The sequence below is a fragment of the Poecile atricapillus genome, chromosome 1, assembly GCF_030490865.1.
Source record: "Poecile atricapillus isolate bPoeAtr1 chromosome 1, bPoeAtr1.hap1, whole genome shotgun sequence".
NCBI lineage: Eukaryota > Metazoa > Chordata > Aves > Passeriformes > Paridae > Poecile > Poecile atricapillus.
In genome coordinates, this window is record NC_081249.1 from 114,482,236 (window position 1) to 114,626,414 (window position 144,179).

The following is a 144,179-nucleotide window of genomic DNA, read 5'->3' on the forward strand; positions in this document are numbered from 1 at the left end:
GAGATTACCACTGGTATCAGATGACCTGATAAATATAACCCAACATTTTAAAATAATATTTAGGAAGGCACTGAAAGAAATAATTAAAGGAAACTGGATTGTAAATATGTCAGCCCAAAGCTGAAAGACTTTCAAGTCTTGCGCACAGCAAGATGAATTGCTGCTAAATCTCAAAATTACATCTTTCACTCTGTCATGTGGCAAAAAAGTACAGAATGTGAAATGTTCAAAGCATCCTGGAAATGTTGTGTACTGTAAGAGTTGCAATATAGGTTTAAAGACAACCGGCTGGTAGCAGATTCCCTAATTCATGCTGAAGTTATCATTACTTTTAGAACACCTTGGCCAGTTGCTGGTGTTCTGTGGAAAGAAATGCTTACAGTACCATTTCTACAATATTTTAAAGAGAGGTTCTCGAGAAGACCTGGAAATCCAGAATGGTTGGAGGGTGGAGTATAACTTATCTTGAGTTAAAGTTTTTGGGATAAAGCTAACTGGAGAACTTTAAATACGGATTTTATTTATTTATTTATTTATTCATTGACTAGTGCAGTGAAAATGTCATTAACAAAATGAGTGTGTAATATTGACTCAGGAGCATGATCCAAGCCTTTCTGAGCAGTTGTTGAAGGACAAGAGATGGCACAAATGGCTAAATTTGAAAACAATTATCCATTTTTCTATTTTTCCCAAGGAGACAAGAATCATCTCGAATGAAGTAGGACTGTACTGTGCCTATGCTCTCACCCAGAGCCAGGAGTGAAGTTGTTGTAGGCTTCCTTTTCCCTTAACAGACCTGAAGGGAAGTGTAAGAAATGCTGAGAAAAATAATTATGAGCATGATAATTGATGCCTTAGACAGTCGTGTAGGCTTTGTTTCACTTCCAGCCCATGTGATGAACTTGTTGAGGGGTTTAAATGTCCAGTCAAATTTAGAGTCTGAGCCACAGCATGGGATCATGTGGATAGACACCCTAGGACTGATGGGTAGCCAGGAATTTCTGTTTTCTTCCCATGTTTCATACTTTTATATTGCAAACTGTGGGTAGCAAGAAGCTCATGTACACTCTTATGTACCCCAGAAACACTCCTGTGTCAAAGGCTGAATTTATTTATTCATTCTTCACTTACCCATCTGTGTTCAAATGGAAAGAAATCCAGCATGTGCTAGTATGTGAGGAGAATTTTTCTTTTATATAAAAGTATTTGGAACAGTTTGTAGGCACTCATTCTGGCACCTGTGACCATTTGTACACAATTCCTCTGTATTTAGCTTGGACACAGCATGGGTGTGAAACATCCTTCAGGCTGCACACAACCATGACATCATCTAATATTCCATTTTGGGTCAGATGCAGCATTTCTGGGTCCCCTCTGGAGCCAGGGCACATTGAATGCAATTCATTGTAGGACTGTCCATTATTTAATGCTGCAAGGCTCGTCCCAGGGCAGCACTAGTGAGGATCTGAATGTTCCATCCCCTCCCCTGATCTGGCAGGAACGGTGCTGCATCCCTTATCTAGCCCAAGCCATGACCTGTGCTTTGCTAGGCAATACTGAATCCCTCTTCATTCATGCCTAAATGTGAGGACAGAGGATATGAAATGTGAAGGAATCGCTTCTGTTACCAGCTGTGAAAATATGTCAGGATTAAAATTAAAGGAGCAAATTTTTTAGACATGTGCCTTAGTCTATATGAGGTATTGCAGTGGCAATCAACCTCCATGGTGGGTGCATTGGTTTTTTTAAGTATATGAGCAAAATGTGCAATGTCCAGTAAAATTCAGACTGAGTCACAGCGTGGGACCATGTGGAAAGACGTCTTAGAACTGCTGGGTAGCACTGTCATTTTGGGAGTAAGTAATATAACTTACAAGGACTCTAATAAGTACATAGAAATTTCCTGGACAAGTTGTATCAATACTATTTTATACTCTCACTTGTCCTGAGCACCTTCACCACATTCCTTTGCTACTGATATCCTGCACAAAGGTTCCGGTTTGAAAGTGGGAGCAAAAAACATAAACACTCAACTCAGGAAAAGGGTCCCTACTACTCTGGGTTTGCCAGTGTGGAAAGAGAAAAGATTGAAGGTTGAAATTGGATGAAATGGTCGAATTGGTTTAAATACCTAAGGACAAAATAATTCTTGTAAACTGTAAAAATCTCTGAAAAGATGCTTTAGAAGCCAGTGACATATCACATATCTACTGATATATCACAACTGATGGAGGAAACACTTGAGAGAACATGCAGCTCTGAGAAGATAAAAAATCAGAGTTGGTTGTGAAATATATTTCTAATTTTCCAGCTAAAACACCAAGAAAGAAATTAGTTAAGCAGCTCTGATTATATTGATTAAAAAAAAAAACAAACCAACAAACAAATCCTGAAAAAGTAGGACCTAAGTCTGTATGTGTGTGTATATATGTTGTTAGCATTCAGTGATGATTCATTTGCTGCATGTGAGGAATATTTCCTCTGAAAGATATTTCTTTGGAAAAAATGCATTAATGTGATGGCAACAGGCTGTGACATGGAATAAAGTTGACTCCATCTGTATCATTACATGTTGAGGAGAGTATCCAACACCAGAGTCTAAACAGCATCATTCTCAGGCATTCATTAACAGCATAACATCTGTGGCTGAAGCTGCTATCAAAGCCAAAGTAAATTAAAAATGTGTGACTGTAGATGCTGTGGTTAAGATCTAAAACAAATTTTGCTCTAATTGTCAGTGATGAGTTCCACTATACTCTCGGCTCAATAACTGCACATGACACATTTTTAGTGTATTCCTCTTCTTCCTCCTTGCTTTGCTTCATCTGGAAAAAGTGGCTTCATCCTTACATCAGCAGCGTGTCTTTGCCAGGCATTCTTTCTCATTCATACTCACAAAAGAAAGAGTTAAAAAGGGATGTTCCCAACCTGTGATCTGCAGGAGAGACTTCCTAGGATCTTAGTCAGTAGCTGGATGTGAGGGTGCAAAGAAGGCCTGGCAAAAACCTTGGTCAAAGGTTCTGTTCATAATGTTCTAACACAAGAGCAGGAAAAAAATAGAAAAATAAACAAATCACTGCCTCAGCTTAGCTACAAAAAAAAAAACACCAAAAAACAACAAACCAACAACTAAACCCTGTTTGCTCACATCTGCATCTCATGGTTTGGATCCAGAGTGAAAGCAAAAGTGTAAAGGTGTGGAAATGCCATTTGAGTGGCTGTCAGTCAGGAGGAGAAGGGTTTGTTTCCTGTAACTCTGGGTCCTTGAGCCAAACCCAAAACATTCTGTTCCTCTCTGTCTGGTCTGGCTCAGGGTGTCACACCCAGCAGCTCTGCTGGGTCCCTGCTCCACCACAGGAGCACAGGTCAGCAACGTTTGGAGCTGTGGCAAATTCAAAGTGACATCAGTAGGGAGATCAACCTCTGGGCTTCAGCCATTTCCATTCTGGTTTCATTTATTATGTTCTGCTATGGCAGGCAAAGCAGCACAAAGTTCTTTGAGGACTTTTTAATTAAAAGATAGGTGTGACAAAAGATAACACATCCTTCATGGTGGGGGTGGGCATACACTGATTTTCCTTCACAATCTGCAGCTCAGCAAACCTGGCAGGTGCTGCTCTGGAGAGGTTTGGGATGCAATGGTTGGGTCTGGCCCTCACAACATGATTCAACACATACAAATCAAGCAGTTTGAGCCCATCTAAATGTTCAGATATAAACCAAAGCTTGTCTGAAAGCAGTAAAATTATCTTTTCCAGCTCAGCCTCTGACCTGCATGACAAGCTGGCAGCTGTAAGTGAACCAGCATTGTGCACTATTGTTGCAAATTTTATTGTGAAGCATCCTCTTGTATTCCTTCTTGGTCAGTTTTAGATCCTAAATGCAACAGAAGAATTGTGAAATTGAGTTAAATGAAGCAAGTACTGCAGTAGAGAGAAAAAATCAATTTTAGAAAAAAAATCATCCAATCTTCAAAATATGGAAACTTTTTAAAAGTGTTCTATTGCCAAATACACACTGCTATCAATATGTGAAATCTAGAGAAAGGAATACAATGAGTGCAAAAATCCTGTCTTGCGAACAGCTTTATCAGTTTGAGTCTGTGATGAAAGAGCAATGAAAATCCAGACTATTTGCATTATTCAATGTTTCCATTTTGTACACATCTCATCATAGTATTTCTTCTTCAAAACCTGCCTCAGGTTTGAGTTTTTAACTCTTTTTGTTTTGATTTTGAATGCTTAAAGGATATACATATATATATATATTAATTTAAACTAACTGTTTTCTTTAAATACTAGCAAAACAGTGTTCTTATTTTTTTTAATATATATGGAGATACCTGAATTCAAGCTGACCAAAGGATTCTGTTTCCCAGAAAAAAATCACCAACATTCTGTTAAAATCAGCACATTTATTCAAAAAAAAAAAAAAAGAAAAAAAAGAAAAAAGAAAGAAAAATAAAAAGTTAAGTAACAACAAAACCCTAAACAAAATCTCTTCCTTTTCTTGTACTAGTGATGGTGGTCATGAATTAAAAACACACTTCATTTTACAGCAGCTGAAGGGAGTTCACTTGGAAAAGTTTCTAAGCCTTGCTGAGTTCTGAGGTAACATTTTCAATTCTTAATATAATTATATTTTGGCATTTATGAGAAATACTGCCACCATTAATTACTGGACAGTGTCTTTCAGCAAGGAAACTTTAGAAACCTCGAAATTTCCCTGTACTTTATTGAAGTATTATGTAATATTTTGCTTTGTTTTGTTTCTTTTTCTTCTAAAAAGATGAAAGTCATGCTGCGTTTGAGATCCAAATATAACAAATTTACTCAGAGAGCAGGAAACAAAATACAGTTATTACATCCATGAAATTAGAATTTTTCCCCATCAGGGTGTATATTTTGAATTATTTGTGTCTTAGTTTGCTTTCAGTGATGAATAGTTCACATTATGATTTATTGGCCACATATGTTTAATGTAGATTTCAACTTCATTGTTTTGGGGCTGGATTTTTTGGCTTTAGTAACATCCTTGTGCCAGTCATCTTTCCTGTGTAATATGCTTCAGAATTCAAGGTTTGGGTATCCATGTGGGTGGTGCAACTAGAAGAACATTTGTGGTTTCAGTGTGGTGAACTTCTGTATCATCCAGTAAATCAGTATTTATCGAATCTGATGTTTGATTCTAATTACATTTATACCAAGTTAAGCTGCACTGATCCCACAGGATCACAGAACTGTTGGGGGTGGAAGGGGCCTCTGGAGATCATCTGACCCAACCTCCCTGTCCAGGCGGGATCTCTGATAATAAAAAAATTCTCATAATTATTAATCTCATAAGAGCCTTACACTAAAATGGTGACCCCACTGAATTTAGTAGTAAAACTGTGAGTGAAACCAGGAGTTGAAAGAGAAGAAAAACTATCTCCCTAACTGGAAACATTTAAAATTTGGTTCCAGCCTGAATGTGCTCCAGAATAATCCCACAGTGCTGCCTGTGGTGTCTTGTGCTTAACCAAGTGTCTGGAAATGCTGGGATCATCAGCCTCCTTTCCACGAGCTGTGTCAGAGCTCCGTGGCAGGGACAGCTGGGGCTTCCCAGCTTTGTGGGGCTGAGGATGGGCCCTGGAGCCTCTGGGTTGCTGTGGCCTTGGGAAACCCAAGCTCCAGGCCTGGGTATCCCACAAGTGCTGAGAGAAAACCCTGGCAGCTTTCCACCAGCGGGTACAGAACTTAATGGACCAAATGTTCCCAAATGTTTGAACTTTAAAAAGGAATTCAGGATTATTAAATGTATTCCTGTTTCTCTCAAAAAAATGTTACATTTTCAGGTTGGGCATCAGGACGAATTTCTTCATGGAGAGGGTTGTTAAACATGGGAATGGGATGGAGGTGATGGAGTCCCCACTCCTGGAGGTGTTTTCAAGAAATGACTGGATGTGGCACTCAGTGCTTTGGTGGGGATTGCTGAGGGGTTGGACTTCTTGCTCTTTTCCAGCCTAAATAGTCCTGAGGTAAAGCCAGAAAAAATCTCAAGCAAAAAACCCTGATGATATTACAATTGTCAAAGCAGAGCACATTAAACACCCACATCTTCCACAGGCTAAAAAAGGAAGTTCTGATGTGTTCATCCTCTAGATCTAAAAACATTTCTTATTTTTTTCTTCTTTGAGACAAAGAGATTGTGAGGATTCAGTGTTTCAGGGTGCATGGTTGGAGTTCAGATACTGGAATCTAGTTTTGAGGAGGGATATGGGGTGTTAGTTTGGACCAGTCATTCAGAAGGCAAAAAATCTGGTGTATAGTGTGGCTGGATTTCCCTCAGAACTTTATCAAGTATTTTAACCTCAGGGCACTGCCTGAAAACTGGTTAGAGAAAATCTTTTATATTCTCTTTTGTATAGGACCATCACTGTCGGGTGCTGAGTCCCTCTTGGGACTCCTAAGAATGATTACAATATAAGTTATATTTTTTAAAACAGCTCAAAATCTTTGTTTGTATTGCTTCTTGCAAATTAATACCCCAAGCAGCCTTTACTTTTATAACTTTTAAAGGCTTTCTCCTGTAAACAGAACAAAAATGCTCATGGTACAATTTCCAGTGAAGAGCAAAGGCACATTGTAAATATTTAATAATTTATTATTCAATTAGCACATCTTGGAAAGTGATGCCTTCCTTAAAAGTTCAGTCAAACTTTTTTCCTTTCCTCCTTCTCTTCTCCCCTTCTCTTTTGAGAACTGCATAATTTATCCAAATTCAGTTGCTAAGATGAAGAACTTGAGATTTTGTGAAAGTCTGCTCTGGTGAGCTGTGACTTTGCACAGGAACAAAAAGACAGTTATTAGTCTAAAAGAATTTTTATCCCTGTGCTCATTTCAACAAAAATGAGGGTGTTGTCCTCAGCAGGGTAAAAAAAGTTCATTTCTTACTCAAATAAGACTTATTTCTCACTCATAATGGGTGACAATAACGAAAGAAGCCAACAAAATAAGAAGTCTTGAACACTGAATTTATAAGACCACTTGGGACTGGGATCAACGCCACAGATATTTCTGAGAAATGCAGAGTCCTAAATGCCTTTTTTATTGACTAAAAGAGACAGCTTGTGAATTTTTAAAAAGGCACTAAAATATTCAAAATCATGCAATGCTTGGGCCAAATAAAGCATTAAAGGTGTATATTAATGTCTACACTCTTTAAAGGTGTTTCTGGGCTTTGCTCTGATGTGCTTAGGGTACCAGTGAATGCATCTGCATCCCTTGTTTTTCATCTTTTCTGTTGAATTTACAAATATCAGATTATGTAAAACCATCCATCAAGTGTTTTAAAGGGAATCCAGAGTATTTGGGAGGAATGTAGATGAAACATTTCCTTACAATTTAAGGCAGAAAAAATTTACATCATTCATTCACTGATACCTGAAAAAAATGACGGAAACCTTTTCTCCCTGGCTTCTTTAATTCCAGCAGATTTTGCTGCACAAACCCTCAATGTGAGTTTTCTAGAAAAGAAGTGCACCAAATATAGTGACTGTACTAATAATTAACTCAACCTCATTAAAAGAGAGGTTTAGTAGTCTCAAATATTCACCTTTCATCTAGGTGAATAAAATGGGCAAGCTAGAAACTGCAGTACATTATTAGAATTCAATATATCTCTTTCTCTTTTTTTTCACCTTCCTCTAAAAATTTCAAGTTTTTAACACATATGATTTTTTTTTCTTGAACTTTTGTCTATTTACAACATTTACAGTATCTCTGTCTTTGTTTTGCTGGGCTGATAATAAAATTTTTGTTGTAGCTTTTATGACAGATGAAATCACATAGTCTTAATGTTAGCTGGTACCCTAGGAATTGCAAAAACCTGTTTTTCCATTTTTTTCTGTATTTGTTGCAGTTCTTTGCCAGAAAGTGTGACAGTTTATAACATAAATATGGAAAGAACCTGATTTTTGTGCTGAGTTATATTTGAAAAATATAAAAACTATGTGATTTTGTGGGGTGTCATTTTGCTATAATGCATTGCTCTATATATTTGCTGTTACAAATATATGAATTATGGGCATACTTCACAAAAGCAGAGAAACATAAGGAAATAGAAATGTGATTCATTTAAAAATGGAAAGTTCAGTGCTCAGGATACTTTCAAAAGTTTGTAAATTGTTACAGTATTCACTAAAGCCACTGGCTAGTTTGAAATTTAGAATCATTAAACATCCTGAGCTGGAAGGGACCTAGAAGGATCATTAACTTAGAAATGTCATTTTTATGTTGTCTAATGTATATTATATAATTTATCCTTAAGCTTCCCTCAAGTTTACAATTCTAGTTACTATTTGTAGAAGTAAGAAATTGCTGAGTCTTAATAAAAAGCTTCCAATAAGGAGCCTTTTATGGAGAAAAAAGAGAGATCTTAAATCCCAAAGAATACAGAAAACAAGAGAACAGTTGGTAATATAATGAAAACTTGGAAAAATCTTGAAGTCTTTGTAGAGGCTGGTAAATAGTAGACAAACTATCCTCAGTTAAGTTCTTGAATGTGCTTTGTTCCCCTTTCAACTGAAGAAAAGTATCTGGCTGCTTGTAACTTGATTATTTATAGAATTTTGTTTTCTGGTCAGGCTGGAAGTTGCACCAGAAATTAAGATTGCGACTCATTAGGGCTTGGTGAGTCACAGATAGCAAACAGGATGCTGCTAGAATTGGACAATATTTAGCCTCAAGGTGCTTGTGTTTGGGTGTTTGTCTATTTAAAGCCACAATATTCTAAGAAGAGAGATTTATATATTTTTTTTAAAAAAAGGAGGTAATGATTCCCATAAAATCAGTGTTTTTTTCCTGCTATCCTGAGGGTGATTTGAAAAATTCCACATCTCTAAACAGAGTGAAAATCAGACAGCTTAGGGAGACAGGGCCACAGGTTATCCTAGGAAATCAGTATTGTTGCTCCCTAGCAGTTCTGTGAGATCTTCAGATTATTTTGGCACTCTTAATTTCACTGGCAACAAAAATACTCACTCTCAAAGTTATTCAGGTCCATTCCATTTAGAAGGCTTCACCTTACATTGGCAATAAACAGAGAAAGGGGGATTAAAGCACTTTAAGCTGGAAGTAAAAGGTGGCAAGTTGACAAATTATGTGTTCACACTTTGAAATGTATATTAAACTCAAAAACAAGAACTTTATACCTCCAGAAAAACATAAATTTTTAGAATTAATTCCAAATTAATTAAAACCAAGGGGGAAAGTTTCTTTACTCCCATGACAGAATGATTAAAACCCAGATGTTTACACCACCTTTTGTCTGCTCTGTAGGTGCTCTAATGACAGGATTTTATTCCTCCAAAATGCCTGTACCAAGATTGGTAAATTTTGAGATACACAGTAATGGTTTGATGCCTATTTTAACAACTCTTTGTGCACTAAATGTCCTTCTTTTACCTTCTGGGAGTTTTCTTTAAGAAGCAGACAATGAGAAATGATTGGATTTTTCAGAGAATGGTTTAAAGATTTACCTAGCTTTGAAAAATAAAGCAAATGCCATGATAAAAGCTTCTAATGTAGTTTGAACCATAAAATCCAACCTTTCTCAGAGACTTTTTACCTCAAAGTGATTGATGATTATTAGTGTTGCACATTTTGTGAACATTTTACAGGTAAGATGGGAGACATTGTGTTTAGAAATTTTTAAAGTGTGTGATCAGACACTTCCTCCCTCTCAGATGATGAACTGGATATTGCACCAGTTCTTTTCTTTTCTTGCTTTATTTTCCTTAGAGAAGAGCAAGCCTATGATGAAATAAACACAGAGAGAGAGATTAGTACCACACTCTTGAAAGAGATGGTGTTCAGCAGTTTATTTTTTATGGGTTTGATTTACACACAAAATATTCCACAAAGAAATTGACATCAAAAAATAGTTTGAAGATATACAGGGAACATCTCAGCTTTATATTCTGGGTCAAAGAAAGTCTGTACTTAAAGCAGCTGAGCTTATGAGCTGTTTTGCATAGAACTGGTAAACTTTAAGTTTGTGATTTTCTGAGGCTTCCAGTGATGACAATAACATTTAACATTTTTGTGTTCTTTTGAACCAAAAGTAAACTCGTAAAGTTTATTTATTCAAGTTTGGGTCACTATACCTGAGAAAGGGAAAAGTTTAAAAATCTGTTGGGGTTTTTTAGTATTAATAAGCACTGTATCAAATTTGGTGGCTGTTCTGACAGTAGAAAATATCTGTCGACATAAAAATACTTTTTCTTCGAATTAAGCTCTTATACATTTGGAAAGCTAGACATTGTTCCTTAAATGTTCTGTAGTAGTACTGATTCTAGTAGAAGCTGGTATTTCGAGATAAGCTGACTTGATATAAATTGTCCAGACCGTATTTTCTATTATCTTCACAGCTCTTTCATTTTCCTAGGACTAGGGAGCGTCCAAAGCTTATTAAACATACCTAAAATATGTGATATTTAATTTATTTTTTTAAAAATGTAGGGGCAGCTCTAGTAGAAAATGAGTAAGAGTACTCATAAAATAATGTTTTCATCAGTATTTGACGGCACAGAAAAAATTTCATGAAGCTTTCAGATTGTTTACTCAGCTGACAATAATGGCATGTGCACCATTTTCCAGCTTCTCCATAGATAATCTCTGCTCAGGCTACATACAAACTTTCTCCCAAATTCCTTTGGGATTTTGATGAAACTGCTTCACACATTCACCACATTTTCTCTTAAGCTCATCCCTTGAGCTTCCCAGCTCTGAAATTCTAAGTGGCATCTCTTTTAACCTAAACAGAAACACAGTAATTGACCCTCTTAAAGGTTATATATTGCATTTGTAGATGTGGAAGGAACAAACATCCCAAGTGTCCCCAAACTGCACTTGAAATAACAAGCAGTAGTGTTCTATAGTGTGAAAATTATTTATTTTTTGATTTTACACAGCCTTTTCTTCTCCAGTAGTTCAGGGTAAGTGCAGCATAAAATCAGAAAGGCAATGTAAAACCAGGACTCCTTGCTGTATCCCACAGCCCCTTTCCCACCTCAGAAGGAAGAATAGCCAAGAATTTGGTATTTGGCAAAGAGAGTTAAAGCAGTGTTGTGATCACACTTGGGGTAGTGCACTCTGTAACAGCTCTGGCCTCAAAAATCTTATCCAGAATATCCTCAGGGTGATGTTTTCAATCTCATGAACAAGCCAGGAGTGCATAGCACATCTCATTACATTGGTTTCTGTAAGGCAAATAACTGCTTCTTTTAATAATATAAAAAATTGTATCAGTCTCCAATCGGACTTCACTTCTACAAGCATAACTTGATTCTGGAATGAGATCAGATTATGACCCAAAAGCCAATAGATTGCAATCATTCTCTCAGTTACAGCTGATAACCCAAACCCATAAGCACATAAATACAGATCTCAGCTGCCTTTGGGATGCTCGTATTTGTATGGATGTTTCGGCCTTTGACAGAAAGGGAAGCAAATAATTTATCTGGACTTCGAGGTCACATGTAGGACACAATTTCCTTCTACTGGAGTGGATCAGTGTACAAATCAGAAAAATGTGAACAGAGTAGGAGGAAGAGATTCTGTACTGTTTCTGCATTGGGACGTGTGAGTGCACCACTTTTAAACCTCAGGAAATTGTGTCGGGTGAGGAGGAGGGGGGAGCAAGAGTGGCTTCATCTGTGTTTTGGTGGTAAACTGCAGAAATGCTTTCCAGAGGTCAGGGACTAAAAAAATTTTACTCACATAGTAATGCTTAAAACCAGTGAAAGGATTTACTAAGAGCAAAACCCACGCATTTTAACTTAAATTTTAAATGGTAATATGGCAACAAAAGTATCCAACGTTCAGAGATGCCTTAAATGACAACCTTTTAGGTTGAATGTAGTCTTTCAACCATTTTTTAACCTAAAGTTGCTAAGAGTTGGGGTTGGTAGGCATTGCCAAATCTTTATCTTGAAATAGGACAACCTGTTAAATATTTCAGTATGCTCTGGTGTGAGGTTTTGCTTGTAGCAGTAAATGTGTGTGAGTTGGCTACAAAATTTGCAATTAACCTTAGATCCTGAAACCTACACCTTGCCTAAAAATACTTGGCATTGAATTCTTTCATTCATTTCTTTTTTAGTCCCTATTCATACATAAATATATATGTTTTTGGAATGGTGGTTGAAAAGTGTTTTAACTTAATCCAGTTTCATGCCCAAAAAGCTTAAAGGACAGTAGTATTAGTAAGTGTTCCCATGTAAAAACAATTTGCTTATGTGGGTACATTTATAATTGTTTTTCGCATTTTTGTCTTCAACTTATTTTTCATTCTGCATATCCAAAGATGAACCCTGTGCTTACTTTTAGAACATGTGACAGAAATTTGACTTTGAATTCAGAATTAATGTGTGAAGGAGATGCGTGTCCATGTACGTCAGAGTATAGGATTTGGGTCATCATTCAATCTGAGGGGAAATTGATTGGCAACAGCCACCGGGAGATGTTTAATTAGTGAAAAATTGAAGTGGGACATGAGGCTATATGGAGAGGATGCTATTTTTCATTTTTAAAATGGGAATTATCAGCAAGTGTTCTGAAAAACATTAAATTGCAGCACAAGAAGGGATATCAAGGTGCCTTCTGGACCATCCCATTGCCTTGAGCAATGGTGGGGTTAACAGGTGGGGTTAAGATGTATTTAGTTTATATTTAAAGATATTCTTTTAAAAAAAACACACAAAATTTACACCGTGTCCAGGGAATCTGTTCAATTGTTTCCTAATAAACACTGTTAAAATGGTGAAATTTTACATTTCCTTCCCTGGGGTCTCTATTAAATATTCTTGCTACAATTTATGTTTGTCACCCCAAATCTTTTAGACATGGAGGGTACCTTATTCTCTTTCTCCTTGCAATGTCACTTTACATATTTGGAAATCAGTTGCTACAACCTTCCTCATCACTGTAGTCTTTTCTCACGTCCCTCGTTCTTGCTCTTTCCACGCCAGTGTATTTTTTTATTCTGTAGTTGGTTTTGCACAGAAATACACAGACTCTTCCATCACTAATGATGGGAAACAGAATTTATATTCTATTTCTTGTAACTTCTTTACAGGCCACTCTGAACATAGTTTTTTTGATATTTGGCAACCAGGAAAGCAGTAAAACAACAATGTTCCCAATACTTACCCTATTATCTGGAATAGTTGTTCTCTTTGGGTTTAATTGCAAATAAATAATTCTAAATATGTGTTTAGCAGAGTGGTCTGCTCTTTTAGAACATGAAGAGCAAGATATTCACACCATTTTCAATGCAAAACCCAGGGAAAGGCCTTCATTGGGTCAGATCCATCTCTTGATCCAAAGGATGAAGAGGGAGGGCCACAGCTGGGTCAGGTGATGGAATGTGCTCAGGAACTCCAGGGTGCTCATTTATTTCAAAGTGTGAGTTCCTAAATATCCATCCCATTTCCAGAGATAGAGCCAGAACTCTTAAAATTCAGGAACAAAGCTGCGTGAAAACACTGTGTACACAGACAGGTCTTCCCTCCTACTCATTTTTCCTCCCTATGGCAAAACCACTCCTGATGTGGCCTGGCCTCTACCACAGTTTCTCCCACTTTCGTTTTTCCAGCACTTGTTTAGACTTGGATCAGTCCTTTCAGTTCCACATGTGCTTAATACAGTCCCAACCGCCTTCCTGCCCTCTCTGTAGTTTTCTTTTCTACTTAATTGTGCTTTAAAAGAACTTTTCTTGTTTTACTATCAGTTCAAAATGTAACCAAACCCAAGAGGGCCACCTACATAGTTTATAGCATATGTATATATGTATGTAGGATGTTCAGAATTTAAGTTCTGGCACTGAATTGTATGATTTCATCTGAAGTGGGATTCACTCAAAGGAAATCAGAGGAAACAGGAAGCTGGGAGAGCTATGGTTTCTATTGACTCACTACAACAAGAGTGACACAGATTTTATTCCACTCATTTCCTGCAATGAAGAGCTTTTCTTGTTAAAAACCTGCCATTTCTAAGGAAGAGAGGGATGTAATGTATTATTCACCTCTAGACCTTTCCTCAAAACTTGCACATGGGTCAGATGAAGAATTTAACTAGCACTGATCCTGCTATGGTTATACACAAGCATCTTTTGTGTCACCTGAGGTTTGCGTTGTGTTCTTTGGATGCTGAGTTTTCCTGACTTCAGGGCCTTCTGCACAATAACAAAACTGCAGCTGAGCTTCCACCAACCGTGTATCTGTGGCCCAGTGGTCATAGAAAGATGTGTCTGGAGCTCACTTCCTTTCCCTCTGGGACAGTTTCTCCAGAAATCTCCACACAGTTCCCTTTGGCAACCCTCTGCTGCACAGGGTTGGGACCTGACTGCCAAATTTATTCCACTTTTGGAGCCTTTCACACGCAGTTACTCTTGGGAAACTTCAATTAAACAACTGGCATTTAATGTTCTTGGCAATCATGGGCTCTATAATCTTAGACAGACTTTACTACTTTATGAAAGGTTAAGTGAAGTGTGTTCTTTCTTTTATTTCCCAGCATGTAATTTATTTACTAGATAAAGGAAAAGTGCCACAAAAGCTGTCATATGTCACTTCCTTCTGTCGGATTTGGATTCATTTCGGCCTCTAATGTGTCCAATCAAAAGCCATGGAGGTGCAACACAACATTTTATCCTTTCTGTGGTTATCTCAAGCCCAGTATTTCTATCTATGCAGACAGTGTTTTCCTCCCTTCCAATCTACTCCCTCAAAATCAATTAATGAGCTAGCCCATAATTATATGTGCTTCCTTTTCCAGTAAAGAGGAAGGAAGCCTCCAAATCAGATGGACGTCACTTGGTCCACAAATTCTGCAGAATAAATGTGTATTTAGAGCAGGAAAATATCTTCTGTTGCCAAAACACGGATAGGAAGTGATCTTCCTCTCTTTAATGGGCAATCTAAAGGTCAAGAGCCTGGATGGAGACAAACAGTGACTTTATGTCTGGTGTGTGCTTTGTTGATTTGAAATGTAATCCAGGAAGTCACTGAAAGCTGCCTGCAAGTTGATTATTGCCATTTCATTGCCTCCCTCTCAACAAAAATCAGCAATAAAACTGAAATAGTCACCTGGAAAATAATAGTTATAATGGAAAAGTTCTCAAAAACACTTTTCCTAACCCATTCAGCAGATAAATGGTTTTCCTTTCCATACAGTATTATATATAAATCTATAAAGTTTTAGAGTAGATGTTAGAAAAAAAATTATAATAGCCCTTAAATTTGGATAATACTCATGCAAATCCAAGAGAGATAGTAGATGAAGTGATCACACTGGTTAGAATATTTTAAAAAATAAGTGTTCTAAAGTGTTTCCTTAGGCTAATATATTTGTAAAAGAGAATAATTTATTCACAGCATTTAAATACATTTTACTTTAATATAAACAGAAAAAGATAATTTGGTATCAAGCCCTTTCCAGACTTCATCTCTCTTTATTCAGTCTCTTGGCCACATTAAGCTTTTGTGGGAGTTGGGCCCATCATTTTCATTGCACAGAGGAGCATCACAGAAATTCTTGTAGATTTTTCACTTCTGCATTTATCACATCAGCACCACTTCTGTGCCCACTTGCCTCTGGCTGGCACTGGGTTTTTAGATGAGCAACACAATTACTCTGGTGAGCAGCAGGGTGATTAAAAGAGGGCTCTAGGGAGCGCAGTGAAGGAGCGTGGCATGGCAGTTTGCACAGGCAGGGCAAGCAGGCAGAGTTTCAGGTTTCCTCCTGCGAGTGGAGTTTCTACTTTGTTGTTTGTTGTGTTTTGGTTGGTTGGTTTTGGGTTTTTTTGTCAGGAATGGTTTTTACACAATCAAAAGCTGCACTTAGTAAAAGTGTACGTAGCCAAGTAGAACCCTCCAAAAAGGATGTGTCAGTCCAGGCCCCTTCTTGAGCTTATCAGTGGTACCAGGGGCATTGCAGAAGAAGCCTGACTGCAGTGTGAACTGCAGTGAATTATCTCCTTCAGCTGATGGCCGAGCTTAGGGAGGAAGTTGAAAGACTGAGGAGTATCAGGGAAAGTGAAAAGGAATAAACTGGTGGAGTTCTGCCTTTCGATCCTCACAGGAGGCCCGCCAGGAGTCAGAGGACTCCCGTGCCTCCCACTGTCAGGCAACAGGAGGACACCTCAGGGGTGAAGGGGAGTGGAAGTGGGTTCCTCCTCAGAGAGGCAATAAAAGTTCCTCCTGACCCCCATCACTTATCCAGGTACCACTTCAGAATAGATTTGAGGCCCTGGATCTAGAGGATCAGCCAGAGGATGTAGAGGAAAATGCTGTGTCCAGTGAGCATCCCAATTACCCTTCAGAGGTTAGAGGATCACCACCTCTAACATCAAAAAGAAAAGAAGGGTGATCATAGTGGGTGACTCCTTTCTGAGGGGAGCAGAGGGCCCCACATGTCAACCAACCCCATCCCACAGGGGGCTCTGCTGCCTCCCAGGTATGGGATCTCACTGAGAGACTCCCTGGGCTGATCCATCCCTGTGATCATTACCCACTGCTGATACTCCAGGCTGGCAGTGACAAGATTGAAAGAGGAACATCAGGGCAATTAAAGGGATTTTAGGGAAGTGGGTCAAGTGGTTGATAGGGCAGGGGCACAGATAGTCTTTTCCTCAGTCCCTTTGGTGGCTGAGAAAAATGATTGAAGGAATAGGAGAGCCCACATTATCAACAAGGGGCTCAAGGGTTGGTCTCATCAGCAGAATTTTGGGTTCTTTGATCATGGGGCAACTTTTATGTCATCTGGCCTGCCGGAATTGGATGATCTTGAGGGTCTCTTCCAACCTAGTGATTCTGTGATTTGTGCTTGGGATGGTGATACAGCACTTGAACAAGATGTGCATGGAACTCATCTGCATCCCTGGTCTTTCCACCCAAATTAAAAGCCAGGTGTTTAAATATTTTTATGATTAATATGAGAATTCCACAATATCACCTCTTTTGCATGGCCAGCTTGGGAAAAGCTGTCATGTGCACACCACTGCTCATTCTCCCCCACCACACCCCCTTCCTCCCCAAGCCACCAAATTAGTTCTGTATTTCAAGCTCCAATTCAGCACAGATTAAGATTTATGTTTAAAACTCTACTCCTAACAGCAAAGCTAAGAAGCTTCCCCATTTTGCATCTGATTGATTATCTCATAATAGGTTTTATTAATTTTCAGATGTGTGGGTTAGGTGTGTTTATAAAGGCTCCTCAGTTTGTTTTTGAGGCGATTAAAAAAAATTAGGTCATACAGATTTGAGACCTCCCACCTTCCCTTTTAGATTACAGAATCCTTCAGTTAAATCTGATACTGAGCCTAAGTGATGCACAGTGTAATAAACAAGTGAAAAAGCATGGCTCAGTGGGACACATGCTATACACCAAAAAAATAGAGTTTCTTTCTGCAGGGAAGGCAGCAAAAGAGATAAAGTTCTGTAGTTGTGAACTCAAGGTACCTGTGTCCTTTCTGCACTTGGTTCCAATTCTGCTGCTGTGTGATTTGATGGGCAATAGTAATTTGGAACACAGATAAGAGGGTCCTAAACAATATCCTTCTCCCTAGAAACTCAGGAGGATGGAATGCTGTAAGCTCCTGCTTTCTGTAGAACAAATGCCTGCATGCTCAAAGTTTCCTTATAGTTGAGCTCTCAGGGTTCATATTTTGGCTGATCATGAAAGGCCAGCAGTTCTCAGAAAGAAAAGTGAGTTAATAAATCCACAGCCCACATTTATCTTCCCGAGCATTTCACAGCCTCTCAAATTGCTTGTCTCCCTCTCTGCATGGATTAAACACTGGGAACCAGCACGGGCCAAAGGACTGGGGCTGGCACAGTGCCCTATCCTCTTCTCTGAAAAGGCAGCTCTGTCTGGAGGGCAGAGGGCAATGTAGCACAACCAGAAGAGCGGTTTTAACAACTGGGCAATGTTTTCCTGCTCTTTCTCTTTCTGCAGCCAGCACTCACCGTCTGGGGGTTGTGTGAAATACAGATTGTAATTATAGCTGGATGCTATTTCCCACGATTTGGGGCTGCAGGAGCAGCCATCATTTTGCATGCTTGTTTGGCATTGATGAGCTGTTAATTGAAGGTGAGTGCTGCTGCTTTCAGGCAGCCTTGACATTTGAAGCACCTGCTGCTGCTTTTAGCACCTGTGCACTCACAATAAGGCAGCGCCTGCTGATGCCCACACAGGGAGATTTATGGGTCTGGCTACAGTAGTCTCAGGGCTTCTGACTGGTGGCCACGTGAGCTCCAGGGTACTGGGACCTTTTCTGCACTTGGACACTGCAGCTGGAAGTCCCAAATTGATTTCTCTCCTCCCCTTGCCATCCCTCTGTTACTGTGGAGTTTCTTGTTTTTATATATTAGATGGTATTTGCCAAAAAACTTGTCTTACATTCATAACTGGCATGTCCAGAGCTGGATCATTTGGGATTTTTATTTTTTATTAATTGATAATTGATTTTAGTTGGTATTAATACTCATTCAGTGATAGTAAGAACTGCTAGCTCATCTAATTTCAACACCCATCAATTATTAACCACTCGCTTCTGTGGCTATAATTTCTAAGATTGGTTGTGTTTTGTTATACAAATGGCTATTAATCCTACTTATTCCTGAAAAGTGTTTTTATAGCTTATAGATCATATATTATTTAATTACAATCTGCCATTAAGGAAACAATGCTTGAGAGGGATGAATATGTAACTGGGCTGTACAACTACAGACTCCTCAGAACAGCTGTGAGAGAAGTCCACCTGCTGCTGGGGCTTTCTTGAGGATTTTTGTTTTCTTAGCTTTTCCTGTGAAGTACGTATGACTCACTCCTTCTAAGCAAGTAACCTGATTTAGAATCAGAAACCCAATCTGTCTCTTCCTAGCAAAATTACAAAACCCAGAAGAGGAAGCTGAGTCAAGACTTGTAAAACTCTAAATAAATGTTCAACTAGATGTCACTGGAGACACTTGGACTAGGACTCACCTAACAGAACCCAGGCATCCAAAGTGAGGATAAATTCCTCTCTGAAAAAAAATTATTGTATTTAGTTACTCTACAGTTTCCCAGCTGAGATAAACTGATTTTTTACAGCCCAGCATTAATATTCCAGAGCATTTTCACCCAAGGGCTGCAGGGCCAGTGAAACAGAGAATTCTCAATCACCATTGAGATTTCTAAATGGAGAATTTGTTGTGCTTGTGCTGTCATTAGAAGGGAGAGGAGTGCCAGGGGCTGCTGGGACCTGTTGAGGTAAATCCTGTCCCTAGGAAGCACTGCCTGCCTTTCCTGCTAAGTCTGAGGAGAGATCCTGTCCCAGGGGAAAGGGTTTTCCAAGATTCTCTGCTGTACATTCAGCAGCAGAACAGGTTTAAAAGTACCACTCAAAGGCTGAGGCAAAAAATATGGAGAACTCAGCTTGGCTATAAACAACCCAAGTTTATCCCAACAAAGTGTTCTTATCCAAAGAGAATGACTGCATCTAGGGGGGATGGTCCTTGTCACCTTCTCAATATCCAGCTCTGCAGCTCTGTTCTAGTTCCCAGGCAGGTCATGAACACTCCTGAATTTGCTGGCTGTTGTGAGTGGCGGGAGGGGAAGATGAATCTGTGAGATTTAGGAACGTAGGGCTGCTTTAGGACATTGGTGCAAACAGAAAAACCTCATTCTTCACATTTCAGTGTGGTGTGGTGAGTATTTATACACTGGACAACCATCCAGAAAGGCTTGCTGGAGGCCAGATCCGTGTTTCAGTGGGCTTAAATGGCTGGAGTTTTGGATAGGAGAGGGTTTGTATGGTCCAGTTGCAGTGCAACTGTCAGAGAACAGCTTTCCATCCATGGGACAGCTGCCTGCTATGGGGAGCAGCAAGGTTAGGCCTGCAGAAATCTCATTCCCAACTTTAATAAACTTGAAGGGAACCAGATCAGCTTCTTTCCTGAGATAAGGACTTCACTGTTCTAGAATTTTTAATAGTGAAGATATTTGTAGCCTCTGTATGCCAATTTTTCCATTCTGAAGATCATTAGATGAGAAATCTTGAGTCTCCTACCTTCAGAGTTTTTCCTTTAGTCTTTTGGGGGGTTTAGGCTAAAAATATAAGAAGTGTATTTTGTATCTAGATAGCTAGATGTAATATTATATTTATAAAACATATCTAGAAATTATCTATAAGTTCAAGAAATATTTGAATGACCCTCTGTAGTCATGTGGTTTAGTTTTGGGCAGTCCTGTGAGGAACAGAGGGTTGGACCCAGTAATCATTTTTAGTGTCTCCCAACTTGAGATACTTTATTATTCCAACTTACTAGCATCAGTCCCCTTCTCCCAGTATACTAAAATAGTGTGAATGTGTTCTAAATATAAGAGAGCACTACATAAAATACACTAAGAGATAATTATTATGATTAACTAATAATTAATTAATATGTCTGGTGAATTGTTTTTTACCCTCAAAATCATTGGTTAGGAATGATACTCTTTCCTAATAGGATAGATTTTCATCACATTGGGGATGGGAGAGAGAATAATTTCCCTATTTCCCAGTGTTTCAGAATTCAATTTTTCTTCTTTCTTCTTTCTTCTTTCTTCTTTCTTCTTTCTTCTTTCTTCTTTCTTCTTTCTTCTTTCTTCTTTCTTTCTTTTCTTTTTCATATTAATGGCCTTTTTTTCAGTTGAGGGCCCTGCTAAAGAGGTTTCAGTCCTGTGGGGAGCTGGTAGAGCAGTTCAGCTGCTGTCACTGGCTGAGGAAACAGTGCACAGGTGCTGGGAGTGGTTTTCAGCAAACACAGCCACTCCCAAGAGGAATAAAGAGCATTTGGTGTGGGTTTTTTGGGGGAGGGTTTGTTTGTTTGTAGGTTTGTTAGTTTTTGTTTTGCTGTTGTTTTGTTTGTTGGGGCTTTTTTTGCTGGTTTGGTTTTTTTAGTTTGTTTTGAGATTTTTTGTAATTCTTTCTCTTGCTTCCAGAAGTGATGGTACAGAAAAGGTTGCCCATAAAGAGAACTTTAGTGAGGGATTTTTGTTTTTCTCCCATTTCCCCTCTGTGATTTAGAGCACTTGCTGGCTTCTTTAAGTGCCTATTAAATATTGAAAAAAGTGAAGGCAGGGGGCAACTCTGAGATAAAGTGTGACTGGTACTTAATTACATTTCCTTGAAATGAAATCACTACAATTAAAAAAAACATCAGCACAGCCAACATTAACATCCTGAATAAGCTCAGCTCATGTGGGTTTCTGACTAAACACAAACCTCCAACTCTCCCAGATTAGGGAAGAGGCTTTATCTCCCTCACTGCTCCCCTTATCTCTCCAATTCCAGTACAGAGGCACTAATATTTCAGCATCTCAGAAGTCAATCAATAATCTCACGCTCAATTTCAGATCCCAGATGAAATCTTATCACTGGCTAATTATTTCCATGTTACCTTCACCTTGGAAAGCAGGAGATTGAAGCCAAGATTTTGTGTGGCTATTTTTGTTTTCCATTAGTCATTGTGCAGAAATTTCATCATTTCTCTTTTGAACCTCTGTGGATAATTTTTCTCTTCCTCATGTAAGATAGTGCTGAATAAAATCACTTTGAAAAAAGTATTTAAGTGTGCCTGGAGAGCTGTTGAAATCAATAAGGTAAATTCAGGCAAACACTTCGACTTTAAATGAACCTTTTGGGGCATTTTGGGGGTTTTAGTGAAGTTATCAAGAATATTCCCAGAGTGGGGAAAAGGTGAAAGAGGGCCTGGGGTTAGGTTATAAGGAGGAAAGGAATAGAATTTGAATCAGAATTTGCACCCAAAAAATTAAATAAAGGAAATTCTAGAGTGAGGTATCTTTCATAGAAGTTACAGAGGAATTAAATACATTATAAATTTAAAAACATAGCACCTTCTTGTTCTTCTGTATACTGGCTTCTTTTTAATTTTGTTGGTGGGTTGTTTTTTTTTAATATTACAATCCTTTAGAGGTGTCAGTAAAAATAAATTCGTTTACTCTTACATTAATGTCTATATTTATAACTTAATATATTTTTCAGCTTAAGCATAATTAAGTAGATGAGACAAGAAATAAACTGGTCCAAACAGGTTCTACTGTTTGCATGACCTTTATCTAAGAAAGAAACTTTCTCTACTCAGTTTTGTTGCTTGTGGAATTACTATTAATTCTAAAATTTTTGCACAGAGTAGATTGAACTATAGTAAAAAGTATCTTTTCTGTATTAGTGAAGAAGGGCTGTAGCTGCTAGTAATTGCCACCTAAAGGAGATTTTCAGATAAAATTAAGAAATGTAATTTTTATTGTATTCTATAATAGCTTTCTCCCCAGGGGTAGAACCAGGATTTTGCAGTTGGGAGAAAAACAATTTCAATTCTGAGTTGAAAAATGTTTGACTCCTACTCCTACTTTGACTCCTGAGTGTTCCAGGTAATTTCTGAGTTTGAAAAAGTTTGTTTAGGGCTTAAAAACCACCACAATATATATGACAGAAGTATGTCTTTGAATATTAAAAATACCTTCTGTTACTCTTTATTAATTTTCGTTAATATCCATCTAAACCTACATATTAAACAGGCACAGCTTGATAAAGAAATCCCTCATTTTGCACAGTGGGTAATGTTTACATGCTTGTAGCTTTCTTTAAACAAGAGAGGTTTCCTGGCACTGGCACTGCACTATCTTCCTGCTTGTCATGGAAAAGTGTGGAAATACACCCAGCTGAAACATTAAACCTCTCCTGGTGCTTCTGCATCTTGCTAAATTGAGTAAGAAAACTATTTCCCTAACAATATTTTTCTTGTTTGTTTAGCCTTTATTTAGTTTTATAGAAGGCAGAATTAGGTATTTTCTCCCCATACCCCTCCAGTCTCCACTGCTTGATTGTCCAGACAAGCCCAGTGGAGAGAACTAAGCATCATCTGTATTCTGTAAAGCTGTGGAAGGAATTTTTTCAGACAATTCATGTGTGATTCCCATTCTAAGGTACTGAATTAATCCAATGTTTTGAAGGAGAATAAGGTGAAAAAAAAAAAAAGAACTGTGAGACAAGAAGCCCAGAAGAATCTGAGTGGTATTAAAATATAATCCCACACGCATTATGTGACAGAATTCTGTGTAGATGAGGCTTTACTCCAGAGAGATAAAATCTTCTGGCTCTTTGTCCACACATCCTTCCCCTTCTCTGTGATGCACAACAGAGGGAATCTGCTCTCATGGGCCTTGGAAGGCGAACAGGAAGCAAAACTGTTGTGTATCTCATATTAACAAAGCATTTTAGTGAAGATCAACTTGAAATATTTGGCAATCTGTGAGTCATTACCAAAGCAAGAGAAGGTTAATCATAGCCAAGTTTTTATAGTGGTAAATAAGAAATTCAACATGGGAGCCTGCTTTGAAAATAACAGAAGTAAAACTGAGTTTGCAACACTGGGTGTAGATGTTGGGGTCATAACATATCTCACTTATGTTCAAACAAAACAACACCTGTTTAGCAGAAATGTCTAAGTGCTTATTGACTGATTAATTTGGGAATAATAAAACCTGTTAACAAATACAAGAGATGTCAAAAAGACAAGTAGGAGAAAATTTTTATGGCAACACAAGCTGGTATATTTAATTTTCACAATGCTTTAAAGGAATGTATTTCTATTTTTCTCTTTCTGTTTCCTTTCTTGCTGCCACCTGGGTTGTTCCCATTTTTTCAGAAGCAGTTATTTTGTAACCTACTGAAAAACAGAGGGTGAATATTTTAACATTGAAACTACTTAATGTGCCAACCAGATCTTGTGTATAGAAATACCTTTGCAGAGTAATTATAAGAAAAAATTTTCATTGAAGGGAGATCAAATAGAAAATTGTAAGGGAAGATTTTAAAAATGGGGGGGAAAGCTTATTTTCCCTTGTTGGATGATGGAATACAGCAGAACAAGCCTTAAAATCAGCCTGAAAATTAAATTGATTGCCATTAAGTGATTTGTCTCCATACAGACTATTTACCTAGAGAGAGTAGAAAGCAAGGTAAACATTGGCGGTGCAGTTAAGACACTTGGGATTATCACAACTCACATTCTCAAATAAAAGCTGCAGTGCTTCAATCTGAAAGAGAAGAAACAGGCTTGGAATCCTGTGTGCCAAAGTAATCTTGTTACTTCCTCTTTGAACTTCCAGTCTCGTTTTTTTATATGGGAAGAAACTGCAATTCCCTGGCTAAAACCTGACAACCTCATTTCCAGCACCTATCCAAATCTTAACGAAGCTTTTGTGGGGTTTGATACGCCAAAGAATCCTTTGCTCTCAACTGAAAAGACCTTGAGGGGATGAGATAGCAAGAAATATCTCTTTATCTGTCTAAAGCTACTGACGTCAGATATGATAGAAATGATATCCTGCTGCTCTGCATGCTTTTTATGTGATTGACTGCAGTAATTAAAACAAATTAGGCTAGTGCCAAGTCCTTAAGCACAAGCTCTGGCAGAATTTTATCTCCTGTTGCAGTTTGCATGACGCCTTGCAGTGATGCAAGGATTCATTGGCAGCACAACAGTGTCCAGCTTCTTTATTTACATTATCTTGCTCTGTCACATGTGCCTTTATTAGATGTAATTGATCAGTAGCTGTTCTTTTGCCTTTATTGGATTTTTACACTAATTAAATTGTTTGGCCTGCAAAAGAGAAGCTCCAGGGTGACCTAAATTGAAATCTCCCAGTAGCTGTTTTTCAAATACTTCTCAATTCAGATGAAATCAAAATCCTTTCCATTTCATCGAGAGTTAATGATATCTTTACAAAATTTTACTTGCAGAAAAGCATAAAACATATAATTCCTAATATTAAAGTGAGCTTCCATTCTTTCATAATAATGCACAAAAACTATCATGCACCTCCTTTTCCATCTAAACTAAAGGTAGCAGCATGTTATAGGATAAGCCCTGGGGGTTCTCAGGTGTAGAATGAGTAAACTTCATGGTGGTAAAATCTAATTTTACCTCCCATCACTTCACCCACAAAGAGAAATAAATAACCCAAACAAGATGCAGCATGGAAAAAAATCCAGTGAAAGATAAAAATCCATAGGTTGCAGAGCTGGGAGAAACCATGTCAGTAGAATAATTCTCTAGTCCTTCCTCTAAAACAACCAAATGAATGGTAGAGGTAAGAAACTGAAAGTTTATTCTTTAAGCCAGGGTTTTTGGGACTTGTGTGTGTTCACACTCACTTTCACAGACATTATGTAGAAGAGTGTCAGGGATTTGCCCAGGTGGAAAGAATGATGTATTTGAGATAAAGTCCTGATAAGAAAGTCGGGAGCAGAATCATTCACTCTGAGATCCGTATGTTTTTCTGTCAGCAGCCCCCAGCTACAAATCCTGGGACTTTATTAATAGAACTGTTGGAAAAATGCTGAGTCAAAGTCATCAAAACACTCTCTGGGAAAAAAGTTTGTTTTTTCTTAGCTCCTCCTGGCAGAAACTAGGCAGGTTTCCATGGAAACTTGCCTGCCTCACCCACAGTTTCCCTGTCTGAAACCAGAATTCCAGCCATGGGATGAGCACAAATTGCTTGGCAGCTGTGGCGGTTCAGAGGGCTGCTGGAACATCATCTCGAGGTTATTTTGAAAAGCTGAGCAAAAATATTGCATCACTTGCTGTAAACAGCATCTGAGGATTCTTGTCCTCAGAAATGTTGGAGTCTTTTCCCAGCAGGCAACAGTTTTTCCCTCTCTCAGGTTTTCACTCAAAAAAGGAAGTTTGTGCCCTGACTAGTTTATTAAAAAGCTGCCATGGCTCATACTTCAGCCATGGACCTACAGAATGTTCCCACTGCTTTTACAGAAGCCACAAGCTGGCAGAAGCAGGTTCTGATCCTTGTCTGAGATGAACTTTAACTCCTTGGTGTGGAATGGTTTCAAAGCTCTTTTCAAAGAGGAGGAGATCTGTCCTGTGGTAAGAAAGGTGTGAAAGGAGTTACTGCTTAATAAACCTGTTGTTTTTTGGGGGTTTTTTGTGTGCTGTGAAAGAAAAATTAGCCCTTCGACTGGCTTTTAAAATCTGTATGAGGACCATTGTCTCTGAAAATTTGACATTTTAAAATTCTTTCAAGAAACAAGGCAACGTTTGATTTTGTTCTAATTTTAGATTTATTAAAATACAAAGAATAAATGTAAAGTATCTTTTCTAAACACAGCAGGTACTCAACTAACGATCAATGTGTTAAGAGATGTAGACAAAATCACTTTAACCCCCCCTTGAAATTAAAGCACTGAAATAAAAAAGACAATCATACTTGTTAGCTAAAATCTCTCATCCTGGCTGAGTTAAATTTTATGGGTTTTGTGTCAGAGTTCTTTATTGGGAATGTTTTCATCCTGTCCTTCCAGATGCAGACTTTACTTCTCATTGCTGAGTGCTGTTGTCACCATTTTAGTCATCCTCCTGTTTTGTAAGCTGGGTGTTTACAGTGTGGTGAGAAGATTCAAACCTTTGCCTGTGAGGCAGAAGGCAAATGGAAAAAATCATCCTTGCAGCTGTGAAGGAAGCAAAATTAGGTCTGAAGTTACATATTTTCAATCCTGAGTAACAGCAAAGTGTTGCACATTGTGCTCAGCATCATCTGGGAGAGGCAACAATTGTGCAGGAGCAGTGAGGAGTAGTTGAAGAGCCAAACAAGGACAATTTATGTCTCTTTTTTTCAGCACACAAACACATGTGAATGTGCCCTACACATGATCTGTCACATCCTCTGGACTCACGTCAATCTCTACATCGCTGCTGTCACAAATTACTTCCACATAAATTCATTTAACTAAGAGTGGTCCTTGTTTTATTGCTTCCAGGCTTCCCTTCTTTTTCTGAGTTGCAACAGGGACATCCTGGCACTGGAAAATCAGGATTTCTGAACTTTCTGGGTACCTTCTCTAGCAGGTCTTTCCAAGGTCTGCCATGCTAATACCCCACCTTTACATTTACCTTTACAACCAAAAGTAAATAACCAGCACTTGATGGGTGTTTCTGTTGGAGGTGCTGAAGTACTGAGGACTGTCAACTTTCTGTTCAGGCTGTGGCTATTGCTATTTCTCCCTGTAATATTTTCCCTATTTTTATTCTTAAACACATGAAATGATCACACTCCTATTTTTCAACTCTGATCATATGATTTCTTTCACAGGCCCAGCCTTTCCATGGAATTTAATAGAACTTTGTCATTAGGCATTGGTCATATTCCTTCATCCATTTTACCTGAAGGGGCTCTCAGCTTTCTGGTCACTCTCCTAAAGCTCTCAGTGTTTGCTTTACTCTTTTCTAAACTTGCCTTTGAGGAGAAACTCTGCAATATCCTTCATTATCATTGCTTATTTTTAACAATAAAGAGATATCTTTTCATTAGGTGATGTCTTTTCTCTTTCAGATTTTCACATTTATATTTCCTTACTGTAATAAACGCACTCCTGTTCTGTTTATCTCATCTCCTTATTGTGTGCTGAGTAATGAGAGTGAATTTCTCAGGGCCAGGTATTATTTTCTGTTTCTTTAAGCACCTCTAACTCAAAATACATTCTTTCCCAAACCTTTTAACATCTAATATGATCTGACACATGATTAAGAGTCCAAAGTCTTGCATGTTATCTCAGCTTTTAAACTTTTTATTCGTTTGTGCCTTTGGGAGATCTTACCTGCATGGGAAGATAAAATAGGAAGACTCTCCTTTCCTAGGATTTTTGTGTGTGGTAAAGGTTGGACATTCAAAATCCTGGTTATAAAGTGGGACTGCCTTTGACAAATGAAGTGCCAATGCCCTCAGGGAAACACAATATGGGATTATATGCCAGTTATTAGCTGGCAGAAAATCTTAGGTACATTTCTATGCCCTCTATTATTTAGCTATGCATGTGGAACGGGCCAGATTTTCTCATGTTCTTGCCTGTTATGAAGCCCTCTAGGGTGGTATCAGGAAGCCAGATCTATCCAGCAGATTATTCCCTGGATACCTGACATGCTCACACACTCTGCTTTAGCCTGGGTTGGTAAAAATTGGGGCATTTTTAGAGCTGTGTCAACCTTTTACCTGCAGCTGGCTGCTCCTTTTCTGGGAGCTGCTTTCAGAGACAGAAGCATTCAGGCTCCTTCCTCCACACTGTGGGGCAGATTTTTGGAAATAAATTCTTATCTATAAATGATCTCCTGGTGATTCCTGCCCATTGCAGTGAGGTACAGGGGCTTTCCTGGTAGTTTTTATCAACTCGTTCTACAGGTGTGAAATATTTCAAAAAGCAAATAAGGAAAGGCAGTGCATCAGCTGCTGACAGGATATTAGATGCTGAATGATGTGAGAATATCTGCAGAAGAGAGAAAATAATTCTTCCATGAAAACCTGTCAAAAATTATTGTCACAGTCTTCACAGTAATGCAACTTTCAGCAATTGAAAATCAAACTGTGATACCAATTCTCATATTTCTTCTGATTGACTTGTTGCCCTGATCTTAAACGAAATCATGCAGTCTAAAGGCTGCTATCACATTTCTTGTTTTGCTTTGGAAGAAGCAAACTGATATTTTTATCAGCATTTTACAGGCAGTTTGTCAGAGCTGCAGTTTTAACTGCGCTCCTTCTCCCTGGAATAGTATCAGGGATGAATAATTTTTTCTATGTGAAGTTTATTGTTTGAGACCCACTTCTCACCTTAGAAAAAGATAACACCCCTTCCCTCTTCTGCTCCTGGTGAAAGCAGAAGTTTCCACCTCGGGCTTTGTCCCAGCACATCCTCTGGAATAATAAGTGGAAGTCACAGGTCTTGAGCACTGCTTTTGTCACAGCAGAAAGGGCTACGGAAGTCTGAGATAATAAAAATGAGCAACAGTAGTAGGTGCTAAAGGTCAAAGGGTGGGTTTCACTTAATTTTTGCATATTTTCTCTCCAAGATGCTGTTGGTTGATCAAACCAGTTGAGTGAGTGATCAATGCATTCATCCTCCACAACTTCAGTGGATGTTAAGGGTGGAGAAACGGGGAAATTGTGAACAGAATGGAAAGAGGCAGATAATTTGTAATTTTTAAATGGAGACTTAAGGGGTGATAAACTGTCATGTGGTAGAGCTTTATATAACACAACTGAAAACCATATTTCCAAATATTAGAATTTGCCCAGCATAAATCAGTAGCTGTTTTTCCTAAACAAGGACTGTGGTTTACAACAACAGAAAAACTGTTGTTCTTGAACAAGATCACACTTGTTTTTTATTTATTTGGGGGCCTCTGTGACTGTTTTATTGTCTAATTATCATTTTCCCCTTTGTTGCTTGGATTCTGCTTCAGCACAGTATATATGTAACTGCATTTTTGGTAGCTTTGTATCCAAAATAATCCAAATGAAATTAGTAGAAGTAAAAATGAAACCATACAGGCTTGGTTTCAGTGATCAGTCACTCACATGGAGGGGCTGGAGCGTGTCCAGGGCAGGGAACAGAGCTGGGGAAGGGGCTGGAGCCCCAGGAGAGGCTGAGGGAGCTGGGAAAGGGGCTCAGCCTGGAGAAAAGGAGGCTCAGGGGGCCCTTCTGGCTCTGCACAACTCCCTGACAGGAGGGGACAGCCGGGGGGTAACAAGAGGACAGGGAATGGCCTCAGGCTAGGTCAGGTTGGACATCAGCAGGAATTTCCTCATGGAAAGGGGTTTTCCACAGTGGCAGGGGCTGCCCAAGGAGGTTTGGAGTGCCCATCCCTGGGGGTGCCCAAGGAAGGGCTGGAGGTGGCACTCAGTGCTCTGGGCTGGGCACAGGGTGGGCATCGGGCACAGCTGGGACTCGATGGGCTCAGAGGTCTTTTCCAGCCTCAGTGACTCTGTAATTCTATGGTTTAATGTGTGAGTGTTTAGGATGCTAATTTTCATCCCAGTGTTCACTGCTATTTGCTCAATTCCTGATAACAACTTGCCATCAGTTCTCTGAGGCTTTATCACAGTTTCATTTTTAAAATCCAAGTTGTTTCATACAAAAGGGTATTTCTTCTTGAGTTTTCAAAATAGTATGGGGATGGGGGAATTCATGTTTAAAAAAACTAAGTGTATTGAATTCCTCAAAGAAGATTTCTCCCTGTCTTGAATCAAGCATAATTTTCAGGAAAATATTGGTCAGCTGTGCAGACTAAAGGCTAAGGTGTAAATTCAAACTACAAAATGCCTGCCTATAATTCAGTTAAATTTATATCACTATATTATTAATGATTTTAAAAATGTAGAATTTGCTATATTTTCAGTGACATAAATTTGGGTAATGTAAATTACCCAAAAATTAACCAAAAATGAAAATTTTGGGTTAATTTGGCTTTGGGTAATGTTCTCGTTCTCATTGCAACTGTGCTATAACTCAAATATTGTAGAAAGGTGTTTGTCCTGGAATTGAGGACAAATATTTATTCACTTAAAAGAAATAAGCTGCTAAAAAACTCTTCAGGGTTTTTTTTTTGCATTCTCAGAGGTGAAATTCAGAGAAAATATATTCACATCATCCTTTCCCTTCCTGAAAAGGTATAAAATGGTTTCTTTGATAGAAACTGTGGAGAAAAAACTCCTTTTTAAGCAGTTTCTAATCCTTCCCCACCCTTCAGGTATTCTAGAAATAGAGAAGAAATAGACTGGGGAATGGTTGCATCAATATTGTTTTCTTTCCCCTCTGTACACTCTCCACCATGTGTTAAAACTATTGCAGCTAGAGGAAATAGTTTTTAGAAGAAAAATCCTGTTCAATGAAGAAAAGGCTGGTGCTTGCTTCCTAGAAATAAGAAGACTACAATAAGAAACTTTCCCAGAGCGTGTGTCTACTGTAAAGCTCAAATACCCAGTACTTTCACTCTCAAAATAGGATTATTATATTGCAAAAATATTAGCTTTACATAAATGAATATTACATTGGCATTCCCCCCAGTTTGTTTGTGACAACTCCACGATCTGCAGACCAAATATCAAACTTTAACAGCAACTCCTGTGGAGTTTCACGTGACCTAATTTATTTTCCATCTTTGCAATGAGTGTGAGATGCTGGTGATAAATCCCAAATGGAAATAGGTGGAGTTCCCCTTGTCCACATGAAAATGTACAATATACCCTCCTATTTTTATGGAGGGTGGCTCATATGGCTGTTTTATGGAATAAGTTCTGTATTCAGGTTTCATGCAATCTGCCTGAGCTGAGTCCCTCTGAATTAAGGGGATGAATGTGCAAAGTTTAATTTAAAACATGAAGAAACAATTGTAAGGTTTCACAATTAACTGACCTCAGTGAGGGGCAAAAGCTATGCTTCTTATATCTGCTGTACATAACACGCCTGACTACTTCCCACAGAAATCAGAGATTTATGGTCAGATATCCAGGGTGGAGTTGATCCATGTGCCTGGAAAATGGTGCTTTTGGTAGAGGGCATGATTCTGAGTCCTTTTTTTTCACTTGTCCTGTGTTGAAAAGCCTGATATTGAGAAGCAGGGGGTTGCTTTCTGTGATTCAGAAGGGCGTGAGGAACAATAACAAGCAGCACTCCTTGGGATGGGAAAACTCCTCTCTTCCCTAGTGAGCAAGGAAGTCTCTCCACACCCAGCATTTCCCAGAGACTATTCACCACAGAGGGGAGCAAAAGAGGGCAGAGGAAACTGAATCCAGGATAGCGTGGGGATAAGATAAAGTGGGATAAAACACATGAAGTAATGTTTCTAAAGGTGTGTTCCTGAATCCTTGGGGACTTCTTAAATGTGTATTGACTGGTGGTACTTTGTCAGGGCACAGAGTTAAATGAGCAAGAATTCGAAATTAGATTTCCCTTAATATGTCTTGTGTGTAAAAAGTCTGGTTTATGTATATTTTTATGTTATGACTGAAAAATGAGGAAGCAGAAAAAAGGTGTAAATTAAAGGGGATGGGGGAACTTGGCAGGAGTATATTTCTGCAAATTTCAGTAACTTCTGTGTTTTATGAGGTGTTTCTAGTCTCATATCTTACCCCAAACCAGGAAAACTCCAACTCCTCAACTCTCAAACAGAAATTACACCAATGAGATGCCACCAGACCCACAATACCAAATTTTTACTTCAGGGCTCTGAGCAACACCACTGATATTTTGGTGGCTTAGCCTAAGAGTATTTGTTCCCAAGCTGCTGAAACTAATTTTGAACTAATTAGCTCAGCTGCTTTTCAAGTGGCTGATGATTCAGATTCCCTACACAAAAACAACACCTGACTGACTCAAAGTTCTTGGCATTCCCAATATCTTATTGTTTCCCTTCACTGAGGAGGCAAAACAAAGCTAGGCTGGTCACAAAGCCCAAATTATCTTGACAGATGAAGTCAAGCTCTGCCTAAGAGACTCACCAGGCTGTTTTGTCTGCCAGATATGGATCCAATACAATGGAAAACAGTGTAAAAGAAAGCTTTTAGACTTGGGAACAAGGAGGATATTCTGGAAAAAGCATAGGTTTTCCCCAGGAACATCAGCTAGATTACCCAAGGAACTTTTCAACAAAAAAGTGGTGGAATTGACCTAAAATTCACTTCTGAGGCAATAAGTGCACATTGGTATAAATGCACCAAGAGCCTCCAACCAGGAGTTGTGGGATTGTTAATTGTGGACATGTGTTTGGAGTGTCTGCCACTGCCTGGTGATCACACATGGAAGAGAGAGAAAAGAAAATATTTTCCCATAGACAGGAGCCTTGTGAAATCTCTCTGGATGGTCTCTCACAACTTGCTAATGCTCAGATTTGGGTTTGTTTCAGTTGGCACAGCAAAAACATAAAACATTTTTAACCTTCTGTTCTCAAGAATCGGTTCAGAAGGCTGAAAAACATGAATCTGACTGAAATGTGATTTGAAAGAAATGCCATGTTTGATTTGTACTTCTTTTACAAGCTGAAATAAAGCGCTTCAGATATCAACATTTAAAGATCTTATTCCAACTGTGGTCAAAATAAACTAACCAGAAGTTTAGCCAGTAAAGAAACATGGGGCACTTATTCCAATAATCATTCTTGATTCCTGTAAAACCTATGGGGATCCACAAGCTGTAATCCCATTTATTTACCTGTAATTCACCTCACAGGGTTTCCAGGGTGAGCATTACAGGGTGGGTTGTACAAAATTCCATTCAGATCAAGTATTAAAAGCTCTCTTCCAATGGAATTATTTCAAAGGAAGAGGTACCTACAAGTGTCTGATCATCCAGAGAATATTTCCCCTGAAAAATTATGTGGTTTTGAGCAACATGAAAGCAGTAAATCTTATGGTAAACTTAACTAAAACTCATTTTTTCTTCTGAGCACTTGTATATTGAAGTGACCAGGTTAAGGTAAAACCTACAATAGCTTCCACCCCAAAACAAACAAACAATTAACAAGGAACACCCCCCCCCCCCCCCCCCCAAAAAAAAAAAGAATTTTTTTTAATTAACAGAAATGCCGCTGTGATGCAGGCTGGGTAAAGTTTTTACAAATAGGATTCTTAATTGTACAGGGGGTTTTTATCCTTGTTAAATCTAACTTGGTGTGAACTGAGGAGTGATGTACAAATTAGTTTTCAACAAATAGAGTCTAAAAATGAAAAACAAAAAGGTAAAAAAATACTGATTTTCTAAGGAATTAGAGTCCATCTCTAGGGAAGCTTTCTTTGTTGGTGGTTATGCAGTTGATATCAGTTCTGCAGCTAAAAAAGAAACAGGTAAACAATTACTTGCCTCATAAAATCATAAAACCAGAATGCCACGTTACAATTAAGATATTCATTAAGCGGCTTTTCCCCCCCCTCTTTGCCATTCAAGAAAATGCAAAAGAAGTTTTGATGAGAAAAATCTTCCTTTGAAATTATTTCTGTAGCCTTTTAATTCAGCCCAGTGTATGGGGTTGGCCTTCCTTGGCAGACAAGCACATTTCTGAATTTTCTCACTTTTAGGACGCCCCAATAGAATTCTGCAAAGCTGATTTCTGTCTTAACCTCTCAGTTAGAGGCTTTTTCTGTAAAGGAAGAGAAGCAACAATGTTATTTGGGATTTTTTAGGTGTTATCTGGGTTTTTTTAAAATATGATCAGAAGCAAACAGTGGTTTGTCGGCCTAATCAGACCTGGCATCTGCAACTCCCCAGTTTGAAGCTTTACCAATGAATGCCATAAGTAACATAATTTCAGAGCTCTCTGCCAGCTGGTGAAATTAATTTTCTACTTCTAGAACAAGGAAAAAAAATTGGACTACATTAACAGTAATCTAGCCTTTGGAAGAGGTACTCCAGCTGTCAAAGGCAGATTTTCTAAAATAAAAGCTACTGGCCTATAGCTCAGACAATGCATTTGACAGGTAAATTGGAGCCAAACCAATGGAAATTAATTTGGAATTATTATCCTTATTTCAAAATTAATACAAATTTTAAATATCATTGGTTTGCATGATTTTTAAATTGGGGTGGTGTTTTTTTGAGTTTGTTGAATTGTGCTGGAAGAACCTAGCAGTCTTTCTTGATTATCACTGTTCCTGGCAGCTGAATGAATCCTGAAAGTTTGCAGCAGTCTCAGCTCCTGCTTCACATTTCAAGAAAATATCCTGGAGTACAAAAAAAGCTCCAGCTGGACATTCTGTCCACACCCTTGTTTGAGAAGATGTAATTTGTTTTCTGTTACAGAAGGGTTATTTGTTGATGGATGATTGAACACTGAATTCCATTTGGCAAGAATCAGTTTCCAAACCTGAGCTGCTTTATAAGTTTTGAGCTATTTTTCTACAGATAAGTGAACTCTTCAGCTCATAAAGGAGTTGTCATGGATTGTCAAGTCATTACAAGAAATATTTTCTTAGTTTCATGAGGTGACTGAATGATTTTAATTTATTTTTTTTCCCACGGCTCCTTTTGATGCTACTGACTCAGAATTTTGCAGTCATTTCATAGATTAGAAATGAGCATTTTATATTTAATTGCCTTTTTCCTGCTGTATTGGCCAAAAAGTGGCATAAATCAAATTAATAGACTTTTGAAACAATCTGTGCTCAAAGAAAGGGGTGACACCTACAAAACACAAAAGTAAGGTTCCCCTCCATTTCAAAACCTAAACATGGACAAACAGCTTTAATGATATTTTAATGTTCTTGGATAACATGATTATTTGTCAATTTTTGCAAGCATAACTCCAAAGGAGAAAATTCCCTGCAGATGTTTTCCAGTGTCTTTAAGTGGTGTTTATTAAATTTGGCCACTTACTGGTTTTCTTCAAAATCAAGAACATTTTGTGTGATTTCATTTCCCATCTGAGATAACATCATGCATAACAATGTAGTGACACTTGATCGCCACTCTCATTGTGGAACATATTTTAAGTACATGGCAAGCAAAAATGTCTCCAGTTTCCCTTGCCACATGTATTTATTCCTGCCATTTAAAACATCTTTGGAATGCTATGAAAATATTTTGGTTTTAGCTTAACTGTAAAAAAAATGAAAACAGAAACTTAGAATGAATCATGAAATATCCAAACAAATTTGTTCCCCTCCCTCTGCCATGCACAACAGCCTCAGCATTTTCTCATACTGATCTTTTTCATCATTAATTTCTTTCTGCAGCTCCAAATAAAATTGTTTGGATTATTATATTATAATAAAATCCAAGCAATTCAGCATCTTTAATTCTGTAGCGACATTCTTTTGATTTCCCTGTTTTCTTTTTTTATCTCTCTAGAAATGTCAGTGAAGGAAAAAAGTTCATTTATCCAAATATTGTTGCCTTTTCAAGTGCAGTTATTTCTTGCCCGAATAAACAAACAAGTTTACACTATCCAGCAATGTGGATGTCTGGTCAAAATACTGAAATAATTTGGCATGCTAGTAAATAATTCATTTCATCCAGGATTCTGTGAAACACATAAATGTGTCTTTTGCTGCAGACACATGCCAGATAATGCAAAGGCTTTCTGGGGTTAAGAACATATCAAATTTAGGCCTGTGCTTGCCCATCTCAGGCCCAGGTAATTCTGTTCCATGGCTTCCAGGCAGAGAAATGCTTGTTCTGAGCTGAGGGCACAGGGAAGAGTTTCATTCATATTTGGTATTGTATTAAACTCCTGTTTGTACCCATGACTATCAGGAGATCTTCCCTGAAACCACAGGCAAGTGGCCAGGCCAGGTTCAGGTTCATCACCCAGGAAGGTGGTGGCTGATTTTGATGTCATTTGAGGTGTCCTGTGTCTAGATTTGATCATGACCTGATTGAGGAATGTATGTGAAACACTATCTGACTGAATTTGATCAAATTCTGGCAAAAAGTGCCAAATTCTGGCAAAAAGTGCCAAATATCCCTTAAAAATACCCAACCTGTATGAGATTTCAAGTGTGGGAGCTTGCAAATGGCTCTTTAGACTAAAAAGTGAATATATTAATGAGTTTTGAGTAGTACAGAAGTGCTGCACATCCACATTGAGTATATGGACCTGTGAAAACTTACATTGTTTATGTTCGTAAGGCAGTAATTTCTTTTCCTGTCATAATATAAGTTAGCAGTAATTAAATTAAATACCATTTTAGTAGATGTTGCTTGAATTCATCAACACTTTTTCAGGGACTCCTTACCTGTTGTTTCAGGCAATTTTATGAAGTGATGCTTCCTAGCAGATTGCAGCTCAAAAAAGTACTGTGTAAGTAGGGCTTATAAACAAAAGAAACAGCTACAAACAAAAGAAAGCAGCATGGTTTCTGTTGGAGGGATATAAAATGTTAAATCTGTTTCAATTCTGTCAGGCTAACTCGATAAAAAGCTGGAAGAGCTGTTCATGTTGTTAGTGAGTCACTGGTTGTGGACAGCACAGACTGAGGGGAGATGGGAGAGGGAATTCTGAAGAGACACGAGTGGTAACTGGTGACACATATAAATACATAATCTTACAGAGTGATAGTGAAATGAGGCTCTGGGTTGGAGACAATCCTCTGATTGTGTGGTATTTGTGACCATTTGTTTGGGAAAAGTGAAATGAGAGGAGTCTTTGCCTGAGTTTCTGTGTCATTTTTGACATTGCCCTTCTAGTGATGTATTTGTCTGGTGGTAAACTGCAGCAAAACCTCAGGGGACAAAACTCTTCTCAAGCATCAGGATAAAGTGCTTAAACTGGAAAATGTGTGGATTTGCATGGGGAGCTGGGGGGAGGGGGGTGTTGCAGCATGATTAATATGAATAAATACATATGCTGTAGTGGTATAAACCATATGAATTTGCTGATTCTCTAATCCTTAACTCAGATTATATTCCTTTTGAACATCAGCCCAGACCACTGGCTCATTGATACTCAGCCACTGCCTCAGCAATTCTGGAGTTTACAGTCTGGCTGCAGTGGCCAGATGCAATCCAAATCTGCTTAAGATTCCACTCTCTCTTGTCCCTCAGCCATAGCTGGCATAGAGACATTCTGGCATAATTCTTTATAGAATATTTATCATGTCTTAAAGCAGATTCCTTTTGCCTTTTCAGTGGGGTAACTGAGTTACAGACAGGCAAAAATGCCCAAACAACATGGTCTCCTGCCCCCCTTATAAAAAAAAAATCCCAAAAAATAACACAAGAAAAGGAAGAGTTCTTTTGATTTAATGGAATGCTTCAGGTTTACAACAATGTACATGAAAGCTGACCAAGATCTGTGTGACATGAGCAGGCATCTCAGCTCAGTAATAAGAAAACAATAGTTCTTTCTATTTGCATTTCTTTTTTTCCATAGAATTCCAATCTTGGTTCAGTTAAGACACCCTCCAGGGAACGCTCCAAAAGTGAACTTATAAAAGTAAGGGTAAGCACAACTATCAAAATTTCTGACAAGAAAGCTAAGCAGCTTGCTGATGATAGTGGATGGGGGAAGGCAGTAAGAAATGTGTGATATCATGTTCAAATTGTATATCCAGTGCAAGTCAAAATATTATCTTTGTTCAGGGTTTAGGCTACAAAAAATATCAAGCACTACTTTCTCAGACATTTGTCTGATTTGGGATTTATTTCAATCCACTAAGCTTTGAAAGCATTTCCTTAAAATGTTAATGCTGCTTTGACAATATAAAATTGACTTCCTACAAGCCGCCTGTTCCTGTAAAATTTCAATTGGTGTCTCTATATATACTTGAACTTACAAGAATGCATAATGAACGGAAAATCCTGTGGGAAAAGTGGATTCACTTCCCATCCCATTGCCTTAAAACACCTTTCTTTTCAAGCAAACCAAGTGTGCAGGCGGCTACACAAACACGTGGCTAGAATTTCCAGAATTCTGGAATTCTCAGACTGAATTCTGAGCATCTGATTGACTTCCTGGTGTAGTCAGGGAAAATCACAGCCTGTGGTGTCAGTTCTTTGTGGCTGGACATCTGCCACAGGAGCCACGGACAGGACAGGATTTCCTCTGCCAGGAGGTTTTACTTCCACAAATTTGTATTTCAGAAAGATGGACACTCCTGAAAATGAGGGATGGAAAAAACTCCTATAATGCAGTGTGTATTTACTGAATTTCAAAGTGACAAAATAATAAAATTATTGCTTTAGGAAATATTAAGCACATTCTCCTTCCCCTCTACCTAACACTTGGATAAAGACAACTCTGATTTTAGGCACGTAACAAAAGGCAACTTTGAATGTTTTTTCATGTACAGCAATAGTTATTGAATCCAAAGGAAATTATTTATGTCTTGTATTATGCAAAGTCTGGCACAACATTAAGGAATTTTGGGATCTGTAAATTCATCCAGCCTTGGGTCAGCTTAGCCAGGCTGGAGCTATAGCAGCAGACATTTAGGTATTTCAGAGTTAACCATGCAAAACCACAGATCTGATGGTGGGTTTAGTTATATTACATAGCTAAGAGCAAGTATCCTCTCAGAATTCCTATTAGCAGGCAGATTTGGGGTTTTTGTCAATTTGTCCCACTTTTGTGCATAAGCAATAAAAATACAACTTCTAGGCTGCTCCTCTGCCCAGGAACTCTCCATGAACACATTAGAAATGTAACACAGTGCACTTTTAGGCCACAAACTCCCATAAACATAGACAGGGACAAATATAATTCATTTTTTCCTGTAGGAGATATAAGGAAAGAAGAGCTGATATTTGTTCTGTGAGGAACAGCTGTTGTAACACCTCCCTGCCTCACTCATTTTTTTCTGCATCATCATCATCTTTCTGTTGTGCTTTTGATAGTTAACAAGTACAAAGGTGCTTTTATCACAGATTTTAAATATTCCTCAGGTTAAGTCTTCCTGTGTTGGGAACATCTGCCTTTGTGTTACTTTGTCACCAAAACAGGAATAAAAACACTGTGCTGAACATTGTACAAAGGTACTTTATAATTCATCTAAGAGACTGTCTAAAATTAATAAGGCAAGGTTAGATGGAAGTGGACAAAACGCTGTTTTCTAAGATAATATTAAGGAAATTGTGCTAGAAATGGCTAAAACTTTGTGATTCTGAGAATTGCTACTTTTTATACTGTTCAGTACAATTTCATTTCTCCTACATCTGAGGTGACTGCAATATCTCTTCCCACTCTTATTCTTGTCCAGCTGAAACCTTTGGAAATGTCCTGACAGGGAATAAGTCAAATACATCACCCCAAATTTAACAATGAGAGATGTGTTTGTTTAAGCAGAGGTCACCCTTGGCTGTGATAGCAGCATGGCACATGTAATTCATTGAATTTTGCTTTCAAAGCAAACAAACCCAATTCTGGCAAACCTACCAATAACTATTTTCATTTCATTTTGTAAGACATACCGGTACTTTGAAATTTCTTCCTGTTTTCAGATGGAACAAAATATATATTTGAAAGATTGAATGGTGTACAAAAAAAAAAAAAATAAGGTTATTTCAAACACTGAAATTTTTAGCCCTTGGGACAGACACAGAGTTTTGTTTTATATGGTCAAAGATAAGAAAAACAAGTTCCTTCTTCAATAAGAAAATTAACATATTTGAAGTATTCAGATAAAAATAGTTCAATATTTCCTATTTTTTATGTTCACCTGGAAAATAAGTAATTATCAAAATATTTTAAATTTGGTCAGTTGTTTTTCTTATTTGTGCTGGAGATTTAAGATAGTGAGATATAATCATATTCTCAATTGCTGCAGAATTTCTGATGTGACTAGAAAGAAAAGCTCTGATCTTGTGATAAAACAAGGGTTTGAATAAGATCTGGCTTAAGTGTCTTGTCTCGCTTTTGAGAGAGGGAGTTGGTTTTGAATGATTTGTCTGAATTTTTTAAAACTCACTTTATATTTAAGACATTCAAAAATTAAGAAATGAAACAGAACTTTTGGACCGGTCACATTTTAGGACTTACCATAAGTTTAGTTTGCATGAAATAAATAAAAAAATACAAAGCAAAACTTGTTGAAAATCAAGTTTAAGTTGGGTCTTTGGAATACAAGGGTGTAAGAAAACTGTGTAGAGATTTTATTCTTGAGTTGTTAAAAAAGAATATTCTCCAATACAGCCACGGGTGTCTATGGAACAGCAGTTTCTTGCTCCATCAGAAAGGAAAGTAATGAAAGCACAGGATAATTCTGTCCTATCACTTGGCACAGCATCAGTTGTGCTCATTCTTCTATCACAGCTTTTGAAACCAGGGAGACAGCAGCTATCTGGGTAGGAAACACTAGCTCAGCAAGGAAGCTTTCCAATCAAATATTGAATATCTGCACTTAAGACAAGCTCCATAAAATTCCCTGCCTTGGAAGTGCAATCCTCACCAGAAAGTTTCTTCTCCCTGGGGTGGTGGAGTTTGCTCTTCACTGCTCCTAATTCACATCTGCGCTTTTCCTTGTGCAATATGGGGATGATGAAGACTCTTCCTCTCAGACATTCCACACATACCCATATGAATAAAAATAACACGATGGAGCCTTTATTTAGGTCCTGCCAGCCCCAAGACTGATTTATGGAGTGTTGCTGTGTAAGTCACCTGAGCATTTGTTGTGTTGCTGCATCCTCTCCAGAGCCATAAAGGCCAATTCAGCTCTTTTATACACAAATATCACAGTTCACATATTATTTATGAAGTCTTAGGAGGACGTTTTGGCAAGTGCATTTGGCTTGCAGTTGGGAAATCTGTGGTACAACTGCTTAAACTGCATTTGGCTTTCTTTGAGTAGAGTAACATCATTACCTGCATTGCCAGGGTCTCCTTCCAGAGCTTCACATGCGGGGCAGTAACATCACCTGGGTTGTGTAAAACTTGCACCTCATCTGCTGAATCATTCTGGAATCAGAAACAGAGCTTTAATGTAAAACTCTCAATTACACATCATTTGCCTCCACACATTACCAGATAGGAGTCTTCTAGGGTTGCTCCTGATGATCTCCTGGAATGTTTAAAACACTTTGCACTGCAGGAGGACAAACCCTTAGCAATTCATCCTCATGGTGCTTTATCACCTAAGACCATTAATGATTATTTAAGAATAGCTCTGTTGGAGGTGAGTAAGAGAGCGATCCAGATATTTAGGCTTCTAAACTTGTGTTAGCCTGTAGTTTTGTTAATTCCTCCCTGTGAGGGTGGGCAGGCCCTGGCACAGGGTGCCCAGAGAAGCTGCCCCATCCCTGGAAGTGCCCAAGGCCAGGTTGGATGGAGCTAAGAAATACCTGGGATAGTGGAAGGTGGACATTTGGTACTGAAAGATGATGAAAACTGGTGAAAGTCCTTTGCTCTTGTAAGAGGTTTATGACTTTCAGGGCCCATACACAGAAAATTCTGACTAACTGCAAATGTGGTTTGGTCTGTAAAATGCACAGGTCTCGCTCTGGTTTTAATTTTGAGGGTGTAACTGAAAGCAATTCTTGGGATTTCAATAGGATTAAGGCCAAGGAAGAAAGTAAATGAGAACGGACTGTGAGCCATATTGTTACAAATCTGTTGTTTAATGTCTCATCTGGATCACTTCCAATGAGCTTCCCTTTCTCTGGAAAAAAGAATAGGGAAAGGGAAAGCTGAAGGCAGGAGTGGTGGGATCAGCATCAAAGGCCTACCAGTGTCAATGAATCCTGTTACTATTAATTAATTAATTGGTTAGAATCAATATTTAAGCCTCTTATCTCTTTAAAAAGAAAAAAGGTGGCTTCACTGCTTTCGCCTTAATTTAACACCAGCAGCAGTAATACAGATATTTTATGTGAGATATTTTGTAAGTTTTCCTCCCTTCATGTGTATGATTTTTTGTTTCTCTACTTCTGGAGGTGCTGCATTTTTAAGTAAGGACCTTCAGACCTGTTGTGCTGCTCTTCTATTGAATTTTTGATCATAGAAAAAGCAGAAATTCAGGCCTGTCAACAGTTTTGTAGTTCTCCAACAAAAGCTAATAAATATGATTGCTGTTGCTGGTTACAGGTCCATAGGCAGATAAGATATCAAACTCTTCTATTACATCACCCTGTGGTTACAGTTAGAAACAAAACACTCCATGTTGTGGTTTGCTTTCATTTATGCAATGAGCGCTCCATTGTGCATTGTGAACTCTTCATTTTCGCATTAGCTTGGTTACTATGAAACTCTCAACAAATAATAACAATAAAATGTATTTCTCTCAACAAATGTGATAGCAATAAAACCTTAGTCCAGTTGACAAGGTTATGTCCTTTTTTTTTGACTAATCTAGGTCTAGACAACTGACTAGCACTAAGACACTTTCCAGTGGACTGTCTCAGTCTTCATTTGATCCAATAGCTTAAGGGTTTGGTGCAGATAAGAATAATTTTTATAATTGTGAAATATTTGCTGATACAGTTATATTTCTTTGGTTTCTTACCCTTAATTATGCAAGAAACTCATAACTCCACTCCATCTTTTCCTCCTTCCTCTATATTCTCTCGAAGCTGCAGAGACAATATTGAGATAAAAAAAGCCAAATATATGTGGAGATAAAGCTTATTGGTGATTGTTTTGTTAACAAACTCATGGTTTCAAGCTTATCAGCCTGTTTCTGATGAGAACATAATTTAGAAGAGTTTGTAAGTAAGAATATTCCATTTTTGCCACTAATATTTGTCAGATCAGTGGGACACACTTTCATTTTCTGATTCTGGAAGGCCCAATAAAACACTCTTGCCCACTATTTCCTCTGCATTCAAGTGCATTTTCATATTTTTTCTTGATTTTTTTTAAAAATTTTTACAATAATGTCTCGCTTCAGTGAGGGAACACTATGGTTGGATTTTTTTCCCCCTCCTAGCAAATATATTTATTAATTTTCCATTGAAAGTGCTGGGAGAGAAGCAGCTATTGGAGAAAAATGACAGGTAAACCCTGATCTTTTTTGTAAGTCTGTCTTTGTAGAAGAAATATCATGAGGAGAAACTACAGAGTCAGTCAGGATGAATTGGATTGGGCAAGTTCCAGTGGAACAATCTGGAAAAAAAAGGCAACACAGGCAAGAATGTGTTTAATCTGGATGTACCCCAGGTTTACGTAAGCACACAGAAAACTGCTGGATGTGAGGATAATTGATGTCACAGTGATATAGAGAACATCCTTGAACTTCTGCATGTTTAGCTGTATTTACCCCACTTATTTTGCAGTGCAGCACCTTTTCATGAAACAAATGCAAACCTCTGCAAGCAAATGTTGTTCTGCTCACCCCTATCCTCAGCTCAGGGCTTTCAACGGCCAAAAACCTTCTGGCAGGATCCTAGCACAAATCTACTGATGTGATGAGCCAATGTGTTCTAGAGGTGCATAGAACTTGCATAAAAAAATCAAAATATAGTAAAATATAGAAAAAGATTAGAAATATAGAAAATACAGAAAAATATCCTGAGCTTTTGGAAGCCGAGGAAATTTGCCTGGATCTATTCAGTTGCGTTCACAAGCCATGGTTCATGCAGCGAGAGTTTGGTTTCTCCTGGAGTCTGGTGGTTTAGTGCTGCTCAGCTCAGAGGAGGACTGGGATATTTTCATGGGACAGGGTCTCCCACAGGAGGCAGGAGGAGTTTTTCCCCTCAGGAACGTTCCTCCAAAGGGCTGCTCTAGAGTGTGGAGCAAAGCAGAGTCTGGGTTTGTCTATCTGCAAACACACAGACCAGACAAGAGGCTGAGAGGCCAAATTCTGCCATCCCCTGGGAGTCCTTCCAGCAACCACGACCACTGGGATTTATAATTTATAATTCCAGAGATTGCTGAATTGTAGAACAGATCTAATCATGCATCAATGTGACCGAAACACTGCAAATGGTAAATTCCAGAGCTCCCTGTCAGACTGCTAAGTCTCTAATCTTGATCTTATCTTTAACCTAGGCCAATGTTTGGTAAATATGAGCTGCTGGCCACTTTCACAGACTCTTTTTCCTAATCATCTCTGTGCCTTTCATGACAATGGGAATGTGGAGGGGGAAAAAAACCAAGATATTTTCACTCTCAGCAAAAAATCCAAACTGTTCTCATCCTATGTGCCAAGATAGGAAAGAGAGATGCAAGGTGACACTCAAGGCCTTGAAATTGTTTCAGGTAGAACTTCCATGGTAGGTTAATTGTAAGGATAAACCCAGTGATAAGTTGTTTTCTCAGAGTGTTCTGATCTAGTTTTTCCTGTTCTTACAGCACTGTTTTGCCACTTAGAGTAAAATTGATGTTTCTACAATAAAATTTAGCTTTGACATAGGATCTTTTTACAAAGAACATTGGAAAGACAGAAGTCCTACACTGGTTTCACCTACTACAAAAATGTCTGCCTATAAATATAATTATCACTAAAGTTCATGCTTTGATATTAAGAAATTTCACATCTGTGCGACTTAGACCCCTGAGCCATTTGGAAAATAGGACCACTTTTATTCAGATTCCAGTTATTTCCAGTTTATTTTCTTCCTCTTGTTGGAGGAGAACAACTTTTTTACTGAATTCCTAGAATTTTTTGCTGTGGACTTCTGATGTTGGAACAGCTGACTTGTCATGGTGAGAAAAATTAATTCTTAAGGTAAAGATGTGGACTCCTGCCCCTCTCTGTAAAGCATTTTAGAAAAGCAAGGCCTTTATTTATGGTACTTCTGTTAAGAATTGATGAGTGACATGGGATAAAGTAGTTTCACCTGGGATGCTTTTCTAGACAGAACATGACTTTTCCTATCTCCTTTCCTGCAGCTGCAGGAGGGCTTTTTTATACTACAGAATATAGTGTATAACAATGCTCTGATGGAATATTCTTATTTCTTTCTGGGCTCTAAAAGCATGTATAAAATTTATTTTTCTTCCAAATGCTCAACATCAGAAATTCAAACAATTCACAGCACGTGGCAGCCTAAACCCAACTTTTTTCCAGGCCTGCATGAAACATTTGTTTGATCAGAGAGATGCATTCATAACATGTTGGAGGTAAGGACATTTCCATGGAACAATGCTGTCCACAACTTGCAGGGTGTGCATTTATTCCATGAATCCAGCTGACAGCTCTGTATAATTTCATCATTTAGCTGACAGAGCTAAAGACATCAGCCAGAGAAGGGGGAGGGAATGTCTGGCTCCTCTAACAGCAGATTGATTAATGTGTCAAAGGGAGAGGAAGCAAATATTGAGAAGATCTGGGGCACTGGTAAGCTGAGTGTGCCAGAGAGGGGGACCTGCCCAATCTGTCCCACAGCCAGCATTTTTACATCAGTGCTCACAGGTCAGCTCTGCACTTAAAATTCCTAAAATTGAGGCAGCATTTGGAAAAGTCTGTGCCATACTCACTGACATAAATGCACCCACCCATCCAGACTCTCACAGCTCAGGAGGGATGACATCAGCTGAAGGTTTACACAATCATGGCTTGGGTGGGAAGGGACCTTAAAGCCCATCCAGTGCCACCCCTGCCATGTCAGGGACACCTTCCACTGTCCCAACTGCTTCAAGCCCCATCCAGCCTGGCCTTGGACACTGCCAGGGATCCAGGGGCAGCCACAGCTGCTCTGAGCACCCTGTGCCAGGGCTCACCACCCTCACTCAGTGAAAGAATTTCTTCCCTAAATCCAATCTAAATCTCCTCTCTGTCGGCTTGAAGCCATTCCCTCCTCCCCCTCACAGGCTGGTGTAAATTGTCTCTCTCCATCTTTCTCCCAGTTAGATAGGATGGGCAAAACTGTTCTACAGGAATCCAATGAGACTCCACTCTGCTGAATTTAGAACTATGGAAGCTTCCGCTTTTTTTTTTTTTTTTTTTTTTTTTTTTTTTTTGGTGTTGTTAAATTGAGCAGATAAATGGCCCAAATTCTTATGAACGTTTTCTGGTCTATTTTTTGTTCATTGTCTAATTGGCCAAAATAACACCTGTCAAAATACTTTTCTTTCTGGCAAAAACTGATACTTCCTATGAAAACATGACTCTTCAGGAGTCATTCATTTTCCAGGATATCAAGCTATTCTTGTATTAGATATTCTGTTTCTACATGTTACATAATTGAAAAAATTGACAAAGGAATAAAAAAAGATTACTTCTCATAATATTTTCTTTTGAAGCAAGACCTAAAATTCCTGCTAATTCAGATGTTTTCTGTTGTAGCTGTAACAAATAATCGTTGAATATAAACACTTTTTGGAACTAAATTTTGCTTCAGCTCAGTCAGTAACCCTTGATTGTAACGTGCTATGCAAGCATTCTGAAAAAACAGCTTAATTAGCAAATCTGAAGGAATGGTAATTTGCTGACAATTAAATGTACTAACTTCAGCAATTGTTAAAAAAAAATTCAACAGATAACTATGATTTCCTAAATAAATAATAAACAATAAACAATAATTAATTTTAATTATTAATAATTAATAATTAGTGATTAATAGTTAATATATACTATATAATAGATGATAAATTAATGTTATCTCTAAAACAGCACGAATAGGGAATGTCATTAGGTACAGCTGATTCTGATCCTGGTATTAAAGCCACACTCTTGGTGAACTGAGGACACAGTTATTGGATTATTTAGGTATAAACTGACTTGCCTAAAAGCAACAAATGAACAAAAGCTCCCTTCTGACAAACCTGTTCCTGAGATTTCTGACCACCAGCAGTATCTGGATTCCTGGAGGATGGTAGGACCTCATCAAGAACACCCTGAGTGCTGCAGATCTCCTTTAAGATACAAGGAACCTTTTCTTTCCCCTTCACAGACAGTCAGATCCTTTAACAGGTGTCTTATGCCTTGTCCTTTTATTTCTTTGGAGGACAAATAAATACAACTAAACTCTGACCCAATGACCCTGGGTCAGCTGAGAAGGAATAATAAAAACAAAGAGGTTATGCTCAGCTCTTTTCCTGCCAAATTTCCTTGGAGACCGTTCTTTACTTCCAAGGTTTAATTGATATTTTCATTTAAGTCTTTTACCTTGCTGTAAGATAATCACACTCTTTTCTGCTTCCCAGAAGAGTTCTTTTCACCACCTTCCTCACAGCCTCTAAAGCCCAGTGGTGCTCCCACCTCCTTTTAGTAATTGACAGAATTTGAGTTTTCCTTACATTCCTTTAACTTTTAGTTCCCTCTGCCACCTCTAAAGCACCTTTCTTAGGATGTGTTCATCTCCCCAAGACATGGCACAAACTTTGTGCATTTTTTCCAGGAGATCCTACCTGGTCTACTCTGACCTCTTTTTAAAGAAGCATTATTAATAGTTTGAGAACAAAAAAATCAAAATTAGACAATTCATCATAAATCAAAAATTTTGTCAAAACCAAAGTCTGTTTTCTGTGGGTCAGATTTTTAAGCCAATGTAAATTCATTAAGTGAGGAAATATTTCTAAAATATGTAATCCTATTCAATAACTTGTAAATATTATTGAGTATTGTGTTATTGAGTGTAATTGGAGAATTTTTAAACTAATGATCCATCTAATAGAATCAGGATAACTTAGTGTTATTGCACAACTAAAAAAAAACCTTTAGAAAATTATTTCATAACTTCAATTGTTTTAGTTTTGCATTTATTTTTTTTTGAAGTGAGAAGTGGTTTCCCATTCTAGGTTTGAAACAAGGAAGTTGTGTACAGCCATATGAAATATTTTGAAGTTGCCACTTTAATACTGTCTTTAAAATATTGATCTTCCATTAGCTTATTTTTCAAGGTCAATTTTGCCCTTTTCTAATTCACCCACTTTTTTCTAAATTACCTTGAAGTTTTAATTTTCTTTCTCGTTTCTAATTCCCATATCCCTCTTCTCAATTTATACCAGAGTCTGAATCCAATTACCTGAATATACTCAAATTTTCTCCACCACTTTCAACATCAGTTGAATTTCCCATACTTTTAAAGCAATGAATGGAAGTACAAAATAAATATTTTGTGCTTACATAACAGCTAATTTTATTTCTATCAATTAATTAATAGAAGAACTAATTCATAGGGCCTGAGAAATCTTAGCTCAGAAAAATATATTATTTAGCCAAGTTTTTTTTAAACAAACTCTCTCTTCACAAAACTCCTTGCAGGCTATTTGTTAAACACATTTTTAAGGAACATCTTGTTTTGCTGCACATTTTTTGGACACAGACTGGGAGATCCCTGGGGCTTCAGTATCTCCACACACTGAGTAGCTTTGAAAATAATATTTGTGAAGAGAATTCAGACTTGTAAGTGACACCATGTGTTTTATAATGCAACTGAAGTAATGAGTACCTTGAAATTATCCCTAAAGGAATTCTAGTGCATTGGTGAAGGGAAGAGAAGGAATGTCATAGGTGTCTTTATGTAAAACACAGCTTTTATTCCCTTCCCTGTTCCTTTGGATTTCCAGCCTTTTCCAACAACTTCTAAGAATATTGGCTTATAACAAAAATATGCTTTGTGTTAATATGTGAGGAATTTAGGTCACTGAGCATTGTTCATTTTTGTCTGGCCCTTGAATTACATGAGGTTTCCAATAGCCACTGCAGCTAATGAAAGTTGTTTCTGTTTTCATACCAACTTGCAGACAAACAAATGTCAGGGAAAATCTGCAGGACTTCTGGCTGCTGGATTGCCAGGCCTAGGAGGAAAATGTACTGCTATCTGATAGCAGTTCTGTCCTACAGGGAAATTAAATTATGATTAATTAACTGATTGACTGATTGATAGATTTGTAATACATTCTTCTCTCCAGAAAACAGATGTGGTAGAATTCTTCATGTTAATTACTTTGTTCTTAGATGTTAAAGTAGGAAAATGGAGTTTAGCAAAGCTGAGAAAGTAAAGTTATTAAGTTTTTGGCTGAAACTAGGCAGGAACTGTCGAGAAAACGTTGATCTATTGGAATAGGTATCGTGAACCAAGAAGGTGGCCTTGAGGCAGTTGTGTTAGGAGAATATTTGCTCAGATTGACACTTTCTGGACGGGCTGAAACTGCTTCTTCTTTGTTTTTTTTAACCAGTTACAAAGGCCTTCTTTCACAATTGGCACTGCTTTTAATGCAGGGCACACAAACAAAACCAATACAGTGCCCACATTAAAAACAGGCTTCAAAAGACCTTCATAGTGTATTTTACACCCAGATGACAGAAACTGGGGTGATTTGGGCCAGAAATCTTCTACAACATTGTTGAAAGGAAGGAAGTTGATGTGCTGAAGTGATCACATCTGCCCATAGAGGATGACGTGCTGCAATTCCAACATTAAATATGAGGAGCTGGGAGCCTTTTCCCCAAAATGATGCAGTTGTCAAGTAATAGGAAAAGGGAAAAATGTAAAGTCAAAGCCTGAAAAGTAGGAAACCCAGAAGCTGAAGCTTCCCACATGAATCCAGTTTCTACCTCTTCTGCATGGGCTCTGGGGGAGCTGTTTTCCTGTCTTCCCCTCACAAGATTTCTGCACAATTCTGTGCACAGCCCAGACAGATTGGGATGGCTCCACTTGGTTTAATTAGCAACTGTTCAATAATTCTTCCTTCTGCTCATTGTGTGGCCCTTTTACTGCGTGCTGGTCAAAGCCACATCTGAAAACAATGCTATCCATTTTCTCCTGAGATTTATTAAGGGATATGTCAGTGGAGAGGAACCACTTCACAAACATTTCATTTTCACAGTGCAGTATTATAGCCATTCCCACAGTGAAAATCACAAACCACAGGACAGACACAGAGATTGACTAGCCACTCATTTTTGGTGCCAAATTTAAGACAGGCAGGATCTGGATTTTGTTGGTTGTTTTTTGGGTTGGTTGTTTTTTTTTCAAATATTTTGACAGATGTGGAACACTCCCAGTAAAATCCCTACCACCTTCAGTTGTCACCACGAGAGTGCAGTTGTTTTGTGGGTCACATCCAGGAACGCCAGTCTAGACAAACAAAATGCAGAACAGCCCATCAGCAGCTGACCTAGGAAAAGTTCAGCTTCAGGGAGTTGTCCAGCACCACACTGAAAGTCTGGAGCATGTTATTGTCTCATCCCTTTCCCCAAGGCAGGATTCAGCTGCACAAGTCATAAGACCAGAACTTGGAGGAACTTTTGAAATCAAAAAGCTTCTTAAGATTTTATCTTTATTTTCTCCAAAGTCTCTGCTCAGAACATGGGGTAAGAACAGAATAGAGTTTCAGCATTTAGCAACAAGTATTGTTTGATGTGTTTGGATTTAAGCATTTTGATTTTTTTTATTAATTCTTTTTGTAGTAAAGGACTTCCCAAGAGATCTTCCATGCTCTTTGAATGATATCTACCTGAATAGAAAGGGCAAAGAAGTTGTCATTGTCTTTTGTCGAACGAAGAATATTGTGCATTTATTTAAAATCAGAACTGCAGAAAACCAAGAAGACTGTCAGGTTTCAAGGGAGTTGGACTTTTCTTTACTGATCTTGGCATTTGTAACCAGTTTTCCTGAGGTTTTGCCTCATTTGCCTTTTCATCTCTGTAGGTAACACTGCCGCCGTGTCATGATTCTCATTCTTTCCCAGAGCGGGCCCATTCTTTGTTCAAAATGACACAGCAGTTTTAGGAACTGTACCCTAAAATCCATGCACAAAAGCCTGAATTACGATTACGTGGGAAACGATAATTGCACCATTTCCCAGCTTTCATCTGCGTGCCTTGTCAGATCTAATTTTACCCTGAGTGTGTGCGTGTGCATGTGTGTGCACGAGGGAGAGAAAAAGGCCACAAAACAAGGGAGGGAGACCCTCCAGAAGTGATGTGGAAGTGGTTCTAGTCCATGGGCATCTGATGGCAGGAAAGAAAACCTCTGGGAGCTGCGTGGAGCTGCAAAATCCAGAGCTCAGAGCTCTGCTGCTCACTCTGGAGGCAGAGGAGGGAGCCTGAGCAGGGAGATGTCTGCTCTGCAGGGACCAGGGCCCCTGGGGCACGCTTTCCTGGCTGGCTGAACAGCAATTTTTATATATAAATATCAATAATATATAAATATATCTATAATTTAAGGTGGCCTTGCAAGTTCTGGGAAGGAAATGTGACATTCAAGTGTGGGACTTCCTGCTCCCACACCTGACCTGTATTCCAGTCTCCAGTAAACCTTTCTCTTTTCCTGACTCATTTATCCCAGCTTTTTTGTCTCTCAACTTACTCATTCAATCCTAATTTTCTCCTCATTGCCTCAGTCTTCTTGCTTAGGTAGTGCGTGTTCTTCCTGACTCATAACCCGTTTTTTCCCCTATTTTATTTGCATGTGGTCACCCTTCCAGCCACCTGAGCACTCTGCATTCCCAGTGGCTCCCTCTTTGATATGTCCCATCCTTGTCCAGCTCCAGTTCACGACAACCCAAAGATCTTTCAGCTTTATGCAATCCCAAGCTTTTCATAGGCAGGACTAATAGGATGTTCACAGAGTCTGAAGTGCTCTTTTGCTGAGAGGAAATGTCTCTTTTCCTGTGCAGGAATCTGATGCTGGTCATGTTGAGCTATATTTGTAATTCTTTAAACTTGGTTAAATCTGGCTGCATCTTACTGAGAATGATCAGGACAGATACATCTGGCCTTCAGTGGTGTCATTGTGAAATTGTTTTTCAATAGTGCCAGGTCTTTTCACCTGTTTTGTTTTCTTTTTTTTTTTTCCTGCTTTCAACTATTATTATCATTATTATCATTATTATTATTGTTATTATTATTTATGTGGGTAAACCAGCACATTTTCTCTTCTCAGAAATGGCTGGAATGTAAAACAACAAACCAACCCTGGAGTGGCATAAAAAAATACCAGCCTACATCTGACAGTAAAGTTTAAGGATCTGAAATGGGTTTTTCAAACAGAAGTGTCAGGAAATTTCCATAAGCAGTCACAAGTCATTGTGTCATGCATTAGCAGAATTAATTCTGGGTTATTCCTCTCTATCCAGAAGAATAAAGCAAAACATAAAGGGTCTTAACATGCAAAGTGTCAAATCCCAGAATTTGAACATCTGGCAATTTCACAAAATGGAATGAGATGTAATTAGTTTTTATGTGCCCATAACCCCCATGGTTAACAATTTATTATATTTTCATTACTTTTATGATGCAGTACCTTTGGTGAGTGCAGGGCACTGCAATGCAAATACCCAACACACAGTAGCATGTTGGAAAGTGTCAAACAGTTGGGAAAGTTTTCTTCTTCCTACTCTGCCCCTCATTTTGGTTTTTTTGGGTTTTTATTTTTTTGTTTTTATTTGCCTTGGCCTGGTTTCAAGGAATTTGGAATCTTGAGGGTTTAACCCATTTATGAGCTTTAGAAACACGTCTCCACAAATTCCACTTGGCTGTCATGCTTCTCAGGAATGCTGGAGTTTTGTTAGGCTGTGACAAATAGTTTCTTACTCTGGGAACACAGCAAGGAGGAAAACGGGATTTCATAGATTTTTGTTTCAAAACTCTTCAGATAATTTGAGCTACATGCCTCTCTTTTATCTTTCATTTTTATAAAAAATATGTTTGTGTTGAGGACATTTTGAGACTCGGGGGTTTTATTTTAGTGACAAAGAGAAGTCTTAAAGCTAAAACACAATTGCAAACAACCACTCCCAGTTTTACAAATCCTGTTGAGTAAAATCTTTAATAAAATTCCATTATGGCTTTAAACATCTGGTTTAAACCTTTACATGGGTGTTAAGGTCCTGTAAGACTAAATGGGGGAGCTCTGGTTTTGTTGCAAGCATGTTCTCCTTAAAATTTACTGTTTCACAGAATATTTCCTTTTCCCCCTACTCTTATGTTCTAAACCATCTAAGGTAAATTCATCCTTCCTTTGTGCTCCTTGCAGCAATGAGAAGACATGGGTACGGTTTTCAAACTTCTGAATGAACATTTGAGAAATTAATTTGAGGGTTTCTGCAATCCAATATGAAGTCAATGGCATCTTGGAGCTCTTCTTAGTGTTGACAACCTCCAACACTTTTATTTTCTGGCAACAAAGAACCAAAAAACAGTGACTAAACATAAAAATAAAAAAAATAGTAAGAACTAGAAGTCTGGAGGAAAATTTTTAGTAGAACATTTTTTGTTTTTACATTAAAAGCTTAAAATTCCATGTGAACTGCTTGATTTTTCCAGGAAGATTTTGTATAGTAAAAATGTGGAGTTTATGAAAACATTTGGCAATCTCCTGAACATAACTGAAAATCAGTCACTCTTTTATCAGGGAGTAGTTTAGTTTCCAGATTTTATCTGTCTCACTGGAGAGGAAAGATTCACCAACAATGAGCTTAACCAACTATTGAGAAAATCCAGGGATGGGTAATGCATATAATAAAACATAGTTTGTTAACTTTTATATCATACTGTAAAAGTAGATTCTCTTTACATAATCTATTATAATGAATAATTTTCTTAATCTCCTCTTAGTCACCTCAGTCATTTGACATTAGCCATTTCTTTCACCTTAAATAAGCCTTCTTGAAATTATCTTATGGTGTCTTTATTTAGAAGAACTTATTACCAGATTTTAATCTCAACATCCTCTGAGGTTCAAAGTAGTGCAATAGGGAATTCTTATTAAAATAACTTTAAACTGCTCCTTATTCAGTTTTGTGCCACTGCTCTGATGTTATGCGTGGCTAAAAAAATTAATTTCTTGAACCAAAAATGTATTTTCTTTATGAAATTCAAACTGCCTTTCCCAGTGCACAAAGATGGCTCAGTGAAAATATTATCTGCAGAATCCAAATTGAAATAAACCTGAGAACTTGTTCCTGCTTGCACAACAATTAATTTATTGTGGTTTAGGAAGGAGAAGGCACAGGGAGCTTGGCAAGGAGAGCTCTGGGGGTGGTGGTTGTGCTGCTCCAACACCCAACAGCCACCATGAAATAAAGCCTTATTTTCTTCTCTCAGAAAATTCTCTTCTTAAAGCTTCTCCCAAGACATGTCTACTCCTCGATGTTTTGTTTCCCTGAATTGTTACCACATTTGAAACATTTTAGGCTCTGATTTCCTAATTTTCAAAGTTCATCCTATTGCATTTTTGCAATCATGGCATCCAGAGTTTTCTTTGATTTACCTCTTTCTGTGTATGGTTTCTTGCTGGCCTTTGCACCCTTCTCAGACCTGGGATTTTGTTCCTGTTTTTAATCATTCACCAAGTGACAAATCATCAGGATTCAAATCATCTTCCTCAATAGCTGTTCAGTTTTTCAGCAGTATATTCCAAACAAATGTATTAAGAAAGTCAGAGGTTTGACACTGTGGCAAACAGGACTGGTCAGTCTGAAAAGTACTTTTAATATTGCAGAAAGATCATTATCTGAGGAGACTAAGAAATTACCACTTCTTTAGCGTCATGAAGGGATTAATTCTAGGAATTAATTTTAGGAATTTGACAATCAAGCACAGCACATTAGCAGCTGCTTTTGAAGCAGAAAGTGTTTTGCTTTATTTTACACTTGTCAAAAACTGTTCATTAATGTGTTCATTAATTATGAATTAGCTGTTCATTAACTCACCTCTGCAAGTGCTTCATTAATCATATTTTATATATATTTTAAAATTGCAATGAACTTATATGCAAAACAACCCAGAAGCACAGAGAAGTCAATAATGTCACAGCATCCAGAAGCCAAAATTTTACAGCATCAGGCACAGGTTTCACTACCTTTCATTACCTTTATTTTTCCCATGAAGTTGAGCTTACAAATGCCAGTGACTTCCTTTTTCCCATCTCATGCATTCAGGTCCACCAAGAAAAATAAAGCATTTAATAGTCCTGCTCTGAGCTACTCTCCTACCTTTCTGGGGAAAATTCTGTGTAAGACAGGAGCTGTGAATGTCAGAAAGTTTATCACCCATCCTCACAGGGAGGACTCTCAGAAGGCTTTCTGAACTGGAGAGGATATGAGGGAAATAGAGGTTTCATTTATGAACAGTCAAGAATGACTAAAGGATGGGTTTCCTTCTTCATTAAGAAATGCTGTTTTTAAATCTCTGCTACCCCATAAGGGATTTTTGAGGGAGATTAATATTTCTGCCTGTTATGTAACAGATTTTGTATAAGATCTCCCTCATAAGTTTGTACTAATGGTGCTGAACTCCTTCAATGTCCTTACAAGGAAAATGTAATTATTTTTAGTGCTGTTGCTGTTATTGCAGGGGAAAGAACATATATCACATGCTTGGAACAGAGAAGCTTGATGCAATAGTTGTAAATATCTCAGCAAAAGCAGACTGCAGTGCTGAACTCTTCCTCTGATAACACTGATAAATCCAGAATCAACATGGCCATGGGTCACTCCTGATGGTTTGAGAAAGACTGAGCCTGTGTGTACCCATGGACCCAGAGAATAATGTGTCAGTCCTAGCAAAATTTGATGGAAGACATATGCCAAGGCAGGACAAAAAGCATTCATATTTATATAAAATTTACCCAGATTAATTTTAATTATAAAGGACAGAGTATATTTTGAAACATTTTTTTTCTGAGGCACTGGGGAATGGCAAAAAGAGGGAACAGACTTGTAGAATTAAGTGTGACGTGTGCTGTTGCTTTTACCAGATTCAAGAGGCGGGGAAAAACCCAAAATAAACAGAGGGCAAAATGATAAGAATTTTTATCTAAAAATTTGGCAGGCAGATAGGAGGAATTGGTGAAAATTGCTCCAGAGCACACTATTGAGCCTCTTATTTTAGCAGTTTCAAGTAGCGGTGCCATGTGTTTGGATGCCAAAAGTATTTTAAAAGCGCCAGGAAAGCAAAAAGGAGTTTAATGAAAAATATTTCATGGCCTGCTTTACTAAAAGCATTTATTTGTCTCTATCTAGTTCACCAATTTCAAGGTATTTGGAAAGCTGGGCTTGTCTGTATTTTTTCATGTATTTTCTGTATATTTAATGCATTTTTTGCCTTGTATGAGGGCAGATTTTTGCCTTTGGAAAGTCATTCTCTTTGTAGGTTGGGCATGGATTATTTTGATAATATTCTATTCTCTGCATTAAAAATGCCCCTCAAAGAGGGTTTTAACTTGTCCTTGAGCATGAGATAATCCTTATCTCAAACACGGTGAGGTCCTACCATGATTGCAGCTATAACTGTTTGGAATGATATTAATAAATATTGCCAATACTCATTTCTCTCATTTCATTTAGTCTGGGCCATCAATTCTGAGCTTGTCTTCAATAGGTTTGTCATTGTCAAATGTCATGAAACTTTGTGCATTCTCTGCTGCCTCAGGAGCTGTTGAAATTCAGCAGGCAGCAGGATGGAGATATCCTGATTAAGGAAATTGTCTTTTTCAGCCTCTGTTTATTTGCTCAGCACTGTGCATGAGCAGAGTTAAAGGCCAATATCTTTGGAAACATGGAAAGGAACGCAGGGGACTAAATAAAGTCACCAGAGACAGGAAAGGCCTGCTGTGCATGCATCAAGTGCTGTATTTGTGGTGCCAAAACAAAAACAAAACCTCAATATGAGTGGTTTCTTTTGCCAGTGAAATTCTTCTAAAATCAGGTTATTATGCCTTTCATGGACTATAGGTACATATATTGAATATTACCTTTTCAGAGTGACTCAGAGGTTGAACAGAAGGTGAATAGATAACATGGGAAATTTTATTAGGAGCTGGGTATTTATTCTTCATGTTTGCTCCTCAGGCTGGTGGTGTGAAACGCCCCTCAGTCAGATGGTTTGAAAGCTGGTGAACTTCTGCTCAGCTTTAGATTTATGAGGGCCAAAGTTTCAAGTGTCTTTCTTAAATGCAAATACTTTCACTAAAACAGATTTCAAAGGGGGGAAACCAAAATTTTGGTCTATCTTAAAGCCACAAATCCCTTGAATCTGCACATGACAAGTGGGCCCCAAACTCAGTGACTTTAGCAAAGTTTTTCAAAGCTAAAACTTGTATGCTTTGCTAAAAGGATGAGCCATCATGCATTGTCAAGGCTATTTTAATTTAAAATGACACTGGGAGCATTTCAGCAGCACAATTTTTGTTGTTCTTCCTTTAAAAGCTGTTTGAATGTTCAGCCTCATGGCTTCTAACACGTACGCATGTCTAGCAGAAGTTGCCCTCCACTGCATCCCACTTCATTATCCAGCCTGTCAAAGGAACTCTATCCCAAGAGTTAGGGGAAAGCCACACACAGCATCTACTGTATGTTATTGTTGGCATCCTGAATTGGCACGGCTGCTACAATTAAACAGCAGCTCCAAAATGTTCCCAGCCCAAAGCTCTTTGTAAAGGCTTTGACACTGGGAAGAGTAAAGCACGCACACGAGACAGGGGGAAATCATGCTCTGAGTGCTGCAGGAATAGATTGATAGGGAAGAGAATATCCTACAGGGAAATACAAAGGGGAAAGAAAATTTTATACAGAAAATATTTTAGCAGAGTTAGACCTGCTGGTAGTGAAGTATGAGGTGAAACTGGAAGGAAATCTTGAATTTAAAATGGCAGTGGAATGAACTTGCAGATGTCACAATTTTCTAAACAGTTTCTTTCATTCACAATTTCAGCAAAAAGAAATGATAGTTTAATAGGTGCCAGGGCTTTGGTTCCTTTTTTCACTCCTAAAATAAGATATTTACATAGTTTAAGAACATTGTTTCCAAAAGGCCCCAGGAATTCTTTCTTCTCCATTGTGTGATGCACATCTTTTAATCCTTTAGCTTTTCTAATAATAAAACAATAAGTTGTTAACCTGTGCAGAAAGAGCACATCTTTTTGAGGTAGTTGAGCTCTGTTGTTCACAGCTCAGGATGCTCAGTCCCTGGTGCTGGACAGTGGCACCTTGATATTTCCCACTCTTATTGTCAGAAATGAACCATTCCTCTCTTTCAGTTTACCAGAATTCTGTAGTTTCTTCATGACCTGGTTGAACATTTTATCTTTTTTTTTGTCTTTCTGAATATCCACATCATCATAAAGTAAAGATATACTATTCTAAATAAACCATCTTCACCCTATAATCACAATATTTTTTTGCTGTATAAGAGAGCCATAACTAAGGGAATATTTGAGAGCTGTTCAATCCTCCATGAGGTTTAACCTTTCCAAGGTATGGTGTTTTTCTAGACTGTGGTCCAGTACTGAAGTGTCACTTGACATAACTTTGAGTTCAGACATCCAAAACTTGGTATTGTCATCACCTTCCTCATGTCTTGCTCAGAAGCAGCACAAGGTGATGAATCTTAATTTGAATCAAATAATGTAGAGGGTTTTTTTTAACAAGAATATCACTAAGAATGTACCAAGAATATATTTGTTGATAGCGATAATTGGATAACAAGGATTTCTCTTCAGTCTCCTCTTTGTTCTCAGGCTTTTTGAGGAATTATGAGGAATGTATTCTAAAAATAAACATTTCAAAAGCTAAACCAACTCTTCCATTTTCTTCTCTGAAAATCAGAATGATCCAGAGCAATAAGCATTAGAAGACCAAGAGACAGCTCCATTCCCTAGGTGGGTACAATACCTGCTGCCATTGCTGCCATTTCCCACAGCCAGACCAAGAGAAAATTAATTTCTAGAGATTTCTCCTCTTCATTCAATCCTTGAGCTGAAGTTCTGTGACTGTTCTGTAAATCCCCTCCACTCAACATTGTGAGAAATTATGAAGTCAGGTCTGTCCTGAAGTCATCAGGACTAGAGAGAAGACTCTATGTGTGAATAAATATTTGTTAAAGTTGAACAATGAGGGAGTTCCAGTAGCAATTTTCATCAGTTAATCAATTAATTAAATGAGACACAGTAGGAAATACAAAAAAGTGCCTACAGGCCATCTAAAATTATATTTACAATCCTATATCTTACTGTGAATATACACAGCTTAAGCTTCTTTTAACAAATGTTCTGAGCCTAAGGCCTCTTCAAGTCTTCAGACACTTTAATTTTATCTTAATATAACTGACTGAATGAACTTTTGCTTAGTGTAATTTCTTTTTAACCCTGATGTCTCTGTAAGGCTTAAATATCAGTGCCTGACAAATTTGAAAGGAAGTATATTTATCAATTAACAAACAGCACTCTGCAGGATATCCCAGCACAGAGGAAACCAGCTTGATCTACAAAAATGACCTTTGCCACCACAGCAATAGGCAAGACAGGATTCTTTCAAGATAACGAAGACCTGGAACAAGGCCATGGCTGAGGAATTTGCAGATATGAGGAGCTGGTTATCTCCTTCTGTGCCTCTGCTGTGTGTATACCCCAAATACTTGCCATCAGTGATGTGATGGAATGTACAGATTACACTGAAATTCGCAGTACAGGGATCTTCCTAGGCCAGGAAAATGGTCTGACCTTCCCATGGTCTAAATAAACTGCTTTGCCTCACAAGGAATTTTTTCTTGGTGTTGATTGCATTATCTGAAAGATTCCTCAGCCTGGAAGTGTGACAAAGGGCAGGTTGAGATGCTGTAGCTGTAGGATATTCATTTATTGATTTAAAAATGAAGACAGAATGATCAGAATTTGTCTGAGTATGGCATGAGGTCATGAGCTCTGTGTGTCCCTTGAGTGTGTATTCCCTGAAAGGGGATCCCAAATGGGCACTGCCTTCCAGGAAACTTCTTCACAGTTAACTCCCAGCAGGGTGGAACAACAAAAGCTCTGCCTGTAAAACAAGTTTATATAATATATCTTTGGCTTTTCTTGGGTGAATATGGTGCAAGGAAATTTTGCAAGCAAGAAAATATAAAGTAATATTTGTTACACACAAGGACTTGCCTCTCAGCGTGCAATGGGAAGAGGCACAGTAGAACATTCTAGTTCCGTATGTTTAAATTTTAAAAAGTGTAATAGATGAAATAAGACAATTGCAGAAGCCAACATGAGAAAATTAATGGAGGTATAAAGCAGAGACAAGGGTAAAGCCATAATGATGCTTCATGTTTTTGAGAAGGTATGAATATGCTTTAATAATTTATTGGTAAATTGTAATAAGAAATAGTCCATGAGCTTAAACAGTCTAAATGGAAAAAATGTATTATTTGGCAAAATTGGCTTACTGAGGAAATCCTCAAATCAATGCATATGTTCAGTTTACTTCATAAATACCTATCTCTAATATTTTTCATTATATGAATTTTGTGGTAGTCTCTAAAATCTCATGTGTGCCTGATGCAGAGCGTTTTCAGAACAGCAAGAGGAAACTGGCAAAAATATCTGGGATGATTTTACAGTCACATTAACCAATGCTATGCTGTTTCATATCTATCCACACTCACCTGAGATTAAAAGCAATGGTTTTAAATTATATCAAACCTTTCTGAACACCAGGAGATCACCACTGATGTGAAAAGTCAGTTTCATGTGGAATATCTGGCACAAAAATATTTCTCCCCATTTAAAAGGGGAGGGTGAAGTGAAAGAATTTTTTTTTTCCATTTTAAGAGAGCTAAAGCATATAAAATTATTTGCCTCAAATGTCCAAGCAGTGTTAGACTCCCCAAAGTTCCACTCTCAATTTTTCTTGTGTTCCTAATCTATGAGGGGACTTCACAAGAATGCTTTATAAACTTATATTTTTTGATTTTAAAAAATATGAAGAACAAATTTAGCCTTTTTTTTTTTTTTCAGCTGATCAGGGAATCTAAGAGTGAATTAAGGTTGTTCACCTAAAAATACTCTAAAACATCCAGTTCAGGTCTGTTCTCCTATCAGTGAGGAAACAGCTGGGGAGGGACTCGTAGTCTGCTCTGATAGTGAAGTTTTCTGTCTCCCCACCCTGCAGTGAATGGCTTTAAATGCCTATATGAATAAATCCAGACATTTTTTTGTCTTTAAACACGCTCAGACAGCAATGTGGTTGTGAGGTTCAGGTGTTTTGTTTGTCAAAGGCCAAAGCCTGTGACCAGACATGGGACCACAATACTGAAACCAAGCTCTTGTACCTCGAGATTTGTCAGTGGCACAGGTGGCAGAAATCACTCCCAGTTCTCTGTATTTATTTTTCTGTCTCTTTATTTATTTCTATTTGTTTGCATTGTGCAAGCAGCATGTGAGAAACAGCCAAATTTGTAGTAGTTTCAGTGGTAATTGGCAAAAAAAAGCTGATTTCCAAAAGTATTGATCTTTCCTGATGGCTTTCAGATTGTGATCAAGAAAATATCTCTACACTGTCTTTAGTTCTCAAGAGCTGCTAACAAGTTTGGCAAAACATTCTAGTGGCCTCAAGAGCTGAATAAAGATGATTTTCCCAAGGATGCTTATTATGACTCTTCCAAATCTAATAATTTTTCTAAAATTAATAAAAACTGGATATCTATATTTTGAAGAGATTAGTTTTGATTATTCCTCAGTCATTGCCTCAGCTTTTGCGATAATTAAATTCAGATTTGCTACCTGTGCTGAGGTTAAGAGCAGAATGTTCCTCAATTAATTCTGTTTGGTGTAACCCTGGCAGGACTCCTGCCTTCTTGCAAGTCAGTGGCAGAGCTTCACGCACTCCCCTTCAGTCAGGATTCCATTAAATGAATATTTGGGGTAATTAGGGACGAATCATGAGACTCCTGGTTTTTATTCCTAATGATCTCAAATAGGATCCATGAAATGCCTGCTGGAGTTAATTGGAAGACCAAAGTTGTTTTCAATGGACTTTAGTTCAGCCTTTTTATGTTGCACACGGGCATTTGTCTAATTTTTTTTTCAGGTTTATTTTGAAAGGCTTTGAATTCATGATGGCAGTCCCCCCTTTGCAGAGCTCCCCCTCTGTCCCATATTCCTGAGCCCAGCATGGACGCTGTTGGGTCAGTCGTGTCCCTTCCCTGACGTCAGTCCTCGTGTGATGGTCACTGCTGGTCACCATCCCTGGTTCGGAACAAGGGACGGGATTGTCCTCCCATGCAAATTCCCCTCCTCCAGATCTGCTGAGGTTTGGTGCTTTGGACCTAAATTTTCTCCTTTCCTATTACCCAAAAATTGATTTGGTTGTCCGGTATCTTCTGCATTTCTCATAATTCCTTGCTTACAGCACAAGCTCGGTATATCCCTCTTGCAATTTTAATTATAATTTATCCACTGCTTTCATTATAGGACAATTAATGTAGTAACACTGAGAGAAAAAGGAGCTGAGCCACCTGAATATCTCTTTTCTGTTCAACATAGAAGCATAACATTCCTGAAATCAAATTATTTTCCAGGATGCTATTCAGGACAGATCTTCACACGTGGGTTAAAATGGTATCGGTTTTTTTAGGGATTAAAGTGAGAAAAATTGAACAACACTTTATGACCATGGTCTCTCAGTGTTATTTGCATAGAATAATAATTCCAGAAAGATTTCAGCCTGAAGAACTTTGTCTCTGGATAAGAATTTGCTTTCTTTCAAAACCAGAAAGAAACTTATCCAAGAAAATATGAAGGAGCAAAGAGGACGCAAGGAAAAGTTGATTTATGTTGAACTGTTGAGGAAGCCTTGTGATTACTTCCCCCCTCTTTTGACTTGTTTCTTCAATTACTTTGATTATTTCACTTCTTCCCTCTTACTTCACTTCTCCTTCAGAGGGGAAGGGGAGGGGGAGGGGGAGGGGGAGGGGGAGGGGGAGGGGGAGGGGGAGGGGGAGGGAAGGGAAGGGAAGGGAAGGGAAGGGAAGGGAAGGGAAGGGAAGGGAAGGGAAGGGAAGGGAAGGGAAGGGAAGGGAAGGGAAGGGAAGGGAAGGGAAGGGAAGGGAAGGGAAGGGAAGGGAAGGGAAGGGAAGGGAAGGGAAGGGAAGGGAAGGGAAGGGAAGGGAAGGGAAGGGAAGGGAAGGGAAGGGAAGGGAAGGGAAGGGAAGGGAAGGGAAGGGAAGGGAAGGGAAGGGAAGGGAAGGGAAGGGAAGGGAAGGGAAGGGAAGGGAAGGGAAGGGAAGGGAAGGGAAGGGAAGGGTTATCTTTATGTCTCTGCTCATTTCTTGCATCATAAATATCAAAAAGGCATTTCTAATTAACATTTTCTTATAATGCTTAGGGGCTCTCTGTTAAGTGATGCCAAACATTGACTTTGAAAGCAGCAGGAAATAATATGGAGCTTTTTTTTTGGGAAAGCAGAGACAGTTAGAGAGTTTGTGTTAATATCAGTGACCCATGGGCATCAGTGATCCTTATCTTTTGGCTGAACTTTTACTTCTTATATCATGAGCTCCTTGAGCTGATAACTATATTTTAAGAAATTTTAATATCCTCCCACAAAAAATACCTTGGCATGTTATTTGATAACACCACAAGATTACTACTAGAAAGCATCAGACTAAATCCTGGATATCTGATATAATCCATTTTCTTCTGTCTTAAGTTGGAGAAGAAAGATGAAACTGTTCAGGTGGGGGCAAAGAGCATGGAAAAATTATTGTTTGCCAATTGCTTCAAGAATTTCTTAATTTTTCTCTAGCCCTCAGAAACCTCCCCAACTGGCTGTAATTTTTCAATGATGGGAAATAGGGGTTCTAATAGCATTTGCCACGTGTTTTTTTTCATGAATTTCATCAGTCCCGTGCATTTGTTCATTTTTGTTTCTGATTTGACAGTGCAGATGCAGATCCCACAAAAGTGTGAGCATCTAGACAGTGGTGAGCCAAAATTATACTTAAGGCTTGATCTGAAGTGATAAACTCTTTATAAAAATTGCTTTTTAGGTCACCTTCTAAAATTGTCTGCTTAGGAAGCTTCACTCTTTTCAAGTGAGCAGACTTCTACAGATGTGTCATCCAGAAATTTATGAATTCTTCCTCCTAGAAGAGTTTCAAGGAGAAGAAACCCAGTCTGAAAGTTATGTGAACACCTGGACCATGTCTGGTATTTTACATTCTTGTTTTCTCAAACATTTGAGCATTAATATTAATGGTCTCCATTTTGCAACCAAAAGAAATATCAGACAGCTATGTCAAACATCCTAAACTTTTCATTCAAGCGTCTTTATATGGGCAACTTTAATGAAAAGCTGCTATTAACCTCTGGTAAACCAAAATCCTTAGTGTTAGAGCCAAGTTAAACTTGACATTTGAAGCCAAAATATAAACTGAGCCACTGGAGCTGACTGCACATGTATGAAAAGAAAAATAAGTAACACTCATATACAGAATTTCTGTGGCCAAATATTTTATGGCCTGCCTATTCTCAGCTTCTTCATGTATTCCTAGCCAGGACTGTGAAAACAAAACCTTGAAATGTGCAAACAACCTGCTATATTCAAGGTACAAAACAGCAAAAGTACCACAGTATGTAGTTCCCTGAAATATCCATGTTGCCAGACAGCTCTATCAAAGTGGGATCTGGGATACTTTCAATCGCAATTATCCTGGCAGATGTCACTGGTTCTCCACCTGCTTTTCCACATGTCCCTCTGCCCCATTGTTCATCCCCTTCTCTGCAAAACATACTTTTCCCACGGAGTAGAAATGTAAATATAAATGTAAATGTAAATGTAAATGTTAATATAAATATAAATATAAATATAAATATAAAAATATAAAAATATAAAAATATAAAAATATATAAATATAAATATAATTAATATAAATTAATATAAACAGTATAAATATATGTACAAACACTCAAATCAGAGAGGTTCTTCAATGTCCTGAGGCCCTGAGGACTGAGTTGCTGAAGGAATTATGGCTGTAAGGAGGTGGCTGTGGCAATCTCAAGGGCAGGAGCAGGGAGAGAACATTTTTGGGCTTTTCCCTTCTCTTTCCTACCATTCTTCATCCTGAAATTCCTTGCAGTGGTGCCCCATGTCCAGCACTGACACCACTGACACCCCACCAGAGAAGGTTTGCATTTACTGCAATATCTTTGTGGTTTGTGTTATGTATCTTATTATATTGTACATGAAAATATTCCCTTCAAAGAACTCCTGCTGAAGTTGTTTATTTGGTTGGAAATATATGAATTTCTACATGAGAAGGCCATCAACAAGGACATAAAAAAAAAAGAGGGAATAAAGGAAGATAAAGGAAGAGTAGAATCCTAAAGAAAAAGGCCTCAACACAATTTTCCTTAAATAAATCTAACATCATTTTATACTCTAATGTTTCTGGTTAACCAGAGTTAGGAAAATAATGGTCTGCTCTTGATAGCAAACATCCTCCTGAACTTCAATGGGATCTGGAATTTGCCTTTCAGGCCTTGTACCTAATAATTAAAGATGAAGAGAGTTGGCTTTCCTTCATATCTGGTTTTTGGTTTGTGTTTTGCTTCAGGGTGGTTTTTTTGTTTGTTTTGAGGGTTTTTTTAGGTTTTTCTACCCTCCATTCCATCTTGATGTCCAAGTTTTTTGCCAATATCATGTTAGGGAGTGATTGATGGCAAAGATTTCCATCTCCCATAAAGGTTCAACCTCTCCCTGATTTGGGATCCTGATATCCACTCACGTTTTACGAGGGAGTAGGTCGCTTTCAGATTTTTGTCCCACTGAGAAAAAGAGACAAGAGCATCAGCAGCAAGATAAATCATGTAGTAACTCAAGGAAGTAAGTGGAGAGAATATTTTTTTTAATCAGAGAATTTTTAAATCAACTTTAAACATTAAAAATGGGCAAAATACAACATTTAATTATTATTACTAGAGGGGAAGTATAGAAATACCACAATCCCTTTTGGGAAGAGAATTTTATTAATTTTTAAAGGAAAAATAATATATTTTCTGTCGTAAGGGCTATGTGTAAAAGTGTATCATGTACATTATAAGAGTACAGGAAAGAGCTCAGTGAGTCTTGGTGATGGATTGTTTCCTATTCTATCATTTCTAATATTTTCTTGTCAGAAATAACGTGCCTTGATGCCTGCAATGTCTCCATTTGGAATTATGTAGTTAACTGGAACTCTCAGTATCTTTGAAGTTTCCTGCTGCAATCGAACTTTTGAACACAGGGAGAGATCAGGTCATGGGAGAAATTTATGTCCTCAAAGGTCTATTCAGGATTATTCTGTGTATATATGCTGTGTATGCAGAGTCTATGCATGAAAATCCAGCATTTTTGTCATGGGAAAAATGTTTGGAATGCACTTTTCTTCATAAGGAAATTCTCACTACAATTCATCAATCTCTTTTTACTCAAGCAAATGTCTTCTGTGTTACATGGTGCAGGAGTTCATAAGCCAAAGAAAAGCAGAACACCATGAAGGGGGATGTTCTTAGTCTTTGCAGTCAGAGAAAGATTGTTTATTGGAGAAAAAAAAATGAATTGAAGGACCAAAGTTACTTGAATGTAAGAGCACAATAAAACAAGTGTAAATGAGCAGAGTAGGGTAATACTGAGGTAAAGCTGCTGACTTATTACCTTCATTTAATACTTCTACAAATGGAGAAACTTCCCAAAAGAATAATTTAAAAAAATTTAAAGTCTTCTTTAAAGATTGCAGCTTAGGATGGCATCATTCTTAGACACATGGATTTATAGGTTGCTCTCAAAAACAAATGTATAATTTTGTTCTTTCTTTTTCAAATTAGAATGGGTTTAGTTTCATAAGAGCTCAAGAAGGAATAGCAGTGGATAGAAAGCTTTGGGGTTTTTTTTACTCATAGTCCTACAGTTGCTAGATAAAGATACTGACTCACTTTTGCATTTCTTTTTCTTCTATGAAGAGTAAATCAGATGCCAATAATACCAAAGTGTGTTCCCTGAAAAGGGGTCCACAACTGTCCTCCACTCAGGTACTTTCTTCGGGAACAGAAAGCTAAAAGTAATATAAAAGAGGAAAAACAATTCACAGTCAGAACTAATATTTAGATAAAGATCTGAATTGAAACAATCTAAAAAATTTCCATTGTGAAAGTTGGAAATTCAGAATTAAAAGTATGAAGTCTGGCCACTCTTGCCATTCCTGACATTTATTGAAGAGCTACTTTTACCATTCTTCAGGAAGAGCATTCTAGGAAGTCTAGAGGTACAGACAGGATCCAGCCCTTTTCCTGTTCATTTTACAGTAGTATTTCCTGGCAAGGAGCCAGCATCATTAACTAATTTGCCATAGTATTTCCATGCTCTGTGACCTCCAGGTTCAAATAACCTTCAAAAGAAATAGTTCCCTCTTCAAACAAAGTTCCATACTAAATATATATATATATATATATATATATATATATTTTATTTTTTTTTTCACTAAGTTCTTGCTTTATCAAGTGTATATATAAGAGAGACCTATACATTTAAGATCAAACAGTGGAAAGAGTCTTCAAGATTAAATTCTCGGTAGTAAATTTCATTAGTGGCCTCATGATCACCCTGTGTTCTAATTTCCTTTAAGCTGCAAGGTTTTTCTATGGATTGCAATACAACAAATATTGAGGAGATGCAATGATCACTTTTTGAAATTACAGGAAATTAATTATCTGTTAAGTGGCTGAAAAGTTTGGAATATCTCGTGTTCTTTGTGTCTTTACATCTTTACATTTCCCTTTATACCTAAATACCTCAAACTGAATTAATGGAGCTTTCCTAAGTTTCTCAACAATCAGAGAAAGATTAATTTTTGTTTATTTTTTTAGTTTTTCCTTCAGTTAAGAAAATAATTCCTCAGTGCCGTAGTTTATCTGATTTCTGCAAGAGGATTTGAGTGTGTATCTGGCCCCGTGTGATTTTAAACTTTGGATTTATTATTACTTCCTTTGAAATCAAACATAATACAAAATCAATACATAAGCCTTAAAATTCATTACCCAATGTTGCCTAATTTCAATATACAAGTAGCTCAGTGAGATCTTCATCTAATCTCCAAAATCTTATTGGATCACTGCACTATTCATCCAGGTTTATTTATTTTCCCTGGTTTCAGTAACAGAAAACTCTCTTTGGGTTGAATGACAGCAGGGATAAACTCTTTATACATGTTCTTTCCTCTTTTACTCTTTGTATATAAAAGATAGAACTAAAAAGATTGCTTGAATTAAATATTTTCTTTAAGGTTTGTGACAGACAACTATGAGTTAGGGTAAATATCTATCATAATAATAAATACATTCTAAGTTTGTAAATACACTTCAGTATCAAAGTTATCTTCTTGAAACTTTTCTGTCAATAAACCTTATTGTTAGAAATTAAAAGCAAAAGTAAAGGGGACATTAGGAAAACCCTCACAATTAAAAAATTGTATTTTGCCCAGTAATATTCCAGAAACATCAGTAGCCCATAGCTGCATCAGAAATCCTCACAGATAAAAACCTAGCATTGAGTTCTTCACTAAAACATTCACAGAATCAAAAGGCCCTAACTTGGCCTCTCTTCCAGGACAGTGAGTTGTTATTTTCAGAACAGGATATTGATTACATTGGCCAAAGGTCAGTTAGTCCTTACTTCTTTCCTAAATTGACTGCAGAACTCCCTTATTCAAATTGGAAGCAATCTCATCTTTTTCTTGGGGCCCGATTGAGTAAAAAGCTTTTAAAAGCATTTAAGGAATACTTAAAATGTTGGGGGAAAACACCCACAGACAGAATTGCTTTCTCTTTATCTAACATTGCTATAGGATGTGTAAAGGTAATTGCCTGTGGCACTGCTGGTATATCTGTAAATAAACAACTGAGGATGGAGATCTGGGCCATATAAACATAAGAGAGTTATTTGGCAGGAAAAGACACTTTTAGTTAAGGTGTAAAGGACAAATCTTGTTTGACCTTCCTTGAGTCTCTGGTGGGTGGTTCTGAGCCACTGGGAGAATGAGGCCAGGAATTTAATTTTGATTGACAAGCCTCCCACTGAGGGAACTCTGCAAAGTGCTGAGGAAGGAACACCACTTGTGAGCCATCTGGGGTTGCTTGTGGCAGTCAGGATAACCCAAAAAACAGATTTGAGGGGTGTACAAATGCTCCAGACACTCAGGTGAGGGTCCCAAAATATCTCTGCCTGCTTCTAAGGAGCATTCAGACACTGAGGTTTTGCTGGAGCCATCACCTGTGCTGGCAGAAGGAAGGGATGGAGAAGGCTGAGAGCAGTTTGAAGGTTTTAAAACACAGCAATTTCTCTGTCCCTCACATCCCCCTGGGGTCCTGCTGAGTTCAATCTGAAGGTTTCCAAGCACAGCAGTTTCTCTGTCCATCCTCTGTCCATCTCTGGAATTCTGCTGATGCTCAGTGTAACCTCCAGCAGGTGTAAAAGAGCAAAGGAACGATGCTGATGTGGATTTAGCACTGAGAAACAGGAATTTATCTGCAGAAACGAGTGTGCATTTCTCACTGTGGGAAAAAAACTCATGCCCAGGTGGCTCACATGATGCAGGGAACTTCATTTTGGCAGGGCAGCTTTCAGGAATTACCCAGCTGCTGTCATTCCTCCCCTTTATGAAATGTGCTGAAGCAAGGCATCACATCCCAGGAGAGTTTCCTATGAGCATGTAAGTTATAACAGAAATTAATTTTTCTATTGCAAGACAGTTTTGAGAAGATCAATGCCTTTATTTTCTACTGGGTTTGAGGTGTGTTTTCTTACAATGTGAGATTTGATATAGCAAGGAGCAATACTGGAGCAGTGGAAGATCTCTGGGAAGAGACTTTTCTGTTGCATTCATTTGTGTGTAGGCTGGTTTGTCTGTGTTTGCAGATTTGATATTTTATATTCCACAGTTTTTGAGGAGGAAAAAAAGCCATCTCATTAAGGAGTTATGGAATTCTCTGTGCTTTGCTTGGCAGGTTTTCACACAGCAACTTGAACCCACCTAACTTCAGTCAATCTTTAACATAAATCATCCAATCCATTATGTCTTCAGAAAGACATAAGCCATTGAAAACGTACAAAGTGCTCTTTTCCCGCCAAACTTCAAACACAGCAGCTGACCTCTGGCGCTTTTTTTAAATTCTTCTGTGGATGGAGTGACTTGACAAGTTGCAGTATGGATTGTATTCATTTAGTTTGTGTTTTGGTTTTTAACAATTATTTCGATAGCTGTATAAAAATGTTTTAATTTCCACTTTGTACATTTTTTCCCCCACCAAACTGCATGAAGAGAAATGATGACCTGTGATTGTCCATTGTCCATTACATTAATTGTCCTTTCTTTTGTAGGAAGCTGAAAAATGTTCTCTGTCCACCAGTTTTGACATTATTTAAAGGGATATTAATATTTAGCAGTAATTTATGCCCAGATTTCTCAGAGAAAACAGAAATTAAGGACACTATTTATATACATACTAGCATAAAAGTAGTTTATGTCATTAGTGGCCTTAATAGACATCCAAAACACAGAAGTCAGAACTGACATTCACGTCACCTGATTCCTGTGGAAATTCAGGTTTTTACTGAATAATTGCAGAGAAGGACTGACTTTTGTTTAAAGGTGGGTCATCCATCTGTGGCCCCATCACATGAAGTGCCAGACATTTTCAGCCACACTGTAGAAGACATTTACAGGGAAATTCACAGCAGCTAAAATTGCTCCTGTAACAATTTCCTAAGTGCAGGGCAGGCTGCCTGTGCTGCAGCCAAGGAAAGCACATGTCCAAGGTTTGGTGGGGGTTCCATTTTAGTGGAATCCTTGCTGGCAAAAGGGGCTGTTTGCTCTCAGAGGGAGATCAGCTCTCCACCGTGGTGAGCTGTCTGGATTTCCCACAGCCTCGCTCAGATCATGTCCTGCAGGGATGTTGGTGTGAAGGGTAAGGAGCATTGCAGCTGTGGGCTCACTTTCAGAGGCAAATGGGACACAAAAAGCAGGGAGCAGGTGAAGCTGAGGTTATTTCTAGCACCAAAGTACAATATGCAATTGTACTTTTGCCCCTTTCAAGAGATGAAGCCGCAATTCAGCCGTCTCTGCACAGCAAGGCAACCATTGGAGCACATTAACATTTCTGAGGTACTTATACATTGCTAAATGCCCAGCTAGGCTTGTATCCCTCCCCGCCCCATTTTTTTAACTCAGTGGAAAATAGATAAATTGGATTTCACACCATTGGTGTGCATTGGTTTTGGTGCAGCAATGGAAAATCCAGAAGCTCAGTAACACTTAAGGGCATTGCTGCTGCTGTCTGATCTTTCCCTGAGAAACAAAGCTGGGAAGATTCAAAGAAGCAGCCCTTAGAGACATCCTAAAGAACACACTCTTCTAAGTCAAACCTGGGGCTTCAGCTTTGGTTATGATCAGATAAAAGGAAAAAATCCTTCCCTGTGAGGGTGGGAGGCCCTGGCACAGGGTGCCCAGAGCAGTTGTGGCTGCCCCTGGATCCCTGGCAGTGCCCAAGGCCAGGCTGGATGGGGCTTGGAGCAGCCTGGGACAGTGGAAGGTGTCCCTGCCATGGCAGGGGTGGCACTGGATGAGCTTCCAGCCCAAACCATGCTATGATTTTGTGCTTGAACAGGCCTCAATAAACAAGTAATAAACTTATTTAACCTTCACAGTTAATACATAAACAGGAACAAATCCTTTGGAGTTGGTGCCAGCTCATGAAGCAGACCCAGGGAAGCGAGCAGAGCAGTTTGCTGCTGGTTGTGCCTCTCACCGTGGGTAAATCTTTCTCAAATTTCTAGTTTAGTATCTCATCTTTCATAAACCTTGCAGCTATTTCACGCTGTAGTGATTTAACTCCAGCTGGGAATTAATGTTTATTAATTATTCTTCTCTGATCCAGTAAGGAATTTCATTCCATATCCTCTAGACTGACAAGCAGGGTCATTAAAACCTAATTGATTGAATGGCCCTTTGAGATCTCCCAAATGAGAGCAAGGTGCACAGCTTGGGGAATATGGCTTGCTCAGGATGTTCTTTTCAACCTCATGCCTACTTCTGATGTCCCACATGGAGATAACATTCCTTGTGGAAGGAACAGGTCCATCCAAGTGAGGTCTGGTCCCACAAACCTGCTGATTTCAGCAGAGGAATGCAGAGGCTCAGATTTACATGGTGTCTCTTCATGAGGTCAAGCACAAAGCAGTTATAGAATGTATAAACAATGTGCAGTTTTGGGAGGTGTAAAGAAGTTTAATTACTTGAACAAGGCCAAAATTTTGCCCTAAACCCCTCTTCTTGAACAGTTTGCATCATAAAGCGCTTGGGGTGGTCTCCTCACTGCCACTGATAAAGGTTTCATCTGCTGGGAATCTGGGACATTTCTGTAATACTTTTATTTTCCACTTGCCATCTTCTAGATTAGGAATAAACACAATAAGAAGTTTGAGATATTGAGAAATGAAACTTAAAAATAGAAATCAACAGAACAGGGTTTTCCATCATCACTAAAGCCCCAAAATTTAATTTGATCTTTTTGTCTATACTGGGTAATTTATTCAGAGTTCTACACGCATATTAGCTTTCACTAAATGAGTAGTACTGCTCATATTAGTGTGAATGCAACCTCAATTTTCAATATCAGACCATTCACACACCAAGTTTATTTTCCTTGCCATAAATTACAACTATTCCCTAACATCACCAACAAAATTAAATAAAAACATTTGCATGGTAAGATATTTAAAATCAAGATTTCTTGACAAATCCACTGCACTTTGAGACAAACTGGTACATTTTCATTATTATCCTTTACAGGAATGGTTTTAGTTTTTAATCAAAATCTTGGATTATTTTGTACTGATAAAAACCATGACTCTCTGCTCCACTTTAGAGAGCACAGCAATTCTCCCAATAAGTTGTTGTTTGATTTTTTCCTCCATCTTTAACATTATTATAAAAATAAATAGATTTTTAAATTATTTTTTTAAGTCAACAAACCTATTTTCAGCCACTCCTGCACTGTCTTTTATTATCTGCCTCCTGTTGCCTTAGGCAACCTATTTTTATATTCAGATTTAACATCATAATAGATCTTATCTAACTGTTTTCTTAAGGAACTTTTTTGTGGCATCTGCTGGGCTGGAATGTCCAAAAATACTTCTGCAAGAAGTGCCAACACTCATTTCATGCCTGCAGGGAATCGGTGTCTCTCTCTTTGGGGCATTTTGGAACACAGCACACATGGATGCCATTTCCCAGGGTTTTGCTGTGCTCACTGTGCAGGTGAACTCTTAAATTTCTTTTACTCTGAGAGTCAACTATTAAAATGTCTCCTGCTGCAGCTTCTTTCCTGATAATCCCCTGGGATCTGATCCAACTATGCCTCCAAGCACAAACCAAGTTTGACATCAACTTTATCATGACATTTGGAAGCGATGCAGGCACAAAAGAAATTTGCTGCTAAAATATTTTAAATAGAACATTTACACAGCAAATGAAAATAACAGCATTAGGCCAATTTTTTATTGTCTGGATAACATAACAGAGTGTGATAAGGTCCCTGGATTCAGAATTTGTATAGTATTTGTCAATATCAGACAGGTTGGAAACAAAGCAATAAATCACTGAGTGTGATACGGAAAGAAAGAGGCTTTAGCACATTTCCTAATATTAGAAAATACTGTTCCAAATATTGAATTTAAATCAGATCTAAATCTGATCTAGGCAGCTAAAGTAATATCAGAGGTAATAAATGTAATGAGTCGATGTCTGCTAAAGCCATCAAGGCTGCAGCCTTAAAAACATAGAGTGTGAAAATATTCACATTTTAGTCTTTCTTATTATGTTCTGGGTGACATCATGATGTAGTGCACAGCAGCTGGATTAAGTGCTAATGGAACTTACTCCAAAAAGCGTTCAGCAATCTGCTTCTTCTTTAGTAAAGCTCACTCCAGTCTCTCTAAAAGCAATATAAAGATTTGCAGGATGAGCTTCCACTTAACAGAGAAAACAGAAAAGAAAGAAGAAGAAAAGTGGGCCACAACCTGAATTTAAAAATACAAAGAAAGTGATTCCCAGTAACACTTTATGGGAAAGGAATAAAGGAGAAGCCATCCTATTGGAAAATGCTTTAATAAATTGTGCAAATCTTACACATTTTTAGGCCCATGACTAATCAAGATCATTTTTCTTTTATTTTTTTCAAATCCCTTGTAAAGAATTATTTCCATCCACTGACATTTTCATTCATCAAAGATTGCAATATTTATGCCACATAACTTCTCATTTTCAATTGGCTCTCATTCAAACTTCTTCATCAATTCTTCAAAATTCTTCATCAAAGTAAAATCCTGACAGAGAAAGAGAAAAGGGAAACAATCTTGTCCTTAGACTTAGAGATTAAACACAGTTTTGGTATTAGACAAGATGTTGCATTACAGTTTTATTAATGTCATGGGTTAGCTTCACCTTTAAGACCGAGTAAAAAATGGGGAAGTTGAAGCTACTGGTGACTGATGGGAGTTTTTCTTCCTGACCAATTATCAGTCATTTTCAAGAATTGACAGCAGATCTGACCATTAAAAAGTGAATTCAACTTGTAAACACCCCCTTAAGAAGTACACTCGGAGCTATCTCGTTCTCTTTTTGTTTCCGGCTCTGGAGAGGTAACAAGTTCTGTCTTGGCTTCCCCCCTTCCCCTCCCAGGCCCGGGACAAGGCCGCAGGGAGGGGGGGAGAGAAAAGCAGAGTTTAGCAGTTTTGTTTAGTTTTCAAGGTCTGCTGCTAGACTGAAACCGGACACTATGAACTTTTGTAGCTTTCTTCTTTTAATTCCTTTACTACCTAGATAAACAACAGATTACTCCTTTTTCTTAGAACAGACAGAGAAAGAGAGACAATTAACATGTAAGACATCATAAAACTACCAAAAACAGTGAAGAAAAGAGTTAAGTTTAAATAAGAAAGAGAGAAAAAAGAAGATGCTTGTTGCTGAAAAGTCTTTCTGTTACAGCTATGGAGATGGACAGTAGTTTAAAGACTCCTTTAATTCATGGCTAGAGTATGGGAGGAATAGAGTATTCAAAGTGTGGACTTTAAAGAAAAGGAAGATGGTTGTAATGCTGTGAGTTGCTGGAACTTGCGAGTGAAGTGAAGATTTTAAAGCCTTAAAAGAGCCAAAGAGATGGCTGTTTTCCAGGAAGGCTCACAGAAACAACTGAAGAAGATTTCTACTTTTGAATCACTTATCCTTAAAAATAACATCCCTAGATTCAATTTGACCCATTGCACACCTCAGAATAGTGTGAGATGAGAAGAGTGGACTCTAGAAACTCCATGGATTAGCAAGAAGAGACTTCTGTTTCTCTACGGGGACTGATGAAAAGACTCTAACAATTGAGACAATTGTTTTTGACCCCCAAGATTGTAAAACTATTTTTGTCTCTATGTTGTTATGTGTACAAAGAAATAATCGAGTAGTAAGAAGTAAAAGGGTTTTCTGAAAGTTTATTTTGGTATTCTTATTCTAATAGTTTGTTAATAAACTGTCTTTATTCCTTTTAAGTTTTAAACCTGTTTTGCTCTTATTTTAATCCATATCTCACAACAAAAATTAAGTAATTTTTGTTACTAGTTTAAAACCACAACAGAATTTCTTTCAAAAATTACCAAGTTAGGCCCCTGCCTTTACAGGGCCAGGTCCCTGCCCTTCGTGTAGAACCACGTGAATTTGTTTTGCATGGATTTGAAATGCTGAATTAGTGTGGGTTCACAAGAGGATACAGAAACAGGTTTTTGCACTGGTTTTTTTCACCTGGAATTTCAACAGGTTTGCATGAAATGCAGGGTTCAAAGCAACTTTGAGCAGTGCCTTCCAAATTTGGTTTTGGGTGAGATCCAGACCCATAAATCCTTCATCCTTTGTGGGGATGCATCAGAGCACTGCCCGTGCTCTGCAAGGTGGGACACTCAGAACTCAGCCCAGCTCTCTGGAGAGCTCGTTTGAAGAAAGGCCAGGATTTAGGGCTGTAATTAAACCAGAATTGAGGCAGATTTAGCCAGAATTTGCATCCAGTTAAGAGCAATTTGCAGGATCCTAGGAGGTGGTGTTAGGCCTTGCTGCTTCTTTAATTCCCAGTCTCCAGCAGGAAGAAGGAATGGAGGGGGAAGTCTCGGTGGTCTGATCCTCCCTGCTAAATGTAAATGCAAATGCAAATGCAAATGTAACTGTAAAAGTAAATGTAACTTGTAAATGTAAATGTAAATGTTCTTTCTCCCAGGCACCTCTGACTGAACTTTGTTTGGAGCAAAGGTCTTACACAGAAACTGATAAAATGGGTTGCATCTGTTTGTGGATTTAATAAGGGATATCAGATAAAATCCTGGATATAAATAATACATTAAATTACTCTCCTTCCTTATTCACTATCTTTTTGACTTGTTGTTACAACAAAAAAAAGCCTCAGTATTTTCCAAAGATATGCTTTTGATTTTAGGTCATGTTGTTGCCCATATCAGAATTAACATTTTCATTGCTCATGTACTGTGAGCTCTTTTTCTGTCATGATTAATATTTTTTTTTACAATTAGAGACAATGAAAAAAGGAGGGACTTTTTTCTGTTAAACTTTAGTGTGAAGTTCTGCTACTTATTATTGAAATACGTTAAAAAATAGGTGTTCTTTTTGGACTAGACCTTCCACTGACATAAATAAGAGTATAATTTCATGTGCCATATTCTTATTCAGCAAATATCCCTTTCCTTGCTTTAATTTCAGCACCAGGCAAGCGTGCACGTAACTTTTTTGCTGGATTTAATTTTAATTCTGCTCTATCCCGTGAAAGTCAGAAGCTATCCAGTCACTTTTTCCAGGACACTGATCCACGTGCATGTTTTCTGTCTCAGCCTGTTCGAGCTTTCCATCACCAGGAAGCTCCATGGCAACTCAGTGTATGGAAACAGATGTGAGGTCACACACAGCCTATGGAGTGAAACCTGAAGACAATGGAAAAAATTCTTTCAATACACTCTGGCAATTGGTGCAGCTTCATATACAAGAAGTTTAAAAGTCATTTCATGCAAAAGTTCACTACAGTTAAATAGTTATTTAAAGTTTCGGTCCAGCTTTTTTAGTGTGAAAAGATAGTGCTTCAGAGTACACCCCTCTCTCTAATCTTCCCTTCTCTCCTCCCTCTGGGACTCTGAATTAATTTAAGAATCTTCTAATTTCATTTAAGAATCTTCTTAGAGTGGCTTGTTTAGGAAAAGCGAAGAGATGGCTCCTGCAAGTTGCCTTCACTTAAAAAGAAATGAGAAATGTTTCAGAAGCAGCTCAGCCTTACTGACTATCAAAGAGATAACAGGCTGTAAATCCCATAAAGCCTTTTTCTAAAGAAGCTATGCATTCTTTCATCATAAAGGTACTTTGAAGGCCTCAATGCAAAATCTCGTTCTGTTCAGAATATTCAGAAATGTAAAATGAGTTTTAATGTTACCACTCTTTAAGTCTGTGAGTCACATGTCAGCACCTACTTTACATCCTCAGTGGTGGCCAGCAAACCTCATTCCCACCTGCAGCAGGATTTAATTTCCTAAAATTTAATTTTTACACAAAGGAAACCTGAGTTTAAATTTAAATTTTAGTGTTAGGTGCTTTCTTGTTCCTATATGTTAAATTGCCTGTACAGAAAAGACTAACATTTGCCTATCTGCAGTTTCAACATAAATACTGGTGATTTTATCTTTTTCCTGAGTTGCTTTGATATACGATGAGGCTTTTTTTCACCTGAGGTTACAGGTGTGTTTACATAAAATCTTTAACAACTTTAAAAACTTTTAAGCAAAATCAAACACCTGCGTTATTTAAATCAAATAATGTCTCTGTTTTATGACTGGAGCCTTGGATTTCAGATTTTAAAAAGAGTGTAGTAGGTCAATAAGGAAGGAATATTTGGATTTGATTTAAATTTATTTAGAGCAAAAACACAAGGAGAATTTTTTTGCCTCAAAGGGTGCAAGAGGTATTGTTATTGAATCTGTAACTGTTCATGTTAGGGACAACCAACTCCTCTCAAAAGAGACTTCACTGTGAATATCTGACATATTAATGCTTCTAGTTAAGTCCCTCTTAGACCTTACCAGAGCCCCTAAATGTGGTGTTGCTCTCACAAAGGTTTATTTCCTCTTCACTGACATTCCAAAAAGGGGAAATCGTTGTCACATTTATTGTGGCTGTAAGCAATAATAAAACGTTGCCATTCTCACCTTGTTTTTGAAAGAGGAATGAAGAATTGTTTTGTAAGGCGCAGAGGCTTTTTCCCTTGGAGTTGTTTCAGGGAATGGCTACTCAAAGTCTGCACATCATTTCTGGCATCTGTGCTCAAGGACAGGAGTGTAAGGATGTCCTTGCACTCCACCATCTTCTAATCCTGGAAAAATGGCAGAAATAAAGGATTTCCAGTGCTTTATGTGGGCTGGGATGAGGGGTCTGGGCTCTCTACCCAACACAGAGGCAGTGACAAAGGAGCTGCCCAGTTTTCCACTCCTGTTTCTACAGATTAGACGCAACACTTTGAGAACCCTCAGAAAAGTCTGGGATTAGAGGAAATTCATGTGCAAGGTAGAAACGTTTAGGGGAACTGTGACTAATACAGATCAAAGGCAATTACATAAAACCAGAACAAATAACCCCAGGGTTTTGCCCCTATGGAGCGAGTTGGGGGACACTGATTTCTTAGATCCTATTCCTACATCCCTCTGTGCTCAAAGGCTGTAGAAACCTGGCAAAAGAGTGTCTTGGAGAACTTCTCATTGCAAGGTTAGGCCTCTTGGAAAAGTGAGACAAGCAGCTCCTGATTGTCCTAATTTCCCTTGCACAAGTTTTGAATCCCTGCAGCAAGTGGAGTGTGAGGTAATGAAAATGAACAGATTATTTTGTAAAAATGTGAAGCTTCTGTGACAGACCTTAGCTAAGACCCAGAAACCTCTGAATTAGCTGCTGGATGTTTCAGAAATGTCCACATGTACCCAATATTGTCGGGCTGTCATGCTTGTGAATAGACTTCCTAAAGCCTCAGCTGTTTGTGCTTTCCATGAATGGCAAACAAATGTGCAGCTCTGTTACCCCAAGATCTGAGGCTGGGCTAAGCTGCTCAAGATGTCCTGAGCAGGGAACTGTGTGGGAAAGTTGTGAAAATCCTGGGAATAGATGGAGAGATTCATTTCCTTGCAGAATAGGCCTCAAAATACATAAGGGAGATTCAGGATTATTCCTGTTCAGTGCTCAGAAAGGGCAGAACTGCTAGAGAGCATCATCTGAAAAGGACTGGGGGAAAGCTTGGGGGAAAACCCCACTATATTTCTGGAATACATTTAATTTAGTTTCAGTCTTTAAGGATTGTGGGGAGCTGATCCTAGATTTCTCAGTCCTGGGCCCCACTGAAGGTTTTGTACAGCAAAAATAAAACAGAAGTTTTGCTTCTTCAAACTTTGAGTTGCCCTCATTCTTCTTCTTCCTTGTTTTGGAAAGATGCTGTAGACACCCATGTAACTAATGAAGTGCTATCTGCTACTGAAATTTCCCTTTGCTTCCGCTGTCAAACTCTTTTATATTCATAACTTTGTTGATACTGTGCTGCTGTCAGATGTCCAGGTTTCTATGTAAAATGTTTTGTTTCATGAACTTATGCAGGAATACAAGGTTGGGTTACAATTGCTAGCAGGATAAAGGAAATATCTCCTGAGATTAAAAAATAGTATAATTTTCATTGAGAAAAGCTGTTGCTTTTTCCTGTTTAAGAATGAAACCCCAGAGTTTTACAAATGATGGACTATCCCTGTGAGAGTGTTCTGGTCTTGGTTTGTTGGTGAAGTTGTTTGTTTTGCTGTGCCATGTGCTTGAGAATCCTGTTTCTTGTGATTTTCTTAGATGAAAAGAGAATATGCTTGCTGTCTGTAAATCATTAGACCACCAAAAGTAGAGATTTTTCAGTTTGCAGACTCAGGAGGCCAAAGAAAGATGAATTTATATTGATCCTGAACTCATTTTACCAGAAAATAATTGCTAACTTATTGCTAATAAGTCAACGTGGACACGTTTCTTGAACCAAAATTGTCAAATACAAATGCAGTCTAGCCATAAAATGGAAAGTGAAAGCATTCTCAGCATTCTGCAGAGTTCAGCAGTGGCTTTTATTCCTTCATCAGCCTGGTACCAGAGAGCACCAAGTGACGTAATGAAGGCTTGGGGAGAAATAAAAAAGAATAAAATCATTGTTGAATCTGTACAAGTGTTTAAGCCCTTTGCCCACTACAATTCCACAACAACAACAACAATAAAAAGAGAAAAACAGCTACTTGGGATCTATGGAGTAGTGATATTTTCTATTTAATCTGTTTCTGCCACCCTCTTCCTCTCACAACTCCACCACCTCTTTTTCTATTTCTCTCTCTCTCTCTCTCAATCTTTCACATTTGCTATTAAATAAAACCCCCACTATTGACTTCATTTGCACCTTAATTCAGGCAGAGGCACCTCTTTAAACATTTTAATAGCTGCACAAATAAACAGGAAAAATTAGCAGCACTGATGGCAACCCAAAAACTTCCCCCTCACATTCTACACATCGACAGCCTCTATTGTTTATTTTTCCTGAAGGCTCTTGCTTATATATTGAAAATTCTGGGAAAGAATTGGAATCCTATTAATACACATTGCCATTGATTGAGCCGTTCTGTGCTCGAAATGGTGACTCAGACATACAATATTTATTTGTCCGTGTTGACACCAAATATTTGCTCTGGCAGCCAAGAGAGCAACAGCCCAGGACATCTCTTCCCCAACTGTGTGGTTGCTTTTGTTTCTGAATTCTTTTTTTTTTTTTGCCATGCAAATTTTTTCACAGCTGTTGCTTATAAAGTCAACTTGGATGTTGCTCAATTCTGAGAAATGGTATTTTACAACAATTTATAATTCTTTCATCTTCCAAACACAATGGATTTATTTGTGTTTAGATTGGGCTATTTTATTAATAATCCATGGCTCTGGGCAAAATTAAGATTCCTGGCAGCAACTGTGAGAATTTTTAATGTACATATATACCCAGTTTTCATCTGCTCTGCTTTTCAATACATTACCTAACTATTGGAGTGATCATATTTTCCATGTTCCTGCTTTTCCATTATTTTGTTACCATCTTGCCTAATTCATTCTGCCCATGCTAATTCACCCCTGTTACTTTCCATCATCCTAATTCAATACCAATATAATTCTGATTTATGATGCCATGAATGTTAGAATTGTAAATGCCTTCTCTTTTTATCCTTTTAAGTTCCCTCAATGTATCAACACAATCCCCATACCTAGAATTTATAATGTATTTATAAATAAACCAACATTGTTTAGGGTGTTAAATATCTTTAAATCCTAAAAACATTTTGCTTCATCTTCTTTGCATAACTGCTGTTTATTATTCCTTCTATTTAAAGTGTCAAACTGCTTGTCTCTTCTTATGTGTTTGAGTTTTGTTGATATTGAGTTAATTAAGATTGTGTCAACATGCAACAAAATCCTTTAGGTAATTTTATTCTATTATCCGCCCTTCAATATTTAAATAAATGTCAACTCGGTGCAGCAAGAGTTGCTCTGGAGACACTTTGGATGTTTTCTGCATCACTTTTCATTTTGTTTCAGTTACAACTGGAACAATGGAAAGCTGCGATTCTAATCCGTTTATTCCCTTTGGCTACTCCTCTAAAAGATTCCACACTATAAAAATTGGAGAGAAAATAAGGAAAACTTACTGCATTCTGAGGTTAGATTTTTCTTTAGGCTAGGTTTGTTTCAATTAAAAAACCTCCTGGTATGGAATCAGGCTGTAAATGCTCCAATGAATGTTCACTCTGATTCACAAATTAAGTAATGCAGAATGAATTCACTGCAGAATAACAGGTCAGTGGAATAAATCAATGGGACAAAGTCACCTGAGACACTGAAATCTGTGCTCAGGGGCAGTGACTGAGCTGTGGCTGGGGACAAAGAGGACTGAACACATGAAATTTGCTGCAGCCCTGACCAGTACAAGCACCATTGGCTTGTCTTGTGTGTTAAAAATCCTAAATCTGGGACTCTGGCAGAACCCCAGAGCACAGATATGTCCTATTTCTGTGTGTTCTATGGGATCTTGCCATGGGCTGCTGAGAAGAGCTGTGGGGGAGGGAGAGGAGTGAGTTTAGAGGTGACAAGTTCTCTGGTGACAGCTTTAGAAGTGACAAGTGTTGTGGTTTAACCCTGACAGCGACTAAAACATCATTATCAACACCATTCTCATTCTGAATTCAAAACAGACCAGCTACCAAGGAGAAAATTCATTATCTCAGCCAGATCTGGGACACCCACCCAAAGAGTCGGGAAATTTTGTCAGAGGAAGGTGAAATGGCCACCAAAAGGGAAATATATTCTCTTACTGACATCAGCAAACAATCTCAATAATTCCAGAGAAATCTTGCTGTGTGTTGGAAGGATTTTGCTCAGGAATGTTGGATGCACCCTCCTTGCTCAAAAGACTAAAGACAGAACACATAATTTGTGCTTTTAGCAAAGAGATGGCAAATTATGTTACCAATATTTATCTCAAATTCAGATATTTCAGATTTTTCCATTCCAATCCCTTTTAGCAAGCATGGATAGTTTTATTTTCTGTCAGTATCCAGGGGATTTATAGGACTAAGTCCTCTCGCTAATGAAACTCACACAGAGATCTTTCTCAGTCATCGAAACTTGGCTGGAGCCTAAAACTGCTTGCCAAATGTAGGATATCTGTGCAATGCAAGGATTAAAATTCTTTATTCCATTTTTTCTTTCGTTACTCTTTTTCTTTGTTAATCAAAATCTACAGATGTGTTTACTAGGATAGAATCTCCATAAAAAGGAGTGTTACTTGAATAATACATTCTCAACAGTCAGTGCCATCAAAGAAAGGCATTTTTAGCTTCATATCCTCAGACCAAGCATTATTAAACAGGTTTATTAAAGGTACCAAACATAAATTCCACAATATAACCTTGATTACCTTTTGAATTAGATCCTTTTTTATTGGAAAACTCAGGTAATCCTATCAAAATCTGCATTAGAAGATGAGGAGATTTTTATATAGCCGTGTCTGTTTAAGAGATGGAGATTTTCCCCAAACGTTCAGCCTTTCCTGAGACTGTAGAGATTTGAGTGATTATCTGTAAAAGGAAAATGGCTATAGGGAATACGTTGCTATGAACTTCTGCTCATGTCAAACATGGTCCTTCTTCCCAGAGTATTAGATTTGTTTGGTTGGTTGTGCTGTGGGTGCTCGAGGATAGTTATGTAGGAAAAAAAAATAAAATCTGCCATTCTTGCTGGAAATTCTGTCAGTCTGGTGTTCCACCTTGTGAAAAATTCATGTCTAGAAGAACAAAAAGGAACAAAAAGTGGGGGACTATTGACACATGACCTGATCTTATGAAAGGATAGAGACACGTAGAAGAGTTAAATGATTGTTTTTCTCTTGTTCAAGCAGCAAGCAGAAGAGTGGAAGGACACTGTGTGTCTGGCAGCGTCCCCCCTGCCCTATGATTTTTTTGGCAGGCTAATTGAGGCAGCTGACATCAATGGCAGGTCAGGGACTCACAAAAGAAGAGCACTGAATCTTGGCAGCCCACCCAGCAGCCAGGACACAAACATTTTGGGTTTAATTGGTGAAATAAAGTAGCAAAGCACTCATTTTCCCCAGAGAACCCCGGAGTGAGTGCCTTATCAGATCGCTGGTGGAGCTTGTGTCATCGCTCACAATCTGAAAGGCTGATGATGCTTTTGTGGGACAGGATCTGCTGCTGGAACAACTGGATTCCCCCAGGAACATGGATGGAGTGAAAGAGAACCACTATCCCATGTTTTTTTAAGAGATTGCGGGGAAGTCTTTCTGGAGATTCATTTCTAAAGAAAGCCAAGCAGATGAACAAAGAGCTCCCACACACACATGCACACTTTGTCATCTTTCTCTCTGCCATCCTTCCCTTGTTCCAGTGCACTGATATTTAACAGGAAGAGCTTTTACAGAACCGAGGGGTGGTGGAAACTTTAGTATTTTCTCAGCCTATTTTCTACCAAACCAATTTTCTGTGTTCAATGCCAGCATGACTCTGATCACAGGAGTTATTTGTGGGCTGCAGCAACCCATCAGCTGTCTTCAGACTGTCCTCTGCTTTATAAAACCACATTTCTGAGAGTTTATAGACTGTTGTCCACTTTCTTCCTTTTCTCCCCCTGAGAAATGACTGTATTAGCCCACATGCTTGATTTTCTGCTCACAACAGAGTTGACAGGATGTCATATTTTCTTTTAGCTGATATTTCCTATCAGTTATAGAGAAAACCAGATAGGTCTATGGGCAAATATGAAAGTAAACCATATCAAAACTCACTTGAAAAGTGTATAAATTTTAATACAGAGGAAGAAATGTGGTCAATTATAGCTGCTGTTCTAATACTTAGAGCAGGTAAGACAATTGCTTTAAATTTAGAAGTCAATGATGCAAAAGATGGAGCAAATTTTTAGAAAAGTAGCAAAAACTTAATGGACTGCTTCTGCACTAAGCTGCCTGGAAGAAATCATGAAAATTGCACTGCTGAAGCAAAAAAGTGGATTTATTTTTCCCCAAAAATAATTTGTGTCTCATTCTTAAAAATATTTTAGTTTAAAATACTACTATCATAAAACATTGTATGAGACTCATGGTTTAATGCGTGATAACAGCCAGTGCTGTTTGTTTCTTGGGAATGGCTGCCTCAGGAAATGTCTGCAGGAATTCTGGTGGCACCAGGAAACAAATGTGTGCAAAAAAATTAAATGTAGCCATTTAATTAACTAGTTTGAGTCACAATCAGGAATATTAAACATGAACCTGAGCTCTCAGTTTTCACTGAAAAGAAATAGAAGTTGAATTATGAATATATAAAGATTGAATTAATAGAGTCATGAATCAACCTGAGACAGAAAAAAAAGATGTACAGGTGCCAAGTATTCTCTTTCTGTCTGATAAACACCATGTTTTCCCATAAAAAACCAAATTATCTGGCCTTGAAAAAGAAGTATGGAATATCAGGATGGCATCTGCAGCCCAGATCTGTGGTCTGGGTATCCCAGCAAAACTACAAAACACCGGTCCTCAATGTGAAAGTGTTAGAGCTACAAGAGCAGAAAGGCAGTTTCATTTATAGCCACAACACACTTGATCTCTGGAATCCTGGCAGTGAAGTGATGTTTGCACTGGGGTTATTGGCTGCAGCACCTCTCACCGTCCTCTGTTATTTCTGCACATTTTGTGCTTTATGCCCAACGCTGAGAGAGTTGCAGCCCCTCATCTGACAGATATGAAAATGACATTACCATTCCCCTCCTTCCTGCCCTCAAACACTGTCCTCTGGGGTTTTTTAACCAGGAAAGCCAATGTTTTACCAGCAAAGTCATTCCCAGGTTACAGGTCAATGATTTAAGTGTCTCCAAATCACTCCCACGGTGATGTGCGTGACTCGCCTGTGCTCACGTGAGACAGTCTAGAAACAGAGGTTAAATTTTAATACAACACTTCTAACTTGGTGATGACCTCAAATTGACAAGGTGCTGCTTCTGTGGGAATAAAGCAAGTGTCTGCTGCAGCTTTATCTTCATTCTTGATAATTGCTGTGGACAAAGAGAGATATTTTTAAATGCTGGAGTACTGAGTGCTTCTATTGCTAAACACTGACAGATTGCACAGGAGAAGAAAAATCTAAATGTAACTACAATTATTAATGTTTTACCATCTCTCCCTGCATCCAGTGAGTGTGTGTGGAGGTAGGGGTGTAGTTGCAGCAAAAGCAGAAACCAGGAGTAACCTGTTTTGGCCTGATCTGAGTGCATACAGAGCTTACATTTAGAGATCAAACTAAGGAAGGAACGCACTGGGCTTCTTTCTGTTCTGTTTGTCTGAGGAAAAAAATTTGGCCATCAGTTTTCCATTATTTTTGGTTAGTGTGGTAAGAATATTCACATTAAATACAATTGGAATTGGTGGTAGTTTGAGAAGCATGTTAAAAAATGGATAATGCAACCAAAACGCAGCTCAGCATTCAGGAGCTCCTTGGTGTTTGTAACTTCTTCTTGCCAGTAATTCAGCTATGGGGATTTAATGAAGATATTGTTTAAAAAATGGTGTTAATAACTAAAAGAAAATGTTCTGAGTATATATATACATAATATAATATAAAATGTATTTGGCTCACATTGCTGTAGTATCTGACTGCATTTAGATACAGGAGAACTGGCAGAATTAGAAAAACACCTCATAATATTAAGAGATATTTCAGCCCTGCTTTTGGCTGCAAAGGCCAATTTGTGCAGAACTAGGTTTCTGCAGCCTGTATACTCTTAATTATGTAAAATTATTTGTCAAATACTTACTGAAAATATATTTTGGTCAATTGTGATCCTCAGAAATGTGAAGGTTTACAACTGGGTATGAATTTTTTGCTGTTGCTTCTATTTCTTGATTGGATGAGAAGAATTTTACCATTCAAATTCTTAGAACCAGTTCCAACAGGTTTTATACTAAAATTTGAAAATATGACCCATCATTTCACTGAAAAGTCCAAGGATTAATTTTTGACTAATGCCAATAGCACAGATGTGTAGGTGGCTTCCTGAAGTTTAACATCTGACCAGTAAAATATAACCAGTCTCCCTGACCTCAGTGGGATATTAACCTGATGGAATGACTTTGAGCTGATCTGTTAGGAATTGGTTTATATGACACCCACAGAGCCTTTTCATCTCTCTTTGCAGTTTGGTGTTTCCTAAAGTCAGGATTTTTGTTTCCATGGCCAAACCAGAGGTGAGGTTTGCAGGACTGCTGCAGTATCAGGGCATTGAAACAATTATCTATAGAAACTTCAAATTGTGTTGCACAAATACCACATGATTAGATATTGTGAATTTCTGTTTCAGCAGAAACAGAAATGAGTCTGAACTTCAGTGACGGTTCAGTACCCAGACACAATATGGACCAGCGGGTCTAAAAAATTCTTTCTAAGCATGAATACACTTTTAGAAACCTGTCTTTGCCATGATGTGTGCATTATCAGGGGCTAGAAGAATACATATTTTTGACAAGAATGTCTCAGAAAAATTTGAATAATGTAGTTTGAATTCCAAGGCAGCTGGAAACGTGCTATGGAAACCTCTTTCCAGATGGTCTGGTAAAATTCTTTTCATGAAAATTGGGTGGTATTAGGTGACCTTAAAAAGAAGAGAAGCCAGTAGCTTCACCTACAGCTAGTCAGAAGAAAGTTTTAATTATGGAGTCTCTCATCATCATTTGTCCTTGATAGAAGGCTCTGGTGGAATTATTACCCTGTAATTTGCATTAAACATGATCGGCAGCAGAGGAATCTCTGAAACCACCATCACCCTCCACTCATGCATGAAAACCCAAGCTAGCTAGGAAAAGCAAGATCAAACATCTGCAAAACAGATTTTCTGCTGCATCCTCCTAAGCTGTGTTTTGTACCAGCATTAAGCCAACCACATGAACTTGATGTTATGTAACCTCATAAAAATGCAAGAAATAACACATATCGCCCATGTAGAAGTGGTGGCAAGCACCAGTTAAACCTCTCTGAAATGGATGTTTAAATCATTGTGCTGGCTGTTAAGAATCTGTTCTGTGTCCCATCATTGACTTACTGACAAAAAAGCAAGCCTGACTGCAAGGTGACACTTTTAAAGGTTTATTAGGTCACCCTTCAGGGACCTATTTCAGCCTGCTCTTAAATAAATGAATGTTCATCAGGCCCGTGAAACAAATAGGTTTTTCCTCATTGGCCAACTTCCAGTTTTATATTGCCTTTATCCCTTGAATCTTCTGCAATGTGTCTGAGATCTGAAGGAAGATTTTCATGACAGGATACCAAGCACAGTAGTGAAGGACTGTGAAGAAATGGACTTGTTTCAGTGTGGCTGCTGAAGGGGAAGGGCAGGGGTCTTGTGATTTCCATGCAATACCCATGCCAGGGAGCAGGGGGTTAGGATTAGGGATTGACAAAGCTGAAGTTGTTGGAAATCATCTTAACTGCGATGGAACTTTTCAGGTTTAGTGTCTCTTCCTGAGGTTTGTGATGCACAGTTATGGGGGTTGTGTCAGCTGAGTTGACTGCAGTCCAAGGATCTCGTGCAGGTGCAGGAGGCAACACACTCCCAGCAGCAAGAACTGCAAAGGGTCACTGGGGTCAGTTAATGGAACAGATGGCATTTGCAACAATGAATGGATGGCTGGGCTAAACATCTCTGAGAAAATAATTTGGGTGAAAGGATGAGCTGAAGAGCTTTGTGGAATACCTAGAAAAAATAAGAAATCAAAGCACACAGCCACATCTCCAAGATACGTTAATGAGCTCCTTTACTTGCAGGGGAAATTGGCCATGGAGACAAGTTTATGTAAATAGTTGTTATCTTTTTAAACGTTGCCAGAGGCTGGGGGGAATAAAAACAACCCCATTTGAGGAGTGCAATTAAAGGAGAACCGCTGGAATTATCACCAGTGAACTTGTTGAGTTTTGGACAGTGCTCTGAGGGACACAGGTGATTGTTGGGGTGTCCTCTGCAGGGGCAGGAGTTGGGTTTGGTGATATCCCTCCAAACCCAGGATATTCTGATTCTAACTGAGTCAATGCACTCAAAACAGTGTCCCTGCAGGACAGAAAGGAATCAGGAAAAATGGACATGGAGCACCTGTGGAAGAGCACCGATCTTTGGAGCATCTGAAGTCGTGTCTGAATCCAGCAGCTGCTGGGTCAGAGATGGTGACAAGGAGCCCCAAAAGGCACAGAACAGCCAGAGGGGTGGCTGGGTGGATCTGGTCATCTTGGCCACAGCAGGAAACCCTCCCTTCCCACAGATGAGTTATTTTAAACCCTCCCTCCTCTTTGGGGTAACTTGTCTCATTTGTAGAGACATCCTTCCATGTCTGGGATTTTCAGGGACCTCTGAAATGCATTTTAATACCTAAAGACTCATTTAAATACCTGACTCTACAGACATTGAATTGCAAATGGGCAATGATTGTTTGCATAGCTGCTGGGTAGGAAACAGACATCAGGAGCATTATTTTGTTCAGGATATTGCTTGTAGCTCACTCAAATATAGAGTTTTACAAAAAAAAAAAAAAAAATTAAAAAAAGGGAAGGCAGCTCAGTGAGTTTGGAGTTAGACAGATGAAAACACAGAGCTTCTTTGGGGGATTTTCCCTGGAAATCTTTAATAAGTTGATGTGTTCTAAGTAGTAAAGAGAATTCCCTTCCTTGCCCCAAATGGAGAAGTGTGCAGATGTTTAAGGGCTCTGCCCATAGGACAGAAAGAGGGAATTGTTTAAGCAGACAGATGTTAGAAGTGTAGCAGAGCAGAGAGAACAGAAAGAACAAGTAAGGAGTGAGGGCACAAATAGAAACAGGGAGAAAAAAATATAAATAAATAAAAATAGATAAGGAAAATATTTATAGACAAAACTATGGCAACAAATAAAATAGGCTAGAACCAGAGTAGCAATAATATGTCTGGGAAAATAATGCATGATGTCCAATCAAAGGAAGAAGAATGACAGAAAGAATTAAAGGTGCATGAAGAGGAAATTTATAATTTCTTGGTTTGAAACATAGGAAAAACCCCTCAGATTTATCACTTTTATGCAGCAGTAATATGCCTAAGAAATTCTAAGTGATGATAATGAAAATTCCAAGTGATAAACCTGATTTATATTTTTGTTTCCTGTACTGCCAGCCAGTTAAGGTCTTCCAGCTTTTTGGTACAACTCAGCTGACTTCTCTGTCTTCTGCATAGTGAAATAAAAGTATCTCTGGCCTGATAACATGACAAAAATTTTAAATATATATATATATATATATATATATTTTAAAAAGGCATGGGTATTAAAAAGGAGCAAAAAACCAAAAACCCCCAAAACTTAGAAATCACTTGTGGCTTAACAATTTTTCAGTTGCAAAGTACTGATAAATGATAATTGCAATAATGCAATTATTGATTATCAATTAATCCAATATAAAGCACTTAGTGTTATGAGTGACAGGAAGCCATTGCATGATTTTAAATATTTAGCATCAAAACGGGAAATATTTTGTCCCTTATTACTCTTCTCTGGTGCCAGGTATATAAAATTTTACAATTGGAGTACAATTAAGTAGTTAGGCAGCAATTCAGGGGATTTTTTAAATATGGATTATCCCATCAACATCATTGTCAAAATTTTGTGACAGCTGGATAATTTCTGATGTACCTGAACTGTGTTTTATATACCAAGCATGAAATGAACCTTTTGTGGAGGAATTCTATGGCAATGTTTGATTCTCTTTTTTAATATTAAATTCATATTCATTTACATTTTCCAGTTAGAGCCAGGTGAGAGGCAGAATTGCCAAAATACATAAAAGTATGGGTTCTTCTGGTATTTTTGGCCTCATTTGTCCTATTTTGGCACTTCAGCTTGGCTGTAATGGATTTACATTTCTGTCCTTTAACATTTCTGTGGTTTTTCTCCCAATTTGCAATTCTTCTACATTTTGGACCACTTGTTCCTCTCTCAGGATTTGTCCCTTTCTGATTGGCTTTCTTGCCACAGCAGCTCACATTACACACAACATGAACATATAATAAATACCAATTCGCTACAAAAATATATACAGGGGGGGAAAATAATTCTTGCCATAGTTTCCTGCCTTCTCTGCCCGTGTCCCCTGGGTGACTCTCACCTCCTCCCCAGCAGATCAGATCTGATGAAGCACTCTCACAGAAGGATTCCTTTTAAACCCCAGCTGTTTATTTTGGCACATTCCAGGAGCAGGAATCTGGTGCTTTGGAGAGGAAGGAGTAACCACATCACAGGGCTGAGCAGAAGGGCTGCCAGCTGTGCTGCAGGGCAGCCCTGCAAGGCAATCCCTGGCCTCGCCTCCACTTGTGCTTGCAATTTACCCTGCAAACTCTCTTGGAGGTAAGGCTGAGGAACAGCATGAAGAGTAGAACCAAAAATATATAGAATATCTTCTTCTAAAGGTTATCCTGATGATTTCATGAGAGATTGGTGAGCAGTACTTTTAGAAATTTCACTATTTAAGTGATCTTAACTGATAATCAAAAGATTTTTTGGCCTGGTCTGCACTGAAGCCTTTTAGCTCAGAATTCCTCATTCTGTATTTTTCATATAAGCAGGGGAATTTATTCTTTAATATTAGTTTGCCAGAATGCTTTAGAATTTTAAGGCAGAAGCAAAGGGAAGAAAGCTATGGAAGTGTTGGTAATTTTGTTGATTAAATTCTCCACATCTTCAATTTTTTGCATGTTAAAATGTCTACAGATCTTATACATGTATACACACAAAGAATTACTGATGCTGTCTGGGTTACAAAACTGGATTAAAAAAAATAATTTTAGAAGCCTAAATCTGAGAACAGGCTAGATCCCAAAAAAATTATACAAAATCATGAGGGTCTCAAACCCCTTACAGCATATTTGTGTCAGATAATCTAGTTTGGATGGGACCATGGACATCATGAAAATATCTACGAAAGCATCCTTGGAAATATCTACAAAAATTGCAGTTGATCTTAGAATACAATCTGAAGAGTTTTTAAAAGTTATTTCCTCGAGCTACTGCAGTGGTAGTGCCATCTATAATGAAAATTCTCCAAGGTACACAGAAGGTATAGGGAGTCAGTGCCTTTTCTCCATTTTCTATCTTTCTATATTCCCCTGTTTACCCCTCACTATGGGTTATATTTGCCAAGGTGTAAACATGGAATTTTGCTGCTCCATTTGCACACAGTGACTGGGATATAGTCTGGAATTTTTCTCTTTATAGTCTCTGATTTATAGAATTATAATCTCTGATTTATTCTCTTAAAGATCTGATCTTTTAATGAATATTGATGTCATTCCTTTGAGCCTTGGCAGCACCATTTCCAATTGCATCTTTGCAAAGATAATCTTCAAAAAGAGTAAGATCATTTCCAAATTGTGTCCCAGCCCAGTCTGCCACCTTGGGTGAGGTGTTGGATCTTTGATGCCCTCAACCCAGGCACACAGAGTTTGAAAAGAAGCTCTTAGCTCAAGCAGACAAATGCACTTGTGGCATTTGGATACAGCAAACCAAACCAACTCAGGGGCACTTTCTGGCAAGTGGGAGATTTTGTTTGGGAGCTGTACTGAACACTCCTTTTGCTGGATCCTATTCATTTTAAATAGTGAAGCTGCTTCAGAGTTTATTTAGCAATTTCTGTTAGGCTTGTACAACATGTGTTCATGCTGATGTGGAGGCAGCAGGATTGCATTTCACTTTAATAGCCAAGTGTTTTTCCAAGTCTTGTTGTAACACACACAGAATTCTCACACTGTTCAGTGCTGCTCTGCTTCTCAGTGAGCAACACTATTTCTTCCAGACTCCCCAGATTATCACATCCAGGGTTATGTCATATCAGGAACAATCTTTTGAGGATTTTGAACCCAGAGGGAATCTGAATTTTGATCTTGCCAGCACTATTACTCAGCCAGCTGTGGCATGCACTGCCACAAAGGCAACAGAAACAAATGTCTTGGTATGGACAGTACCTGACATTCTAAACGCTTGGCAGAGACTGAATTAACCAAAATTACCAACAAACTTTTCTCTATTTGCTTCTCTTGAGTCTATGAAGATATCTAAAGTAAATAGAGGCTTTTAACCAGTGAGGGGGTTTTATTTCTGAGTTTAATTTTTAAATTTATCTCACTGTCCTCTAAATTCATCTCACTGTCAATGTGACAAGAGGAAAGAGCCTCAAGCTCTGCCAGGGAAGTTCAGGTTGATATAGATATGTATACAGATATAGATATATGACAATAGATGATATTTCGTATCAAGTTTTCTTTGCTTAACTGTAAAATGTGTAAGTCTTAAGATTTTCTGGGTAGCAGAGACCACATACCTACCTATTTTGTTGCCTGGATTGTTTTGAGACTTTTTAAGCACCTTCTTATTTGGAAAGAATGGTCAGCAACTCAGAAACTGTGTATATTCAATGTAGGTCTACATTCTGGGTGCAATAGTAATGCCAACACCTAAGGCTGATGAAGTTAAAAAATAATCTTAAAAATTAATGAAAAATTTCAATTTTTTTGATGTTGACAGCTAAATCCAACAGGCTGTTGGTGATTAAGGCATTGTCAAGTGTGCCGACCAGTCTTGTTGGCTTGTATTCATCTGCTGCCTATCACCTTGTTCCCAAATTTTAAAGAATTTTGGATCTCCTTTGCATATTTATCAGCACCAGGTACATTGGGGCCAGCATCCATGACTGGGGTTCACAGGCACTTTGATAATTCAATTGGTACTAATAACAAGAAATTACACATTTTCAGTGTTGGTGAAAAAGCCACACCACACGTGTCCCAGGCCACAACAAAATGTTTAATCTACAGTGATTACAAACCCCAGAAGTGATGAATTCCTAATGAGAAATGTTGGTACACAGGCAGGGCTGTTGTGCCACTGAAATGCAGCTTCGGTGTGAGCGCGGTGTGCAGACACTTTTACACAAATGTTCCTAATTCCTGACAGAAACAACATCTCCTGCTGCCCCCTGGTTTTCTATAACTGGGTTCCCCATGTCAGTGGCACATTTGAAGCAGCAGATTTCACCCACGTTCTCACCTTGTAGACTTTTGAGCCCTGCCATTTCTCCTGACGATGAGCCTTGCCCAAGAGCTTTCTCCTGCAGCAAACAAAATAATCAGACTTCAGGAGGGCTGGAGTGTTGCACACTTCCATGTAGCTTTTGGATAAAGCCCGTAAAAGAAATAGGAGTCTGTGACAAGCTCCAAATTCCCTTCAGGGCCCCTGGTTCTCTGATTAAATCTTGACAGAGTCAAGACTTGAGCCATTCTTCAGACAGAAATAGGCTGTGGCATCAAATTCCCTTCAAGGATTTTGTACTGATCTCTAGTACAGCTGAATAGATTTTCTCCCACCTTTTATGAACTTCCTCTCATATCACCAGTACCGAAAATTTAATATCACAGAAGTGATAGCTGACACTTAATTTAATTAAATATAATATTAAATTAAAGACCACTTGAAGCGTTTTGTTCTGAGCCTCTCTATGATTGAAATTTATGTTTAAAAGGCTAAAATGGAGGAAGCCTGTTGCTAAATTGTTCTGCTCAGTAATTTTTTGATTTCTTGATTAAATAATTAATAATTTATTATTGATAATCCCAGTAATTTATTGATTAAATAGATTAAATAGAATAATGAAATTGCTTTAAATTTTAATTAATTAAATTGATTTTGTAGATTAAATAGAATAGTTTTCCTACATATAACTCAAACTCTATTTTGCTTTCTTGCAAATTCCCAAGAGGCATATGCTGGCATTTCTTCATTATAAAGAGGGAAGTTACATTAAATTCAGGCCACGGTTTTTTTCTGGAAAAAAAATTGCATCAATATTTTTTTGTCTTTTAAGACCAGTTCTTCAGCATTTGTGTGTTATGTAAGCTTCATATGTCCTTAAACCTGCTCCCTGGAGGTTATCCAGGGGATGGCATCTTAGAATACTTCCCAGGATTGCTCAGTTAAAAGGAAAGACTGTTTTTTTCCTCCTAACTCCAGCTGCAAGGATGGAAACCTTAAACAGCACATCCTCAGATGATACGAGAGTCATGCCACCATCATCTTTGTAAAGGAAACCAATTAAAATGTTATGTTATGCTCCATAGTCTTAATTAATTCCTGCTATCCTCAGTACTCCTGTTTGGAACTCACCATGGGGAGAGGTAGGGACGAGTTTCCCCTTTCTGCAGCAAACTCAAGTTGAAATAATTTAATGATGTGAAACTTTTTCTCAACATCCTTTGGAATATTTCTGAGCCTGAATGTAAAAAGGTGAAAGAAGAGCTAGAGATAGGACAGATTTGTGTTCTCACATCTGAGATACCAACATGTTTACTCTAAATAAAGTGTCTATAACCAGGATGTCATTAACAATCCAATAGTATTAAAACTGACATGATATTTGTGTTTATATTATTTTCCCTAATTTATATTCTTCTCTTTTGGGATGTTTCTACTCATACAGATACACATCTTCATCTTTATTTTTCTTTTCTTTTTTTTTTTTTTATTTTAAATTCCTACATTCAGTTGTTTCAAGACAGTCTAATCCCATTTGTGGGATGTTCTAAGTGGTTGTGGTCTAGGTCAATAATGCCTGGATCACTACAGAGATCTTACAAGGAACCTAAAAATCCCATTGGGGTGACCACAATGGTTGAGGCTTCTTCCCAAACTTTGGAAAAAAATTCTTTGCTACTGTTTTTTATGTGCCCATAAAACTTGGCTGTTACACGTGGAATAGGGACAGGAAGCTGTGAAAGAAATTGTAATTTGAACTTCTGTTTCCTTGATAATCAACTAGAATAAAGTAGCCTGCTAGGGGTAGAGACAGATATCTTTTTATACTTTAAAAAGCTACAGTCACATTTGCTCTGAGTTAAATCAAGAGCTATATATCTCATGAAGATGTGAGATGCCTACCAGGGCTTGCCTGAAGATTTTGGGGATTGAGTTTTACCCAATTTATTCAGTTAAAAACCACTTTGTTGCCAGCTGTTAAATTTGTCAGAACAGAAATTGCTCAGTGGAAAACATTAAGTAGATTTACCACTGACTCATCAGATCTCCTCTGGTGGTGCTTTTAATCCCCATTGATAACTTTTATTCTTTCTAAATCAGAAGACAAAAAATATCCCAGCCCAGAAGCTGGGACTATTTTTGATTTTTTTATTAATTTTAACTGAAAGTTTCATTGAAATTAACATAATACAAATGTCAATAGGCAAAGTCACTCATCATATAACTAAAATACCAAGGAAGTGGAGTTTTAAATTCACTGCTTCCTTCTGCAAAGGTATGGTGAATCACAAACTGTTTCTAATGGATGAAAAAATCAGCATGCATGACTTGCTTTTTATTATGAGCATATGTAGCAAGTGCTGGAGGAGAGGAGAGTGCAATGCTTGTAAAAGGTGCTTATTTCCAAATAAACACTTCCTCGTTAGGAGAAATAATCTGCAGGTGAACCATCCGAAAGCAGAGAGTCAGGAGTGGCTTTAGCTGGATAATTTTCCAGCTTTTCCAGAAGAGAGTAATGAAATCCCAGAATGGTTTGGGTTGGGAGGGACCTTAAAGCCAATCCAGTTCCACCCCCTGCCATGGGCAGGGACACCTTCCACTGTCCCAGGTGCTCCCAGCCCCAGTGTCCAGCCTGGCCTTGGACACTGCCAGGGATCCAGGGGCAGCCCCAGCTGCTCTGGGCACCCTGTGCCAGGGCCTGCCCACCCTCCAAGGGGGGAGTTCCTTGCCAATATCCCACCAAACTGAGGGAAAATGCGGGGCTGCTGCTGAATCAGATGGGTGTCCTGGTAATGGAAAACACAGAGAAGGGGGAATTACTGAATTCCTTCCTGGTCTCACTCTTCACTTCTGAGGATGGCCCTTGGGAGCCCCAAAACTCAGAGGTAAGAGCAGGCCAAAGAAAGGAACCCTTCCAGGGAAAGAAACCCTTTGGAGAAATGAACTCTTCCAGGGAAAGGAGCCCTTTGGAGAAAGGAACTCTTCCAGGGAAAGGAGCCCTTTGGAGAAAGGAACCCTTCCAGAGAAAGGAACCCTTCCAGAGAAAGGAGCCCTTCCCCCTGGGTTACAGATCAGCTTGGCACCCACAAATCCATGAATCCTGGTGGGATGCACCCTCAGGGAGCTGTCAGATGTTGTTTCTCTGCCGCTCCCCATCATCTTTGACAAATCACGGAGAGGGGGAGAGGTGCCCGATGGTTGGAGGAAGGCCAGTATCATTCCCATCTTCAGGAAGAAGAACCTAATGATGTTCAACAATGCAGAGTGTGGCACAGTATGCCTGCATGATCAGTCCTGTGGATTGAATAATGTATTTTGGACACACAGAATCTACTTTTCTTCACTCACTACCCATGGGGAGGTTGTGATTCCCTCAAATGAATTTCTCAGATTAATTCCATGTTATTTTCTTTGGGTTTTTGAGATGTTTTGGATTGAACCTCAGTCCTCTTTTCAGCCATGAGTAGAGAGAATGTTTATTTTATTCATATTCTTTGGAGAAGTTCAGCAGTATTCTTGACAAAAACACTTTTTTGAGTAAATATAGAAGGTGCTTTTATTAGTAAATAAATCACCAAGATGGAACTATTTTTCCAAGCTTTTTCATGACAGTAAGACAAGATCATTGCAAAGTCTGCAATAATTAAATGCACCATGCAATTGAAAACATTTCATTCCAAATGATATCTGTAGAATATATTTTAAACTTTTGAATTAGGCAGCAGGTCTAGGAATTTTTGAGTGGAAATGAGTTCAAAAGTTTAGTTTACGTGAAGTTCTAAGTTTCATTGGAAAAGGGGTCATTTACCCTGGTCTGTTGGAAAGAAATACATACAAAAATCAATTTATTACCAGAAACATCTAGAAAAGAAAATCAGGAGATATCCTACAAAGATTTTTTGTGATACTTTCTAAAAGGTCAAAGCTATGAGAACATTCACACTGTATATTTCAATCTAATTAATTTTCACAACCACATTTAATTATCTAGTGCTTGTTAAGGTTTAAATTACTATTTCCAAGGCGGGTCACCCATCCAATTTTTGGTTTACCTTTGCTGAGACAAAAAATGGGACAAAGAAATCTTTTCTTCTTCTTTTCCTGCAGTAAGTTTGCCTACTGTCATATGAAAAAAGAGTTTTGGGCAAAAGCTCAAGAAAGCTGGTGAACAGACTTTGTATTTTTAGACTGTGAGTGTTAATGCAACTGCAAAACAATGCACTATACAAGTCACTAAATAGGACACAGACAGTGGAATACACAAATTACCCAAAAAGGGGACCAAGGAGATCAAAAATGAATTTTACAGATGACTCTGGAGAGGAAATTAAGTATTTTAGTAAGACAAAAATAGACTAGAATAAGCATTTGGAAAGAGTGAAACTACTACAGTGTTTGCTTGCAAAATTCCCTGCAGGGCTGCCTTGGAATGAACCAGTATTTGTCTTTTTTTCTGTTCTGGAACTCTGCATGTACCTGTTCCTCAGGTCAGGAGAGATCAGACTCAGGTGATTTCCCACAGATAAGAACAGAACAGAAATTTCATGATTCTGGAATGTTTCTCTCGCCTGACTTTTAAGACTGCAAGAAAAATCTCAACTCTCTCCCAGGTGCCAGCTGAAGAATTCCTTCAGAATACCTGAATTATGCTTTTCTTGTAAGGTGCCTGTTGAGCCCAGGTGCCTTTTAGGCAGAATAAATAGTTAAATAGACTAAATAGTTAAATATAATAAATAGTTAAAGAATAGTTATAAACATTCAGAAATAGTTAAAAACATTCTTGCCAGTAATATTATCCGGCTATGAGTTAGTAGGTCAATCAAACAGGGATCAGAAAATAGTTGAATTGTTTGTGGAATTAAACACACACATTCTTTATGTTTGAAGGCAAAAAAAAAGGAATTCTTCAATTACTTTGAGGCAATTTGTAACAAAGCTTAGAAATTCCATCCACTTGGAACCTCCTGTGACTCTTCAGTTACTGTAGTGTAAACAAGGATTCCATTTGTCTATTTTAATGATGTCACAATGGGGTAATTATAAAAGTTCTGGGGCCATTTAGCATTATTATTTGTTTTACAGGATTATAGGATGGTTTGAGTTGGAGGGGAGCTTAGAAATCAAATCACTACTGAATACCCATAGTCATATATGAAATTTGCTTGTGTGTCTCCCTGTATATGGAGTACCTCAAGAACAAAAATGTAAATATTTGAAATTTTAAAAAAGAGAAAAACATAAAAGTAAATACTGCCTTAAACATTTAGGCAGTGAAGAAGTTACAGTCTGGTAGAGTGCAGGAAAGGAATAGCACAGGAAAGGGATGGCATGGGGATGTTTTAAATGGCATCTCATTTATCCAGATTCTCTAAACTATGAGCTTTAAGGTGGATCCAAGTTTAATTTTAGAAATCAAATGCTATAACTAGAAGCACTCGAGGGCTGGAGAGGGGGAGGACAGGAGAGGGAATTGCTTCTGGAGTGCACTGCAAATAGCTCTTTGAATAAACAGTATGGTAACAATTAGCCAGTGGTCCTTTTTTATTTTGCTGGATTTTGAAAACCATAAAAATAGATTATGAATAAGCCTGGTGTAAGCCAAAAGTTACATTGCAACAGCTGCATTATCCTACCAAAAAGCACTAATTTTATCAGATCTATTCACAACTTGCTGCTAATATAGGTGGTAAGGACACAACTCGGGTTCCTCCTCCAGGGATGAATTCTCCTGTGGTATTTTCAGCTTCCACCTTCTATTTCCTGCATTTGTGTCTTAATGGAAGGAAAGTTTCATGGAAGCAATTCATTTAACAGAGCAATAAATTAAGTGCTGGTGCACATCCTTTATTGTTTCAAGATACATGGAGCTTTCAGAGATCTTTGGAAACAAAGCCTTCTTCATGGGGTTTTCTTAGGAATTTTTGGATTTGTAAGCCATACAAATCACCTATCAAGAGCGTTTCCATTCTTTTATGGAAAGTGTCTTGAAAAGGCTGATCCTTGGAAATTTTACAACTCTGTATTTTTAGCAATGCTAACAGGAACCTTGTTGATGTCTGTTTTATTGATTAGCACCTCATCCATCTGCCTGCTTGTCAATTAGTGTTCATCTTCAGTATAATATCCAAATAATTGTCAGATTTGGGAGGGTTTGTTCATTTCTGTGGTTTTTTGTACCCATGGTTTACACATCTTTAATGTCAAATTAGTGCCTATGGAAACGACTTGAAACTCTAAAGAGCAGAACAGAATTAATATATGGAATGCTAAGGAAAAGAACCCTATGGTATGTAATTTGACGTACATTGGAATAAAATCAGTTTTATTAATAACTGTTTGGAAAATCAAACTGTTAACATCTTCAAATATAGGTTTGGGTTTTTTTTTAAGATGGAATAATTTGGAACTTATTTTAAGCAACATGGTCAAGTTCTTTCATTTTCTACTATTTAATGATCGAATTTGGGTTTTTCTCTGGTGATTTTTGGAAACTGTTTGTGCTCACCTTGGCCATATCAACAACATGATATGTGCAGCCTCAGACCAGGCACGTTCTGCTTCTACCTGACTGCACTTTACTTCTTCTGTGCTTTAAATCTCTTATAACCAGCCTGGCCTTGGACGCTTCTGGGGATCCAGAAGCAGCCACAGCTTCTCTGGGCAAGCTCTGCCAGGGCCTCAGAACCCTCATAGGGAGGAATTTCTTCCCAAAACATATTTATTTATTTATACACACACACTCACAAGCAGCACATCACAGCCATCATAAACATGTCATGGGTGTTCTTCTGTGGACTTGTGAGTGATGTCCTTTTAGAATAGCAGGGATATGTATCTGATTAATCCTGTGGTTTGGTTTGGGGTTTTCTGGGGTCTTGGTGGAATGGGTTATTCTCTTTTCTACTCAACAGTGGGAGCAAAGTGCTTTTCATGCATTCTCTCCTTTAAAGGCAAGGAAGGTTTGTTGAAGGATATGCTTGGTACCTGCAATTCCAGCCCAAGCTCTTTGCCAAGCTTCCAACACTCTTGATGAATTGCAAATGGGAGCGGGAACCCTTGAAATGGATCTGTAACTTGTGATATCATTGACTCAAACCAGGCTCCCGGAAACTTTTTTTGGTTGCTCCTATTCAGCTGTTTCATAAGCACATGGGCCAAGCATTTTAAGATATTTAGAAGTGAGAAGGCCACTTTAATTTGGATCTTCGCCTTTTATAGGGACACTTCTTTCCTTACATCTTTCTCAAATTAACAACACTGGATATAGCTGAAGCTCATAAAAGGACAAGTATTCAGCAACTTAGGACAGAGCAGAAGAATTTTCAGGCTTCTAGAGAAATACAGAACTGATAAAAAATGGTGTCCAGTTATTTTTCCTGGGTTTGAGGGGTGAGGATACATTTGCTGCGTAGACAAAGGTGTGAAAGGACATGAAGAACACCCTGACTATAGCAGTTGTCAAAAACAGCGTGTTGGGCTCTGTGTGCATTTTCAGGGCAGCTTCTTGAGGAGTCAGAACCATCAATGGACAACACAGATTCTCTGTCCAAGCTGAGTCCTTGCTGTAGTTGTTTCTGGTAAATGTTATCAACATTGGTTAATTCTTAAGTAATGGTTGCTTTATCAGCAAGGTACAGCAGCAAGGAAGTACAATTACATTGAAGCAATATAATTGCTTTCTGTGGCTGGAGGGAATTTGCTAACACCATATCTGCAGTGAGGACAGGGCTACTGAGGGAACTGGTTATGCCTTTGTTTCCTTCTGAATATGCTGATGGTTTTCATTCTCATCACATAGCTCCTCACTTTCTCCTCTCTGGATTGTCTTTGTGGGGATCCAGGGAGTGAGGTTCTGGCTGGAATTTTGTTTCTCCAGGCAGACCTTGCACATTGTTGTCTCTCCAAACCTTTGTTGTTCACAGGCTCTGATTTTCAGTACATGATGTTAAATACCTCCATGAGGAAATTGGGCAATGTCAGTACTTAACTGGGCCTCAGTCACAGAAACCTCAGAGCCCCATGAAGGCTGCTTTGATGATACTCTCAGCTTTTTCTCTTCTCACTAAAAACAGAGGTGCCAGTCTCAGAGTTCCCTGCTGTCTCTGAGAAATTAATTCTCAGCCTAATTGTCTAAGGCTTGTGATAGTTTAATAGTTTTTAAAAATGTAGCACAAAGCCTGCATGATAGTGTCTCCTTAGAAGTCTTAATGAACTTGGATGAGGATAAGTTATTTGCTTTTTCTGTGGAAAGGCACAAAAATTTGATTTCTTTGTCTTCCACAAAGCTATTAGGTCTGTACCTTGGAGATGGCAGCCTTAATATTCATCCAAATAGGAAAAGAGAAATAATCTTGACCTCCAGTAATTACAGCGGAACCTAGACACAAAGTGTCTGCATGTGTGCCATTGTCAATGAATAAACATTCATGTTTCCAATTCCTATTGAATATTCAGCTTCTTACTGAGCATAAATATCTCCTGAAGTTCTAGAGAGAATGAAATTTTTGCTACAGGAAACACCAGAAAGAGCTTTTCAGTTTTTCTCATGGCTGGCACTGTTGCTTGTCCTGTCTTACATTCCTTCCCAGTTTAAAGAGTTTTTTCTTTGTCGTTTCTGATGTGTTACAATTTCCAGACTCTATTCAAAATACCATTTTCACATTTAAATCCACTTCAACAACTGCTTGTAGACAGACTGAAGTAAAGTGCAACAGGAAAAACAATCCAGGCTGTCATCAGAAGGCCTTTCCAAAACTTTGAGAAACAGCAGAGATCTCACTGGAAGCAAAGGTGCTCTGCTTGAAATGTAATCAGTTTTCCCCTTCAGCTTTTTTTTTCTTTTTTCCTTATAGACAGTAACCTCCACTGCACCTTCAGCCACCACCAAATCTATATGAAATTAATCCTCCTCTAATGAGTTTGTACGAGGAAAAAGTGGGGGAAAAGCATGGAAGCAGGAAGGTGGGATTTAGGCCAGTGTAGCCTATTGAATTTTTGTAATAATTTTTGTCTACTGAGTCCTCCCAGCCCCAACAATGTGTCAAGACTTTATTTATCCTGCAATAGCTGCAATACGGGATAGCAAACTGTACACAGAGGTGCAGCTGAAAGAGACCGTCAAGACTTTCTGATCCAGCCCTCACCTCAGCACCAGCACAATCGCCTCACCCCTAAATCATGTTCCCAATGTCACATCCAGAAGGATTTAAAAGGACTCTCAACAGACTGACAGAAGTGCTTGTGTCAAGAGGCTGAACTGGCCTACAAACACATGGATTAGCCTAAGTGCTTCTGGTGCCACTGCTGGAAACTTGGAAGTGGGAATTGGAAAGTCACCTCTGATGATGTAAAAGTTAAAGGAATTCAGTTTGGGTAAGATCCTGAGAGAAACAGCTCTGCAAGTTCAGCACACGCAGGGTTTTGTAGGCAAATCAAAGCCACATATTTGTGTAGGTGACACCTTCTCAAAGCTCGTGAGCCTCACAATCTCAAAAGAAATTCTTTATTAGAATAAAAGAAATAAATAATAAACATGATAAAAATAATAAATAAATTCTTTATTAGTTTAGTTTTGTCACAGATGAAATTACAGCTCCATGGATATGACTGATTCAGGGTAAGCAAAAATCTGAAACAATCACATAAGCTTGCCATTCAAATTAGAGATTGATATGTAGTGAGGATCTTAGAAATCAAACTGAGCAGGATATTCATATCATCATGAAACTGGTGCTTGGAGGAGAACTCATAAGAGGCAGAGGTTCCTCCTCTGGGAAGGGGAACATCTAAACCTGCATCACTGAGAGAGGAGGAATGTGAAGAAGTTGCTCGCTGGAAAAGGGCTGGGTTTGATTCTGATGTCAAACCTGGCTCCTGCTGGAAGGTCCCACCAAAGGAAGGGACTCCAGCAGGTGACACGAGGCTGGCAGCAGGAGCCTGAAGAGATGACACTCCTGGTGTTGTCTGGTGATGGAATCCTGTGGTTCCTAATTTTTAACACTTGGTAATCAAAGAGTCTCCCTTTAATCAGAGCTTTGCACCCCATTGAGCAGCTCTGAACCAAATATAAATTCTCCTTTCTTACAGTCTCATTTCTTGCATCATTAACCTATTTGCTCTTCAGTTTATTAACTTTTATGAACTTTCTCAACCTCTGAACTGACTTCTCTAAACCAACCCTGGTTTTATGGAATTTCTTTGCTTATGGGACAGAATGTTAGTCCCTCAGTGGAAAAATTAAAGGATTTAGTGTTATGTACAAGATTTTTACAAGCCTCAAATATATTTGGGTGTCTTATTTGAGTATTTTGCCCTTTATTGAGGAATTAGGCTTCAGTGCAGGAGATCACTCAGGATTTATTCCAATGGATTTTTCCACTGTTGAGTAAAGTCATTTAAGTGAGAGGAACTTTCAGAACTTTTTGTTGTTGTTTGAACCTCTCATGCAAAACATGACATAAAATCTAACAAAGGGAACAGATTGTTTATGACTGTAGCTTTATTTATTATTAGCCTAACATTGATTTTGATTTATTTTGTGCAACAAAAATAACAGCTTTCTGTGCTAGAGACAATTAATTTTATGCTCTGGAAAATCTGGTGTGTTTTTACAACATCTGAATCCATTTCACAGTAACAGATTCAATTGTCACAAAGTCAAAAGCTGCCACATGAAAGATGAAAATTATAAATATCAAGGGCATGTTTGTCACTTCTGTTATCTAAGTTAGCATTCCAGAAGACTTCTCAGCCATAAGCATTTGCTAGCTTTTCCTTTTTGCTCTTTTCTTGATAAAAGAAGCACTCTGTATCTCCATCTATGCTACATTAAAAAGAAAACTGAATTTCCATCGCCCCTCACTGCTGCCTGAAATAATTTCCACTTACGGTGTCTACCTGAAGGGAAAACTTTTAGGAAAGGTCTTTAAAATTATTTTGTAACAGCAGGTTACATTTTTTATTATGTTTAATGTTAATGGCTTCAGTTGAAAAAACTCTTGTCAGGAATACCTTTAATATTGCATAAATTAAATCTTATACCAAACTCTTCTTGAATTTTATTTTAATCTTCAATTATTTAATTCTTCCATATCTCCACACGGTCTCAATTTTGACAGCAGGGCTTGAATTATGGCATATGACATGTTGATTCTGATATTATAAAAATTCACATTAAATTTTCCAAGAAACGCTGACTGCCTTATTCTTGGTCCATTTTTCAAAAATGATAAACAGTTGTCTCACTTCTGGGTTCAAGTTTGTGATCACCAGGCTTTTCTGGACAGCAATGTTGGACCATCTCGTGCTCTTACATTGTGGTTTCTCAGCATAGTGCTGGTATGTTTGAAATTTTGCTGGACAAATTCTAGAGAAACCAATAAATCATTATTTGAGTGGCTGTGTCTCCTTAGCTACACAAGGGGCTAAAACTGACCCCAGTTTTTCTCAGCTGGGCTAGGGGAAGGCTCCTCATGCAGCAGAACTTTATCTACACAGAACAGATTTTGCCAGACTCTCCTTATCCCGCAATTGCAAACCAGTTGCCTAGAAATGACACGAACTGGAATGACATAATGGAACACTTCTCCTTAAAACTGGAATATTCAGCCAGAAGAGCTGGCTGTGGAACTGCCTGGCTCACCTACCTGTCTTTTGAACACGTGCCTGCTCCAAAACTACATGGATTAAAGTACAGAAACTGCCTTTGCTCAAGTATGCAACTGGATATGAGCACCACTGCAGGAGTGAATTACCACATCTGCTAATCTCTCCACCTCATGCAGCAGCTCCATCCCAGGGAGCCTCTCTCCACAGGGCTGGGCGTTCCAGGCATGACATCACTGGAAATGGTGCCAGATTAAATTACACATGGGCAGATGGATAGCACAGGATTCAGCAGATTCTTGACATGAACACAGTCTTTGTGTTTTTTGCATCTATGGATTTAAAGTTACATTTTCAACTAAATTTGCAAGCAATTGTTCTCACATGCAAGGAATCTTCCACTTAGAGATCCATATTTACCAGAGGGAAAGACAGGAACCCAACAGCTCCTATCAGGATTGCATCCATCCTTAACTCTGTGTGCAAACACAGCCCCTTAAAATAACTTTTTCCAGGAGAATGTATCTTTTTCATCCTGTGACATGGGGGTCTCGTTGCTCACCTGTAAGCAAGAAAGTCCTTAAAAAGTGTTTCACAGCAACTGGTTTTGTGAGGCTGCTGAGTTTTCACTCAAATTTTTGGTTTAAGTTTGGACTTTGAGTAGCATCTTGGATTTCCAATTGCACCTTGGACTTCCCTCTTAGCTGTGCTTGGGAAGGGGAGGTGAAGAATTCTTGTGCCTGAGAAAATTACTTCCAAAATTCCAGGCATCTGAAGTGACACTCTGCTTCTATTCACTTTTGAAATGTTAAAGCACCTGGTCAGCCTCTCCTAAAAGTACCAGCCAGCAGAGAGGCACAAGTGAACCTCCAACCACTGCTCCTCACACTGCAAGATTAGGGCTAAATTGGAGCAGATGAAGATTTTTAGGGAGAGAAAAGAATAGGATCCTCTTTGGGGCTTTGCCAAGGCAAGGAAAACACTGTGTTCCCCTCACCTTTGTACCTGAATTGGACCTGATGCCATCAGGCCTCAAGCTTTGTCAGAGAATGTTTAAACAACAAGAGAAGCACTTGGGCATCCAGACAGCATCAGATCCCAGTAGGAAAACAACTGGAACTAACTCTTCATCCTTGACCAGTGCAGCTGATGGGAAACATAGGAAACTTTCTTTAAGGAAAAAAGGAATAGTTTTTGTACTGTTAACATTCTTAGCAGCAAAGTGAAGCGAAATATATGAGGAAGATTACAAATTCTGCTGTGTCCAGCAAGTTCTGCCACTTGATAGCTCCACTGGAATGGCAGGTCAAAAGAAAAAGTAGATGTAAGTTGCCTATACTGGGTGTGCAGCCTTTACTGTCCCAAGAAACACAAACATTTAGGGAACAGCATTTCCTGGGCATTTGGACAAATCCAAGTCAGCTTTTCAGAAGGGATGAAATGTTATGTACTGACCATAAATAACAACTCTGCACAGTGAAGCTGAGTCTTCAGAGATGAGATATGTTACAGTAAGAACCAAAAAACAAACAAACAAACAAAAAAACTAACCCCACAACCAACCAAACAAGCAGCCAAAACCACCAGCAACAAAAAACCCCAACCAAACAAAAATTTAAAAACACCTATGTCAAGATTCAATTTTCACTGCCGTGGAAGGAAAGTTTTTCCCTATAAACAACTTCCTTGGATTCCTCTAAGTGCAGTTGCCACTGTGGGATTGCAATTAGGCAAAGGAATCCAGAATACTAAAAAACTTTCACCACAATTTTTAAGCCTGAGTTAAAAGCAACTGATTATAGCTCTCCTCTTCTTTCCAGCCCAGAGTTAATTTAGCAATAACAAATAAGGGTGAATCTAGTGCAAGCTAAGTAACTGAAATGCTGTTCCCTTACCTCATGTTGACTTTACTTTCCTATCCCCATCCAGATCCAGATTTCTAAATAAGTTTTTAAAATAAATGGGAACAGCTCAGTGGTTTGGCAATAGACAGAAGGATGGTGAGGAAAGTCTGCTTCAGTCCAGTAGTAGAGATATTGCCACTTTATGCTTCCTCCTTTTGTTTAGAAAGAAACACCTTTGAGAATTCCCACAGGTACTGGTGAAGCAAAGCAAAGGTTTCCAAACATCAGTCCAGATGGAGTTTGCATATCTTTAAGGATAACCCCCACTCTGAAAGCCACGGAAAAGTAAAGAATCACAGTTTTCAGAGTGAGGGTAAGAATACAGTGTGGTCTGCAAGAAATGCTAAAAGCTGGCAGGGGTCTGCTGAGCCAACAAAAAGCTTTAAATCCCCAAAGTACCCAACAGGAAAGTCTTGATGACACTTCCCAGGGTAGTGTCCAATGTAAATCTTCACTCATAATCGCAGATTTCTGCCTGGTTCTATTTCCTTCTCTGGTTTAATGTCAGCTTCAGCTTAAATGTGTAGCAGCAGATCTAGAATAGCCAAAGGTTTTGTCTTTCTCTTAGCTGAAGCTTATTGAAGAATACAAATCTATCTAACCAGATTTGGAATACTTCTTCAGTATAGATATAAATGAATAGGATGCTCCCAAACCTTTCCCAGTTGTTTCTCCCATTCATGCTTTTGTGACTGGACATCTCTGAATTTTCACCTCTCGTAAGCCGAGTTTTTCAAGTGAGTAATCTGTCCCTGCAGGTGGACTTTTCTCACTTGTCAAAAGCAGTTTAGTTGTCATGTCCAGAATATCTTTTCTATCTCTAGAGTTAGCCTTGAATGGTATTAGAGCCTGTCACATCCTATTTCTGTTCTTCCTAAAAAGGGAGGGAGGGCAATCGAGTCAGCAGAGTCAAGTGTGAGGGCCATGGAATGATGCTCTAAGTGGGAATTTTCAAGTGCAGCTGGGATATCATTGAACAGCTGCTGTTTCAGTTCTTGGAGGGCACCACAGGACAGGATTCCACGACTACTCACATCTCCTGGTAAGAATATTCCAACTAGGTTTTCCCTTTTTCTTAATTTATCATATTGCTGCAGTTCAGTTCTGTGTAAGATAAGTGCGCCATTACCTGTTTAGTTTTGAGAGTTGATCCCTCAATTTTCTTTCTTTTTTCTCCTCTGAAATCTCTTCATTTGTCTCCTCCCAAAAATAAAAATTCCAGAAATTGACCCAGTGGCTTTTAATAGAGGCTTTCAGCCACTGTGAACTTATATGGGTCTATAAAATTCTATGACAATTTCCTCTGGTTGAACATCAGCACCCTAGATGGCAACTCTGTTTATTAAAGCAAGTTAGTGACATCAAACTTCTGCTTTGTGATTTTGTTGCAAGAGTAGTCAAGTCTTGTTCTGCCCTTTTAGATGCTATTTTACTTTGTTTGCTAATGAGCAATTAGCTGTTTTATGTCTGAAGGCTTTTAGCATCCAGTTTTCTCTTCCCATTCTGTTGTGTGTGTTTTAGATTATGTGAACACACAGCACTCTCTCACTTCAGCTGAATATAAAACTGAATCACCCTGGCTGGGGAATATGGGGTTTAATTAAAAGGAAAATATTTTGCAAGTTAAAACAAGCTTTGTGAACCCTAAAGATGTTCCAGAGTTTCACAAGCACTCAACCACATTGGATTTGACTCGCCTTTGATCCTGAAACCTTTTAAAAGATATATTAGGGATATTTTGATGTCTTTAAAGGCAGGAGGCCAGATACTACTTAGTCCATGTGGAGGAATGAATGATGGACAGAACAACTCCCAGGGTTGGTATTGTCTGTCTTTAGTTAAAGCATTGCCTTGTGAGTTTTAAGTCTGAAAAGTCAAGGCATGGCTCTGCCAGCTTCTAAGGAGGTTGTGGGGGTGGTGAGCCCTGGCACAGGGTGCCCAGAGCAGCTGTGGCTGCCCCTGGATCCCTGGCAGTGTCCCAGGCCAGGTTGGATGGGGCTTGGAGCAACCTGGGACAGTGGAAGGTGTCCCTGCCATGGCAGGGGTGGAATGGGATGAGCTGTAACATCCCTCCCAACCCAAATCATGATTCCATTCTGTGATGATTTCACTCCTTCAGAAGTGAAGTCCCCATCTCAAGTCCCCAGGGTTTCACAGCTCTGGGTGTTCCTGTAGGAAACTCATCCAGAGCTCAGCCATTCCTGAGGCTGTCAGAACACAGAATAAGCACACTCGACAGCCAATCCTTGCACATCATACAAGGAAAATGTGCAGTTCTGAGGCACACAACTGAAAACCAACATAAAATGAAAGCTGTTGGTGCAATCCAACACCATCTCTTTACCTTTGCCTGGCAGGTGAAGGTTTCCTTTCCCATTTAATGAGCACTTCTGCAGACTGGCCTCACCCTGCATGCAAACAATGGATCCTTTTCTAAACACAGAACATCCCTCACTGCTGCTAACAACTTCCAGGTCTGCCAAAGCCAGAGGAGCAATGGAAGTCCGTAGGAGGAAGCTGAGGCCTACCAAGAACAATTTTAATTCCTATTTTTACAGCCCACTCCAAATATTTTAAGAGTTTGCATCAACAGCCCGGTGTGAATGCTCAGGGGGCCAAGTTAAACATCAAGGAATCCTACAGGTTTCACAATTAGAAAAAGAAGAGATGGTTTTTTAAATTGCAGTAGAAGAGATGTTTCAAGATAAGTATACATCACTAATAAGCCTTCCATGATGTAAATCAATTTGACCTGCACTTATAATTTATTTTTATTTGACTTATACATATGTCACTCATTTACATTCTGATCTTTGGAGTAGTATTATTCAGAAGGATTCTGGTGTTTTTCATCTCTCCCAAAGTATGCTGTAAGGATACTGCATTAAATCACAGTCCCTCACCTGGTTTATCCTATTCCTTTCATGAATGGAACTGGAAGAACAAATTACCATTTAAAACTATATCTGCAAAATACATGAGACTATGTTTGCAACCATTTCAGTGTCTCATCAGTTGCTGATGTGTTTCAGCTTACAGCAGATTTTAAGTTTCCCTCATTCTGATCCAGTTTGCTCAGCTGGTAGAGGGAGAAGAGCAAGAGTGCTCCATCAGACCGGGAAAATCAAATTAATGTACTTTTGAAAGTCTGTATCTGACACTATCCACAAAAGCGTCCAGCATTATTAAACTCTGACCTCTATTAGAATACTACAGTTATCCCCGTACATATGGGGGTTTGGCTTTTCCTCCTAAACAGTCATTAGAATTTTAAATTTCTACTTTCCCAACGTTATTTTTGTGTCTTCTCTGTAGCTGCAATTTTTTATCAGTGGTAACTACAGAGAAGAGCCTGCTTGTGATGGTTGAAGACAAAGGAGTTTGGACTGACAGAGCTCATCAAACCCAGGAATATTTGGGAAATGTTTACTCTTGAGAATTCTCACATGATAGCCTTGCTGATTTAGGTGGGTATATAAAGTTTATGTTCTTTGGCTTTAATTCTCCAGGAATGTCAGCGTCTTCCCACAAAATAAAAGGCCTTTCCACAGTCACAAAGGTTGTCTGATGTTCACAAGGAGGCTGACAGTTCCCCCGAGCTGACCAGCATTTCCTTAAGGAACTTCTCCTGAGCTCAGCCCCAGCTCAGGAGATGGCTGTGAAGGGGGGCAGGAGCTGCCTGGGTTTTCTGGGAGGTGACTGCTGGGTCTCAGCAGCTTTGACGGTGTCAGCAGAGACCAAGACGTGTCCAACCACCAGAAATCCCACCGAGCACGAGTGGTATTTGCACTGTCTTTCTCCCACTGCCTTAAAAAGCCAACTCCCTCCACATCAAAAGTGTCCCTATTGAGCAATTTTTGTGTGTCAGCACTCTCCAGCCCTGAGCTGTTTGCCCGTGTCTGAAACACGGAAAACACAAGATGTCATAAAAAGAAAACAGTGTCTGCTCCCAGGCTGTTGATTTAGGAGGCAAAGCAGAGAAATAAAACAAACATGCTCCAAAAAGCCTGGGAGTGCAATCAGATGAACTGAAGGAGGAACAAGTACATTCTCAGGTAGTTGTAGTTCTCTGAAAGCTTTGCCTGGATCACAGGACTTTTTCTATCAGACCAGCAAGACAGACAGCAAAGTCACAGCTATTAACAATTCAGGAAAACATATATTTATTTCTTACGTAGGATAATGGAGCTGAGATACCCCCAAGTAATTTCAGCTCTGCATGTGTAAGCCCTTAAATTCAGGAGTAAATTCAGTGATGGATGAGTCCCATTTGCTCTAATCTCTCTGAAAGATCCCCTTGCATTTCTGTTTCATGCAATTGGGCAGCCTGTGATCTCCTTGCCATTTTTTCTCCCAAATCCTCCATAATTAAGCACGTGATAGGAATGCTTCCTGCTATCTCCAAATGTCTTTCTTTTCCCCATGTTGCTCATTTCAAGAGTTTAATCTGCTTTAAAGAGCTAATGATTAATGAAAGGTGAGGGTTTGACCAATGAGGTTAATTTAGCTGGACTCCAATATGGTTTTTTTTGATTTGCAGTTTTCAAAGGAACTTTTTGCAAGTTGCCAGCCCTCACATAGATCATGACAGAAATGTGGACTCCGGAACTCAAAACAACACACCATGCTCAGTGTACTGCTTCTCTTTATTGTGATAAACAAAATACTAAGGATGTTTTTAGTGGTTTAAAACAGTGAGATCATTAGCCAAACTGGAGCAAGCATTTTCTAGGCTAGCAAAGGCAGACAGATGCAAGTTATTAAATGGGGCTTGTCACAGATTTGAACTCTGCACATTTACGCAGAAAACCCAGAGAAAAGCCAGGAACACGATGAACTGACCTAAGAACACTAAAATCATGTCAGTAAATCACTTGGTTTTCCAGTTTTCAGGTTCTCAGGACCTCGAAGTTTAGAATGCAGCATCAAACCAAAAAGTGGAGTGAAGGATATCTGTGTATGTAACACAGTCAAAGGAGGAAACTGAGAAAATATTTTTTAAAAAAAATCTTAAAATCTGTTTTTCCCCTTCTTATGTATGACTTTGTTTGTATTACTAGTATTTATATCCTTCATACATGCACATGTAGAATTTGAATATCCAGTAAAAAATAAATAAAACCATTTTATGCAGCATTCTGTGCATTTAAGTATTAAAAGAACATTATAAATTATGGGGGGGAAAGAGTCCAAACAGTAAATAATTTCAAGGATGCATTAAGGACAACTTTATTGTCTAATTATAGTCTTCTGTTTCTCAAAACATGTTGGATCAAATGATCTTAAAGGTCTTTTCCAATCTCAATGATTTTATGATTCTAAACCCAAAAACTTTGGATACATTTGGCTAAAGATATGGGCCAAAATTTGTGCAGACTAGTTTTGAGAATATGACTAAACTCATAATTAAAGTTGTGCCTTGTCAGAGCTGGAACTCCATTGCTTCCCTAGCACACTAAATAAATAAGGAGTAAGGAGTAAGGAGTAAGGAGTAAGGAGTAAGGAGTAAGGAATAAGGAATAAGGAATAAGGAATAAGGAATAAGGAATAAGGAATAAGGAATAAGGAATAAGGAATAAGGAATAAGGATAAGGAAAGTGCAAGGAGTGTGGCTCTTAAGAGGTGGCCTGCACTACAGGACACACCTGAAACAGCAGCACAGCTGTGACTTTGCAGCCCATTGGAAAAGTTTGACTCAGTGCAAAATTTGCTCCTGAATCAGCCTGGTTTAAGGGAACTGAAATCCCCAAGAGGGAGATTTTGGTTGGAATCAGTATGTTTGAGAAGGCAGCTGCTCTCTCCCTCATTTCCTGCCCCTCAGTGGAAAGGTGGACACAACAGGAATGCCAAAAACCAGAAACCCCTGGGTCAAGATAAAGCTCACAAATAAAAAGTTTCTTCCTCCCTGCTTCAACCAAGAGGATGGGAAGATTACTTTTTTTAAAAAAAAAGAAGCTGTGATTCACATTGGTTTGGTAATTGAGGAAACAGTCCGATTTTGAAACCTAAATGGCATGAGTAAAAACACTGAAAAGAACTTCCAAGAAGAGTGGTTTGAATTGTGGTGCATGAGCTGGACGAACTTGGGAGAACCCCAAGAGAAATGAGACTTTCTGGAATTAGGGTGTTCAGGGACTAATACAGAATTCATTCCTTAATTTGATTAAGGCATGAAACACTTAGGAATTCATTATTTGAGTGGGAGAGAAAAGTATCCTGTTTATTTAGCCTCAGTCTGACCTTCCTCATGAACTGCCAAGGGGTATCCCTTTTTCCTGTATTTATACACAAGTTTTTCCATACCAGGTGTATTTGTTTTTATTTCTGGAAAGACAGAGGAAAAAAAATGAATACTGTGACAGAGATACAAACATCTCACAAAGAAAAAGCTTCTGAGAAATGGTCAACACACATTGCTACCTTTTTTTTTTTTCTGGGAACAGAATCCAAATGGCCCAGAACTTCTACTCCTCTTAGATTTCTTTGTGATAATTTCATGAAAAACATGGAGATAAGAAGGTAAATAAGCTTGGCCGTTATAGGCAGGAGTGCAAAAGCATGAGATTTAAATACAAATAAACTTTATGAAAGATTAGGGCAGTTGCTCATTTTAGACTTCTTCTCCTTCATAAGGCTCAAAAAATAATTAAAAAAAAAAAAAAACTAACAAGAGAAACACCACCACAAAACCTCCAACCTCTTCACTGATTAATAAGCAATGACTATAAGTGACCCGAATGCCCCCCAGCAGTTCAGTTGTGGAGGCTCCTGGTTTCTTAATAATCAAATAATCTTTATAAATTGTAAACTGGACTGTAGAACATATCCAAATTTCCTTTTGGTTATAAGGGCTTTGTCAGAAAGCAAATTCTGCAGAAAGTAGAACAAAGGAATTTTCATAAAATTACCTCCAAAATTTTACTTTGGGCACTTGTGGTCTTTTAAAGACATTTTTTAAAAAAAAACAACCTAAATATTAAGACCAGGAAGGCCAAAATATGTGACCTTTGATACAAAAAAAAAAAAAATTTTAAACTCTCTCCATGTGAACTTCACAGTGTGTTCAGCCCATAACTGTTGGGTGAGTTACATACAGCCTGTCCTGCAGAAATTTATCTTGATCTTAACACTCCAAGTAATGCAAAATGAAGTTTATCCTGAGTAAAATTGTTCTAAGGGGTTCATTGCCCTCAGGATTAAAAAGCCCTCAGTGGATTCTTGGGGATGTCTGGGGGTGTTTTATTCTGTCTAATGCTTCAGTAATGTTGCCTCTCATTCCTGCCTCCTCTGCAGAGACTTTCCTCCCCTCATGTTTTTATTTGAAGGTATTCAGTAGGAATCCTGTTTAGCTTATAATTACAAAAGGTAAATACAAAGCATCCAGGCCCGTGCTGTACAAATCTTTGTTAATGAGCCTTTAACTTTGTAACACATAATGAGAAAAAGAGGGGGAAACATCAAGTAAGTCATGTTGATGTTTTTAAACTGATTTCTTTGGCCAATCCTAAAGAGCACAAGGTTTCCTACAGCTCTGAAGGCCTCGTAATTTAGGTCTGGCTTGCAGTAGCAAATTAACTTACATGTAGCTCATGTTAGAGAATATTTGAACTGCTTCACATGGAGCTCAATAGAGAAACATTCTCTGCTTTCAAAACAAATAGTGGCTGTGAGTATCCACCTGTGATTCATGGCAAAGACATCTGAGGCAAAAGAGCAACTATTTTCCAAGAGGTGAACTGCAGTTAACTGGGTTCAAGTTGGAAACACTCAGAGGAGCTCCAAATATTGCTTAGACAGCGTGCACTTAGTTGGAGGGCTTCTTGAGGATGGATTCTGCAGGGTTCCAGCAAAAGGAAAAAATGGTTTTTTTCTCAGAGGCAATGCTATTCTTTGAACTTTCAGTTGGGATAATTTGTATTTTGGAAGTGCCCAAATGCTCCTTTCCTGTTTCATTTGCAATGCTGAATTTATTGCACAGGGTTCAAAATAGGGTTCACTGTAATTTGAAGTTGATGCCACAGCTAAAACTTTTTTTGAGTGATGGGTAGCTAGGGATGATACACCCCTATCTTATTGTAATTAACCAATTAACCAGGTTTTTATATAGAATCATTGCTTGGAAGTGCATGCATCAGAGCTTGTCTGTCATCTTTAACAATCAACTGCTCCTTTATATAACTTGCTGCTGTACTAAATCTCTTTGGGAGTTAATGATGTTAAAACTGATTAGATTCAGCAGAGGGTGTGCAGAAAGTCTGAGGGAGGAATATCTTATTATGTGCTGTGACATGAAATAACTGACTATAGTTAATCAGAACCACAAAGAACCTGGACAAACACACAGAAAATGCCTCCAAAAAGGAAGAGGAGAGTGAAATGCTACCATTTTAGGAAGGCAAGAAGCAGTTTCCTAGATCTGCAAAGAAATTTTATTTAAGCAAAGCTGATTTTATAACTTTGATGTGGCAACCACGGGATGGTAATACATGCCTGGAGTCTACGTTAGAAAGAATTTATATTGAAATTTGATTGTTTTCTCTTTGTTTCTATGCAATGAAATTTATCATCATCACCAATTTCTTCAATTTTCCATTAGATGTTTCTACCAAAAGTTTTTATGAAAAGGATCAACTGACTCTGATATTTATGAAATTTAGCTCACGGTATCAGTTGGCTGATATTTCTTTACCCATTTTCACCTCTTAAATGGATGGTCAGAGACGTTTTCATAATATTTAAATTTAAATAGAGAGGTCAGAGAAGTTTTCACAATATTTAAATTTAAATAGAGAGGTCAGAGAAGTTTTCACAATATTTAAATTTAAATAGAGAGAGTTGAGATGGGATTTTAGAAAGAAATTGTTCTCTGTGAGGGTGGGCAGGGCCTGGCACAGGGTGCCCAGAGAAGCTGTGGCTGCCCCTGGATCCCTGGAAGTGTCCAAGGCCAGGCTGGATGGGGCTTGGAGCAGCCTGGGATAGTGGAAGGTGTCCCTGCCATGGCAGGGGGTGGAATTGAATAATTTTAAAGCCACTTCAAACCCAAACCGTTCCATGAATATTTGCTCTAAAAGTTGTGATGAAAAACAGAAAAACTGTTTGGGAATAAAAAATAGGATTTTCATTTTAGTGAAACACTACTTTTAAGAAGTAAAGGAAAAGGTTTATGTCTTAGTAAAATGTTTCTAAAGCTTTAATTATAGCTGGAGATCAGCTGAAAGCATTCCTGTACACAAGCACCATTGAAGAAGACACAAAGTTTTGTTGTGAAAATAGTATAACATAAGGTTAAGTGTAGAAATCAGTCACTGGAGGGTTGCAGTTTTTAATTCCGAAAGAAGCAAAGTGAGAAATTAAATATAAAAATTATTTAACTGCATGAACTTTTTTTTTTTTAAGGTGTACAGTCACTTTTTTAGTGGATAGAAAAAGAGGCTATGCTTGGCATCCTCATCATTTGCTAGAAGGACAACTTGTGTCAGAATAACTGCCCCAGATCCTAGAGGATGCTATCCTTTTCATGAAGGCAGCATATTGCTCAAATAATGCTTTTCTGCACCTCTGCCTTCTTCTTCTGCCTGCTGCAGCAGGTTTTGGTAATTTATCAGCTAATACATCAGGCATGAAGCTGAAAATGCTTCTAAATCTTCCTGAAATGGTTGGTCTTTCCCCTTCTATTTTGCTTCAGATCAGCTATCCCTCTTGTGAATGGACAAATGATGGCCAGACTCATTAAAATCTCATAAGAAGGAAAATAGTGAGTGCAGCTATTGAAATGGGATGATCACTGTGACTTGATGTGGCAGAACACCTTCCCAGAGAGCAGAGAGATTTCGGGAGATATGGTGGAAATTATTATGTAGCTCAGATGGTAAATGTACTTATGGGTACAGTATAAATGCTTAAATCTTCTCTTTCTTCACTGTTCAGGAAGCATTTGATTTCGTTTCATTTCATTTCATTCAGTGCTCAGGCAGGGACAGGAGGTATCTGGGCGTTTCTGAGGCAGAGGATGTAATTTAGGTCTGCCTGCAAGGTGGCGAATAAAGGAGCACTTTGTGACATATCGTCATTTACTGCCACATGATCTGCTCATACAGAACTTCTTTAACCAAAGTTCTGAGGATCTCAGAAAAGAAAGGGGAGCTTGGGGGCAGGGGGAGGAAGGAAGAAAGAGTTACCAGCTCTTTATTACACCTCCAGAGTTTGATTCATGTCTACGTCTTGACAAATGGGAGAGGGTGGTTAATTCATGGCAAACAAGGAGCTCATTGTAGGTACCCTGCTCCTTTTGAAAGCAGCATTAAAACCTACAAACACTGGAGACTCATCACAATGCTTGGCCCATCCAGTACAGAGCATGGTTTGTTCCAAAAGTGTTATCAGCTGTGCTCCTGTGCTCTCCAGCTGACGGTCATTAGGAATTCCTAGATAATATTCCACAGTATTTTGGGAAAGACAGGATATACTTACTAATGCAAATTCATAGGAAACCTCTAGAGAGTAGTCTTATCCATGAATATCTGTATCTTTTGCAACATTGTTTATAGCTTTCTTTATATGACATATAAAATGGTGTGTATCATCACTGCACTTTTTACTGGACAGATTATTATTTAAACCTGCTTCCTGTAATTCTGATTAAGTCATGGTCTTTACTTCTGCAAATCATCAGGGTTTCCCATCTTGCAATCCAGATTTCAATTTATTGGCATTTACTATATCTATACCATGTATAACAGCTGAAATATAGCTGGGTTTAATAATTTCAAGCCAATTCTAACAAAATTCAGTCAGAAGATGCACATCTGATTTGTTCCCTCCATCAAGAGTGAAGGCTTCCCTTAATGTTACAATAGCACACAATTAAAATTTTAAATTTTCCTTCTTTGTATTCTCTCTCTCATTTTTATGTCTTATTTGTTTTCCTTTGCCTCTCTGGAAACTCTTTTTTTTTTTCTTTTTTTTTTTTTAATAGTTTCATTTTCTGATTGGTACCCTTGGGTGGATTCAATTCACAGTAATTCTCAGCTACAAAGTATTTTCTAATACTTTACTTGAAATTTTATTAGAAATTACTTGAGTAATTTCTAATACTAAGTATTTTCTATACTGGGAAATTGATTCCCAATGGGGCACATTTGAAACTAATTAATATTCCCAGCATTTCATGAAGAGTGCAGTAATAGTATTCATTATAGCATTCCCATAATAGTAGACGTTAATAGTATTCCCATTTTGCTGATGGGATAGCTAAGGTACAAACAGACTAATTTATGTGTAGAAATTCACTCTGGAATCAAGGGTAAATAAGAAAATAAATAACAGAATTTTTTTACCCCAGAAAACAATGTTCTAACCACAAAGACACTCTCTTTTTCCTCAATAATAAAGTTAAATATGCGAAGTAAAATAATGAAGTTGTTCCACAGATTAAATTCACAGTAATAACAGATGTTCAACAGTTTTTAATTTCTCTTTTTGAGTAATGTGGTCTGTGTACTGCCTGCAGCAGGATTTAATTTGTCTCGTTGCCGTTATCAGACAACTAAGCTGCTGTCAAAACAGGCAGATCAGGAATTAATGAAAACATTTCTCTGTACAGTTCTGTGATTACAATACAGGCAGCTGTACCTTAATTTCCCAGCATTTAAGTTTCACGTGCACAGATCTCAGTCTTAAGTTCAGATCAGATAAGAACAGTGGCTAAAGTTAACCTCACATCTCAAAATCTGATCTCATTAGGAGGGAATCTACAGAGAGACCCTGTAAATGCTCATTATAATCACATTTCACCAAACCCCTTTCACAATTGGCACTAAGGGAAACCTTTCTTCAGTGACTCATCCCAACAGCCAGCACAGGGATACACAGCAGATTTTGCAGCCCAGGAATACTCCAGAAACATGTTTAAGTCAGAAGGGATCAGAAAACTGCCTAAACTTTACTATACTTGTAAAAATCTGTATAATCTTGGCTGGGTTATCCTTGTCTTTTCTCTCATGGCAGGCCCATGCACCTCAGCATTGAGCAGGGCTCAAATCACTGAACTCTTCTCAGGGGAGAAGAAGGGATGGTAAATGTTCCTCAGGGGATTTTGTTCTCATCGTGAATTTGAAGACTGGTTTTGTTTGAACCTCGTATGTAATTTAGAACCAGCCTTAAAGCCTGGTGGGTTCTTTGAGTAGCTATGGAATGTAACTTGTTCAATGTGTACCTTTTCATAAGCAGCTACAAGCCCATGGTCCTTAAAACCAGCCTTTGGGAGGTGCCTCTGCCTGTGTTCTCTACATCATTTTGGTTCTGCTGATATAAAGAAGAAAGCTTTGGTTTATTCCTCAGAAGCATCTGATTGTAATAGAGCTGGTAGCTGTCAAGCTCCACAGAGCTTTGCACTCAGCCATACTCAGATTAGATTCAGTTTGAAGTTTGGGGTTTGTTGGGTTTTTGATTGTAACACTGCTCCTTTTCTAGTCCAAATTAGAAGTATTGATGCTGGATTCTGTAAAGCCTGTACTGACCTGATTGGTTTTGTGGTTTTCGGAGTACAGTGTAAGCAATCTCCCTCTTTTCTAGCCACGTATTCCTTCCTGCATTATCCCTTTGATTATTCTGGGGCAAATACTTCTACTGTACACAGGGAGATGGAATGGGAGACTAATCTGACTGAAATAAAGTCCAATCTACCCCCTCCTTGGCTCCTGTTAAAAAAAAAACAAAACAAAACAAAACAAAAAACCTGCTGGCACAACAGAGATGGCAGAAGTTAGAGAGATACCAACTGTATACATCCACCGTATCACCAAAAACCTTGTTCAATAACTCTCTCAGCCTGGGCCAAAGCCTGTCCCAGGCTGCCCTTATCGTTGACCAGGTATTTGTTCAGTGTAAAAAACATGCAGTAACTCTATTGTTTTTCTATTTGTCATTGTTTTCTGATAGCTTGATAATTTTCAGCCCTTCGTTCACCTTTCACGCTGTCAGGATATGAATAATAGGAGGCTACACACTGATGCAAGGAATACTGCCCAGTTATATTACTTCCAACAACAACAAACTGAATTCCATATACCTCAAGTAATGAGATAACTGCTTAATGCAATTAAATAAATACACTCTATTTTGAGAAACAAAGAAATTTGGATGACAATTTTGTCTTTTATTGCAATAAAGAAAGTGTTTGAAAAAAGCAGAAAGGTTACAATGCATGTAAGAATCAAAGATTTGTTTTCGAGTGTTGAGGTTTTCTTGTTGGTGGTCATTATGAAAAACTGATTAAACATTTTTTAATAAAGTTCTCAGCCTTGTTAAGTGTTCTCCCATGAAGGAAATTTATTAGTAACCTGGTACATTTAATTGTCCTGAAGGTAGGACTTAATATTCTCTTTCAGAAACTTTCTATTTCTCCCTCAAGTCCACGAAAATGAAGACTATTTTAATTGTTTATTTATACCACACCTATACTGGAAGAAACAGCATTCAAGTCATTATTTCATTTTATTTTAAGACATCTTGAGTCCATGTGTTCATCCTGTCCCAGACAGCTGGTTAGAAATTTAACTGTCTGGCTGCTGACCAAAATAAATGGAATGCCCTTTGTGTAACATCCTTGTAAAATCTGTAGTCATGCACCAAAATCGATAAATCTTGAAGAGAAATGAAGAACTGAGCTCCAGGGTTGCAAGACATCTTAAAAAACATGTCCTCTGTTTTTCACCCTTCGTCCAACCTTAGAATTTAATATATGTGTTGGCTCCAAGTAGCTGGAATATTCTCTTTAAATCCAAAGGTCACCGTGCTGTGGCTTGATAACATACCATTCTTGATTGCTGCCTGAACAAAACAAAAAATGTTGTTTGGCATAGTCAGAGGTAGAAAACCAAAATTATAGACCACAATAAAGCCTGCCTGTAATAATCTGCAGCCTTTAAGAAGAGAGAAAACATATGCTGTGAATTCAGTGTTCTCAGCTTGGCTGGGACACAACCAGAGAGCATTTCCCTTCTTTTACTTTTCAGTCCAGTCACTTTATTAATATTTCATGATAAACCTGCAGATATACAACCTGGAAGTTGCAGTTCCTCCTGTGCACTTTTAGGAGGACTTTTCCCCATCAACCCAGGAAGTGGATGAGATAATAAGGAGGACCAAAAAGTTCAACCCTCCGGGGGCTGCAAATCTGTGTGAAAATCCTGAGGAACACGTTTAGAAAATAAATTCAGTCAGATGAACTGTTCCAATAGGAGAGGATAACAGGACAAGGAGAATAGGAAAATGCAGGGAACTAAGGAAGTCTTCACCATTTTGCGAGCAAGGTACAACCCTTCTGAGATTAAAGCTGGTTGCAAAAAGTTTCACCCTAATCTCAAAAGGTTATCTTTGAGATCCTGAGGCACACATAGCATGACACAGATATCCACCTCCACTTGTCACGATAGGGAAGTTGTTACACCAAAAAAAAAAAAAAAAAAAAAAAAAAAAAATCAGTGATGAAAATGGCTGTTGGAGTCTGGGATACAGAGTGTGTGCCCGTGTTTCTAATACTTAGTTCTAAGATCCAGAAAAACACTGAATTTCATATAACATGAAATTCATGAGCATGTTTTCATGATGATATATGAGAACAACTGTTAAAATTAGATAGAAAAAGCTAAAAGTGTGTGTAGATTAGAAAGTTTTCTTAAATCACTGGGTGAAAAAGTTAGTTTAGAGAGCAGAAGGCAAGATGGAGGATTTAGGGTGTTGTCTCTTGTCTTTCTTCTTTCTTCTTCATGTTCTTCTCCTAGAGGTTTTTGGGTAATAGTATGTGATTGGACAGAAAATGCTGCAGTGCATCACAGAGGTGATGTGTCATTGGGTCATTAAGAAAAATAATATACGTGTCTATTGTTAATTGGGTAAAAATAAGTATGAAGATAAAAGAACTGCAAATTTCAGGGCCATTTTGTGCCATCGGGCACAGGATGAGCCACAAGGCCTTGTTGTACCATCAGAAGAAAGAAATGAACCATACTGCAAAGAATTAACCTTGTGCAGTCAGTCTGGAGAGACCTGCCAAGGTTTGTGATGACCTTCTAATAAACATGAGAAACAAGATTCTAATGAGCTCGGGAGTTTTCTTCAAATTATAAGAACAGATATAAGCAGCGCTCCCCACCAGGGAGGATCCAAAAAGAATTCAGTCCAAAGGAGGCTGAGAAAACCAGGAAAAGAAAGAAAAATACAAAATAAATGCAGCAGAATCAGAGAAACAGAAAAAGGATTATTTAGAAAAAAGTTACAAATGGCGAGTGTTCCTTTTCCTTGCACAGCAGTCATGGAGTGGGGGATGCTGCAGCCACTGAACTCTTCCCTGCTGGAGACTGAAATAACCAGGAAACAATACTTAGATATTTAAATCCCTCATTTTCTATCACTAAATGAAGTACCCTGAGACATTTGGGTTCCGGATGCTCCGTCACATCTTCTCACTCAACTGTTGTTTACTTCCACTGCAGTCCGTATGAAGCATGGAATGTTTCCAGAAATAAAGTAGGAACTCCTGGTGAGGCAGGGTGAGGTGCAGAGTTGGAGATGGGAACCATGCAGCAGTTTCTGGTGGCAAGGAGTGATTTAGACCCTGCTAATTAATTCCTGGTGGTATTAAGGATTTTTTTTTCTCCTCCCTGCAATCAATAAAATAATGAGGATCTGGTTGAAAAAGTCCTTCACAGCTAGCATACCATGGAGTTTAGCAGATCAAGGAGATGCATTCCAGTGCCCCAAATTCTCTCTCCATGCCCATCTGATTGATAATCTTTAAATACTCGTGCTTAAAATTAAAAAATACTTAAAAGCTCGTGTGAGTCTTTGGGCACCACTGAAGGCCTCTGGGCTGGGGAGGATGATTTACCCAGAGTGTCCCCACGAGCTGTAGTGGCTGTGTGAAACTTTAGCCAGGCTTTGGGGTGCCCAGTGCAGTGATTCTAGTCCTTCCAGCAAAGTCAGATCTACACTTGAGCAGCTCATGCATCCACTTCCTGACACATCTACTGGATTGGGACAAGCCTCACAACTCTGTGGTATTTTATATGTTACAGCTTTGATTCTCACACCTTTTTCAAGATCCTCTCTGTAATTTGTTATGGGGTGAGAGAAATAAAGTGGGTAGGATTACTTTTGTGGCTGCCCCTGGATCCCTGGAAGTGTCCAAGGCCAGGTTGGACAGGGCAACCTGGGATAGTGGAAGGTGTCCCTGCCCATGGAATGGGTGGAACTGGATGATTTAAGGTCCCTTCCAACCCAAACCATTCCATGATTGTATGAAATTACCCTGATGAACATTCCCTACAAGAAAATGGGTTTGTGTAACATTTTAACCCCAGGGCCCACTACCCACCTTCAACAGATTACAATGGACAGAAATAAGTATTAGGTTACTTCCTCTGCTACCTATCCCCATGCAAAACAATTGTAAACCCTGTTTTCAATGTTTTCCAAACTCCGATTAAGATCAGTGAACCCAGATTTTTTTAATTAATTGTGAACTGACGTATGAACATATTTTATGGACAGTTTTCTATGCAGGCAAACCCCAAAAGTTTTGAAAGGAACATCGAAATTGTTCTCCTGCCAACCTGTTCAGCCCTGTCCTCGTATGCAAAGCCTGGAGCAGAGGACTCCTCCCTCCCCTCCGAGAGGACAGCAGGGATGGGAAGGGATCCATCCCCCTGGAAGCTCCCAGCCATCCCAGGCTCTCCTGAAGGGAAGAGAAACGTCAAGTCTGGCCCAGCAACCTGACCTGGCCCTAGGGCAAAGGAGAATTTCCCTTTCCAGGGCTTGGCAGAGCAGAGTCCAACTCACAGGCAGAGAAAGCTTTCCTTAATAACTTTTCGACTTCCTGGGAAAAATGTTTTTTTTTTCTGAGCTGGGGAGTGTTTTTGGGGTTTTTATAGGGCCAGAAGGTACAGGGATGAACTCATCCACCTCACTGGCCCTGTGGCTTAGGACATGTTCCCTGAAGTCAGGCTTGGGAAAACAATCTGAAAACACCAACCAAGAAATACAAATCTCACCTTTTCCTTTGTTAGGACAATGTCAATCAATGAAAAAATAATAAATCATTTTAATTTTAATAGCTTTTTTTTTAAACTGCAGTGTTAGAGGCAGGAAGGAAAAACTTCTTATTCTGACAGGGACTAAACACAAATGTATAAAGTGCTGGCCTGCCAAAGTGTGTTTCTGCTGTAGGGACAAGGCAGTGGATTTTCTCCAAAAACAAAACTTGGTTCTGAACAATTTATTGCAGGTCCCTTCTGTGCTCTCTGATTTATAGCTCAGCTACTTATGATAAATAGGTGGTGTTAATCTTTAGAAGGAGATTGCATCTGCTGGTAGGACAGAACCTGACAAATTCCACCAGGCTGTTTGCATATTGGCAGGAGTTGTAATTATTAACATTAATTCTCCAAGGAGCCAAATTCCTTATCACTGATGCTTTTCCTTTATGAGCCCTTCCCCTTCAAAAATTTAAGCTTTCAGCTTTCCAGCAACGAGCTCTGCCTTTATTGGGATTGCTCAAGCCGTGTCTTGGAAGTTCCTTCTTTGTTTTTCCTTCAATAATTTGCTAAAAGTACTACCATGTGTAACCCTAATGTAGCAAAATATTTTAGTATATACTTAAAATTAATCCTGCAAAACTAAGAAAGAAAAATGAGAATTTGCTAGATCAGCTCTTCCAAACGAAAAGGGGAAATGAAAAAGTACCATATCCACAGCTGAAAAAAAAATCATTAATGTGATTTATTTGACATGAGAAAGCAAGGATCTGGGTTAGGTTATTTAGTTCTTCTACCTGAGCTTTCTGAAATCGGGGCAAAGAACTGTTCTAATCTGATATTTTACATCTCTGTTTCTCTGCTTAAATAATTGTGAAGGAACCAGATAAAATACTGTACCTACAGTACTCTTCTTTCTTGTGGTGATTTAGTATTTTCATATTAGAATTTTATTTTTTTTTTACTTTTTTACCTTTAATATTGATTAATTTTAACCCTTTGTTGAGAGAAATATCAGGTGTTTCCTTATGACTGGGCAGACATCAACAGTGAAAGCACTTTAATTTAGAAGATTGTGTTTCTTGCAAAATATTCGCTATAATCAAAATGAAGGGTTTTTTCTTACTCTATTCTCTTGATTTCTGTGTAATTTAAGCAACTTTGTTGTTACAAGTTACAAGATGTGTGCTTTAATTTTAGGCGCAGCCATCCCTCTCACATCAGCAGTGTGTCTTGAACAAGAAACTAATGTACAAAAGAAGAAAAAAAACCCTTTCATATGAATATCCTTGAAAGACTGACACCTGGAAAAAAGGATCCCCAGCCATATCTCTGGTCTTGTTATCTCCCTTTAGGTGTTTTTACCGGTGCTGAGACACCTGTTTGCCACAATGGAAGCTTTGTGCTGAAACACCACAGCCCATTTGGTGCAGTTGACTTGCTAATGGTGAATTTTTTTTCATGAGGTAAAAAGAGAGCTCTTGTCCTTTTTATGCTAAACTGGAATTAAATTTCCCAGGTCAAAATACATGCTGAGCAACACTTCTTGTACTTTCTTACTCAAGCAGCTTTCTCTTAGCAAATGTCTTTTCCACCACAGCTACAGGTTACTTTTTATTAGGGGAATATGACCACTGGCTCCCCAAAAGGGAAAGGCTCGTTTCCATATTGCTTTCCAGACCACTCCCTTCCCTGGGAATTAAGTGGCCTGCTTGCAACAGTAAAACAGCTCTGAGCTCATGTGAAAAAGCCATTTGAATCCTGGATGGATTGCACGAAACTTTGGTTCATTGGGTAATAACCAGATTAAACAGCCCATGACATAATAGATTCCATATTTTATAATCATCATCATCCACATCTTGCCTAATTAAACAAGATGCAGTAAGGCTGAAAATCAACATCAATATGTTGATTTAATAATTGCATGGGAGTTGCTGCCATTTGATTGACCAGATGCTGTAGTGGATAGCAGAGTTGTTTCCCTAGATCAGTTACTTTGAAATCTCATTCTCAACACACTCACTTTCCTTCACTCAGTGCAGGTATTTTTGACAGAAGGACATGAAGTGAAAAAGCTTCAACCTGAAAAAAAGTAGGTTTAGGATTTTTATATTGGGAAGGAATTGTTCCCTGTGAGGGTGGGCAGGCCCTGGCACAGGTGCCCAGAGCAGCTGTGGCTGCCCCTGGATCCCTGGCAGTGTCCAAGGCCAGGCTGGATGGGGCTTAGGGCAGCCTGGGACAGTGGAAGGGGTCCCTGCCCATGGCAGGGGTAGCACTGGAGGATTTTGACGGTCATTTCCAACCCAGGTCACTCTATGATTCTATTGCTCACTTATTTTATGGCATTTCTACAGCTAAAGAATATACATGCAGTTGAACTCAAACAAACAAACAAACAAACAAACAAACAAACAAAAAATCCTTTTCCTTTTTTTCTTCCTGGTTTCTCCCTCCTTTCTCCCAGTGAAAAGTAGTCAGGAGAAAATTCCTAGGATTCCTTCTAAAATGAAAGCTGAGGCTTTGTTTTTCAATCAACCTTTTAATATTTATTCAGAGTAAACTTCACTTTTTGAGTCTAATATAAAAAAAAAAAAAAAGAAGGTAGGAATGGATGCACAGCACCTTCTCCAAGTTCCCTGCTGAGAGCAAGAAGGAGATTCCTAGAATATGCTGAGGTGGAAGAAAACCCCATGGTTTTCAATTCCAACCCTTGTCCCTGCCCAGACCCCCCAACAGCCCCACCCTGAGCATCCCTGGCAGCGCTGTCCAAACACTCCTGGGGCTCTGTGGGGCTGTGCCCATTCCCTGGGGAGCCTGGGCAGTGCCAGCACCCTCTGGGGGAAGAACATTTCCCTGATACCCAGCCTAAACCTCCCCTGGCAGAGCTCCAGCCCTTCCCTGGGTCCTGTCACTGTCCCAGAGAGCAGAGATCAGAGATCTGCCCCTCCACTGCCCCTCATGAGAATGTTGAAGACCACAATGAGGTCTCCTCTCAGTCTCCTCCAGACTGAGCAGGCCAAGTGACCTCAGCTGCTCCTCACAAGGCTTCTCTCCAGACCCTGCACCATCATCATGGCACTTCCTTGGACTCTTTCTAACACCTTTATATCTTAACACCTCATACTTTCCTCTATTATGGATCCCAAAACTGCCCCAGGGTTGCCCAGTGTATTTCCTGCTCGGCCAGAGGAGAATCCTTGGCTGAGCCAGCAGCAAAGGGCTGGGACGAGGGGTCAGCACGAGGCCAGCTCACACCACCAAAACACTTTGGTCCCTCTGCCCTGGGAGCTCACACACCAAAGCAAGGATTGCTGTTTCCATGCCCTGCCCCAGTCTCTGCACTGACTGATTGGGGTCCAAGGAATTTGAGGACACAAAAGCTCGTTCCAAGAAAAGGTGGGTGAGATGTTGGGTGAGAATTGGCAGGGATTTCACTGTGCAAAGTTCCTGGTTAGGAGTAGACCACAGTTCCTACCTTCTTTATCTCCCTAGCAGGGGATTGCCAGAGAACACGAGGCATAAAAATACATTCAAAGTCTATAAACAAAAATAGGAGTGTAAATGTTTTATTGGCAAAAATGTTTTAATACGGGCCATTGCTAAGGAGTAACCAATTCCTTCTCCACAGTGACAGCCTCTGAAATACGATTGATTCATTTTTTTGATCTTGTTTATCCTAGCACCCACTGGCTTTTCTGTTTTTCAGTGTAAACTGAAGGCTTGTGCACTATCTTTTAAATGTTCTTGTACAAAAACAACCCCAAAAAACCACTTTTTGTCAGAGTTAGTGTTCCTCTCCTGTTACTGAAACTCTGAGAGAAATTACAATTGCCTAAATATTTTCATCAAAGTGGCTGTGATTCTTGAGATTAAGTTACTGGTTATCCACTGTGGTGTCTTATCCCCTTTTAGGTGACTCCTTCAAACCCAGCAGCCTTTGACTTACATGTTTTATGCTGCTATTTCATGATTTCTCACCTTGGAGAGGAAGAACTGGTACAAACCAATTCCCCTTGGATGGTTATGCCACAGAAAACACCAGCTTAACTTGCACTAGCTGTGACCACATGATTTTTTTTTCAGGCTTATTAAAGAGGACTGGAGACCAACTGGGATTAGCCACACGCCTTTGAGGAAGTCTTGGGAGTTGAAGTTCTTTTTGCAGGGTACTGGAGAAAAAATCCCCTGCATTCCTCTGCCTTGTGGTGTATTTGATCCGTGGGCAAAACAAGGAGTCTAATTTAATTTTACAGAGTGCTGTGATATTTTTATGAAGGGTGTGATGCGTGCACTATTTGAGGTTATTTCCCTACTCCTTGGACCCTCAGCCTAACACCTTTCATGGGCATTAAATCCTCATTTAAAATGTGGAAAGCCAAGGTTTAGAGGATAAGGTCCAGATATCAAACTCCTCTCAGACAAGAACTGAGAGGAGTTAGGGCTGATGAGCTCTTTTACCAACATTACTGTGTCCCTGTCCCTTACCTTATATTATATAAAATTTTAAAGAAAGAATGGGTTTGGAATTTTTTTCCTGAGAATCTCGTTTTTCAGGTAAGTCCAAAGTAAACAAGGTGAAATACTGCCCAAAGACTGCTTCTATTTCTTTTTTTCTGACTGAATTTTGTTCTGTTCAGCCACCATGAACCACATTAAAGTAGGAGGAGAGTGATGAAAAGCCTTCTATAGAAAAATCAAGTTGACAGCAGCAATCAAAATCCATTTCTGTAGGAACACTCTACCTGTAATTTTTATCCCCTTTCCTCCTCTCTAAGTATCAGAGACAATGTGACTCAAGTGTCCTGGGATTTGCTTTTTAGTGGTCAGGAGCATAAGTTCTTTCTAAAATCACATTCTTCTGTTTCAACCCTGGAAAAACAACAACAAAAAAACCCATAATTTTTTTTTTTTTTTTTTTTTTTAAATAGCACATTCTTCTTCATAGACTCCAAAACTTTTCACACTCTTCTTTCCTTGGAACACTTCAAGTGATAGAAAAATGGACCAAGTCCTCCAACATTTACCCTACCTGCAGGCTTCAAGAAATAGGAATTACACATCCTTGAATGAGATGTAGAAAGATAAAGCAGTTGTATGTATTCCTCACTGGCTGCTTTTGAAACTGGATGTCAAAATCAGCAGGAAAACTTAATGAGATACATATTTTTGAGGAGAATTTCAATGAAACCAACTCACCATGTATGGAAAACATCTCTGCACAGGCCCTTTGTATCAGTGGTGGTGCCTTTGCACTCAGAGAAAAGAGGTTCTTCAGCACACAGGCTCATAACATCCCAAGAAATAGTTCCAGCCCTAAATTAGTGGGTTAGGAATTGAGCCTTCTCAGAGCAGGAATGCTTTACCAGCTCCATTTGTGACACAATATCTGCAAAGTTCTGCTGGATGCAGGGGGGAAGAAGCAAGAAGAAAAATACAGAGGATATTTGTGACCGACAGACAAAGAAAACAAATCATGAAAGAATCAATAGAAATAGTCAGGGAATACTGGATAGCTAATCATAACATAAATCAAAAACTTCAAAGGCATGTTCAAAGATCAGAAATGCTCTTCTTTATTGCTGAATACCTTTGAATAAATATATTACTACTGAAGCTGTAACTGTGAAAATTGTTACTTTTTAGGAGATAGAAATTATAGTTTCTTCATATTCTATTTTATATATATATATATATATATATGTATGTATGTTTAAAAATAAATAAAGGCCTACTTAATGTTAGAAAATTTCAGATTTGTAAACTTTCTATGTATTCCTAAACATTCCAGGACAAATTGCTAAATCATTTTAAGTTGGAACGAAATCCACAGTGCTTGCTTACATTGCAGAAGGTGATTATTTCATTGTTTTCACACTCTGAAAAATGAAAATATATCATCTTGTAAATGAGCCCCATACCCCTGTTCAGTACAATTTATACATATTGACACAGGCATGCACTCTCCTATTAATACATTTCACAAATATTTTTATTCTGAATTTTCTTGGTTTTTCCCATTGAAATAAGATTTTACTTAATAAGGGTGGAAATTCCTTGATTCTTCCTGAAAAAAAAAAAAAATTAAAAATGGAAGTTTGGCAAGAGTGAGAGGAGCCCTGCCTGCTGTTAGGCAGAAGGACCTAAAAGATGGAGAGTGATGGAAACAAGTCCTTGCTCATCCTCCCCTGGCTTCTCCTGCCTTCCCTTATGGAAGAAGAATTAGGCTGTGGAACTCAAAGAAGCACGATAAGGATTTTATTTGATGTTTATCAAAAAGATTGCAGCTATGGTTGCTTCATGCAATTACAAGTACAGAAGGGAAAAAAGAAATAGGCCATGCATCTAACAAATGTTTATAGGGATTTTTTTTTCCCTTGGAATGATACTTCAGGACAGACTGTTGTAGTACAAGCACCAGTTTAATGCAGAGATTGCTTCAATTCATATCAAGTACCCAGTCCCTTCCTGCTAAAGATCACATCCTTCAGGGTGACCTCCAGCAGAACTGTAGAACTGGGGAGGATTTTCATCTATTTCATCTATTTTTCAGTGCTCCATTTTTGTAGTTGGAAACAAGGAAAAAGCCTCATCTTTCAACAGCAACCTCTCACGAGCCTTTCACCAAGGATTTTGGGAACATGTAGCTATCTATAGGCCACAGTTTAGGAACTGTTTCTTCAGCTTTAAAATACTCCAAATCTACCTGGGGTTTTTTGTCACCTCTATCTTAGATTTGAGGTGCAAAAAAAGAACTGTCATCAGAATTTCAGGGAGCTTCTTAAAGCACTGTTTGAACAGCCTGGACAACATCAGCTGCTGCTTTGAACTCGCCCTCATGGGCTACATTTTCTTCCTTCCTCAAATCAGTGTACAAGAATATATAAAGCACTACTTAATATCTGGATCCTGCTCCCCCTCCTCTTCCCACAGCTCCTGTTGTTTGAGCAGGATATATAAAGATATCTTTGTTATCCTTTCTGGAAAAGGAACAGCTTCTTCAGTCTTGCAGTTCTTTGAGAATTTATCCACTTTGAGTTTTTATTTGGCCCTTCCAAAGGAGGCCATGGCCTTGGCAGCAGAACTAGAGAACATTGACAAAGGTATTTAAAGCTCCCTGATCCAGGCCAGTGGGTCAGAGCTCACAGTTCTCTCTTTCTCAAAAAAAAGAAAAAAAAAAAAAAAGGAAAAGGAAAAATGTTAAAGACCTTGTTCTATAATTAAGAAAACACTAATGTCTGTCCAGGAAACAAACGTGGTTTGTATGATTTTGTTGCTTCTGCAGCTGAGAGAGGCTGAAGTGTCTCAGCTGTGGTTTCTGATACGACCACGGGTGTGAATCTGGAGATTTCAGGTCCATGTTAGAGCCTTTGCACCACCTCAACATCCAGTGCCTGCTCTACCTGTGCAGCCACTCCTCTTACTGCTACAGACTGGTGGCTAAAACGCCAGAGTTCAATTAATAAAGCAAATCCTTTCATGAAACACTTAAGGAAGCACTCAAATTTCTAAACACAGACTTTCCCAATCAGCAGCAAAGCCTGACCCTTGTATACTTTCAAGACATTTACTATTATAATTGTGGCCAGCTTTAACATAAACAAAAATCATCCTGGAGGGAGCCTTTCCAGAGGCCAAAGATGGGTTGTTTGAAAGGCTGAGACCTCTGTGTGCTGTATCAGAAAGCAATCTGAGTAATTCCAGTGTTTTATCCCTACAGCTCCTACCAGGCCTACTTTTCCACTCCACCGGCAAATGGATTTCATATTTCATTTCACACGCACCCCATCTGCACAACAATAATTTGTGTACCTTTCAGCTGACTTTATGGAGTGAACTGCTTTAACTTTTCCTCAGGAAAAGGCATCATAAAGCGAGGTGTTGGTATGCCATGTCCAAGTGTTTTTCCTCCGAGCGAGCTAGAGCTGCTCCTGCTGGCACCAGGGTCTGATAAGCACAGAGTTAAGATTCATTTCAGATGTAACCTAGAGAAATTTGTTTCCCTCCACTGAATTTGTCCTGCTCAGCACGGAGCACTGGGAGGTTTTTTCAGCACTTTAGACACTTGAAATAATCCAGTGGAGTTGTTGGCTCAATTATTTATCTAATACACCAGAAGAAATGTTTTGATCTTCTGTTGAAGTGCCACATTCTTTGTTTTCTTGATTGCTGCTATTGAATAATTAGGCTTTTCTAAATTCTGTTCTTGTCTTGTAACAAATATTGACTGCAAATTTTGATATTTCTGATTAGCAGAGAAGCCTTCACAATTAGGTGGGAATACAGAATAACAAAGGCTTGGCTTTCCAAGCAAGAGATATTTACAGTGTTAGACTTTTCTCTTTCCTATCAAAATGCTGGGTTTGGTTTTGTTAAAATTTGTAATTCTTGAAAAGAATTTGCAGATTCATGAATCAGAAGAACAAATTTTTTATATGAACAAGGTAGTGTTTTTCATTTAAAAAAAAAAAAAATTAAAAAAGATGACTCAAACTTTTGTCCACTTTCTTTGTTCTTTTGGGTTTCTTTTTCCTGTTCATCAGATGTATTTCCATAGCATGATGTAGAATGTAAATATCAGGGATTCTTTCCAGCCTTAGATAATAAACATTTTGTAAAATACTCTGAGGGTTTGCAGGTTCCCTGAGCACCTCATACCTCCATGTGTGAAATGAGTGGTCTCCTGTTACCCTTACCCCTATCTTTGATTAAAAAGCCCAACTAACTGTAAATGGATTAAAGGCAGCACAGGGATAACCTTGTTTGTTAAGTCAATAAAAGCCTAAATTGAAAGGATTGTAAATCTATGAAATATTTACTGACATGTTAATGCTATTTCCAAGCACACTTGGAGCATTTCCTGTCATGTTAATTAAATGTTTCTTATTCTATTTCTTCCACTTAGGCCAGGTGGCTGCTAAATCAATCAAAACACGAGGCTGGGAGGGGGAAGCTACAGGGGAAGGATTTGCCCACCTCACTACAGCTCACAGGTACAGAGGGAATTGTCCTGAAAAGAGTCATTGATTCACCTCTGGAACAAATAATCAGGGATCCATCACCTTTGAGGAACTCTCCCACTTTTGTCCTACTGATCTTTAAATAGGAACCTTTTTGGAGAATTATTTTCTCACTCTGGTTTAAATCTGAACCCATTTTTATTGTCATTACCTAAAATCTTTTCTCACCTCCCTCCCCTTTTTTTTCTATCCAGCGGTAGTTAGTTTTGTTTTGTTGTCCTTAAGAAGAAAAGTAGTTTTCTTTTCTCCTCTATTGCATTTTATTTGAAAATGTGGTTTCCAGGGCCAGCAGCCAACTCAGCAGTTGCCTCTTAGAACAGAGATTTGATTGGAATTTATGGAAGAAATATAGGTGTGAGGCCTGTGAGCAAGGGCTGCCTGGGACTGGGTTTATAACAGCCCCCTTTGTCCTGCCTGCCATGGAAGTTGGGCACACAAACACATGAGATTGCTGAGATGGGAGAGAAACTGGATGTATTTAAGCACAGGGGGAAAAAAGGGACCTTTGGATATGACTTTTAAATGTGCAGACAGAACAGCTTTATTAAGATCTCTGCATCTTCTAATGCCTCTGTTTTGGAGGTGGCTGGGCAGGAGCCCTCTTTGTACCAGGGATTGTGGGAACTGCACCTTGCTCTGGAGACAGAAGGGTCCAGATATCCCTTCTGGCTTTAGAAATGAAAAATCCTCCCACAGAGTGGAAAAAACTGTGTGGAATTTTTAATTCAACTTTCTGTTATTCATGCCTGCATTGGAGAGGTGTAAAGGTTTTTCCAGCTGTACTAAAGACTTGCCCCTAAAATCCCCTAAAACGCAGTTGTTCTTTACTTTGTTTGCACTTAGAAATGTGCTAAAGATGTGGCAGCACAAGGATATGGGCACAATCCACCTCCTCTGTTTTGAAAGATGACAAAGCCTGGCAGCACTTTCAGAAAGATCTTGACAGATCTCTGAGGCTGCCATGGAGTTTGACACCTGTCTGCCTCAGAGCCTGGACCCCAGCAGCTGTAGGATGAGACAGTTGTCACTTCCTCCTTCTCCCCAACCATCTTTTTGGGTTGAATAGACATCAAAAAGGGAGCAGACAGACCTGACAGCATCCAGATTTAGTGACTGCACAGTGCCCTTCAAATTCACTGATACTGGAGTTCACAGGGGGGATCACAAACTGCTCTGCTTGGTAACAAATGTACCCCTGAATGACCAAACCTGACTGCTGGCTTGTCCACAGTTGTCTTATATCTGTACTTTGATTTTTTTTTTTCTCTTTTCTGAAAGAATTGTGTGTTGTCATATATTAAAGAGAAAAAAATCTGCTTTAAAATTCAACTCAACCCAGGCTATGGTTGTTCATATATTTGATGAAGGTTAATGTGAATCTCATTAATTTGGCCTGCTCAATGTACCCAGTGCCCTCAAGCCTGGTCAAAGCCACTGACCTCAGCCTCCTTCACATCTACACTGGAGCATGACTTAACTCATAAATTCATTAAGTCAGGAATACAGCTCCTGACTGTGATATGAGATGCTAAATGCACCTCACATCTAACAGCATTTGTCAAAAGTCTTTTCTCATTAGGCTCAATTTGGGTTTTACAAGAAGTTCCCTTGGAGATGCTGGCTGTTTTCATCTTGCAGCAGCAGTAAAGAGTATAATAGTCTCTTAATTGATCCCTGAGGAGCTGCAAATGTGCAGAATTGCCGCTTTGTCGACTGGGTTCTCCCAGGGACAGGAGCTCTTGGGTAAATTTAAGGCTGTGTGATGAAGATAGTTTGTTTCTGAGCTTCTGTTCAATTTGGCTCCTAATGAAGAGAGCTGGGAGTTTTGCTCCGTGCTTGTACAAGGAATCAGAGAATCAGAAGTGTTCAGGTTGAAAGGGGTTGAAGATTATGCATTTCCAACCCTCGTGCCATGGGCAGGGTCACTTTTCTCTAAACCAGGCTGCTCAAAGCCGCGTCCAACCTGGTCCAAGCACTTCCTGGTGTCCAGGGGCAGCCACAGCTGCTCTGGGCAGCCTGTGCCAGGGCCTCATCACCCTCACAGGGAAGAATTTTTTTCCTAAAAGCCAATATAAACCTATTCTCTGTCAGTTTGAAGCTGTTCCCACTTGTCCTGTCACTCCAGACCCTCGTAAAGAGTCTCTCCCCATCTTGCAGGTACTGGGAAGCCACAATTAGGTCACCCCAAAGCTTCTCTTCTCCAGGCTGAACAATCCAAATTCTCTCACCCTTTCTCTCTAACCAACTTGGTAGACTCATTTTCTCCCAGAAGCTCCCACAAGGACACTGAAGGATGAGGCAGAAGGAGCAGGAAAAAGGGGGAAAACAACCTGTGGTACAGACTCTATTTCCACTTTCCTCCTTGAATGGAACAAGTATTTCCTCTGGTCCAGGCTCTCCTTTTTGTTTGTGCAGATACTGCTTGTTATCTTCTCTACTGCCTACAGTGGGTGCTCTGTTGTGTTCAAAGCACATTTACTTGAGAATTGTTTGATAGTTCCTCTTTGGAAACCCATTAGGAACTATTCACACCGACTTAAAACTCGGGAGACATTAAATTTCACATAATGCTTCCTGAAAAGCTCTGGCACATGGCCTGTGTTTCAAGAAAGAGTTAAGCAGGGAATGCATATGGCAAAAGAGCATACATAAAGCTGTCCCCACCTTTTCCTTTGCAATAACAAAACACAGACCTCTTTACGGGGAAACTCAAGAAAGTAATTCAAAAACAGCTCTTTCATAACTTATCACTCCCCTACATATTATATTGTACAGGTGTCACTGTGTAATCCCCCACTCTCAACAATCTTTATACCAAACTGAGGATGTAAAAGGTCCATCTGGATTTCCTCTGGCTTTTCCTCCCAACATTATTCAGTCTCTGTTTCTTCAGTCTTGGCTAAGCTGGTGGAACATGCCCTAAAATGTCACTTACAGCACTTTCATATTCTACACTGAAAAAAATTAATGGAACAGAGTTTGCAATTCAAATCCTGACACTGACAGACATTTGCTGAGGCAAAGTCAGGAGGTTCAATTTAGAAGCTGTAAACTGTTACAGGGCTGTAAATTCCTATTCCATTAATGTTGTGACACACTTAAATGGGGGAAGAAAAGAACCAGTCCTCAGCTTTTTGGAGCCTATGAAATCAGGGGTAATCATGGTGCTTCTGCAGCTGCTTCTTCTACCTTTGCCACTTAAAACTCCAGGTGAAAATCCAGCTCCCTGGCCTTTTAATTGAACAGTAGATTTCTGAGTGAGAGGCATTATTTTTATTTTCACATATTAGTACCTCTATGAACACTGGCACAATTGTAATTCAATAGAGATTTATTAGTAATGATTTACAGATTCATTCACCTGCTGAATTATGTTTTCTCTGAGACATGATTTTTCCTTCCTAAGACACAGCAAAGATAAGCGGGAAGGGAAGGGAAGGGAAGGGAAGGGAAGGGAAGGGAAGGGAAGGGAAGGGAAGGGAAGGGAAGGGAAGGGAAGGGAAGGGAAGGGAAGGGAAGGGAAGGGAAGGGAAGGGAAGGGAAGGGAAGGGAAGGGAAGGGAAGGGAAGGGAAGGGAAGGGAAGGGAAGGGAAGGGAAGGGAAGGGAAGGGAAGGGAAGGGAAGGGAAGGGAAGGGAAGGGAAGGGAAGGGAAGGGAAGGGAAGGGAAGGGAAGGGAAGGGAAGGGAAGGGAAGGGAAGGGAAGGGAAGGGAAGGGAAGGGAAGGGAAGGGAAGGGAAGGGAAGGGAAGGGAAGGGAAGGGAAGGGAAGGGAAGGGAAGGGAAGGGAAGGGAAGGGAAGGGAAGGGACTAAAAACCACAATTCACCAGTCCAAGATAAAATTCAACAACACCCCAAGAGGCACCAGGTATTGTGGGTTTTGTATTAGCAGCAGTCTCCAAAAATCCTACTTTTGCTGTTTGACTCCCATCCTTCTTTACGGCTCTACACAGTTAACACTGAGTTTAAAACCAGGGTGAGATATTCAGAACCTTAGAAGGTTCTCCTTCCATTTTTCATTTCCTTCTTTCTCTCCACCACCATCACCATCATCACAACCGAGGTCTTTTTCCATCCAAAAAGGAGAGTGCTGGGAATAAAATGCTACAGATGTTTCCACAATATAGTCTTGATACATTTCTTGTATTTCATGTAAGTCCTTGAACTCTAGATTATTTTGTATTTTGTCATGTTCAGCCCTGCTGCAGTGCCTTCCAGAGCAAATTCTGAGTGTATTAATTAGAACATGTGCTCTGGTTTTCATTCCATCACAATTTCTTGTGATTAGAAAATAGGATCAGACAATATAATCCGATTAGTTCCCTGCTCCTGCTGATTAACTGTGTTCTTTCCCTGGACATCTCAGTGTCTGAGCAGGCTCCTCGCTCCTGGAGAGGACAGGCTGTCATGAGAGAGATTGTTTTACCACTCACTGAAATTTAACCTGTATGAATAAGGGACTCCCATGGGAAACCATGAAAATCTGTCCCCACGGTAGGATAATGCCAAAACCAGCTTTGAGTTTCAAAGTCACCAATGAATCAAGAAGGGTGAGAAATTATGTCTGAGGAACCATTTCCTTCAAGCCTAGTTCTTGCACAGCAAGGAAGTTTCTTGTAGCATGTCTGTAAATTTTACTTCCTTCATGAAATTAATCAAGGATATTCACAAAAGCACTTCTCAGGCGTTTAAAGCTTTGGAGTTTTTGGGGTTCTTTTCACTGCAACTTTTAGTGTGAAGAAAAAACAGGGAGAATAAATTTTCCTGAAAACTTTCCACATCATTACATTTATTAAAATTTTGGTGTACAATTTTAACTCAAGTCAAACAATATTTTTCTGAAACAGCTGTGGGCATGGATTCAGTTCCAAACTAACAGAAAGGAAAGTGCTTTAACACATTTTGTGAGCACCTCTAGCTTTGCACACTCTCCAGAAACTCACATTGGCTCAAATTAAGCACTGATGTGTTACCTAAGCCTTAAAAACATGTGTTTCTTTTCCAAAGATGTTTTGAGTTGGTCTTATGGTTCAGGATTATTGCTAAAGTAATAGGAGTTATTTTGGGCAACAGCTGCTGCTGTTGATAAGAAGCCTTTGTATGAGGGAGATGTATGTTGAGGTTGGGTGTTTCCTCTCTTTTCAATTTTAACTTCTTATCCAGGTTCTTTAATGGTAAGGCCTTGTGCACTGAGAATCCCAGAAAAGCACATTTTTGTCCAGGCTTCTTTTCTCTGTTGAGCAGCAAGAACAGCTGGTAGGGAATCCTAACCCAGAGGGAAAGTGGCTTGGTCTCCCTCCCCCACTCGGTTATTTCTCCCAAGAAGAATTACTTTGCTTTGAAAGCACACTGATTATTCTGGAATAAAGTAATATTCCGTATATAATGTTCCCAGGGGATGGGGGTGTGCTGAAGCTGCTGCTGAAGGATACTGCTACAGTTAGCCCAGTTGGTTTTCCTATTCAGCTTTACTTGCTTTGAAAACAAATCCTTTCCACTTCAATTTTAAAGAATCAAATGGTTATGAGCAGGTGAAGAGAGGGAAAATGGAAGCACTCCATTTTAACAAGAAATCGGGCAGGTTTCTGAGTTACATCTCATAGAAGTGGGAGGTAGGAGTTTGCCTCAGTCATCAGCTTGAAAGGTATTTTTCTTTTCTCAAGAAGTATCAGCTCCTTGTGATAGAATAAATCAAGAGTGAGGAAATCAGTGGAACTGTTGGGGAAGATTTGGAAGGGAGGGCTCTGAGCAGGGCCCAGGCTCTGCTCCAGGGCCCAGCAGTGGCACCAGAGGAATGGACAGGCTGGGCTGATCCCAGGAATTCCCCCTGCACAGGAGGAACAACTTCTGCCCTGGGCAGTGCCCAGCCCTGAGCAGAGAGCAGAGAGGCTGTGGAGTCTCCTTCACTGGAGATATTCCAGAGCCATCTGCACACACTCCTGTGTCCTGTGCCCTGTGCCCTGGGATGGCCTTTCTTGAGTAGGGAGGTGGCACCAGTGACCCACTGTGCTTCCTTCCATCCTGGGATTCTATGAGTAAGAATTTCTTATTCAACCCATAAAAGGTGTGAACAGCAGAAATAAATGGGCTTAGATGACAATGAGTAGAAAAAGCCAATAACCAGTATCATTAACTTCTGATCATTTTGAAATATGTTTTACATACAGAAGCCATGGGACTGAGCATTAACAGCTCTGTAGGTCAAAGTCACTTTCACATTCAGAGTGTGACTTTTAGGTGTTGCCTGCTGGATGATTCAAGGATTGCTCTTCCCATTTTTGGGCCATGACAGCGCTGAGAGGTTTGGAGATGCCAGCACCACAAGATGATGCTGATGGCTGTCTGGCCACCTTTGTGGCTGGGACAGAGGTCAGGCAGGAGGACTTCTCCTGCAGGCAGGCATGCAAACTATGCATAGACAAGCAGAGATCAGCCAGAGGCCTTATATGCTGCTGAGACCTTGACTACACAAGCACTGAGGAGAAACTGCCAGGTGCACCTTGGAAGCGGAACAATAACCCATAATTTGATGAGTCTAAGAGGTCCTGAGCATTGGCTTCAACTCAGGTAAGAAGCAGCAAGATATTAAAAAGCCCCTCAGCTCCCAGAGTCAGAAGACTGCTTAATTTCATGCATTTGGGGGTGGGTTTTGAGCACACTGCTCTGATCTCACTGATCTCCATACATTTGCTTCTTCCTGTTCTCCCCAGCCCCCCATAAATTGGATTAAAGGCTTGTATGATTGATACATGCAGTAGGGTGAATTCATCAGGCAGAAGATTGGGGTCAGAAGGAATTTCCATTAAAAGCAAACTGGAAATGATCTGAGGAAGTCTGGAGGAGCTGAGGAGGAAGAAAGAGGGGGCTGAACAAGGAGATATTTCTCTGGAGCATTTGGAATGGATCAGTCTCGTATTCAAATGAAAAGCAAAGCAATCTGACATTGCAATTTGGGTGACTTTATTCCAATACAGCTTCTGAGGAAGTCCAGAATTCTTTCTTAAGATTTGCAAAACAGCATGGAGATGCCATAATTTCAGGTCTGATTTTGCTGACAGAAAGAAAATGTCAGGATCTGGAAATGTGCATGGGGAAATTAAGACAGAAGGCACCTCTGTTTTATCTATTTCCGTGGGAAGCAGAAAGCACTAACCATTCCTTTTAATAGAAGGTAAAGGGAGAAATAATTTGTTTTTAATTTTAGATCACTGCTTGCATAGTTTTGGGGTTTTTTGTTTCACACCAAATATCCCTCTAGCCAGGTAAGCCTGAAATAAAGGCGCAGCCTTTAATTGTTTTAATCATCTCCCATTTGTTTGAAAGAGTGATGCACTGACATAACACTATGAAGTACTTGCTTGACATGGTTCATTCCAAACCATAATCACAAAAGATTGATAATAGTTTTGGAATTTTTTTTTCTCTTGAATTTTCAACAGCCATTGGGAATTACCACCAGGATGCTTCCTGGACACTCCAGGGACCAGTTTGGCTGGAATTTCTCTTGTGTTTTGCACAGCACATGGTGAGTGCTTCATATAAATGACCTTTTGCATCTGTAGCATGTGGAGGCAGGGGTTAGAAACAAGCTAATACTTGTTTGATAGTATTGCTTGTGTTATCACCATCTGGTGCACAGCTAAAAAAGTACCTAAAATTATTCTGTTACCACCTGGCATTTTCTGGCAGTGCAGAATGTTGGCTTTGGCCAATAGAACTGCAAAGTGAGAGTTTAAACACATCTTGAGGTTCAACTAATGCTGCACCATTTGAAATGTCTCTGATACTGTGTATGCACCTTAAGAGGAAAACCTGAGGGTGGGGGAGGAAGAAAAAAAATTAAAAGGAAAAAGTAGATTTGGAACTCTAATAATCTTACTGGTTTTAATTTATCTGCAGAAGGAATTTAAGTAAACAGAAACATAGTAAAAGTAGAAATTGAAAAAGATGCAGCACACTAAATCCAAACAGTATCAAACATTGGCTGTTTTATCTCAAAAATGCAATAAATGGGGGGCTGATGAGACCAAAGAGCTCCATTTACAGATGAGATTAAGCAGTCAGGACAAATTTATTACTTTTGGATTAAAAGCAATCACACAGCATTTGTAATCAACAGAAGAAAAAGCAAATGCAATGCTCCTGATCGGGGAGAAGCTGAATTAATTGCTGCGTGTGTTTATGGACCCTCAGTGTCACCATCACTCATGACACGCAGGTATCAGGTCACAGACGTTATTTTTTTCCCAGTATTTCTACCCACACATAAACACATGTTTGTTTTCTGAACGTTTTTAAATGAAAAAGTCCCTCCTGGCCAAGTTAGCATTGAGGAGGAGAAGTGCAGTGCTTCATTTTAAAGTCTGATAGGAAGGCAGTTTGGGGACATGACTGCAGCACATTCTGCTGTGAACTCGGAGACCTCAGCTGTGGAATCAATCCATCGCATTCCTCAGCACAGGGGAAGGGTGGGGCTTGGCTTGCAGCATCCCTGGCAAAAAAAAAACAACGAAAAACTCTTGGAGCAGCTTCCTTTTGGCTCTGGGGAGAAGGCCCCAGCAGTGTCAGCCTGCAGAGAGGAGCAGCAGCGCTCCCCAAAATGCAGAAGTTCAGTAATCAAGGCTGGAGAACGGGATGATGATCAATGGCATGTTGTGCCACACACCTCACAGACACTGCAGTGTCTTGGTGGAGGGAGCTTTTCAAGGAGATTCCCAGTCCCACACTTCTGCTGTAAATTAATACATCTGATATTTTTTATGATGCTCACGTGGCCTCTGTTAGTATGAAGATACGCTGTGTAATAAATAGAAATCAATGTTGAATTTAAAGAAGGAAATTGTTTGTTTTGCTTATTTAGCTCAAAAGTGAATGAGCTGAAGTTTATGTTAATATTTTACCACGGTTAACATTTCTCCAGTGAGGGGCCAGCAGACATAAACAAAAGAGGTTTGCCCAAAATTAAGTTCAGCAGGTAACTATTAGAGAGTTCAGATTTTCCTATAGAGTTGCAACTTCTGTTATGGAAATTGAGAATATAAATGCATAACTTCTGTGGAATTTGTGAATCTGATTTAAATCTGTGCGATTTATTAAGAGCTGGAAATTGAAACTTTTCTGCTGAGTGGCTTATTTTGATTGGTGGTGTGAAATTCCTTCCCTTGGTTTAGAAGCTATTTGAAAAATGTGAGGTAGAAAAAGGATAGCTCGAGCTTGACAAGAAGCAGCCCATTGAATTGTGAGTCTGCAGTGATAAAATTAGGAAACACATCAGAAGCACTAAATGAATTACCTTTTAAAACTGGTTTAATGTCATGTCATGTTACTGTCTAGAGCTCTGTGACCAGATCACTGAGGGGAAATCCTGGTTCGAAATGGTTTTAATGAGGTGAATTACAGATAACTTGGAGAAATCTCTCTGTTTTTCTCAAGAAGCCTCTCATGTGAAATACATAGCAACTTTTTTAGTTTAACTTCTTTAATAAACTATGTAAAAATAATGCTGCTGGGAGGGAATTTGAACTACTGTAAAGGGGCATTTGAAGAAAAATTGATCTCCAATACTTGGGTAGGAACCAGATCCTGCAACACAAGTGACAAGATTTGCTTATGGGCTGAATTAATTGCTGTGAGCCTCCAGTGGGCCAGGTAGGCAGGAAGGCCAATGGAATCCTGGCTGGGATCAGGAATAGTGTGGCAGCAGGAGCAGGGCACTGATTGTTCCCTGTGCTGGCCACAAATCCTGTGTCCAGTTCTGGGCCCTCACTCCAGGAGAGACCCGGAGGGGCTGGAGCGTGTCCAGGGCAGGGGATGGAGCTGGGGAAGGGTCTGGAGCCCCAGGAGGGGCTGAGGGAGCTGGGAAAGGGGCTCAGCCTGGAGAAAAGGAGGCTCAGGGGGCCCTTCTGGCTCTGCACAACTCCCTGACAGGAGGGGACAGCCAGGGAGGGTCGGGCTTTGCTGCCAGGGAACAGGGACAGGAGGAGAGGGAACGACCTCAGGCTGGGCCAGGGGAGGTTTAGAATGGAGATTAGGACAAAATTCCTCACAGAAAACATTGTCAAGCACTGGAAGGAGCTGTCCAGGGGAGTTGTGGAATGACCATCCCTTGGAAGGGCTCTACAAACTTGTAGATGTGGTGCTGAGGGACGTGGGTTAATGGTGGCACATTGGCAGTGTTGGGTTAATGGCTGGACTCGATAACTTTAGGGGTGTTTTCCAAACTTTCTGATTCTTCTGGAGGTTCTGGAGCCCAGTTTATTCCTAAGTGCTGTAAGAACCAAGCACACTGTGTGTGATGTGCCTCTCTAAGGGCACTGGCGAGGTTCAGACCCCCCAGTTTGCTTGGATAGAGAGGCTCAGTCCTGGCTCCACGGATTTAACAAACTCCAGGGGCAGGAGAGGAATGGACAGAAAGAACAGAAATCCATTTCAGAGGAAAGCTGAAGAGAAATGGCCTCAGTCTTTAACATTTAGCCAGGTTGTGATGTGAGCTGGTGAAATCCTCAGCTGCTCACAGCAGTGGAGCTGGGGATAATAAGAGATTCCAGGAATGGGGCCTGAGCTCTCCACCCAGCACAGTCGGGGAAACCAGGAGCAGCACTGGGAATTGAACTCAGATTTCCTGGACTTCCACTCAGCCCCTCAGCCTCAGATGACTGTACTTCCTCCTCCTGAGAGAGAAAATATTACCTGAAAATAAATACTACCCTAAAATAAATCTAAAACTTTTAGATTTTATTAAAATCTAAAAAAAAAGAATTTATGTAATTTAGTATTATATCAAGAATACAATGAAAATTTATTGAGTCACAATTTACTTTTTTTGTAATGGATACTTTTACAGTATTTTCTAACAACACAACACATCTTTAACCCTACAGTGATATGGTTTATGGCCATAATGGGGTCAGAATTAATGAGGGGC